This window comes from Populus nigra, chromosome 5 (genome assembly GCF_951802175.1).
Source record: "Populus nigra chromosome 5, ddPopNigr1.1, whole genome shotgun sequence".
Classification (NCBI taxonomy): Eukaryota; Viridiplantae; Streptophyta; class Magnoliopsida; order Malpighiales; family Salicaceae; genus Populus; species Populus nigra.
In genome coordinates this window covers 3537311-3648506 of record NC_084856.1, presented here as the reverse complement: position 1 = coordinate 3648506, position 111196 = coordinate 3537311, and the positions used below count along the sequence as shown (strand labels likewise).

At 33.8% G+C, this 111196-nt stretch overlaps 10 protein-coding genes across 12 annotated transcripts in view; 4 read left to right on the top strand and 6 right to left on the bottom strand.

Annotated features, from left to right (window-relative positions):
• Positions 1–30714: 30714 nt before the first annotated feature.
• On the bottom strand, positions 30715–38092 carry LOC133694484 (probable transmembrane GTPase FZO-like, chloroplastic). The gene is made up of 11 exons (XM_062116011.1): positions 37447–38092; positions 36633–37189; positions 36446–36514; positions 35351–35548; positions 34187–34318; positions 33626–33712; positions 33083–33523; positions 32797–32964; positions 32334–32561; positions 31451–31566; positions 30715–31105 (listed from the first exon to the last, which is right to left on the bottom strand). The coding sequence occupies exons 1-11, from the start codon at positions 37946–37948 to the stop codon at positions 30823–30825; spliced, it is 2781 nt and encodes a 926-aa protein (XP_061971995.1). The 5' UTR covers positions 37949–38092; the 3' UTR covers positions 30715–30822.
• Positions 38093–43421: 5329 nt separating this feature from the next.
• Positions 43422–46793, top strand: LOC133693958 (uncharacterized). Its single transcript, XM_062115345.1, has 5 exons — positions 43422–43548; positions 44480–44893; positions 44992–45075; positions 45181–45252; positions 46451–46793. Exons 1-5 carry the CDS (start codon positions 43498–43500, stop codon positions 46604–46606), a joined length of 777 nt encoding a protein of 258 aa, XP_061971329.1. The 5' UTR covers positions 43422–43497; the 3' UTR covers positions 46607–46793.
• A 31-nt stretch (positions 46794–46824) lies between these two features.
• On the bottom strand, positions 46825–48688 carry LOC133693957 (uncharacterized). The gene is made up of 6 exons (XM_062115343.1): positions 48531–48688; positions 48268–48435; positions 48034–48156; positions 47627–47857; positions 47371–47535; positions 46825–47307 (listed from the first exon to the last, which is right to left on the bottom strand). The coding sequence occupies exons 1-6, from the start codon at positions 48576–48578 to the stop codon at positions 46996–46998; spliced, it is 1047 nt and encodes a 348-aa protein (XP_061971327.1). The 5' UTR covers positions 48579–48688; the 3' UTR covers positions 46825–46995.
• A 2202-nt stretch (positions 48689–50890) lies between these two features.
• Positions 50891–53612, top strand: LOC133693562 (chloroplast stem-loop binding protein of 41 kDa a, chloroplastic-like). The gene is made up of 6 exons (XM_062114795.1): positions 50891–51353; positions 51466–51587; positions 52207–52309; positions 52392–52530; positions 52733–53010; positions 53332–53612. The coding sequence occupies exons 1-6, from the start codon at positions 50973–50975 to the stop codon at positions 53512–53514; spliced, it is 1206 nt and encodes a 401-aa protein (XP_061970779.1). The 5' UTR covers positions 50891–50972; the 3' UTR covers positions 53515–53612.
• A 5094-nt stretch (positions 53613–58706) lies between these two features.
• LOC133694016 (RAN GTPase-activating protein 1-like) lies at positions 58707–61464 on the bottom strand. Its single transcript, XM_062115430.1, has 3 exons — positions 61352–61464; positions 61192–61229; positions 58707–60575 (listed from the first exon to the last, which is right to left on the bottom strand). Exon 3 carries the CDS (start codon positions 60562–60564, stop codon positions 58930–58932), a length of 1635 nt encoding a protein of 544 aa, XP_061971414.1. The 5' UTR covers positions 60565–60575; positions 61192–61229; positions 61352–61464; the 3' UTR covers positions 58707–58929.
• A 6162-nt stretch (positions 61465–67626) lies between these two features.
• Positions 67627–70104, top strand: LOC133694554 (cyclin-P3-1-like). 2 transcript variants are annotated; one of them, XM_062116103.1, is made up of 3 exons: positions 67627–68144; positions 68936–69348; positions 69633–70104. In XM_062116103.1, exons 2-3 carry the CDS (start codon positions 68948–68950, stop codon positions 69889–69891), a joined length of 660 nt encoding a protein of 219 aa, XP_061972087.1. In that variant the 5' UTR covers positions 67627–68144; positions 68936–68947; the 3' UTR covers positions 69892–70104. The 2 variants fall into 2 exon arrangements, with proteins under 2 accessions (XP_061972087.1, XP_061972086.1); XM_062116102.1 differs by having other exon boundaries at positions 67630–68139.
• A 274-nt stretch (positions 70105–70378) lies between these two features.
• LOC133694553 (DAR GTPase 3, chloroplastic) lies at positions 70379–74185 on the bottom strand. Its single transcript, XM_062116101.1, has 9 exons — positions 73981–74185; positions 73758–73892; positions 73537–73653; positions 73031–73174; positions 72861–72947; positions 72187–72302; positions 71501–71682; positions 71332–71389; positions 70379–71024 (listed from the first exon to the last, which is right to left on the bottom strand). The coding sequence occupies exons 1-9, from the start codon at positions 74119–74121 to the stop codon at positions 70901–70903; spliced, it is 1104 nt and encodes a 367-aa protein (XP_061972085.1). The 5' UTR covers positions 74122–74185; the 3' UTR covers positions 70379–70900.
• Positions 74186–75271: 1086 nt separating this feature from the next.
• Positions 75272–81375, bottom strand: LOC133694046 (ARM REPEAT PROTEIN INTERACTING WITH ABF2-like). The gene is made up of 19 exons (XM_062115464.1): positions 81015–81375; positions 80729–80886; positions 80208–80380; positions 79996–80116; positions 79837–79911; positions 79653–79747; positions 79465–79540; positions 79244–79351; positions 78578–78706; positions 78399–78467; positions 78165–78224; positions 77890–78013; positions 77647–77786; positions 77211–77274; positions 77000–77079; positions 76606–76670; positions 76408–76525; positions 76184–76308; positions 75272–75827 (listed from the first exon to the last, which is right to left on the bottom strand). The coding sequence occupies exons 1-19, from the start codon at positions 81244–81246 to the stop codon at positions 75743–75745; spliced, it is 2097 nt and encodes a 698-aa protein (XP_061971448.1). The 5' UTR covers positions 81247–81375; the 3' UTR covers positions 75272–75742.
• Positions 81376–100342: 18967 nt separating this feature from the next.
• LOC133693932 (probable inactive patatin-like protein 9) lies at positions 100343–102064 on the bottom strand. Its single transcript, XM_062115316.1, has 2 exons — positions 100792–102064; positions 100343–100699 (listed from the first exon to the last, which is right to left on the bottom strand). The coding sequence occupies exons 1-2, from the start codon at positions 101719–101721 to the stop codon at positions 100493–100495; spliced, it is 1137 nt and encodes a 378-aa protein (XP_061971300.1). The 5' UTR covers positions 101722–102064; the 3' UTR covers positions 100343–100492.
• Positions 102065–109566: 7502 nt separating this feature from the next.
• LOC133694154 (uncharacterized) overlaps positions 109567–111196 on the top strand; it is a 2265-nt gene continuing 635 nt past the window's right edge. Inside the window, exons 1-2 of one of the 2 annotated variants that reach the window (XM_062115613.1) lie at positions 109567–109752; positions 109828–109894. In XM_062115613.1, coding sequence (XP_061971597.1) covers positions 109709–109752; positions 109828–109894 — 111 coding nt within the window. In that variant the 5' untranslated portion in view covers positions 109567–109708. Of the gene's footprint in view, positions 109753–109824; positions 109895–111196 lie in introns of both variants that reach the window. The other variant, XM_062115612.1, reaches the window with a different exon arrangement.

Sequence of the window (111196 nt, the reverse complement as noted above, 5' to 3'; positions counted from 1 at the left end):
TTTTTTTGTTCATTAAACTTTGTTCAGTTTATTTATTGTTTGGTCCATGAAATTCTAACGTTTTACATTTCGATTCAAAAATTTATTTTTTTATATTTTAATTCTTGAAAATTAAAAAAAAATAAAGAAAATTGTCAAAAACTATTAAAAAGAGAGAAAATTAGCGGTTATTGATATTCTAATCACAAAAAAAAATTATTGTGATATCAATAGATTGAAATTTTAAAAAAAAGTTTGATGGAGATGTTGTTGTAAAGGAGAAGATTTTTATTAAGAGGGCTTGAAAATTCTCTCATCTCATTCATTTTCTTCAAATTCTCTCAAACTGAATATTGAATAAATAAATAAAAAACTAGACCAAGTTCGTAAACCTTACAAGGAGAGAGATTGGGCGTTCAGTTAGTTGTGGCAAGAGGCTTTTTTTTAAATAAATACACTTGTTTTATCGGTTTTGGATGGGGGATGAAAATTCCTAATTTTGAATTGTTAGGGTTTATGTAGATTTTAATGGAAATGTTAAATTGTATAAATTTATAGCAATTATGGTTTGTGAAGACACGAGTATAGATCAAAAGGGAGAGATTGAAAACTAATTTTAGAAAATTAAAACCTAAATGGCCGGCCATGATTTGATATTTTAGGGGAATTTGGGAATTTGAATAAATTGTGTAAGATTGGTGTTCTAGATAATGTATTATGCTTAAATTGAATGGTATAATGATGATAATATGTTCAATTTTGATTGTAATTAATGTGGAATAAATTGGTTAAAATTGATTTTGCTGGTTAAATATAGAAAATGGTGGGATTATGTTAGTTTGGTGTTTTAGATAATGTTATTATGCTTAAAATGATAGTTTGTTGGTTAAACATGGAAAATGAAAATATGAAAAGTTATGGAATTATGTAACTAGATAATGTTATTATGCTTAGATTGATTCGTATGATGATGGTGGTGGTGGTAGTGTGTTTAATTTTAATGATAATCTATATAGAATGAAGTGGTTGGTTAAATATAGAACAATATAAATATGGAAATTTGTAGACTTGTGTAAGTCTTGGATGGTTCCATGATGTTGTATGCCTGATGAGGAGTTTGTAATTTGAATGATTTTGTGTTTGGGTTCTTAATTGACGTATTTGATAGAAAGAATGATGATATATTTAAATAAATATGAACAATGAAATTGATTTGGATATTAATTTGGGATGTTTCCTTGAAAATTAGAAAAGATATGTAAGGTTGAACTAGTGGTTGAGAGAGCATATACTACGAAGTACTAGATAGATATCAATTACATTATATTTTACCACGAGAAATGTTCCTTCGAAAAAATCTCTTTACATATGTGCAACATGTTTTGAAATGAATTACGAAAAAAATATATAAAATGCAGTTGGTTATTTTGATAAAAACTAATTATATTAAAGATAGACGATCAATTGGATAGAAATTAATTGTATAAAATATAATATGTTGTTTAGATGAAGACTAATTGTATAAAATATAGTCTGTCGGGTGGACGAATACTAGTTATAAAAACAGGTATTTGTTATAAAAATGGTCGAAGATTAATTATAAAAAAAATGCCCATCAAAATTTCTTATTTTTTACTTTATATAAACAAATTGTATTTGCATGGTCCAATAAATCAAATGGTTTTAGTTCAAATCAACGATAAATGAGTACTGAGGTTAGCCAACTAGGAACATGTACTGCTTGTTTCCAAAAGCTTTTAACCATCTACCAAAGGCCCCCCTGTGACTAGCTAAGCAGGTGGGAAACATGGACGGCTGGGAATCCCCCACCATAATTGATACTGGGTCCCACTCTACCCGAGTCTTGCTAGTGGCCCACAGCCAATGAAGACATCCCCTTTTCCCTTTTTCTTTTCCCTTTTTTCTTCTTGGAACAGCAGGTGAAGACGACGTCCTCAGATGAAGAAGCATGTCTTTCTGGATTTCTTGAGGCCTCGGTGAACCGAGACTCGGGGGTCATGTATGATTGAGAGATGACCAGTTCCCAAAAAAGAAAAAAGAAAAAAGAAAACGGAAAGGGGAAACGAGAGATGACAAGAAATCTGAAGATACCGAACAGGTAGACTAGATTACAGAATCTCTCAAGGTTTGTGAGTTGTGGGCCCTGATTGGATACTTTCATGGATCCTCTGTGATCTCTAATTTGTCAGCCATCACAGGAAAAAAGCCCAGAATTTGGTCCACCCCTACCTCATAGCATGACTTTTAATTCTCCCTCAATTATTTTCCATGAAATGAAATGTTGCTACACGCGCCTCTAGGAGACTGTATCACACACCCAGGATAAGCCTTGTCCACGTGGATTCCCAGGGTTTCCAGTAATTCCTCGATTTTGATTGAGCTTCTGTTTTTTTTTTTTTTTTTTTTTAATATTTTAAGCAAACTTTATTTCTATGGGAAATTCATGGTGGACGATGAGATAAAGTTAGCCGGGCACGTTGTATATAAGTATATTTTGGTATTGTATTAACTATTGGTTTTTAAAATATTTTTTATTTGAAATTATATTAAAATAATTTATAATTTTTAAAATTTATTTTTAATATCGATATATTAAAATAATTTAAAAACATAAAAAATAAAAAAATTAAATTTTTTTTAAAAATACTTTTAAAACATAAAAACAAACAAATTCTATAATGAGTTAACCAACTTAAAATATTGTATTTTTTTATATAATGTTTATGATTGTGATAACGGTTGTTTTTTAAAGTGTTTTTTGTTTGGAAATGCATAAAAAAATATTTATTTTAAATTTTAAATTTTTTTTTTAACATCAGAACATCAAAAAATCTAAAATCATAAAAAATTAATTTAAAGTAAAAAAATTAAAAATTTTCAAAAATACTTTTTAAATAAAAAAATAAACAAACTATTGAAGATTCAATGGATATTCCACAGTACAATTGTAGAAATAAAAAACTTGAAATTGCGGAATAAAGATTCCAAAACATTTTCTTGGAGACAACTCATAGTTGATAATGATTAGTAATGCATTCATATTAAATAAATTTGTGCGACCCACCAGGCGGGTTAAGTTGAGAAATTTAGAGCTTGTCTAGGCCAAATTCTTAACTAAAGCAGACTAAATATCTAATCTCTCAGATTAATTCAACCCAACTAGATTTTTAATAATTTAATTGATCTAGATGAAATACATTTGGGTCAATATTTTATATAAATATATATATATATATATATATATATTATTTTAATAAAAATAATTGATATTAATTAACTTAGTGATCCGCACGTTTACCCGACAACTCAGCTATTCAAGTTGTTTTTTTTTTTAAATCAATCCTGGATAAGTCTGACAATTATGAACAAATATTGGTGTTCTAAATTTGATATATTTGGGCTTCACCGTGGAAGGTCAACAAGTTAAGATTCGAGGGTCCTGTTTGGCAACGTCTTCAAAACCGCCAACAACAAAACGTGACGTTGAAAAGATAAGCACCAATGAACTCTGCAAAGGTTTTGGTCGAAAACCAACCGTGTCCATGGGCCATGTTAATGTGTTTTGTCTGTTTTATGGTCCCTGTTTTCTTCATTTTTTTCCCCTTCCTTTATTACTTCTTTTTTCTGGAAGATCATCGATTGCAAATATTCCCTTCTTTTTTAAAATATTCCATTTATTTAATTAAAAATTAATTACTATCTAAGATAAAGTTCAAATACATAGTTATAGCAGGGTAATGTTGGTATTGTAGTAATAATTATTTTTTTCTTAAAAATACATTAAAATAATATTTTTTTAATTTTTAAAAATTAATTTTTAACATCAACACATCAAAATAATCTAAAAATATAAAAAAACAAAATTAAAACTAGCTTCTTTCATTGTATATAATTAGAGATTGGATGCATTTTTTCTTTTTCTTTTGGGAATTTGAATAATGTAACCTCATCTTATTTTCACATATTTATTAATTGGTCTCCTTTTTTTAACGAGGAACAGTATTGTATTTCTCATTTTAATTATTTTTGGGCCATACACATCTTAAACATAATCGAACTTGCTTTTCTGATTAGTGATTTAAAAAATATTTGTTATTATGGGTACAAGTTTCATCAAATTGAGCAGGAATTCTTAGACTTTCACCAATGAGAAACTATTCTATGAGTGAGGCAGTCAAGTTCTCAATCGAAATATATCATGATTTGTTAATCCCGTACGTTGCCCTATGAAAATCAAGATTGATAGGGTTAATTATGAAAGATGATCATCAGAGACTGGATAGAGTGATGGCGTGGACGTCCAACAACTATTTATAAAGCATTGCATACTGATAAATAGGATGAAAACGAAAGTTCCAATCAGAATCAGATACATATATGCATGTGTGGAGAACAATCTACTTGAACACGTAGGACTTGTTCGAAATGGGTAGCACGATTTGAATGCCACAAAAAAAAAAAAATACAACCTTCCTGGTTGGCATATGACAAGGTCGTCGACCACCAGCCATGTCTTGTATAAGGTTCAAACAGGTGCGGCCCTCCACAATATTGTTCTTGTGTATATATGATATATTTATGTGGTGCCAATTTCAGGTGTAGCTAATGGCATGCCATGCCCATATATTATATGGACAAGGACAGCCAGACCTTAGCTTCGCAGATTGGATTTAACGAAGAATGAGTCAGCACGTTGAAGAGCGAAGAGCTTGGAGCTTAATTCACAGAAAATGGAGAACATGACGGCAAGCTTTGTATCTTCGCTTGGTAGGGTTTGTGGTGCTTATTGTGTACTCCATGGTTGGGTGGGCAGAGTGGTGGGGTTTGAATTCTATTAAAAAGACTACTGATTTCTTTTGTTTGTTGGTGGATGGCATTAATAGTACTATACACAACAAAAACTAGGTTTCCATTTCATTTTTATGTAAGCTCATCACAAAGCATACGTGCATTCATTAATTCCTCTCCCCAAGCAATGAGCTTCATCTCTTTCAAAAAATTTCACCCTCCCTCCCTGAGTTTGACAGTGAAAAACGAAGCCTACCACTACTGCCATTTCGCTATGAATATATGCCATGGCTAATAATTTAACTATAGAGTATATTATACCGTTGTAATCAATAGAGAAAACAATTATAATTGAGTTTCTCGTATACCTTGTTGCATATCATTGTATATATATGATGTCGACCACGGAAAATAAATTATGGGTGGTGAAGAGGCTAAAATTTACAATCCACACTTCCTTACTGGTACTGTTGGTGAAATCTTGGCATGCAAGGAAGAAAAAAAAGTGCAAACAAGATTACAAAATCGAATAATGAGAACAAAATCGATCGAGGGATTTGCTTATTAGAAGTCTTGCCTGTATATCTGCTGGGAGAATCTAGAATTAATTCGATTGTATAATAATTCCATTGAGGCAGACAAATTTAGGTGATGCATGTTGCTTTTGTTTCTTAGCTCATATTAGTTTTTTTTCCCCGCAATGCCACGTACGAGGCTAGCTATTTCCAGAACTTAATTTTATTTGATTTTGCAACTATTAAATTTAATCATTTAAAATAATTTTAATGACTTAAATTTTGTATAGAGTAAAAAAAAATTATGAACTGTTGAAAAAAATGCATATACATGCTTCTTTTTCTTTGAACAAATTATATGGAAGCTGAGCCTCTTTCAATCTTCCTTGATATGATTGCCCATCTCTCTCTTTCTCGTTTCTGTCACATGGCATGCTGAAGGACTCTCCTGAACCCATCAACGCAACTTGCAATCCACCTCCAAAGTAGATGCATGTCAGGCACCGTGAGTGGTCATTTTACACGCATTCTATATATGTATATGCGTGCTCTATGGAGCTGTAATTAAGAAATGGCAAACTTACTAAATTACCACTACAAATTAAAATACAAAAAAAATAAAATCATTCCATGTCGCTTTGCTTCGCCGTCGATATCGAAAATATCAGCCAAGACGCACCACCACTCGTTTCAGTGCTGTTTTGTTCAAGCTGGATTTTTATTTTACATTTGTTTCTAACACAAACATCATTTTCATACGTACATTGATATTCTTTTCATCTCTTAAAACGAGAATGGTGAAGTTTGGTGTAAGAAAAGAACAATAAAAATGTAGTTTCGTTTGAAATATTTGTTATGTTGTTCTCTAAATATTCAAGATTTTAAAATTAGAAATCTTTTTATACATGTGTTCATAGATTAATTTGGAAACATTCCAATAACTGGAGCCGACAATCTTAAAGCAGAAACCACTCGTAAGAATATAAGATGCAAAGTATAACTACGTGAGGGTAATTTAAACTCTAATTTATCTCATATATATACGCGCGAGCATCTCTTTAGATAAAACATATACTTCATGTGATCATAAAAAAGGGGCGGCATGCTGTTCGAACAAAAGATGCTTGGGATATTTGCTTCTTTTTTTCTGTTTCTATGACATAATATGGTGGGAGAATATGTGCTTAAACACAAAAAATCTATAAGATTCTCAAAGCACATGATGTTTGAGACGCGATGATGCATGTGCTATCCATTCCCCGAACTAACCCCAACACCCCATGAAAGAACCTTAACGTATGGATGCCCAAACTCCACGACTCGACAGTGCTCCTGCCCTCTAGCCCTCCTCCTTTAAGGAATTCTACCCTCTCTCTCTATCGCCTGGCCCATGTAACCATCCATTTGAAACTTCAAAAAGTTTCGGCTCTTGTTAGGTTACCCCCAAACGCTTATGAATTGACCGTTCTAGCCTTATCTGCACGTCTGATTTTGGAGAGGAGTTGCTGTAAATATGGGGAAAGTCATGAAACCAGTGTGTAAATTGATGATACAAACAACAATCCATGCATGTTAGGATCTGAGCAAAGCGAAAAAAGAGCACATGGATGATCATGTCCGTGCTAAGGTGAGGTCCATGTTGCTATCTTCACTGGGACCTAGTCTTGTTGAAAGTTACCAGGCATTCGTACTCTATCCGTACACCCCAACTTGCAATCTGTTTACCGTTGGAGCATCCAAACTACCAGAATGCCACTATCAACATTAAAACATTTCATAAAAGGAAGAGAGAAAAAACTTAATTTGAAAAAACTTAATTTGAAAAAACTAATGATATACGAGTAAAGATTGATTTAAATCATCAAGAAGCCACTCTTAATTCCTCCTCTTCTTTTTTTAACACAACTTTTTATCTTTTGATTCTCCTCCGCGTGTATTGCAAAGTGACCATCATCCCTACGTGCATGACTTGGTAAGTTCATTTAATTTATTGCCTTGATGCTCCAGTCTTTCGAAGCATAAATTTCTCCTTCCCCGCCCAAGATGGTCCAAAAATATTGCTTCCCTGATCAAGATTTATGTTGGAACCAGCTGGTTATGCTTTGGAGTTCCCTGCCATACGTCCTGATCAAGATTTATGTTGGAACCAGCTGGTTATGCTTTGGAGCCATGGAAGGTGATGATTATGCTTTTAATTAAGGTCATGGCAGTTGACAAATCTTAAATGCTGAACTTCTCTTCTTAAGGGTAGTTTTAGACAGAGTGGGCATAAATATATATATGTAAGAAATACAAGAGAATCATCCACTAATTAATTCCAATAACTACCATTAGCATATTTTACAAAATCCAAGGAGTTCCATGACTAACCTTGTAATTAATCACTGATGAAAGTTAATTAAATACGAGGTAGGATATATAGCAAACTTATAATGAAAGAAACCAATAGAGAGACAGGCACAAGGCTTCAAGTAGCCACCCAAAATGGCTCCCAATTCAGCAAGCTTTTGCTGCTGCTCCCACCTTCCTTGCACCTTCCTGGTCTAGCCAATTTCCCCATCCCCATTTCACCCCCAGTATTTACACTACTTCCCTCCAACTCCTCTCCCCAAATACCATCACCACCCGCAGCTTCATTATCTCCACTTTGATCATCATCACCGTCTTCTTCAACTACAATTTCCTCACCAGACTCTGCTTCTGCTTCTTCCTCTTCATTGTCAAAGTTATTAGAAGAGCAGTGATTCATCAAATGTAGCCGGAGCCGGCCATCGGTTCTCTCTGCATGTAAATAAACATGGCAAGAAGAGATGGTCACTGCTTCCAGGACTAGCCTTCCACCTTCTCGGTGAGGCCTCACTCGGACATTGTTGGAGCCACTAATCGAGCTCAAAGGAGGTGGGAAGCTAACACTTCCACTCGTTCTTCTTGCTTCACGCGATTTTGGTGTTTCTCTAGTCTCATAATTCACATTTTCTAATGGAAGGACAGCCATGTCGTCGCTGCTTTCACTCATCTCGCTGCCAGTTTCACTCCCCAAGCTTTCGGTACACATTTCCAGGCTCTTTTCGTTGAGCATAGAAGAAGAGCGCTTAAAATTCGGAGGGACGTAGACTTTGTCGTTCTCTTTGGTGGTCTGAGAGGTGTTGTTAGCAATAGACTGGAGGAAACTCCAGCAGCCCATGTCAGCATTTTTGTCTGAGTCAGTGGCAAAAGGCTTGCCACTTGTTGAGGAGCGAGAATCATTGGATTTGGATGGAGCCAATTTGATCCTCAAAACACGTGGTTCTACGAGGGAGACCGGCTCTAGGCATGATTGGAGGCCTGGACAGGAGCTTGAGGAGGACATTTTTCACAATAGAAATGTGGAAGGTAAAAAACAGAGGAAATGAATGATCTGAAACAGGGGAGGCTTTTGTTTTCTTATTGAAATTGTAGGATTTGGGAGGTTTATGGGATAAAAGGAGTGAATTTGAGATCGAAGAGGTGTTATCAAACAGAACCCGCGTTTCGGTTTTGGTGAGATTGGAGATGATCTATGGGGCTCGTGGAGAGATTGCAAGAGAGAAAGAAATTAGGAGTGAAGATGAAAGGGAGATGAAAGGAGGAGGGCATGGATTTATAGAAGGATAGAAAGCGGCAAAGGGCGGCACCACTAGTTAAAAGTTGTTGGAAAGAATTGAGGTCATGACGATAGTTTAAACTTTTTTTACAATATAAATAATCCTCTCTCCTCCCTTTTTTTTTCTTTTTTTTTATGGACTAGCAATGAGAATTATCATGTGAGTCAGACTTATTATATTATTCATTATAAATTCATTATAATCTATGTGAATAGATCAACGAATAAATTGAGAATCATATTGAGTCAGCTAAGTTGCTATTTTAAGGTTTATCCAACCTATTTTCTAAGGATATGATTTGTAAGAAAAAAAACAAGAAGAATTTATTAGTAAAAAAAATTATCTGCAGTAGTGTGTTTTCATGAATGATCTTTCAAATTCCATCTAGTGACTCTTTACATATAAAAATAATACTGTGGTTGTTTTTTAAAATATTTTTTATTTGTAAAAGTATTAAAATAATATTTTTTTTTATTTTTTAAAAATTATTTTTTATATTATAGCATTAAAATAATATGAAAATACTCAAAAAAATATTAATTTAAAATAAAAAAATTAATTTTTTTAAAAACATCTTTAACACACAAAATCAACTAACTTTCGTAGCATTTAATTATTCAACTTGTCAATCTTATACACGTTGAAAACAAGAAACATAACCTAAAAAATGGTATAGGTAGTTTGGGGATGTTAATGAAAAAAATAAATCTAGGCATTCATGGCTACATAATTCTAGCGGCGTAGGTCTAGCCCAGAGACCCAGAGAAATTCTAGTCATTAATAGCTAGACTTGCCTATCCAGATTCTCCCTCCTCCTTCCATATCTTTTTTCCATTTCTTCTCGCCTCACGGGCTCTGTAAACCATATTTGAACACACAACAATATATTTTAGAGTTTCGAAATGTCAGGATGCAGCGCCGTGCACCGCTTCCATACACAAAGTTTTCTATGCAAACTCTTTGCAGGTCCACACTTTTATACAGGACAGGGTTAGTATCACTCTTGTAACCAGTAGCACAACGTAAATACCATCGTATTTTCAGCACCATATTTCATGGGAAACAGGTGTCTCCTTCCTCGCAAAGGTCATGTCTTGCCAGCATGACACTAATAATCACCAAAATCCTCATCAGTAACAGAGCAGATACCATGATCGCCGGAGTAAACCAAACTTTTCACCGATTAATTATTGTCAAGCTCTTTCATGTTCTGAAATAAATTGACGTCTATGAATATTTTATATGATCAAGTAAACAAGAAAACATCCCCAACTCAATAATTTTCACCGTTATACAATTCATTCTTACATATATTTTCTTACATAAGAAAAAGAAATATTTGAAGTATTCCCTATTTGACTTCAAAAAGAAGAAGGAATCAGTGGGATTCTAAATGCTAACTGCTCAAAGAAATTCCTGGATTAGAGAGGAGACATCAGGCTTTCCTGACAAAAGAAAACCATAGAGCGACCGAAACAAAAATGCAAGATTCTCTTTGATATGGGATTCCTTTCCCCTACCTGTTCTTATTTTATATGGTGAGTTGATATTTTAGGGTCAAAACCTAGTGTGAGTACGTGGGGGTACCCGTAGAATTATTATAATAATTATTATTAAGTAAAATACTGGATCCCATAGGTATTTCACCGTCAACCATAAAATGTATTTAGGGTTACAATAAAATTATTTTTTTACTCTTCGTCCTTTAATTTTTAAAATTTGACTTGAGAGGTAGATAAGATGATCTTTATACACTGCCAATTTATCTTTCTTGATTTGTTTAGGGTATTATTATCTTTTTATGTTTTTAATAACAGTATAATTATTGTATGGCCCTTAAAAAGTATATAATCAGAACTTTTGGTTTAAGGGGCTGTATAGTAATTTTAATTTTGTTACGAACAGTTAAATTTTTATTTTTCAGCTACATTAAAAATTAGCATGAAATCTTGCATATTTTTATTAATGCATATGATCTTTATTATGTTTTATTATATATAAGAGTTGACTTTGTGACTCAAGGTTATATTTTTTACTTGATGTAAAAAAACACATTAATAACACCTATATATTAATTCTTTTGCGTTAGAAAAATACATTATTCGACATGTAGATAGATGAGTTGAATAGACACATTTACACTTTATTTTTTATATTTATTGACATAAATAGTTCTCATAAGCTTTTTGATTTATAATTAGAATTAAAAAAAAGATTTAAATATTTTTTTTTTGTTTTTGTGAAAAAAACCTATCCGAACTATGATGAAGCGCAGGTCACACAAACTAATAAGTAAATCTAAATTGTATGGAAAACCATTGTTCATGTGTAAAATGATGATTTTAACCCTTTCAAAACAAATTAAATAGGTGGTTATTGTAGTGGTTTGGTCTTTTCACATGAGTTTAATGGTCATTACTATATTTATGGGAGTTAGATCAGTTTTTTTTATATTTTTTTATGCAAAGTAAAATGACTTCTTTGCTCTTGGAATTAATTTTTTTAAAAAAACTAAAGCCTAGGGTCTTTCTTATCTTTTAGTTTTTTATGCATATTAGAATAATTAAATTACTTTTAAAAAGTAAAATCTCATTCACTGATGGTCAATGATGTTTTAGTATTTTCACAGTAATTTGTTTTTAATATATAATCAAGTTGATAGAGGGATTTTATGGAAATCTCCATTTTTTATACATGGCAAAAATACTTAAATCTTATCGGGTTGAAAAAAATAAAGCCTTCCTTGTAAGGGTTTTTTTGTATTTTCTCTTGTTTTGTTTTTATTATATCCAAGTAGAAGGCACCTTTTCTTTTAATAAATATAAATATTAAGAAAAAAAAAGTTGTCGTGCCAACAAGTGAATGCCACCCGCGCTGTTTCAAGTGACGCGTGCGGCATATTCAACAACAAAAAATAACCAACTACCATGTCATCAGAAGCATACAGTGGCGACTCAGCTAATTAGGTGATTTTTTTTTCTCTTCCACCTTTTTTCTAACCTTGATATTCATGTCGGACCTTCTAAAATTCAGTTTTGTCCTCCAGATTGTATTTATTTTAATTTTAGTTCTTATTTTTTTATTGCAATTTGTTTTTATTTTAATTATATTTCAAGTTTTTTTTTAATTTCATCCTTGAAAATTTTATTTCATTTGATTTTTGTATCCAATTTGGTTCTCATTTTTTTATCCTTTTCTTGATTTATTTATTTTTTCAATTTTTCCTCAACATTGTATTTCATTTAATATTTGTATATAATTTTGATTCTTATTCTTTGGATTGCTATTTGTTTTATCCTTTTCTTAATTTATTTTGTTTTTTATTTTAATCTCTAATTATTTTCTTTCAATTAGTTTTTTATATCATATTTGGTCTTCATTGTTTTGATTGCTATTTTTTTTAATTTTTATGATTGAGAATCTTGTTTCATTATTTTATTGTCTGCCTTCTACGAGGTAATCCCAATCTTATGACCTTGATCACTAGTTTGGGATATTGGAACAGTTTAAGTTCAATCCTTTTTAAAAAAATTGATTATTTTTTTAATTTTATTATTCTATATTGAGTTATTAGACCTTTAGCTTTGTTATTTGTTTTATTTTTTTATGGGGCTATCATGATCTCATATCCCAAAAAAACAATATAAGTCATGGTAACCCAGGTTGACTTGAATTTTTTTTCTTAATATTTGTTTTTAAATTGATTTTTAAAAAAAATTTATCTTTTTACATTAAATTATCGGCTCTTGAACTTTTTGATTTTTTTAATTTGTTTATGTGATATTATCCCGAAGGGTGTAAGTCAAGTCAACTTGAGTTGACTCGGTTTTTTTAGTGTTCTTTTTATTGATTTAACTTTGGTTTTTTTAAAAAAAAAGTAATTTTTTTGTCCCGATCACATATCTGTAGTGAATTTCGACCGGTGATGTACTGATATTTGCCTATTGGAGGCTAAGCACACTGACACAATATTTAACATAGTTCGGTAAACCGCCTACATTCACGGGAGAAGCCATTACATTATATAAGGAGAGTACAAGATTTACAACAATAGAGGAGCATGAATCATCCCCTCTTTTGCAACTCTCAACCTCACTCTATTTCTCTCTTTTCAGTGCTGCAATGGCAGCTACTGCTGGCTGCTTTGGCAGCCCATTCTTTCCTACATTTCTCACATCTTTGGCTCTATTTTTCTTCTCTTAACTCTCTCATTTTGCTCTCTAATGTATGCATCTATTTATAGGCATCCATGGCAGCTCCTCTTGCTTTTTTGTCAACAATGGTGGCTGCCAAACTTACCAAACTTTGACATTAGACAATAGTTATTGGCTGCCACCAACAACCCACCATTGTAGCCTCCTTCTTCAACAATGGTGGCTGCACTTAGCAGCCCTCTTTGACAATGGCAATGACAGCCATCCTCTTCTAGAAGATAGGCTGCATATGCTCTATGATTGCTGCACATAATGACAACAATCTTAACAATCACCCCCCTTTGCCATTTATGTGGGCAATTGTCCTCTTGCTTCTTCAACACAGGCTTGTATCTTGCAGCTCTTCCAAGCCTACCATTCCTAGAGCGTTTTTGACCAAGTTTCCAGGTACTTGCTAAACCTTTTAATCACCAGAGTCATCCAAGCACCTCTTTGCTCACTTCAAAGGATCACTTCAACCAGATGGTTTGTCATATCTCATCTGAAGAGTGTTTAACGCTTTTCTCTGTAACAACATCCCCCTTCAAGCATATCAACCATGCTTGACCCGGAATGATTTATCAAGCCTTACACCAAGGCTTACAACACCCCCTCAAATGGATATTTCCAAGTGCGATAGTCATTGAGTATTTTAATATGATCATGAGCTCACCACTCTTCCAAGAGTCTACTTATCCCAGAGTTGCGTCTGCCCTTTGTTCCACCATAGGAACCACGTCTTACTTCTCCGTGAGTCTTCCGCTCTTAGTCTCAAGAGTCCAGGTAGCTCTTCACCTTTAACCATGGGGACAACCCATTAAAGGTTGATTCATTTCTATCTTCATACTCTGAGTATAACAATGTCATTACTGAGCTCACCACCTTGACAAGAGTTAACTTGTTCCCGGAACCTGCGCATGCCCTCTGCTCCTGCATAGCAGTCGCGTCTTAATGCTCCACAATTCATCCACTTATTGTCCAAGGCAAATGTCTTCTAACTCATTAATCTTTAGCATGGGGGCAATATCCATGAAAGTCAATCCTGCATTTGTCTCCATACTCATCATAGCCTCTTCATTGGCTATACACTTGTCCACTTATATCCAGCCATCACATTGGCTCCAGGGCGTTCTGAAATTGGGCTCCTATCATGGCCCCCACACCTTCTCCTGAGGTGTCTCTGTCTGTCGTCATGAGACAGTCTGAATTTGGACTCATATCATGGTCCTCACACCTTTTATCTGAGATGTCTCTGCCTGTCATCATGAGACGGTCTGATCTTGGACTCATATCATGGTCCTCACACCTTCTGTCTAAGGTGTCTCTGCCTGTCGTCATGAGACGGTTTGATCTTGGACTCATATCATGGTCTTCACACCTTCTGTCTGAGGTGTCTCCGCCTGTCGTCATGCGGCGATTTCTACTTGGGCTATTTTCATAGCCCACACACCTTCTCTCTGAGGTGTCTCCACTTGTCGTCATGTGACGGTTTGTACTTGGGCTCATTTCATGGCCCACACACCTTCTTGCTTGAGGTGTCTCTGCTCATGGTGAAGCGATCACATCCTCCTTCATCGGGGATGTCTTTAGTGACTCTAAGATTCTCTACCACCATATGGATTTGGGAGAGATCACTGCCACTGATCACATAGAAAAAGAGAGATGCGGTGCACTCTTCGCAATCTTCCATCTTATTTTCTATGTTTGGAGCTTATGTGCCTCTCTGTTTGACAGCTTCACCTACACCAACACTCTTTGGTGTCTTCGCCTTTCATCATAGGCGGTCGCACCCCCTTAATTTGGTGCTTCTGCAACAACGCATCTTTTCATCCTTGCATGCATTGGAAAGGTCCTCGCTTGTTGCCTTTATCAAGAGCATAAGAGACTTCATGTTGTATAACTTTTCACACAATCTCTGCTCTGAGCTTCATTTGGAAACTTTTCTTCTCCTTACATCTGTTGTCTCATTACAGTACCTTGTTGGATCCTTCGGGTACTCCTGCACAATCTCCGTGTGCTCTCGTGCAATTTTGATTCTCCAGATTTCTCCCTATTCTTTGCTTTTATGTTTGACAGCAGCTCATCCTGTCACAACATTTATCCAAGTTAAAATAGGATGCCAATCTTAATCCCCTTGTGTATTTCTCTTCCATTATCAGAGTCTTCATTAATTCTCCCTTCGAGAAATTACAGTCACCGAATCTAACTTCTTTGGAGAAATCACCACTCCATCAGATCCTTGAACATACGGAACCCAACTGTTCATTTATGCCGTCATCTTGCTAGTCTTCAACAGTTTCATTACAAACTGTTACATATACAAAAATAGTACTATGTGGATGATCCTTCAACTAAGCAAGTTCCCAAGAAAGATTTGGAGGGGTCACACTGGTCCCGCTTAAAACCCAATCTCCTAGACAGAACTTCTTAGAACGTATATATCCACTGTACTGCCTTTTTGTATATACAACCATTTGCTAGCTTTGTTGCGGCTTTCCTTTACAAGTGATCTAGGTACCCTGGTTTTATACTTGATTTCTCAACATCTGGCGAGATTACTAGTTCTTAGATTCGTCAAGATTGGTCTTCATCAATTTTCACTCTCCACCTCAAATCGTCCACATGATCGAGTGTCCAGAGTATCCCAATTTTGCTTTCCCTCAAGGCAATTAAAATTCTCCCCACTTAGTAGTTCAGCACATGTAATTGGGCAAACATGTGTGATTTCTTCTTCTTCATCATCTCCACTAACCACTATGATGACCTTCAAATGCCTCCTAATCGGGCAATCTCTCTTAATACTTTACCACCATCATTTTTGGTCTCAATCTCAATGATCGGACTGTACCATTGCATCCGAAATGATCAAATTAGCTGGAAACAAGTCTAAAATCATCCAAATTGCATTTCAGACGGCTAAGATTTGATCAAATCAATTCTGATATGATGAGCGGCCCAGATTCAATCTCAGATCTGGTTGTATGTAAGATCAGCTACACTGGATCCTATCCCTCAGCTCGCGGCTCAGCTCGACTCGCTGCTGATGACGTGGCAGGTGGTCCCACTATGCTGACGTGGCAGCTGACTGGTCACTAGCATGGCATGCTACTTTTCATGCTGAGTTCACAATTACATCAGGCTGATGTCATCCTTGGCTTGCCTAATGTGCATGATGATGTCACAATTATGACATGCTGATGTCATCCTTTGCATGCCTACTGTGCATGCTGACGTCACATTTACGTCATGATGATGCCATTCATATCCGGGTCAGTCACATGGGTCGGGTCAACTGGTATTCGAGTCGGGTCAGCCCATCCGAGCGAAGGAGACGCGTGGCACGTGTGGGGTGCGTCTGCACGCGTGGAAAATGCCACCTCGTCAGCGCGTGAGGGCGCGTGCGGGTATGTCCGACTTCTGATTTTGACGCCGTTTTCACCAGTGGCTTCGTCTCGGCCTTCTCTACACAGTGGTATGGTCAAAATACAATTTTGACAACTTTCATTTTTGAGCAAAAATCAAACACCACTTAAACCATCAGCTCTGATACCAATTGTAGTGAATTCCGACCGGTGATGTACTGATATTTGCCCATTGAAGGCTAAGCACATTGACACAATATTTAACGTGGTTCGGCAAACCGCCTACATCCACGGGAGAAGCCATTACATTATATAAGGAGAGTATAAGATTTACAACAATAGAGGAGCAGGAATCATCCCCTCTTTGGCAACTCTCAACCTCACTCTATTTCTCTCTTTTCAGTGCTGCAATGGCAACTACTGCTGGCTGCTTTGGCAACCCACTCTTTCCTACATTTCTCACATCTTTGGCTCTATTTTTCTTCTCTTAACTCTCTCATTTTGCTCTCTAATGTATGCCTCTATTTATAGGCATCCATGGCAGTTCCTCTTGCTCTTTTGTCAACAATGGTGGCTGCTAAACTTACCAAACTTTGACATTAGACAATAGTTATTGGCTGCCACCAACAACCCACCATTGTAGCCTCCTTCTTCAACAATGGTGGCTGCACTTAGCAGCTCTCTTTGACAATGGGAATGACAGTCATCCTCTTCTAGAAGATAGGCTGCATATGCTCTATGATTGCTGCACATAATGGCAACAATCTTAACAATATCGTGGGTGGTGAGTTGGTCAAGTTAACCCGAGTTGACTCTGATTTTTTATTCAATAGTTCTTCTTTGAACATGTTTCATCATTTGATATTAAATTATTGAATCTTGAATTTTGTGATTTTTTAAATTTTTTTTTGTAAAATTATCTCAATTTACATATTAGTTAAATTAACCCGAATTAAATCGGGTCATAATCCCTTAAATTTTTTTATGTTAAAAAAAATTTAACTTGTCTTGCGCATCGTAGCGGAAGCCATCTCTCTATACAGTCCCCTAACTTTAGGTCTGCTGAAACTCCGGTACTTTAGTTTTTATTTTATTTATGTAGGTCTCTCGAACAATTGTTTGTTCAAAATCATATTTATTTGATTGAGAGTAGCTTAGGCTATTTGAAAACTGAACTTTTAAAAATGATAACATTCCCCAAACCACTATCTGATACAATTGAAATGGTTTAATTTTAAAAAATAAAATCAATTGATTTACAATTAGTTGAGTAAAACAATTTACGTAAAGAAAATCATGAAATCTAAAGTTGAGAAAGTTTTAATAATTTTATTGTTATGGATGCAAGATTCTTAAACTATACACCAAATCGCCAGTCACTTTTTTGACTTTAGTCATTTTGTATCTAAAATTTATCGTATACATTATTATTATTATTATTATTATTATTATTATTATATACTAAAAAGAAACGTTGTTAACAGTAAAAGTAGCATAGTATAAATTTTTGTAATTCTTATATTATAATGGTGATAAATCTGTAATTTTTTAGGTTTTATTTAAAAAAATTGCTTAGAATTTTTTATTTGATATATTTATCATTTTATACTTGTTACCACTAATTTTTTTCCTTTTCTTCTTTTTTCTGTAAATTTTTCTAGTTTATCCTTTTTTTTCTTTACATGTTTTATTAAAAAAATATTATTTTTTTATTCTTTACACTCGAAATACTTATCACTCTGCTCTACACTTGACTTATCTATTCCATTCTTTTTGTTCCTATCTTAATTTTTTTATAATTTGTATTTGTAATTCTTGTTCTTTTTTCTATAATTCGAATGATTTAATTTTCACACTCAATAATATTGAATTATGGATTAGGATTTTATTCAATTATGGATATCAATCTGTCAATCATATATATATAAAATGTGTGTCCTTACAACACATGTTAAACAAAAAAAAACCCTTTAATCAATTAGGTACCCTATTTTTACTTTTTTTCTCAATCAAATCCTTTCATAGCATGATGAAATATCCAATTTTCCCTACAATTGATCAGCTTGAACTTGTATGTCTAATCAGGGTATAAAATCACAAAATTCTATTAAGGATGCAAAGTTTTTAACCGTTGTTTTACAAGAAGATTGTTTAAAAAATTTAAATTTTATTGTAAGTAAAAAATATGATTTTATTAAAAACCCTACCACTTCTCTTTATCTCTCTCTCTCTTTTCTTGGACAAAAACTCTGTTTGTTTTTTTCTCGAGAAATTGCTTGAGAAGTGGGAAAGCAAGACTGTCAAATTAAATACGGGTTTTTCTTCGCTCTTGTCAATTCACTTGTGTAAATGAAAATGAAATTTCAAAACAATCATAAAACATGTTTTTGGAAGAGAGAACCACATGCAGAACACATAGAGAACTCTTGCACAGAGAAAAGATTGGAAACTCAGCATTAAGTCAAGAAGGGTAGGGGCGTCGCTGTCGCTGCGCCTACAATCTCAACGGTTGTGGTTGAAAGGTTTTTCGTTTTTTCCACCCCTCTAAAAGGCAGAATCCACACTAGTATCATTTTGCCCAAGAGGCCAGGTTCTGGTTAAGCACGGGGAGATAAGGATAGACGTGATGAAATTGTTGTAAAGTACTGTTTTACTATGATCCTTCCTTTGCCACCACCTTATCTTGATTTCGGGTAAGTTTTATTAGGTAAGGTTACAGGATGCATCAAAGTAAATTGTTAAATAAGGTTTTAAAATATGATTTATATTATTCTTTACTACACGGGTGGTGAGATTCGAACTCGTAATCGTTTGGTCATCAAGACTCTGATACCATATCAAAAAACCATCTCAACTTAAAAGCTTAAACTGTTAGGTAAGGTCTCAAAATATAATTTATATTATTCTCTAACAGATCCTCTCAAGTGTTCGGCTTTCAACTTGCATAGAAGGAGTGATGAGATTCGAACTCGTGACTGCTTGGTTATCAAAGTTCTGGTACCACGTCAAAAATAGCTTAAGCTATTAGGTGAAGTTTCAATATATGATTTATATTATTCTCTAACACGTTTAGGAGTACGGTAGATATTGTTTTTTACATAAAAATATATCAAAATAATATATTTTTTTAAAATTTATTTTTAACATCAACATATTAAAACTATATAAAAAATGATATAAATTTTTTAAAAAATTAAAAATATTTAGAACCACAATTTAACCAAAACGCAAAGAATAACATTTCAACTTTGCACACTCAACCATAATGTAGGACGGTAAAGGAGAGGATGAGAATGATAAGAGGTGGAGGCTAGGCTGCGGGAGGAAGGTAACAGTTTACTTGCTTCAATTGATGAGCGTACGTGTATGAAATGATTTTGGGAAGTACGGAGGGAATGATATTCTTGGCAACCAAAAACCGAACCACTCACTTCTGGACTGTAATTTTTGAAACTCAAAAGCAAATCAATCATAGCTCTATCTTGCAAGATCGATCCACAGTAATATTTTTACAAAGAAATAAAAAAAACTGAAAGGACAAGGTATCTGGCCAGGATTAGGACCGTGGCCAGGCGGTCATCAAGGAACGAGCCCGGTACAGGGCACATCATCGATAATAAGGGCGGGCGTGGGCTGGCCGAATCAAAAGATTCCCCTTTTCCGGTTAGCTGATGCTACAAGGATTCTATAGGCCCTCGTCGCATGTAACTGGTTTTTACAATATCACGTTACTTGCCATTTTTGTAAAAGACGCCTGTCACTCCAGCGTTATTCACTTCATGTGAAAGCGACGGTGCAAATGACGATTATACCCAATGCGATGTTTATTCCTCACACTGACAAATTTTACAGTGCCCATTGTATGATTATGTATAATTAGTAACATTATATTAGTTATTTACTAGAATTTATTTTATATAAATAGATAGATATAGTTAGAAAAGCTAAATATTAAATAAAGATTTTTTTTTATAGATCATGCATTTTATTCTCTCTTCAACTATATTTGTTGCTTTATTCAAGTAGATCCCATTTAATAACTAATAAAATATCACTAGTTACAATTTGAGCACAATAAAATTTTCTATGACACATATGATGAGCCGTAGATTATTATTAGTCATATGACTCGTATGCAGGTCAAATATTTATTTCAATAAAAAAAATAAGTACATAGGCTTTTTCACTATATTTTTGGAGCATAAAAAAATTCTCAGTTCATGAAATTGGACTTGATTAGCTATTCTTAGAAAAAAAAAAAGGTTGATGATGTCAACAGATTTATTTATATCGGCATGAACATGAAAGAAATAGATAGAATTGGATGTGATTAGTTGTTCTTGGAAAATAAAAAGGTTAATTATATCAATGAGTTCATTAGCATTGACATGAACATAAAAATTGATTAGTTATCCAATCAAATAGAAACTAATGATACTAGGTGGAATGATATCGATATATCTTTGTTTTGTCACTCTCGAGATGATGACTAATGGCATCAATTTAGAATTAATATAACATAGATTAGTTTACCCGGGTTATAAGTGATAAATGATAGCATGATGTTAAATAGTGGAAATTGGAATAAAAGATAAAGAAATGATAAGTAAACAGGATAAAAAGATTTTAGTTATCAACACGGGATAAAAAAAAAAGATCCTAATTATATTTAATCTAACATAATATTATTAGTTAAATTATGTCAATTGTTTATGTTTATATATTGTATTTTTCAGTGTCATCTTATACATACCAAGAGTAAACTTATTTATCACTTTTGTTTACATAGACTAGGTAAAATGAGTTCATTAATTTGGATTGTAATGTATTTTTTTTTAAGCATGTAAACATCAATGTTTAATTTTTTATTGTAGATATATGAATTTATATATCTTTTACCTTTTATTTGCTTTTTATTCATGTATATTGGATTTTATATAAATTCTCATACTTGATAATTAATTAATACATTATATAATTGATTATATGTCTTATTGGAGGAATTGAAATTACTGAAATATGATTGATATGGATCATGACTAGGATGATTGGATTAAAAAATTATATTTATGTGTGGAAATAAAACAAGTTAAGTTGATAACTTGAAATATTTTATTATAGAGAAAACTCTATTGAAGTATTAGTAGAAATTATGGTAGAATACTTAGTAATTTGAAAAGGTTATTCTAGATGTAAAAAAGTAATGCATGTATACATACATACATAAGATTTTCCATTAATTTATAATTAAGTATATATTTTGTCCAATCATCTAGGTGGTGGCCTCATAGTAAGAGCTTGGAATCAAGAGGTTTGCTCCCTCTATGATCTTAGATTCGAGCCATGTGGTTCCTCATATGATAGCCACTGGAGACTTACATGATCGTTAACTTCAGGGCCCGTGGGATTAGTCGAGATGCGTGCAAGTTAGCCCGGACACCCATATTTAACTTAAAAAAAAGTATACATTTTGTCCCGAAAATTAGAGTTGTTACAAGTGTAATCCAATAGCAAATGAAAAAAACTTTGTTGTACAAATAGCAAGAAAGCAACCAGTTAGAATGTAAGGGCCCAAATTCGTATGACGCAAATACGAAAATAAATAAATAAATAAATAAGTAGGGGGGAAAATTGTCAAAGCATAAGAAAACAGAGGTTGAAGTTAAAAAAAATAGAAGAACTAAAACATCTTTAAATAATAAATTGTCTAATGTTAAGCATCCTACTTTCTATGCGCAAAGAAAAGGCAAGACAAAGGCCAGTATAAGGCTATAAAAAGGCAAGCAAGAGAAAGAAAAAAGAACAAATAAAAAGGAAAATGATCAAACCTCAAAAAAGCTTAGGTGGGGTAACCAAGTTGCTGCAAGAAGGCCTGAAAAAAACCTAGAACAAAAAGGAGCAAAGTCCATGGAAGCAAAATAGACAAATGCAAGAGAGTTACATATGAAACATACATATGGGAGCCGCTTTCTCCCCATGGATCTTATTGCTTGGGAAAAAAAAACATAAAATGAAAGAAAAGAGAAATCCAAAGACAACTTGAGCAATAAACCTTTCCTGAAAACAAACCAAATAGTGTAAAAATAAGCAAAGATCCTAGAAAACGTAAACCTGAAAGTCAAATGAAGCGGGAAAAAAAAGTCTTAGTGCATTGACCAAGGCCGATCGAGGTTGTTTTTCGTCGCTGCTCCCCTCCCTTCCCCTCCATCTAACCCTTACTCTCAGGCTTGCAAAAGGGATTGAAAATCATCGTCCCCCCCTCTCTTTTTTCTCTCTCCATCTCTTTTCATGATTTACAAGGCTTCTGACCCCTTCTTCGAGCTTCTTCTTTGGTCCTCTCTGCCCTTCTCTTCAATAAAAGAAGAAAGAAATAAAGTAAATATGGTGGCAGAGCAGCCATGTCCTCCACACCCAAAGCTAGCCTTGTAAGCGCAAAAATGTCAAAATACTATAATAATCCGGTAAAATAAGTTTATGTATACAGTGAAATAATCACCATAATTATTAGTTTATTTTTAATTGTTAATAAATGAAACTACAATCAAAAATAGAGGTACACAATAACTCTTATGTCCTCTGTGATCAGGGCATCAAAAATGCATTCCTTGCATTCACTCTTGAAAACAAAGACTGAAATGTTCTTTTCATGAAAGGTCTTCCCATTAACTTCTTTAAGCTGACTTAAGCATTACAGGGCTCTCTAGATTTAGAGAGAGCTTGTTTTGCAGGTTATGTTTTTGGCTCGACTTGACATTAATTCCAAGTTGGCAGCTAAACATCAAGCCCTTCACATTGTCAGATACAGGAGACCTCAAGAGAAGAGGAAACAAGACTTCATCAGTCATGAACTAACCCTTTAAATGTAAGAAGTGTAGGATTCGCTTTTCCAGTGAGAAGAACTGTTAGACAATTGACATTTTAACTCTAGTGTTTCAGTTTGTCTAAATCAAGTATTGTCTGTTTTCTTTTCTTTTCATTTCTATTTTGATTTGGTCAAAGTAAATCCCTTGTTTTTCTGAAGTTGTTGTTAAGTTAGTGGAAGCACATTGTCCACTACAGAGTTAATGGTAGCACATTGTCCACTACAGAGTTAGTGGCTGTTAACTAGGGAAGTTTGTTAAGTTTTCTCATGTATTTAAAGACATGCAGTTAATGAAATACTTACTGAGACATTTTATCAAACACCTTGTGTGTAGTTTGTGTTCTTCATTACTCAGCATTGTTGTTCTTGATTGTGTATCCCTTCACCTGCACAAAACACAGCAACATAATTCTCAACAGTGGTATCAGAGCTCTCTTAGATCTTACAGGACCAAAACATTTTTTTCAAAATCTCAAAAATGACATCCAACAACCTACTTTTAAACTCCCCCATTATATTCACTGGCGAAAACTACCACATTTGGTCAGTGAAGATGCAAGCTTTTCTTGAAGCTTATGATCTTTGGGAAATTGTTTCCGAAGACAAACCAGCAGCTCCCTTACCAACAAATCCCACTATAGCTCAAATCAAGTTCAGCAGTGAGGAAAAGGCAAAGAAATCCAAGGCAAAATCAATCATCCAGAATTCTGTGGCAGAAAGCATTTTCTACAGAATTATGGCATGCAATTCAGCCAAAGAGGCACGGAACAAACTAAAAGAAGAATACCAAGGTAGTGACAGAACAAGGCAAATGCAAGTGCTGAATTTGAAGAGAGATTTTGAGGCACTTAACATGCAAGAAGATGAAACAATCTCCAAGTATTCTGATCGAATTTCACTAATTATCAACAACATCAGATTACTTGGAGAAGACTTTCCTGACAGCAAGATTGTGGAGAAGGTTCTTGTGACTCTTCCTGAGAGGTTTGAATCCAAAATCTCCTCTCTGGAAAAATCAAAGGACCTCAGTAAAATCTCATTAGGTGAACTAATGAGTGCTCTTCAAGCACAGGAGCAACGAAGAACAATCAGACAAGACAGATTGACAGAAGGAGCCTTTTATGTGCAAAAACAACAAGCTGTAAAAGGAAAGAAGTTGCTTAATCTGAGAAGTAAAGGCAAAAATGAAGGGGGCAGCACCAGTGAAGGTTCAAAACAGAAGAAGTTTCCTCCTTGCACTCACTGCAAAAGAAACACACATTCAGAAAAATATTGCTAGTGGAGGCCAGATGCAATTTGTGGAAATTGCAAGCAATCAGGGCACATCACAAAGGTCTGCAAGTTTAAAAATTCAGACCCAAAACCTCAACAAGCTCACTTTGCGGATGAAGTTGATACACAGGAGGAGCAATTCTTTGCTGTCACTTGTTTCTCAACAAATGATTCAGCTGATACTTGCCTTATCGATAGTGGATGCACACACCATTTGTGCAATGATGCTGGAATGTTCAAAACCCTTGATGAATCTTACAAATCCAGAGTAAAGGTTGGCAATGGAGAATTTCTGGAGGTCAAAGGCAGAGGGTCAGTAAATGTTCAAACAAGTTCAGGTATCAAAATCATTCCTGATGTGTTATTCATACCTGAAATCAGTCAAAATTTGTTGAATGTTGGACAAATGATGGAGAAAAACTATTCTCTTCAGTTTAAGGATCATAAATGCATTATCTTTGATCCTTCTGGAGAACAAGTGTTCTGTGTAAAGATGAAAAACAGAAGCTTTGTTGTTGACTGGGATAAAGTATCCAATCATGCATATGTGAGTGCTACTCAGGATATTTCAAATCTTTGGCATAAAAGATTTGGCCATTTCAATCAAAAGGGCTTGTCAATTCTGAAACAAAAGGAAATGGTTGAAGCATTGCCTACATTGAATGGTGAGCTTCAATTGTGTGAAACATGTCAACTTGGCAAGCAATCCAGACAACCATTTCCTAAAGGGCAAGCAGGGAGAGCCAGCCAAAAGCTTCAGCTCATCCACACTGATGTGTGTGGACCTATGAAGACAGCCTCATTATGTGGTAACAAGTATTTCATTCTCTTTATTGATGATTATACTAGGATGTGTTGGGTGTATTTCATCAAATTTAAGAGTGAAGTATTTACAATCTTTCAAACATTCAAAGCTTTAGTTGAGAATCAAAGTGTCATGCTAATTAAATGCTTAAGATCTGACAATGGTACTGAATATACCTCAAATCAGTTTCTTGAGTTTTGCAACAGCAGAGGCATTGTGCACCAGTACACTACACCATACACATCACAACAAAATGGTGTGTGTGAAAGGAAGAACAGAACAGTAATGGAGATGGCTAGATGTCTCTTACTTGAAAAGAAAATGCCAAACAAATTATGGGCAGAGGCAGTCAATACCTCTGTTTACTTGCTAAACCGACTTCCAACCAAAGCACTGGAGGACAAGACACCATATGAAGGCTGGAATGGTGTCAAACCTGCTGTAGATCATCTTCGAATCTTTGGCAGCATATGCTATTATCATATAGCTGAGCCAAAGAGGAGCAAACTTGACAACAAAGCTCAGAAAGGAGTTCTTATGGGCTATGGAATAACTACCAAAGGATACAGAATCCTTTGCTTACAAACAGAGAAGGTAATTCTCAGCAGAGATGTGAAGGTTGATGAAGCAATCACATGGGATTGGGAACATCAGAAAAATATGATTTCTGATCAACCATTCACCATTCAACCTCAGCTGGTAGCTGATGAATCAGTGGATGACTTTCCAGTTAGAGGCACAAGATCATTGGAAGATATTCACCTAAGATGCAACATGGCAATTCTAGAACCAACCAGCTATACTGAAGCTCAAGAATTTCCAGCATGGAGGAGAGCAATGGAGGCAGAAATGGAAATGATCAACAAAAATGCAACATGGCAGTTGATTGAAAGGCCTAAGCATCGCAAGGTGATAGGTGTAAGATGGGTTTTTAAAACAAAACTCAATCCAGATGGGTCAATATGCAAATACAAGGCTAGATTGGTGGTAAAGGGTTATGCTCAGCAATATGGTGTGGACTACCTAGAGACCTTTGCTCCAGTAGCAAGGTATGATACTATTAGACTTCTCATTACACTTGCAGCACATAACTCTTGGCAGATTCACCAACTTGATGTCAAGTCTACCTTCTTGAATGGATTTCTTGCTGAAGAAATCTTTGTAGAGCAACCCGATGGGTATGTTGTTAAAGATAAAGAAGATTATGTGTATCTACTTAAGAAGGCCTTGTATGGGTTGAAACAAGCTCCCCGAGCTTGGTATGACAGAATGGACACACATCTGTTTCAACTTGGGTTCAGCAGAAGCCAAAATGAAGCAACTTTGTATGTGAAATCCTGTGGTAACCATTTTCTAATTGTATCTATTTACGTAGATGATATGCTCATCACAGGAAGTGAACTTAGAATGATCCAAGAGTTCAAAGACGAAATGAAGAAGATGTTTGAGATGTCTGATCTTGGAATAATGAACTACTTCCTTGGAATGGAAGTGATGCAATCTAGCCATGGCATTTTTACATGCCAAAAGAAGTATGCTTCAGACATCCTAAAAAGATTCAAAATGCAGGATTGTAAACCAGTGGGGACTCCTATGACAACAAGTATCAAGCTTAGCAAGGATGATGAATCTGAAAAAGTGGATGAAAGTTTGTATAGAGGCTTAATTGGCAGCCTTCAATATCTCACAGCAAGCAGACTTGACATATTGTTTGTTGTGAGCATTCTTTCAAGGTTCATGCATTCTCCAAAGGAGACTCATTTTATTGCAGCAAAAAGGATACTTAGATATATTAAAGGTACCATTGATCTTGGTATTTTCTGCCCAAGATCATCAGAAGGAGCTGTGGAACTAAAAGGCTATACTGACAGTGACTGGGGAGGCTGTGTTGATGATTCAAGAAGCACTTCAGGGTATTTATTCTCACTCAATTCAGGTGTCTTCACCTGGAGTTCAAAGAAGCAAGAGACAACAGCTTAGTCCACTACAGAAGCAGAGTACATTGCTGCTGCCGCTGCTGTCAACCAAGCAATTTGGTTGAGGAAAATGTTAAAGGATTTGGGACATGAACAGATTGAAGCTACTAAAATCATGTGTGATAACAGTTCTGCAGTATCAATTTCAAAGAATCCAGTCTTTCATGGACGTACAAAGCATATCAAAATCAAGTTTCATTTTATTAGAGAAGTTCAACAATCTAATGAAGTGATGCTGATTCATTGTTCTTCCGAAGAACAACTTGCAGATATATTTACCAAACCACTACCTAAAGAGAGATTTGAGACATTAAGACAAAAGATTGGAATTTGTCGTCAAAATGTCAAAGAGGAGTGTTAGACAATTGACATTTTAACTCTAGTGTTTCAGTTTGTCTAAATCAAGTATTGTCTGTTTTCTTTTCTTTTCATTTCTGTTTTGATTTGGTCAAAGTAAATCCCTTGTTTTTCTGAAGTTGTTGCTAAGTTAGTAGAAGCAAATTGTCCACTACAGAGTTAGTGGTAGCACATTGTCCACTACAGAGTTAGTGGCTGTTAACTAGGGAAGTTTGTTAAGTTTTCTCATGTATTTAAAAACATGCAGTTAATGAAATACTTACTGAGATATTTTATCAAACACCTTGTGTGTAGTTCGTGTTCTTCATTACTCAGCATTGTTGTTCTTGATTGTGCATCCCTTCACCTGCACAAAACACAGCAACATAATTCTCAACAATAAACAATCGGTAGGAATTAAACACTAAACTAAACCTACCTTCAAATGTCTTGTAAGGCAAGCGGTCTCCCAACTTTTCTTTCAATAATTACAATTAATCATGATGCTTGCTTAAAATGCAAGCCTTGATAATAACAATTCTGTCATGTAGCATTAGACAAATTAAGCTGCAAATGTAGGACTTTTCTATGCGTCGGCCACTTACTTCCCTTTAATTCCCTCTGCCCTTTAGCCTTTATGGTTCATAAATTATTATTGTTTCAGTCTTTAATTATTTCTTACCATAAGCAACAATATCAATGATAAATATCAATTACTCTAGCACCACCTCATGCCCAAGGCATCAAACATCTTAGGAGGTTTCTGTCCTGCCAAATGCGAGGACAGTCAACTACAAGGCATACCATTGTCAAACTAACATAATTTAGCTTTCCTCTGACAGCCTTAATTTCTTAGATTTTCTAGAACACTTTTATTCTTATGGTAGTGTTTGGTTAGAATAAAAAAAGACGGGGATAGTGAAGAAATATCTTGGGACATTAACGAAAGCGGTGTGGAGGCTGGATGGATTATAAAAAACATGAAAACGGTACAATAATGCTAGAATACCCATCACCTGCAGCCATAACTAGAATAGGTGATGAGCAATGATAATGCACCTAGACATTTCAACAACGCTTCAGGATTTAAAACCATAATTAAGACAGTACTAGCCCATTTGCCTGCCACTAAAAGGCGTCTAACATGAAATGCAGCTTAGATAAATCGTAAAGCCTTGTCCAGCATACATTCCTTGTTGCATTAGCAGAAGATAGGCATTGCAGACTGAAGAGATCAGATAGATTGCGTCTAATTTCCCCACTAACAGAAGCACGAGGCAAATGGACATGACAGTCGATGGAGGAATTCAAAACCCGTCGTCAAGCGAGAGACAAAAGCCTAATGCATTAAGGAGTGACTTCTACTTTTTCTAATAAAGGAATTTTTTTGAAGAGCTCCTATCTTTTGTGTTTGGTCTTTGTGTATATTGTTTCCCTTGAAAGCCAAAACCTACAGTTGTTGCAGCATGCACTATGGCTATTCTTTTTCCCTGTTAAGAGAATCGATAATTTAAAGGTGAAAGTGATGGGCTCCATAGATTAGAATTTATGTACTTGTTGCAAAGAGACATGTAATTGACATATAGAAATGATCCCATGCTAGGTCTTGTCACCCTAATCTAGCTAACAAAAGGATCAAATGTCATGCATGACTCATGAATACTTAGTTAATGAAATGCCTTTCAAGGGTTATTATCAAAATTATTATATGATATCATTGTTGCAACCATCGGTACCTTGTTGCGATATTGAACCATGCAAGCATTTTTTTTTTCGAGAAATTAAAAGCAGTTTCCTGTTGAGCAAGGCTAGATACCAAACCCAGCTGCTAGTAGCATGAAGGAGATAAGCTTAGGAGTAGTATTTATTGGCGGTCCTTAACAAAGCCTTTTTCATTCCCAGAAATCCAAGAATGGTGTCCACTGTGCTTTAGGCCTAGCTAGCAGTGAGCTTGACAGAAGAATATGTGCCCTTTACATACTCTCTCCCAGCCATCAAATTTGCTTTCGCGATCATCTTTTTATTTTAGAGGGGGAAAGTAAAGAGTCGACTCTCATAAACGAAAGGCAAAAGAGCCTATCGCCTTGGCCCCAGATGCACGAAGGCCCAGTGTGCCTCTGATTGTTTATTTAACATTTTTAAACACGCATGTCTATTTGTCCATTTCTACTTCAACTATATATTTACAGACAAAAGACGATGAGGAATCAAATTCATGGCTTATTTATAAAACATGCTTGACAACAAAGATGCGCACTCTCATCCCTTTTGACCATTATAGTAGTATTGCCTTTTCTTCCTCCCAGTGATCATGCTAGTGTCCCTTGAAAAATCTCGGAAGAATCACACGCAAAGTCTGCAGAGATGTCATGAAATCAATGGGTGATATATTTGTTAATCACGAAAATCGATATGAGAAACCAACATCAAACTTTATGGATGGTCGGTCGGTAAGTAGATATTGTTGTTGACACGCTATTGTCCTACCTGATTAAACATTTCCATGAACTTACAACTTACCGTTTGTGATGAGAAAATGTCGAGGTTTCTCAACCCAGGCAAGCAGCAACCAGTGCTTTTTGACATTTACCGAAAGGGTCATAATCTGAAGTAAGCCAAGCTCTTGAGGAAAATTATGGTCGACCATAAAAAATAAAGTTAGAACAAACTATTATAAATCCCCGTTGCTATACATCGAAAATATGGTGATTCTTTTCATCCCTGAAAAAATCCCGTTGGGGATGGTTAATGCACCTCGTCTCAAACAATGTGACGAGGAAGGAACAAAAGGATCTGCCAGTTGTTTTCTGTGTTCAATGAATCAGGTAAGAGTAACTAGCTGCTGATCTGAATTCACATGGTAACACCCATTCTCGATGCATTGCATCAGGTAGATGATCAGAACAATTTAGATTCCACTATTTCACAACATTCCACAGCAAGATTAACAATCCATAAACAGAAGTGATTACTAACATGGAATTACCAAACGGTGTTCTTATTCATACATATCAAAACTTCACACTTGTTTCACAAAAAGAATCAGAGGGAAAACTGGTAAATGATGAAACTTAAGATTTTACCATGGTTTCATGGTAAATGAACATTCTGTATTTCAATGCGAAGTGTTCTAAGTTTTTTATCAACATTTGATAGTTCTTCTTGAAGATCTAAAAGTTTGTCCAGTCTTTCTTGTGCTGCATCTTGATAAGGCTTGCCAATAGTTTTTACAAAGTTCTCCAAATTTCCAACAGTTTCCATGAGATCATTCTGCATAGCCTCTTCAACTTCACGTGCAAGGCCATCTGCAATCTTATTTACCTTGTCTACAATCGCTTGCCTACGGACTGGGAAAGTGGAAATTGCTATGAACCTATTATAAAGCAAAGATTCAATCAGATATTGAATACCTTATTGCATGTTTGAAATGTGGAACGATATTCAAAAATATCATTAGAGGAAACAAGAACTTCACGCTGATAACTTGATATGGATCAGAATACAAGGATTCATGCAGACAAGTGCAGAGTGAAAATATGAGCAACTAGCCATTTCAAAATTTAGGGGAATAACCCAGAAAATATGTCATGTTGGAATGATGCCTTCATAGAATTTTAGGATATCAATCATGCAAATACTGCACAAACTGAAAAATATTTGCAAATACACTTCAGCAATAAAACAACAAAACAGAAAGAAATGCAGGCAGAAAAATTACCCTCCAGCAGAACAAAGGCCGAGAGCAAGAAGATCTTCTAAAGTAGTAGGCAGTACTGATGTCAGAAGTGAGGCAGATAAACCAGCAGCTCCTAATCCGCCAAAAGTCCCCAAGAACTATGACCAAAGAGAAAACATTTGACTTCAGGCACAATGACTCACAAATTGACTAAAATGAAAACGGAACTGATTGGACAAAAAGTCTCACTGCACCTAAGACGAAAGTTATGAGGAATCTCGTTGAAATAGCATAAAAGTGCTGATACTTCAGTTTACAAAAGAATTAAAGGCAGAACCACTTTCTATATGCCTTTTTACCTTCTATTTATTTTTTCTTTTTCGATTACATGCCTCAGACTTTTATATTATAACACAATACACATAATGCCACCAGAAATTAACTATGGCTATAAGGTGTCATTCTGAAATTGCTTCCAGATAATTTTGTTATTTTGTCCAAGGTTCCACTGATGCCACCAGAAATTACTCAGGTTACAATGTCTCATTCATAAATTCCTAGCAGACAATTTTGTTATTTTGTGCAATGCTCCACCTTTGTTAAAATCCAAAAATACACCAGTGCACACCAGATTCTGCACTCATGCAAAATAAGTTACAGAGAATGGAAAAAATCAGGTGTCATCAATCTCTCATAACACTATGTTTGTTAGTGGGAAATTTGTTTATGGTTACACAAAATATATATTTAAACCAATATGATCATGAATCTTCATAAGCATTCTACTGTATATATGTCTTGACAAAGACTATATCAGACTGGTTAACTGTTATTGATGCCAGCTTTTGCTCAAACAAGGTTGCAAAATTTTCTGACAGCAATTTTAAGAGAATTTGGCACATGGCCACAGAAAATTAGAACTAACCGCTTCACGTATTTGCTTTTCAAATAGCTTGGAAGTGGCCCCGGCACTGAGGTTCTCTATCACTCTAATGCTGAGGTCAACTTTTTTCACCAAATCCTGGGTCTCTAAATGTATCTGCGAGGTTGGATAGGTAATTGAAGTCCATCGTTTTTCAAATTGTTCTTTGTATAGTTTTCCTCCATTAGCACTATTTGATTGTAACCATTTCAGGTATTCTCCAAGCAATTTCTGTATGCCAAAATAAAAATAACAAGAAACAGCAAAATGAGCGACCAAAGCCAAAGAACTCTACAGATATGCAGTCACCAAGTTACCGAGGAAATATTAGTGGAAAGAAAGGTTTTAGTGGATCTTAAAAAAAAGCACTAAGATGTGCAAATTACACACTTGACAATATACAGCATAGCACAAGTATAAAGCATCATCAACACAGTTCCTAAAAAGGTAAGAACCATTAACTCACTTGTGCATCTGTAAGTGCAGGACCAATTATATCATTTTGAATCTTTAAGGTGGCTGGCATTGTAGCAGACTTTTCCCCTCTGAATATATATGAAGCAACAAGATCAAGATTTGATAATTGTAGGGTCGATTCTATGAGCTCCAAAACACGAGATTTTGTGGCATCAATCTGCAATTTCATCCATCAGCACAGCACATAAACTGACATCATTCGTGAAAAATTACCACTAATTTACATCTAATTCATTCCTGTGAGTGGTTGTACACATCTTCTCTGGAAAACTTACCAGTGACATAGTTTTTCTTCTCCAAGAGATGCTCTCATTTTCCATCTTTAGTGCATACTCTTTCACACTATCAATCAGTTCTGTTGCGGAGGTTAGATCCTGCTTGGCTAATTGGCTATCTTGTTTCACAAGAGTTTCACAGGCAGAAAGTAGACGTTCAGCAATTGCAATTGGGGTTTCAAGTTTAAGCCTTATTCTTTCCATTCCTGTGGTTGTTGAGGCATCTAAAAAACTATACAAGAACTGTTCAAGTTCATAGAATCTAGAGATTTTCAAATGAGATTTTGAAACTGATAATTCTGTGTAATCTTTTCCAAGGTCAGAAGAAGCTGACAGTTTTGCTTCAAGAGCAGACCGAGCAGAGATAGGATATAATATCACATCATTGGTTTTCAGCAATTTCCTTGTATTCTCCTTAATGAACAACATAGCTTCCTCGAGCTACATAAAATCACAGAAACAAAAGTAGACTCTTGTAAGTAGCTTGGATATTGCATACTAGGAGACACCAACAAATAATATGGAAAAAAGTCTGTAACTTACCTCACTGGAATTCCTGTAGAGGTCAGATTTATTTAACACGAAAACAACTTTCTTCTTCCACTGTTGAGTATAACGAAGAAAAGAAACCTGGAAATAATATCAGGAGTGAGACCAAAATTACTTCAGGAAACAGCAAATCACTGGCTGAGATACTTTAACCACTAAGAAAATGAATTTGATATAATGCTGGAATTCTTCTAGTCCAGAGTGAGGGCCTCCCAAAACCATATCTTATAGTCATATCATCATATGCATGTGCCAATGGTGGAGCAATTTCTTTGGATTTATATTGCTCCAGGTCACATCTATGCTAGGAATTTTCTCTGCAAAATTCACTTTCAAAATCAATGGAGGTACCTTCAACTAAACCTCAATCTTATTTGGACGGCATCAAGAAGTCAAAGAAGCTTTAACGCATTTCTTACTTGCATTTCCCTAGACAGTTAAGTATAAAATGTAACAGTCAAGGCTAAAATCCATGGGCCAGGGCATTCAAATCCACTGTGTTTCAGAACTATAAAACATTATAGATTGCCATGTCACATTCACAATCATGCATACCTCACTTTCAGTTAATGGCCTGTCAGCGGAAATAACAAAAAGAAGCAAATCTGCACGAGGAACAAATTCTTCAGTAAGACGCTGTTGCCTTTGGAGAATGACATTAGTCCCTGGTGTGTCAACAATATTCATCTGTTTAAGAAGAAAAGAATAATAAAATGCATTAGTTACAGCATCCAAAGGAGCTATAGGCTATAGCATTAAGTGGATTTTTTATAAAGCAACTCATGAAATGGAATATTATTATGATGTAACAACTCTAGATTGGAATATTATTCTATTTTAAGAAATCACAAACTTTATAAAACAGAGTGAATGAACTAACAAAGATGTAGGATTGAATGCTTTTGACTTCTCTAGGTTCCCTCTTACTGTCCAGTGCATGAACTTTTCCTTCCGCTATCAATGTTAAATGCATCTGGGTTTACTCTTCCATGCAGAATGTGGTTATTTCTTTATGGCACATTCAGCAAATGGACTAGATCATATGACGTTCCCTGTCTCCAAAATTCTCCTGTGACTCTAATACCTACATTTTGAAGATTATTAAGCTTCTTTTTATGGCTTTTAACATTCCAAGAATTTGTAACTTATTCAGTCCCATCTAGGAAAAATACCGTGGTGTGGCATCCTTACCAGGGAAAACTAACCATTAACTTTGACTCACATTTAAGGGGAGGAAATGTGAATTGCATACTAATCAAACCTAAGAGTACGATGAGCCTGAATGGGTTCCCTGAATCACTCCCACTGTTTAATTGGTGCATGGAGCCCACCAATCAATGGTGGGAGTGATTCAGGGAAAACATTTGGGTTCCAACTTTTGGGGCTTTTAGCATTACTCCAAGTCAAATTGTTATGGAAAGTGCAATTAGGCATAAAACAAAATATCAAGTTGTAGAAAGAAACCTACATATGCAAGTGGCAGAAATTGCACTATGTAGACTTCTTATGAGATTAAGCACATCCAAAAAAGTTGCATTAAAAAGTGTATTGCAGCTGAATGTCAGCTAAACTGACTACAAACACAAACATTTCATATGCAGAAAATACCTTGGAACCTTGCAATCTGATATAAACAAGATGATCCAAGTAGACATTTATATAGAACATCTCAGAACTGAATTCAAGAGTACACATGAGACGAGAGATGTAAAGACTTACTTCTTTAAGAATTGGAGCTGGAAGGTAGCATATATATTGACCATCTGGATGCCTTTCACAACGTTGTTGCTCTTCAGAATCACTCTTAGAGTAGCGTAAGAAAGTGATCTCATTTGTTGTAGGAACAACACCCTCATTAAGGTATCTTTTTCCAAGAAGTGCATTAATAACAGTTGATTTCCCAGAGTTAAACTCACCCTGGATGATACCAATAAAGACAAACAGTCAAGGAAGAACAAAAGCCTTTGGCAGCATGTTCATACAGATAATGGCACAAACAACCAACCAATCTCAATATGAGTCTCAGTGTTCTTTTCATGATAACAAACTTATCGTTTGTTGCAGAAAAAGATTTCAAAAAAAAAAAAACACAGAAAAGTCAAGGGAAGCAAAAGTGAAGAATGTCAATACCAATGCCTTTCTCTGGAAGGGTATTAGTGCATCATTTGCACTTACTAATGCTAAGTCCAACCACGATAGGACTTTGAAAATGTGGTTGCGGTTGCTTTTCAAAGTATTTTTTACTTGGAAACGTATCAAAATGATTTTTTTTATTTTTTTAAAATTATTTTTGATATCAGTACATTAAAATAATTTGAAAATACTAAAAAAATATTAATTTAAAGCAAAGAAAAAAAAAATTCAAATTTTTTCAAAAACGCTTTTGAAACACAAAAACAAACAGGGCTCGGATAGATGAGAAATAAGAACAAGAAGTGGATCCTTAGAAAGTATGAAAATCATGATGACACATAATTTTATTGAACAAGGTATGGAAAAATAATGAAGCTAAAACCTAAAGTTCAAAATAAAACTGTTTAGTCAGCTTGTTCGTGAAATTGTTTGAACAAAAATGGAAATCCTGAAACATGAAACCATGTTCTGATCTCATGCAACATAGAAACGAAAGTCATGGCATAGACTTGAAATGATTGTTTTCTTCAATTAGAAGTAAAACAAAAACTACAAAAAATTATTGAAGGCCATTGATTTTAAATCCTTTCAAGTAAAGAGGAGGGATTTATTTGAAATGTAGAGCTAATACCAATGTATATCCCTGGAACCAGAATTTGTTGAAGTTCAGCACACAATTACCACTATAGCCAGTAAAAATGGCTCGTCAATCTGAGAAACCGCATCAATGAAAAGTGAAAGCTCCCCCATCTGTCATGGAAAGCCAATGCCCTTGTTCAGGGTTGAAAAGAAAGAAAGAAAATCAACACGAACGTAGAATTATCACATGAACAAAATCCAAATATCAAATTTTTAAATAAAAGATCACCAGAGGACTAGCTTTCTGGATAACATCAATAACTTCAAGCAATATTGATCTCTCTTTTTCTATGAGCTGTTTTTCTCTATCCTCCAGTTTAACAAAGCCTGCCACCGTTGTTTTTTCATGAATATCATTTTCCATATCCATAGATTTGAGCTTACTGAAGCTTTCAAGGTCATCCTGAAAGTTTTTACCGGTTGCACTCACAGTGTCAAACATCTGACTCAAAGCATCATCGCTAAATAACCTCAAATCTTCCAATGACAGAACTAAACCGCTAGCACCGGTTTTCAGAAATTTTGATGCCCCCACCGACAATGTGGCCTCCCCACGTGAAGCATTGAGGACAAAGATTGGTATCTTCACATTCCCTAATTCAGATCTCATTTCTACATCAAAATCTTCCTCTGGGCCATGAACATATATAAGAAAATCAGCACCTTCAGAATTAGACGCATTTAATGCAGCATTTGGTGTCTGCACAATCCTGGCTACCAAAGGTAGAACAACTGATTCAGTTCGAGAACCCATCATCATATTTCTTGCCACAATGGCAGGAAGCCCTGTAAAATAACAAAGAAACACATTACCTTTCAATGCCTGGATTATTTCAAGTGCTCATACATGTATTAAACCAGAATGAACACCAATTCTCTACAAAATCCATTTCGAAAATTAATTCGATTTTTAATACTACTTAAAACAAATGCAATTAGCGAAATTATGTCTGATAATCACAAAGTTAATTTAGAGAGGCAACGAAAAAGAGAAAAATTATAGAAACTAGACTTAAAAAGTGGATAAATGAAGCAAGACAGACCTTGATCAGACAGCACAACACCACTAGCATTAACAGCAGTGGCTATATCAACACGTTCTCCGATCAACAAATAAGCACGATCTCTGACCACTGAATTCACCAAACAGGCCGCCTCGTAAAGGCTCTTCCCGCTGCCACCACCCCCGATGCTGCCATTGAGAATAACAATCCCAACCGACTTAGACACAGCCTTATCAATCAAATCCAACGCCTCACTTCCGCCACGAATGACATCCTCCGGGTCCAGCTGGAGGACGATGTTGGGGACTTTAATTTCGGGGCGTTTGTAACCGCCAGGGAAAAGGGTTCTTGGTTGTTGATTTGACAGGTTTTGATTGGCGGGCTGCTGTTGTTGTTGGTTGTTCGGGAAGGAGTGGATAGGGAAATGGTGGGTTCGGTGAGGAGGGGGTTTGAAGCGAGGGAGAGGAGTGGAAAGGTGAGGAAGGAAATGGGTGAGGAAAAGGGTAGGCTTTGGGGAGTGGAGGGAGAGGAGAGGTATCATGGAGGTGGAAGAAGAGATGGAGAGAGTGAGATTGTGTGAGACTGGAAGGAGAAAGAGGAAGAGGCTTATCTCTTGCTATGGTTTTCTGTATCTTATCTGCTTGTGTTGTGTGCAAGGAAATGAGCGACTCCGGAAAGTTTGAAGACAAAAGGCTTCAACCACCTCAATCCTCCTGTCCTAACCCCGTTTTTCATGTGGATTCTTTGTAAACTTTTTTATTTCTGTTATCTTTATAAAACATTTTTTAATTGGAAAACAAATTAACTTGGTTTTTAATAAAATATTTTTCATAATATACTTTTTAAAAGTTATAAAAAATTAAAAATATATAGTTATTTGATAATTATATAAAATTTAATCTTTTAATTTTAATTATTATATATTTTGTTTTGAATTTTTTTATCCCTTAAATTTTAATTTGATTTGATTTTTATATTAATTTTGTTTCTTATTATTTTTATTGTTATTTGTTTCTTTTTTATTCTTTTCTTAATTGAATTTTATTTATTTATTTATTAGATTTGGTCACCATCATTTTTCTGATTATTATTTATTTTATTTAAAATAATTTATAAATTTAAATTATTATTTTTAATTTCATCTATTTTTAATGTTTTATTTTTAATTTTTTATTTGTCAGATTTTGTTCATATTCTTTTGATTGTTATTTATTTTATTTGAAATAATTTATAAAATTATTTTTTTTTTAATTTCATCATATGTCAATTTTTTTACCTGTCAAACTTGGTTCTTATTATTTTGATTGTTATTTTTTTTATTTAAAATATTTATAGAATTGGAATTTTTTTAATTTCATCCTTCTTTAATTTTTTTTATCTATCAGATTTGATCCTTAATTTTTTAATAAACTTGAAAAAATAAATTAAAATATTAATAACTTATTTCTCAACTAATTTTTCATGGCATAGTCAAACACAGAAAATATTTTCCAACTTATTTTTCATGGCATTATCAAATATAAAAATATCCACTTTTCAATAATTAATTTCCATGAAAATAACTTTTTAAAATAAAATAAAACTATTTTTCAGCAAACAATCAAGGTCTAGTTTAGATGTTTATTCAGGAAAAATGATACATGGTTCTCTAATTTACACTTTCATTGTTGTAAAAAAAACATTTACTCTTTTATTATGTTCTAACTTCAACAACTTTACCCATGAGCTAATTTTATTTTTTTTTATCATACTCATCAGCTATTTATTGCAATTTCATTTACTATGTGAATTATTTTCTTCTCTCGTATATTTCCACTTCACACCTAATAAAGTCAGAAAACTTCAAATATAAACAGGATTTTCACTGTTGCATTCTAGACTAACTATGGTGAATATAGATTTTTCTTTATGGGTTCAATGTTTTCTTCTATGTTAGAACAGAAGATTTTGATACTTAAGCCAAGGAAATATGAAAGAAATAGGTTGCTCGAGCCATGATTCTAACCATTCAGCCCCAGCCCCAAACAGCCATTTGGACTGAAACGTTTTTTTGAAATTTTTTGTTTTGTTTTGTATGCACCATCAACACCAAAGACAAATCCCAACTCCAAAGACAAATCCTAACTTGTTTATGCATATGCAGGAAATGATATATTGAAAAAATAATTAGACGGGTGATTTGAAAATTATATAATTGTTAATTTTAGAATTTATGTAATTAGTTAAAGTGTATATAAATTAGCACGAATACATATATTAATAAAATAATAGTAATAATAATAATTAGGGCAACTAAAGTAACATTGTTGAAATTAAGAGAGTAAACTGAAACATTGTAATATATATTATAAATTTTTTTTGGAATTAAATCACACATATGAAATTAAATTCAGTTTCACATATGATTTAAATTTAATTAATTAATTTATTACAATTCTTATGTATGAAATAAAATATTAAATCACATAATTGAATTCAATGAAATACATGTAGAAATAAATTAAATACATTTTTTGAGATCATCCTAAGATTATCTAACAGAGAGAGACTAGTTATTGGAAATTTCAAGATCTCTCGCAGTTCTGTGGCCTCTGAGACTCCAGCTCAAGTGGCAAGCCATGCATGCACAAAAGTATTTTACAAGGCATCAACTTTCGAGAGTGAAGGATAAGAGAAGACGACCAACCATCCATGGCATCACAGCTTTCAATATCTCAGATTCTACTACAGCTACTCCATCAGATGCAGGTGGAAAAGCTTCCTCGATCAATTTGATGTGCTATGATCACAGCAAGACCCGACAGGGAGACATAAATTATCGATATCCTGGATCGAGTTTGCTCTTGCATCAGAAGAAAACTAGTCTCAGATAACTTTCTAAACCTAAATCTCTGTTTTCTAGTAATGGAAGCCCTTTTTTTAAGTCTCTCCTTCAGTGCAGACTAAATCCTAAGTCTCTCCTTTTTTTAAGCCCTTTTTTGTTTTTTGGTTGAAGAACAAGAGACTGGAAAAGAGTGGGAAAAGAAGAGATATAAGTTTCGGTTTCTAGAGTGAAATAAAAATAGGGATATTTTTGAAAAATAATTTTAAATGTTAGTTTGAATTGAATTCATTTGGCAAATTAGAGGTCTCCTTTTTTTTATCTGCTTTCAGTTATTGTTTTATAAATTAAATTATATTAGTTGGTCTCGTATGTGATTTGTTGGCAAATTAAAGTTATTAATTACTCTTTAAATATCACAAAATTTTCTTGGCATTGAATGTGGTTGGTGTTTTTTTTTTTTTTTTGAAGACGTGAAAAAGACAAAATAAAAGAAAAGACTCGTAGCTGAATGGGTGATTTTTAACAAATGAGGCACGAATAGAGATTTTAAGGAAGTGGTAAAAAAGTTACATAACATTACAATCGTTGCCATGGTCTCCATTCATCTTTATTTTGCCCATAAATATTCACATCTTTTAGCATTATTGACGAAATCTAACTAGATTTTTTAAGACATTTATCGGGTGGTATATAAATTATGTGTGTTTGATATTGTAGTAGCTATTGTGGTTGTAGTTGTGGTTTGAAAAAAATTATTTTATAAAAAGTACTTTTAGTTGAGGTTAGTTTGAAAAAATATATGTTTGGTTAAAATTATGGTTGAAATCGAGGTTGAATAAAAAATAATTTAATGTATTTGGTTAACAATGTTTTTCAAATTAAAGTTATAAAATAACTGAAAAAGACATATTAATATTGATAGTTTTTAATTGGAATATTATACATTTAACTACTGCTATTACATCATGAAATAAACAATACTTTATATAAAGTATCTTTTATTATTCCATTAAACTATTTGCAATTCCATCACGTACGAAATTCATCCGACAAAAACTACAGTTTTCATGGCTTCCTGAGCATACAACAACATCAGGTAAATATCATCATAAACAAAATTGGGATTCCAATCAAATTCTGCAAATACTACGTCATCATGCGATCTCCTTCTAATATAATTATATAGTGTCATTGAATAATGGTAAACACTAGTTTCTCAAATAAAACACAATATCTGAGAAAAAATTTTGGATTTTTTTATTTTACTAGGTCGGATCCAGACACCGAGCATTTAGGTTTGGGTCGGACCCGGTCTGGCCATGATTAGTGGAGAAGCTCTCCACTGTTCATGTGAATAGTGGAGCGCTTGCAGAAAAAGAAGGAGAAGGGAAAGAGGAAGAGCAATGACCGGCGGTGGAAACAATGGAGGTTGGTGGTGAGCCGATGGTGCTGCAGTGAATTGTGCTTTGTTGCGCTCTGTTTCTGGTCTTCTTCTTTGAACAGTGGTGAATGCAGCATACGAAGCAGAAGGAGAAGAGGAAGAGTAGTGGCTGGTGGTGAGCTGAGGGAGTTGCTCTTCACTATGCTTTGTTTATGTTCCAGCTGCTGCCACCTTCTTCTTCTTCTTTTTCTTTGGCGCCTCTGTAAAATACTGTGTTTATAAATACAATTGCAATAAACAGGAGAAACATAGCATTGCGAAAAACATGCAAAAACTGCTTCAATAAAACTGAGTTCAAAACGCAGAAAATGGTGAGGCCATGCATGAAAATTGTGGCTCATTTTGTAACCAAACGATATATTGCAACTATTAATAAAAAAACAGTGCTGCAAACGCTGAGCCAAACGGGCTCGTAGCATTCATGTTCATATATTTTTAGATTTGAGTTAAAAATTAATAAAAAACACATATTTAAATAAAAAGAAATTTATTTATTTAAAGATACCAAATGATATTTAAATCGTAAAATTTTAAGATTATTCAAAAAGCATGATAATTTAGATGCTTATCATTATCATTATTGATAAGAGACCGTGAGCCTATAAGCTATAATAACAATGAGAGATACATTCCTTCCTTTATCTAAAAGAGTTGGATTATAAATTCACCTCCTCTCCTCTTTGAATGAACAGTGAAAGGTGATTTTTTTTTTTTTTGCGTTTCCTCCACTTTTTTTCCATTTTCTTCTCTCTTTTTTTCATTTCAATTCTTTTTGTTTAAGTTTAAGTTTATCTCCATAAGTTACTTCATCTTGTTACAAAGATATCATATTTTCAAACAAACATCTAGTTATTTAATTTGTACTTGGTTTATGCTCGGTTTTATAAGTGTCTGTTTTTATTATCATATAATTAAGTAAACTTTATTTAAAAAAAATTCTTAAATCTAGTGGAGTTTATAACTCGATTCATAAATATGGTGGATCAAGTCACGAAACTTGAATCGATTCAATATCATCATCTCAATATTAAAAAAAAATCATCTTTAATTTTTCAAGTTAAATTATGTTTTTTAATCAATCATTTGATTTTTCTTAAAACCTGCCAGTCATGCATGAAAAAATTTATAGTGCTTGGAGAATAATTAGTAGTATTATACTAGTTACTCTCTAAACTCATCTTGAAGAAAGAGACAAACACAAAGAATAGATCAAAAATAAAATTCATGACTCATCAAAAATATTTTCACCTAATATTTCTTTTTTTTATTTGTATTTATATTTTTAAGTGAGCTTAAAAAATAAATAATAAGATGTTACTAGTTACTCTTTAAGTACTATAAATTTTTTTAATGATATATAAATAATTTTTATACGTTTTAATTTTAAATTCTTATTAAACAAGGATTCAAGTGGAAATATTTTATGGGTAACCTGGTAAAATAGGTTTAATAATAATATTAAGCGGAGGTTTAATAATAATATTAAGGCTCCGCTGGGCATTATGTTCAAACTATATTTTTTAAAAAATTAATTTTTTTTTGTTTTAAATTTTTTTATATTTTTAAATTATTTTAATGTTATGTTATTAAAAATAAATTTTAAAAAATAAAATAAAAATATTTTGATTTGTTTCCGCATTAACGTTTTCAATTTCAGAATTAAAGAGGAGAAGAACTCGAAATAATAATAATAATAATAATAATAAATAAATAAATAATAAAAGAAGGGAAGTGACAAGAACGCAGGCAGGACCTTATTTTACAGGCATCCAACCCCTGCTCCCCACTCTGCCTCCAAAGCATTTTTGCATGTGAGAGAAACACAATGGGAAGGAAACCTAAATATCTTCTGAAGCTCATAGAAAGGGCTAATGTGGTAAAGTTCAACCACCATCAACAAGAAGCTTGGCTTTTTTCTTTTCTTTCTTTTTGCCCCCTTTAGACCAAGTGATTCTATGTTTTTTCTTTTTATTTATTTATTTATTCAGTTTGTCCGTACTGTTTTCATCTAGTCTCTTTCTTATTTCCAAAGATTGTTCGCTCTCTCTCTCTCTCTCTCTCTCTCTCTCTCTCATCAAGTGATTCTATGTTTTTATTTGCTTGTTTTCAGTTTGTATTGCATATGCTCTGGTTTCCCTTGCATATGCAAAAAGAAAATGATACAAAAAGAAAGGACATTGTTGGGGTTGTCAGGAGAGGAATATTTTTGTTGAAGTCAGTTTTTCTCTGTAGCCTTTGTTTTTGGTTAAAGTGCTCATCTTGTGAATTGGATATTGCGAAATAACAAAATATGTTGATGTGCAATGGCGGCCCTTCGTATTTTTTTATTTTTAGCATTTTGCAATTGCTTGGTAATCATGATTCAGGGTTACAAAGTCACAACTCAAAAGGGTGGTTGTTATGGCTTAGTTTAGCTTATAATGGCTCGTGCTTGTTTATTCTATGATTTTCTTTTATTAATGTTTGTGGTTTTGAATTCCAAGTCCAGCCACGGTGGGATCGGTAGTATTTGACAGCATAGCCACCTGTGTTGGAAATTTCAAAAACACAAATGTGGTATAAAAAAAAGCGTGTGTTATTGAGGAAATTTCAAATTCTAGCTTCATTGTAGATGTGCAAGGCTTTAAATCCCCACCCTTGTAATGATGTTTTTGAAAATATTACCATTTAGCGTTTATAGTAGTACGATTCTTACATAGTAGGAAGATTTAGCATCCATGTTGTGTGTTGTGAAATGTCCCCTGGGTTAAACATTTATAATACTTGCATTCAGTTTTAAACTGATAGCTGTTTGATTTTGATCGAAGGATGAAAGTACAGTTCCTTCTGTTCCGGGCATGCAATTGGAGCCCAATAATAGTAATCCCTCCTTGCAGCCTGAAAGCTCAAACCAGCCTGCAAATGCTACCTTGGAGGGGGTGGAACCAAACCTCCAAATGCAATCACACTTCGCTAAATCATATTCAAGAAAGACAGCGAGGCAAACCTGTGCTAAGGTTAGGAGATCCGAGCGTCTTAAAAATTCAGTTGTGTTCACTCACAACCAAGATCTTGAGCATGTCATTGAAGAGATAACTCTTATTGGAGGCGAGGAAGGGGATGGCCATGCGGACGCAAAAATGTCAGAGCATACTTCAATGGGCAAAAACTTGGAAGAAAAAGTAGACTATATTCTGGAAATGTTAGAGGCACAAGGGAAGACCGCAGATGTGAAATATAAGGTATTAAGTTATCACCTGTGATCTACTTAGCTTTCTCGCTCTATATATCTTTGCCATTTTTTTTACTTCATATGTAACACTTGTTGACTTTGAATCAGGCAACCAAGAACTCCTTTAGTGGGAGCTGTAGTGGTGGGGATGATATTACATATAAAAGTTTGTATATTGACTCCCAAAAGAAGGTTATCTTTCTCCAGTGGCGTGTTGAGAATCCTTTCTTTTGTTATTTTATCTTACTTATTCTTAATTTATTTTGTCGGTCTGTTTTTGGGTTATTTGATTGGTAGGTTGAAGCCTTAATGGAAGAAAATTATCAGCTTAATTTGAAGTTTCAAAATGCTCTTGGCAAAATAGAAGCAGTATGTTTTTTTAGACCACTTTATCTGACTGATATTCTGTCCTTTTTTTGTCTGTGTTTTTCTTGGACTTGCTTTATAAGTAATGAGAGTTATTCTCTAGAAGCATTATAATTTTGTATGCATTTAAGGAATAAATTGAATGTTTTCCATGGCAGTGACAATGTTTCATCATCTATTGATGAGCTCTTGTTGACTTACTGAGTTAGAATGGGTGGTTCTTGTGTGTTGGAATTTTCTATATTTTTGGTAGTAGTTATTTGTGCAAAGGCTTGGGACACATCTTGGGTTCATTTCTTGCCAAATCAAAATCGAGGCAGCAAGGTGTAGGTTTTACAAATTCTTTGGCTATTGTTTTAGAAATAAAGCTTCCATTGCTTCTTCTATTATCTCCTCACCGAGTCTATATCACTGACAACATGCCAATACTATAAAGATTAAAGACTATGGTTCTGTCATTAAAGCTCTTTATGGTTTTCCACTTGAACTCTTTATGGTTTTCCTCGAAAATGAAGTCATGTCTTACACTTTCCGTACTTCTCCTGCCCCATTTTTTTTGTATTCCTAATTCTTTTTAATTAATGTGTTATTAATCTTTTGCTTGAGTTCTTTAATACATTTATACCAGAAGCATGTGAGATCAATTACAAATTTGGGACAAATTCATTGCTGGCATCGTACTTGTCCCTCCATGCTTTCCACACCAACCCTCTGTGCTTTTCCTTGAATCACATTGTGGTGCATTCTGAATTGCTCGCTTTTTTTTTGGTAATTGATTGATGAATGTCGTCTTGCTCTTTGCTTGAGTGTTTTAATACATGCATACCAGATGCATATGAGATCAATACATGGGTTTGGGCCACTTTTGTTTTCTTTAAACATTTTCTCTGTTTTTTTTTCGAGGCAGAAGTGCATTAATGCTGAGGATTGAAATTGTAAAAAATTTACTCAAACAAAACACTTCAAAATCCATCTGGCTTCACAGAAGAAACGAGTTTCTTTTTTCCTGTACAAGTTCTGTATAGGTCATTTTAATTCCTTATCTCCTAATTTTTTCTTGATATGCGATATGCTTGTTTGGGTCATTCTCATAATCAGACGTACATAATGGAGGGAAGGGGGGGTGGGTGGGGTGGGGGGACACAGCTTCTTTCATCATGTTTGGACATTATAAAGTTGATGTGATTTTGGTTTTCTGTAGTATGAGAAGGGGAATCCTATGGCTTGTGATGTGCTGGAGAAGTTCAATGAGATATTGCTCTCAAGCCTTTCGAAAATCTCTGCACGGGAAGCCGGTCTTGAGCATAGGACTCCTGCTAAGAGAAAGACACTTGACAAGCAAACAAGAAAGAACTGATCTTCTGAAAGTCAGTTTTGCTTTGATGGAACTAGTCAGTTTTGTATCTATGCTCACTTTTGACGTGTCTTTTGTATCCCTAAACTTTTGAGCGACACTCTTACTGTGCGCAACTTTAGACCAACATGGTCTTGCTGATGAACTGAATTGATGCCTAAGGAATGGTTAAACCGGGCATTCAAAGAAACTGAACAGTTATGATGGGTGAAGGAAATGGAGAAACAAAATAAATGCAGTATAGTACACTATATATATATATATAGTACATAGGGAACAAAATTACACCAATTTTAACCCGTAGATAAAAACACAAGAAAATTTACAGTTCAAGTGGAACTAAAGTACCCTGATCAAATTACTGACAAAACCGGAGACTGCATTTATCGTCTTTACCTGCTCATCCCTGCTTCTTCGTGACAGGATTCATCAAGAGAAGTGGCGAATCCAAAAATATTCGAGGTTGTTTTTGCAACTTCACTGTCATCTTCATTGTCTGCCGCTTCCATCAAAGAGGATGTTGGAGAAGAAAAGTCCAAGCATGTTCCACGGATAACTCGCTCATAAGATGCAGAGAGATCTTGTGTAGTGATTTGGTGATACTCTACAAGCTGGTGAAGGCATTGGTTTTCCCGCTTAAGATTAGCATTTTCATTTCCTAACCTGGATTTTTCTGCAAGCAGTGCTTCCATCTGAAGCCTCATCTGCAATGAATAGGGCATATCATTCAAGCATCACATGTGAGTAATTGCACATTAAGGACGTACCAGGTCATCTTCTTCTGGTCTAGTCCCCTCGCAGAATCCATCTCGAATTCTCCTGTTTTCCTCCTCAAGCAGAGCGCATCGCTCTTGCATAAAACAGAAATCAGATTTTATAGACTTGAGTTCCCTTGCAAGCGCTGCTGTTTTTTTTGCCATGGAAACTGCCAGCTGCAGAACACCAATGAACAATCAATTGCAAGTAGCAAAAAAACTTGACAGCCTACCACAGATCAAGTATTGCACTAAGGGAGAAACCTACATTTTTGGCTTTCTTCAGCTTTTTATCTTCGAGACATTGTTCATTCTCCTTGTGAAAATCATTTCCTTGATCTTCTGATCCATCATCTGGATCAAACTTCCTCTTCAATCTTGTCTTTTTCCCTTCTTCAATTTTTTCCTTTTCTACAACCTCTTGCCTGAACTCAGAGTTCTCGAGCCTACTGTGGAATATTTCTCTCAATGTGGGTGGTTCAGCTAGATATCTAGCTCCCTGAAAACAGAGAAAACAGGGAATTAAGTTCAATAATGTACAGCTCTGTAGCTAGCCCAGTAAATTTGATTGTAAACTATCCGTAAGCAAACAAAATGTACTTCTTACGGGGATAAAACCCAGTTTGACAAGTGCGGAAAACAAGTTGTAAAAGCTTAAAACGAGTTTCCATTTACCTGAAGAGCGTTGTCCAGATTGCTAGAGAGATGAGAAAGATTTTGAGCAATGGAGTCAAACCCTCTTAACAGAAGTAAGGAATCCTCCTTCATTCTCTTTGCTCGATCCGATTCACCTACTCTCTATATCACCCACCAAAAATAGAAAAAACCCGTATGTGTTAAGGGTACAAATAAATCGAAACATGAATAATCATTGGAAAGAAAAGCTGAAGCTTTAGAGTTAAAACTGACCACATTGGTGCCTAAAGAAGGATCAAGATTGAGCTGATCTTGACCGATCGAGACACTACAGTGCCGATTCTCAAGAAGGGTGTCGATCCGGCCACGGAGAGAGCTCCAAAAACGCTTATCTGATGCCGGACAAAACAGAGGAGAAGAAACTATCAAGCTTGTGGACTCCTGCACAAGCAACCAATTTAAACAAAAATAGAGAATTAAAATCAGCTACAAAGAAAAGAATGAAGGGGAAAAGGACGAAAGAGGAGCTGAGCTACCTTGTTGAGGCTGGCAGCTGGTGACGGGGAACCCACTGAAGCAGCCATGAGAAAGAGAGCTAACGGCTAGTTTTTAAGGAGGAGAGTATCATGATGAGGGGATTTTAAAGGACAGGTCTGAGGCCAACGTTCAAAAATCTCTGAAATCTCTTGTAATTCTTTAATGATCTAGTCTTTGTCTTGTGTTGCGTATCTAAAGAGTGGACCTGGTCCCCTCCTTTGAGATCCTTAAAGTGGTTTTGCTTTTTTAACGCGCCAAGTGGGCTCTCTCTTGCACTCTCTTTTTGATCTAACGGCTGCGATCTGCAATTTAAGAATTTAAGATGGATGAGATGGAGACAAATATTTTTTTTATTTTAATTTTTAATATTGCTGTATTAAAATTATTAAAAAATAAATTTAATATTTTTTTAATTCAAAAATACTTTTAAAATACATGTAAAAATACAAACAAAAGTACCCTCAAACACATACTATCAACTTATCAGATTTATAATTATTTGAATGTATACATTAGTTTTACTATTAAAAAGTAAGCAGCAAAAAATCAAGAAGTGACAGAAACAAAACATAAAGAAAAATCCAAAAATAAAAACATATTTTATGAGCACTTACAGTCAACTTAAAGGGTAATTACTGATATCAGTCAACAAAACAAGATACGAGTAAAAGATGAAAATCAGTGCAATTTGTGGGGATTTTTCAGAGTATTATGGAAATAATTACCAATACTGAAAAAGAAATCACATATAGAATCATAAAAAATGATAAAGAACATTTTCACTTAGACTCATTTATTTATTCTCTATTATTTCTGTATTTTTCTTATGTTTATATCTTTATTTTAGAATAAGTATTGATAATTACTCCTGAATTACTCTAAAATTTATCTAATTTGTGTCGGATTTCTCAATCTAATGGTTACTTATGTTTTGAAATTTTTTATTTTATTTTAAGAGATAGTATTTCCTTACTTTTTTTTTTTTTGCTGATCTATGATTAAATTTATTAATTTTTAAGTAGTTTTTTTAAAATTAAACCTCAATTCAAATTATAGTTATTAAATCTCGACCGGCCTGGTGAATTGATTCAAGATCCAATTAACTTGGTGACTGGACCGTTCTGAATAAGATAAAAAATCGAGATGAGTAAAAACCTGGTTAACTCGGCAAAATTCGGTTGAAATCTATTTTTTTTCAAATGTTTTTTTTTTAAATTGGTATTAATTTTTTCTTGAAATCTCACAATTTCGTGGATACAATTTTTTAGAGTCAACTAACATTATTTTTGATAGAGTAACGGGGGCAAGATTGATGTATGGATTTAATTATAACTCATTGTCCTTATGAACTGCTATCTAGACCTTTATTTGGAGCAATAATACATGCAAATATTCCTTCTCTTTGGCCAAAAACAAGAATAATATGACGAAAAGGCACAAAAGCATTGTTATAGAAAACTTCTATTGATTACTTGCAAATTATCAATTATTATTATTTTCGACTTCAATTAAAAACCCATTTTCTTATAGAATGTTAAATATTATATAATAAAATGAGCATATAATGCAATAAAATAATGCATCATTAAAATCTAAGAAAAACCAATTCAAAAGGCTTTTATGTGTATATATATATATATATTAAAATTTCTGTGAGGATAAAAATAATTTGTATTCAGTTGTATTTCCACCTTGTCCTTCATTAAAAAAAAAATAAGTGGTATATATATAATAAAAATTAATAATTTATAATATATATAATTTATATTCATATAAATTGTTTTTTAATTTTTTCATATAAAATATTAAAATTAAAAATAAATAAATTTTTTTAAATTAATTTAGGTTAATTTGAGTCAATCTATATAATTTAAAACCTGATTTTTTAACCGGATGGATACCAAATTACATATGGAAATAATTCCACCAACGATGTGGGCTAAACCTTCTTTATATATGATTCTTTGAAATCCGCAGTAAATTCCTGTTAAATTTGCCAATATATTTTGAAATAGGACACTTTTAATATGCTGATCGGTTTCGTGTTTTAAAAATGTATTTTAAAAATAATAGATTTTTTTTATATGTTTTATTTCAAATTATTTTTTTATTTTTTTAATATATTAATATTAAAAATAAATTTTAAAAATAAAATAAAAATATTATTTTAATATATTTCTAAAATTAAATATTTTAAAAAACATCATGCTACAATATAGTCCACTGTTACTCAAAGAAAATGTCTAAATTTTCCCGCATGGAATTGATTCTCATCAACCACAACCAATCATCTCAACGGTAATATTCAAATTACCCGGGAAATTAACAGTATTAAATAAATGAAAAGCCCGGCCGTTACCTTTATCTCTAGTTGCCAAAGAAACTGCTGGTTCTCAATTCTCAAACAATCAAAAACACCAGCTCAGAAAAGCCAACAGTCTATGGCTACTCTTGCTCCTTCATCCTCCTCTCCCATATTCTCTGGTCCATCTTCAAAGCTTTCTCAACCTTCCCTCTCATCAGGCCTTTCTCTTTCTTCTTTCTCGCAGCTGTCTCCTCTCTCTTCTTCTCTTTCAATATCTCCTTCCTTTTCTGCTTACCCCACATGTTCAAGACGCCTCTTTGCCTCTTCTTTCCCTGTCAAGGCTAGTGCTGCTGAGAAAAAGAAGATCCTTATAGTTAATACGAACAGTGGTGGTCATGCAGTTATTGGGTTCTATTTTGCAAAAGAACTTCTGGGTTCTGGCCATGAAGTAAGTATCTTGACTGTTGGTGAGGAGAGTTCAGACAAAATGAAGAAGCCTCCATTCAGTAGATTCTCAGTAAGTTTTAAAAATCAATATATAAAGATACTTGTGGATTATGATCTTGGAAATTATCTTCTTAACTTTGGTTTTTGGAATTTTTATGGGGGCTTGGTTTTTGCTTTTGAAGGAAATTGTGGGTGCTGGAGGGAAGACGGTATGGGGGAACCCAGCAGAGGTAGGGAAGGCTGTGGAAGGAGCAACATTTGATGTGGTGCTGGATAACAATGGAAAGGACCTGGATACTGTAAGGTTTGTAACTTTAATTCTTGTTGCTAGATGGTACCTAACATTCAAACATGTAGGCAAGGCATATCTTGTTGTTAATTTGCAATGTGGTCCACTGTAATCAGCTCAATAATTCAGTAAGTTTTAGTAATTTATGATTAGGGACTAAATAAAAGCAATCTGCTAAGGTATGTTGGGATATTTTTGTTTGGGAATGACCAATTTGCACAGTACTCGATGGTTTGTCTTGAAGTTCATTAAAATGAACTAGTTTCTGAGCTGATTACAGAATTTGATACTTGAGGATTTGTGGGAATTAACAAGACCCCCATATACTTCTGTATACTGCGTAGCTATGAGAGATTGGCGAAATTGAAGAGTAAGAAACTGGAGTATGAGATTTTGAAGATGACAAAACAGTTCATAATTCGAATACGCAAAAACTAGAGCACCTAAGGTCTATGGGCTTATAAAGGTTGTTGCATTTTTAAGGATTAGGAATTTTGGATGTTTGCAACCACTGTTTAACAATCATACTACCAGGAACTTATATTCTTACAAGTACTTATAGTTCCAGGCTTCACTGGTTCTGTTTCCCCCAATTGTACCACTCTGTTGATCACATGTCTTTCTCCTTGCATAGGCCTGTAGTAGACTGGGCCAAGAGTGCTGGTGTGAAGCAGTTCCTGTTCATCAGCAGTGCTGGAATCTACAAACCAACCGATGAGCCTCCTCATGTTGAAGGGGTAACGTCGTGCGCTATTGAGCCAACAGAACTGAAATGGATTGGACTTTCTCCACTTAACTGAAAGTTCTTCGTCATTGCAGGATGTTGTTAAAGCTGATGCTGGTCATGTTGGGGTGGAAAAATACATAGCAGAGATTTTCAGTAGTTGGGCTATATTCCGTCCACAATACATGATTGGATCTGGCAACAATAAAGATTGTGAGGAGTGGTTTTTTGATCGTAAGTACAAAGTAGACAGTGTTATACAATGACACGCTGTGGAACCAATACGGGCCTATAATGCTCTTTGTTGATTTATAGTTTCATTTTAATAGCTGCTAAAAACTGTTTTATGTCTATGGTTTCATTTAGTATTGGATTTTCTCCCAACTCTTTACCTTTCTATCCATAAGAAGACCTGATTTTGATCTACTGTGAACAGGAATTGTCCGAAAAAGGCCAGTGCCAATCCCTGGTTCTGGGATGCAACTGACTAATATCGCCCATGTTAGGGACTTATCCTCTATGCTTACTCTAGCTGTGGAGAACCCAGAAGCTGCATCCGGCAACATATTCAACTGTGTAAGCGACCGTGCTGTGACCCTGGATGGAATGGCCAAACTCTGTGCACAAGCTGCAGGTCTGCCAGTAGAAATCATGCATTATGATCCAAAAGCTGTTGGAATTGATGCGAAGAAAGCTTTTCCTTTCCGAAATATGGTAATGGCTTATTTTCCATCTCATCATAAATTAGGTGCTTAATTACTTCTAGCAGATTATTTGTCCACATTGCATCATCACTTTAATTTCTATTAAACAGTTTTATCTTCTCCTGCTCACCCTGCCCCGCCCCTTTACGGACCTCTTCGTGGAACAATAACAGTAATTTAGATTGTAGAAAACAACAAATGATGTGTTTAAGATATAATACACAGGTTGCTGTAGAATGTACAATAGAAGCCGTATACTTTAGGTGTTTTTCCCTAGAACCTTGCTGTTTGAGCAATTTAGATAACCCTAGTTGGTACATGTATTGTGCAGCACTTCTATGCAGAACCACGAGCTGCCAAGGACATCTTGGGATGGCAGGGCACCACAAACCTTCCTGAAGACTTGAAGGAGCGATTTGATGAGTATGTAAAGATTGGCCGAGACAAGAAGCCAATGCAATTCGAGATTGACGATAAAATACTTGAGTCGCTGAAAGTTCCAGTTGCTGCGTGAATATGAATCATGATATTTTATCTACCCGTTGCAGATGGCTGTAGGAGATGCATTTTATCTACCAAGAAATTACTAAATAAATAAACATCTTAATATAATTCTGCATTAGCGAAAGGTCTACTACATCATGGTTCAACCAATGGGTTGCACTGCCAAAAACGAATAAACATTCAATTTATATTTGCAGTATATCTTCATAAAAACCACAGAACTCCATGCCTTAACAGAATCAAATTCACAAGCATTGAAATATGAGGCTTTATCCTACTACAGTTTTGCTTCTAAAGAGATTCTGATATTCTGCCAGTGGCTAGATACATGGGAACCAGGTTATTAATCATCCTCTTAAATCCTCATTAAAGGGTTTGGGGAAGGAAATAACAAGCATTTAGCCAGGATAATTTTCTCTGCACGCTAATACCATGGTTTTAAGCAAAGGTAGTAATGCAAACTTTCAGAGTAAAATCAAGCAAACCCGTACGTGTGATGAAACAAGAAGCAGTGGCTAACAAGTACTGAGGTCATGGATGGAAAGCTTGTCTAGAATACGTGAGGACCACACATTCATTTGGCAGTCAGCAGGTGGATTATCTTGCCTGCACCTAGAATAGAGTAGACCAAGCATGGATAGAAAGCTTGCTAGTACCTGTAACATTCTATGCATATTTTCAAGTTCAGATTGTATTTCAAAATGTTAAGATAGGAAGCATCAACTATTGGTTTCTGACACAGGTATACACAGTAAAAATAATAAATTTAAAATTTTTTTAGATCCTCAATAACCTTGATAGATAGATCTAGAATTTTTAGGGTTTATACTAAGATTACTTGAATATCATATATTCTTTTTGGCTTAGAATATTTAATTTAAAGCCATATTATTGTAAATCACAAGTTGTTTAAATAGCCGACCTTTAACGATAATTTACATAAATCATCACTGAGAAATATCTTAAACCCTTTTAGAAAAGAAGAATTATATAGCTTAGAGTACTAGCTCTTTTCTTTTGTGTTTTAGATGTTTATGTACTGTATTTTTTTTATCATTTTTTTTCTTAGAAAATAAGAGGTATAACATTCTATTTATAGGGAAACCTAAAAAACCATATAAATGAAAAAAAAATTATCAATTTGCACCTTAAATATATCATATATATTATTTTATGATAATTTTTTAGATTTATTCAATCAAGTCCGTACTTGATTTTTTTTATAGGTCTAGAATTATAATACCTTGTATTAATTACATTATAGTCCTCAATTTCTAAAATTTATTTACAATCAAGTTACACTTGATTAATAATCATATTTTAATTTTTGATCAATAATTCTAATGTGTGTGACTCATTAAATACACTAATAAGTTGATCCAAATATAAATCATAATCCTAAATAAAATAAGAATAAATAAATTAAACAATTTAATTTATTATCAATTCAATAATTGATTGATTTATATTTGAAGATCAAGTACAATGTCTAACAACATGTTATTATCTTTCAAATACTAGGAAAGTGATAAATAGTTTAACTTAACCTTTTAGTGACCAGTTTTTTAGTGTAATTATTATCCTTTCATAAAAAATATTTTGATTTAGATATTATAGCATGGAATATGACTGATTTGTCAAGTCATATTAATTCTAAGCATTATAGTCATTGATTCTTTAAATAAGATTTTGAAACTCTTTTCAAAACTCATTCTATATTGGTCAAAGATTGCACAATTAATACTATTTAAAAAACAAATGAGAGATTTTTTATAATTCATTTAGATTGGTGAATCATCTTTTAATTACTTAAATATCTTCATATAATTTATGTTATATCCAATATATGTTTGTTTGGTATCCTTGATTAGAAAAATGTGTAGTATGATCAAAACATAACGCTCTGTATATAAGATAACTTAGTGATCTTAATTCTAAGAATCACTTACACAATCGTCGTGTGAGCCTTTCCATAGACACAGGTGATCTCTCCATATAAAATTCTCTTATGGGTTAGTTTAGTGTATATGTCATCTGACATGTACTTGCATATTAGTTTTAGGTATCATTCATATCTCAATCTATGAAAGCAGCTTCTTCTTTTCATAAGGAAAGAAATATAATGTGCATTGGTCTTAACAACTCTGGTTAATATCCATTTTTAATAGAACATTAATCGGGAACATTTACAAACAATACTTTGATGCAATATCAATCTCATAATTATAACAACTTTATAATTTTTTTCAAAGTATTTTTATTCCGTGAACTTTATCTTTACTCTAAATCCATTAATTAAATATTAGGTTCATTAATATTAAAGATAAAAAAAAAAATATCTTTATTAATGATAAATATGTTTTACATGAATAAAAGCAATACTACATGTAACCAACCCGATTGACTACAAGGCATATTCACTAACCTGAATTGAATCAAAAGAAGAAAAAAAAATGCCTAATGCACAGTAGCAACTAGAAAATGAAAGATAAAATATTGTTGGCATCAATACAACATTGTTTAGCAAATTCTTTAAACTAATCCAAATTCCAAGTATATTAAGTAAAATACAAAACTACGAGGGTTTTTCATCATAGCCTATCCACAGTGAAATGTGTCTAAGGCTACAGTGAAATTACCATTTATCCTTTAATTTTAAAAATTTTTCTTGAGGGGTAGAATGGTGTTTACACACAACCAATTTGTCATTCTTAATTTATTTGGGGCAGCACCTTCTTTTCATTTTTTTTTAATAACAATGTAATTATTGTATTGCCCTTAAAAGGTAAATAATCAAAACTTTTGGTTTAGGGTTTGTATATCAATTTCAATTTTATCATAAATAGTTGAATTATGCAAGTACCCTTACTATTAAAATTTGTTAGCATTGGCTTTAACGGCTTGATTGCCATTTCCTAATGGTTGTTTTTAGTGTTATTTAGTCCTAGGGGTATTTTTGTTTTTTTATAATTTTATAAACAATTAATTATTTCATTACCCTTGCCATTTAATTTTTTTAGTCTTGGCTTCAAAGGCTTAGTTGTGATTTTATTAGGGTTTTTTTGTTATTAATGTTTACTCATAGGGGCATTTTCAGTTTTGTGCACATAAAAAAAAGGTTGTTTGCACGTGTCTGGCACACGTCAATCGCTCATTTGCTTTTAGACAGCGCGTGCGGCTAAAGACGGTAGTTGAAATCAAGTTTCCACCATATTATTTGATATGTCTCGGCATCCTCTTCTTCTCTGGATGATGCACGTATAGTAGTAAGGCCTGATTTGATGTCATTTGGCTTTTATTGTTTTTATTTCTTTTCATTCTCTTTCATCCTCAGATTGCATCCTAGCCATGCAAAAAATTATACCAACCCTTCAATTTCTTTTTTCTTCTAATTCTGTCATTCTTCTCTTAATTGCAATTGTTTTATTTACAATGATTGTTTCTAATTGAATTTTATTTCTGTCATTCTTCTCTTAATTGCAATTGTTTTATTTACAATGATTGTTTCTAATTGAATTTTATTTTTTGATTCAATCTCTAATTGTTTGATTTTGTTAGATTTTTATCAAATTTAGTCCTTATTATTTTAATTGCTATTTTTTTTGTTTTCAATTATTTTCTTGATTTATTTGTTTTTCTTCAATTCCATCCTTGAACATTTCTTTTCATTGAATTTTAATGTCAAGTTTGGTGTCATTTCTTTTAATTCTTATTTTTAAAAAATTATTTTCTTGATTGATATGTTTTTTTTCAATTTCATCCCTAAACATTTAATTTCATTTAAATTTTCCCTTAACATTTAATTTTAGTTGGTTTTTATGTTGAATTTAGTTGTAATTCTTTTAATTGCTATTTGTTTTGTTTTGCGTTGTTTTTTTTATTGACTTTTTTTTTCTCAATTTCATTCTTCAATATTTATTTGGTTAAGAATCTTGCTTCTTTGTTTTTTTCAGGTTTGGCTTTAATAGAGTTACCCTGGTCTCATGACCTGGGTCATGAATCTAAAAGATTAGCCTGAGTTGACTTTGGTCTTTTTTTAAAGCATTTTTTTCAAATATTTTTGCCAGTATTTTTTCGCTTTTATATTTATAGGATCATCTCAATTTCATGTGCTAGGTCATGTATTTGATTTGTTCACCGGAGTTGGCTGTCGGGTTCACTTGAGGTTTTTTTTTTATCTTTTTTTATGTTTATATCATACCGGCAGGTGTCAATTTCTTATATTTTTTTTATGTGTTCGGCCTTTCATAATATTTTTTATGGTGTGAGTTTATTCAATCATTTTCTTTGTATTATCATTTAAGCCATTGATTTTTTATGGTGAATTTATCTTTTATTTATTTAAATAAAAAAGTTTAGTACCATAATTCGATAAATATCTCATCTTTAAAGTTTCTTTCTTGGTTATTACTAATGATTTTTATTTATTTGCATGAATGATTATCGATATATTTAGTTAAATGATTGCATAAACTTTTTAAATGACGCTTTTAATTTTTTTATGTAAAAAACACAATGGAACAACCTACATACCTAATATTTTTTTAAATAAAAATTATAACCTACATGCCAATTTTATGATTTTAATGTTTTTTTAGTTTTTCCTTTTTTTTCTTTATACATTGTTTTTGGGAAAAAAGATATTATTTTTTTATTCTTTACACTTGGCCTACTTATACCATTCTTTTTGTTCATTTTGTTATTCTTTTGTAATTTTTATTTTAATTTTTTTTCTTTACACTTTTTGTTTTTGAAAATTTATTCTACACAAACTAAGAAAATGATGTTTTTCTGTAACAATTGCAATATTGTTTTATTTTTTAGTTACATTAAAAATTAGTTTGAAATTTTATATGTTTTTATTAATATATATAATCTTTATTATGTTTAATTATATATAAGTTTAGACTCTGTAATTCATGGTTATATTTATTACTTGATGTAAAAAAAACATATTAATAACACCTATACATTAATTCTTTGGCATTGAGAAAAAATTATTCAACTTTTATCTAGATAAGTTGAATAAATGCATTAATATTTTATTTTTTACATTTATTAATACGAATAGTTTTTATAGACTTTTGATTTATAATTAGAATTTTTTAAAAAAAATTAAAATTTAAAAAGATTACATATTTATTTTTAACAAAAAAAAATCCAAAACAAAAACACACTGAAAAGCATCGGGGCACGTAACTAGTTAAAACTACAACTAGTAAATTTGCTAGTTTGATATGTTAATGAAAAGAAGCACTTTTCCTGCCCTGGCCTACAAAGGATAAATCTATTACCCTAAGCTAATGCAGCTGGACTGCCTTACGAGTTCCGCAGAAAAGACTGGTAATCTAAAAATATCCAGAGTCCATGGATAAGTTTCAAATCGAAAAACTCTAAGGCAGTAAGCTACCTGCAACGAAAACTCCTACTCTTCATTCTTGATTTCTAGCCCCTTGAGTTTTGATTCTAATTCATCTTCATCTTCAGCATCCTCGTCCTCGTCCTCTTCTCTTGCATCCTCATCAAGATCTTCTCCTTCTGGATCATTCTCGTCCAATTCTCCAAGCACATCAGGCAAACTCTTAAATATATCCTTCACCTCATCAATCCCTTCATCAGATATGTAATTACCATTGATATTTAACGATTTAAATCCAGGCTTATGCACAACAGCCTGTGCCAAGAGCCTTGCCCCAGCACGTCTAATTGCATTAGTGCTCAAATCAACTTCATTTAGCTGGTCATGACCGGCTTCAATTGCCTTGGCAATCAAAATAGCACCTTCATCCTTCAGTTCATTTTCAGCAAGATTTAATTTGGAGAGAAATTGTTTTGCCACAATACAGGCAGCCAAAGAAGAAGCACCCTTGGCTGTAATGTCATTCCCAGCCATATCCAGAACTTCCAGTGAAGGTGCGGATTCTTTTAACGCATTAGCAAGTGCTTCTGCCCCCTCATCCTCCAAATTCAGATAACTGAGGTAAACTTCAGTAAGATCTGCAAATGCAAATAAAGACTTGCTCAGAGCTATACCAGCTTCAACACCAAACATATTATCACGCAGATCAAGCTTCCTCAAATGGCTACATGATCCAAGAGCTTCTGCTAAGACAACACCCCCTTCCAAGCCCACCCTTGTTGAAGAACATCGAAAATCCTCTAACAAATTGGATTGTTTCAGCATCTCAGCAATAGCAGCTGCACCTTCATCTCCAGTCATATTATTGTGAAAATGAAGGACCTTAAGCTTCTCAGTTGAAGGAATTAGCTCACAAACTGCACGTGCAGCTTCTTCTGAAATACCATCATTTATTAAATAAAGCTCCTCCAAAATATTCTGGGTTTTGAGAAGCATCCCAAAGGCCCTGACACCCTTTTCGCCTAATGCATTGTTTGAAAGGTTCAGATACCTCAATTTACAACCTTCTAGGGCTGAAGAAAATATACCCATGACTTCAAGAGCTTCTGATTCCGGTCTTCCAGCAACACAGTCTGACAGGTCCACTTCTGTCAATTGACCCTTTATGGACAACAAGATGGATTCGGCGACATGGGCTGCATCCAAGCCGAAGCTTCTATTACTGAAACATATCCTAGTATACAAGTTTCCTGGCACCTTGAGGGGTTTTAAGAGTTCCTCAGCCTCCTCCCCACTAATAAATTCCCGCCGGCCACCAGATATATCAAACAGATTCGAAACAGCAGCAGAAGCTTCATCAACTGTCTTCACCTCTTCATCCTCCTGTGTTTTGGGCCCCCTTTTAAGAACCTCCAACATAAGCCTACTAGATTCTTTAGCATAGATCTGCACTGCAGAACTTCCATCACCATCCGGCTCTTTCTCATGGTGCTGGTTTGCAGCTGCAAAAGCCATCTCTTCGATTTTCTTGGCACCCTCCTCAGCCTCCTCTTTGTTCAATAACCCATACTTTCTGGAGATAAAGGATGGAGTAATGAAGTTCTTGCTCATCCGCTCTACAAGCATTAGCCTGGTACTCTGACTAGGAGGCCACAATTTGACAGACATGCGATGTTGGAAAGTTTGTGTCACAGAATCCATGTTGAAGTATCCTGGAAATACCCCAGAACTATGATTTATAAATCCATACCACAATACAAAAACAAGCAAAACACATAACATTTCACAGAACAAGCAGAAGAAATTCCAATGCAAATATGCTTTCTGCATCATTTCTCATATTTTTTTTTCCACTATCTCAAAACGCATAACATTTAAAGCATCAAGTGGATAAAATCTTCACATTGTTGGTTACCACTCTAAGGCTAAATTTCAAATTCCAAATTAGTGAGCACCGCAATAATTATTCGAAATACCAACAAATCAAACAAATAAATAAATAAAAACCAGTACACAAATCCCTTTGAGGGGCATTCTTCTCTAGCATTGATTGATGTTCTTCCTCTATGGAGTTAATAAGTATAGTACCAAGAAAAATAATACGGATTAATAAAAGCAATGGCTTTTTAAGACTTAACTAATGAACTCCTAGTTTGTCAACAAATACAGTTCCTAGTCAAAACAATCACATTGAAAATCCACTAAACCTTAATTTAAGACTTAACTGATTAAAAATAGAGATACCACACGGATCTACGAATCCAAAACAAGTAAAGTTTGTTCTCCTTAATTTCTTTCGAGGAAGGAAAAGAAATGTCGAGGGAGTACCTGAGACGAAGCGAGCACAAGTCGAAACCCTAGATTTTCTGGAGAAACAAACAAGAAGTGAGAAACTGAGAATTGAGTAACTGACTTTTTATTTATTTATTGGAAATGAGAAAAATCGGGGGTTAAAAATTTAAAATAAGTGGAGGGAATCGAGGGATACCGGAACTGTAATCATCAAACTGTACCGTATCAGGAGAATAAAATAAATAAATAAATAAATAAAAAAGTGAGCGTGCGGGAGTTGGAGGGAAATCATGCTTCGCTTAAAAATTAATATCGGGAAAGGCAGAGAGCGTGGTAGGTTTTCCGTTCTCTTCCTTGATTGTAAGATGACGATAATATCCTCTGTTTTTTATTTATTGACGGCCTTATCAGTTAAGGTCCAAGGAGCTGTTTGAAATGGATGGGCTTGGGCCTTCGAATTTCATTTCTGCTTCGGCTCTTTTTTATTCACTCGGCCCCTTTTGCATTCTGTAGTTGCTAGGCTTGAGCAGCCGAGCCTGTTTCTTGTACGCGGGCTAAGCCCTGCCACCGTTCCAACCTCAAAGCATTTGGGCTACTATGAAGTAAATGACTCTTTGTTAAATGGGCTCTTATGAAGTGAAAATCTTTATTTTGAAAGGCAAAACGCATTCCTCATGATGAATTCAGGTTGGATTTTGGTTAATCTATCCGCGAAGATTCATCTATTGCCACACATCACACAGAGAAATGCTGGGTAGCATGAGACAAAATAAATTCGAAATTTTAATTCAAATCTGATCATTGGAAGGATGAGAGTGTAGGTTATTGGAAAAATTGCCTTCAATGTGAAGTTGTGGAATCAGCCAAATCTTCTGATAAATGTAGCCTAAATAAGATGCAAGGCAAAGAGCCATGTCTCCTGCGGGTGAAGAGAACCTCGAGTTTTCTAAGCGACTTGAAAGAAATAACGTTGGATCTCGGAAAACAATCGTTCGATGTATGGACATGGGACTGACTGGTACACTGTATTTTTGCCCGAAATCATGTTGGACTGTTGGTTTAGAGGTAGCTGGTGGGTACATTTTCCTGCAGAATTCAATGATTTGTTGAAGTTTAATATTACTGTCGGAACCGACGTCACTTTAGCAACAGTGAACGGTATGGTCTGGTTGCATTATACACACGCCATGCCTAGAGAACTTTGGCTGGTGGGTGACAGGGACATGCCAACAATTCTATTTCTCATTCAGGATGTGCATGGCTAATTCAAGATCAAGAAAGGGCGTTGCAACTTGCAGTGCATGAAGAAGCTGACGCTTGCGATATTCGTCTTGTGGTATCTGGTACGTAAAATGAGAATTTTCGTAGCACGAGGAAATTTCAAAAACACGATGAAGTGTTGCTTTTTTTTTTTTTTTTGATTTACGTGGGGTGTCCGGGCCAGCTTACGCGCACTACGACTATTCCTCACGGCTCGCTGGACATCCTGCAAGCCCAGGAGCATGTAAGGCACCGCAGGGGTGACAGGCGTGCACATAGAAAGTCGAACCCGGGATGGAAACAGAACAAATCACACGAATTGACCACAGCCGCTGAACATAAAATGTTGCTTTGCATCTACGGGGTAGCTGCCTGCAGCCCAAATCACCTTCGTTGTTCCTGTCATGTGAAGGAACATTTTGTCTCTTGTGGATGGAGAAATAAGGAGATCATGAAAGTTGAGAACCATCAAGAGTTTTGGCTCGTGACTCCACTTTTACTGGTGGCATCTGGTCCAATTATACTGCTGTGATGGCCATGTTAGCATGGATATATATTGAACGGTGAGCATGATCCGTTTAGTCGGGAATATATGGATAGATTTTAGGCACGAAAGGACTGTCTGCGTTCGGGAGTTTCAACTTTTTACTACTTTTCACGCCAGATTTATAGAGACCCGCAAAGAAAATGGATTGTGCATTTGGATTTTGAAAGTTTTTGTCCAATCAAGTTGCAGATGTGAAAGCACTCCTCCAGCTGAATTGCAATGGTGGAGTCCAGTCAGGAGGGAAAGCAGCCCCACCTAGTCACCATACCACTAAAATCAGTCTCATCTCTTGTCACACCACACAGTCAAATACTATCGAGGGAAATGGAACTCATTCACTCATGGTGGGATTACAGGTCCCACCTTTGTTAAAACTAAATACTTAAAAGATATATATATTATTATTTTATTAACAAAAACTAAAGGTCCGGGAACTACTGTTCACCCATTGCTTTGCAAGATTTTTTGATGTGATTTATTTTTAAATTTATTTTCGTTGAAATGGGGTTCTCGGTGTAACCCAAGTTATTTTGGTTTGTAGATTTTGTAGAATGTTTAACTTTTTTATGGTTTATTTTTTTTATATGGTTAAGAAAATTAGTTTAAGAGAGAAATCATATTATTAAATTTTATAAAATAATAAAAATTAAAAAATATGAAAAAATCATTGTTAATCCATAAACATTGCAATGTAGATTATAGTGTTTTGCTTCTTCTTTTTTGTTTTTGTTTGTTTTTTTTATTTTTTGTTATGATTCTTTTTTAAAAGTTTGTTATTGTCGATTTTATCTTTTAATATTGAGGTGATTGATGATTTAACTTCATAATCTATTTCTTTTTATTTGTTATTATGTAGATTTAGCATGGTTTGCGGATTTACTAAGATAACCCAAGTTGTCCTGGTTTACAGGTTTGATGGTGTGTTTTTTTTATTGAATTTGAATTTTTTATTGTATATTTTTTTCTCATATAGTTAAAAAAAATAGTTTATGAGAAAAGTCATGTTATTAAACTTTATAGGGTTCATGGACATGTTCATGACTTTGGATGATTGACCTAGTTCACGGCGAATTTAAGTTTTTTATTTATTTTTATTTCATCATTGTATATTGGGTTAATTGAGAATTCAATTTTGTAACTGGTTTTGTTTCACTTTCTCCAAGGTTATCATGGTCTAAAAAAAAAATTGGTATTGTGTTAGTGTTTTATTTTACAATCGTCTATTTTTATTATCACATGGTTAGATAAAAAATAGATTAAAATAACAAATTATAATCTTTGTGGAATCCATAACACAATTCACAAGTTGGACGTGCTAACCTGGATTACCCGATTCACGAGTTTGTCGAGTTTACCCACCAACTGGATATTTTTTTATGTCTTTTAATTATTTTAATTTATTTTTTTATTTTGTCATTTAATATTTGATTGGTTGGGAAATAAATTCTATGATTTATTTTTACTTACTTTCTACAAAATTGTTACTATATTAAATAAATAATTTTTTAGGTCGATGCTTAATTTTATGAGCATCTATCATTATAGTAAAATCAAATAAAACAATTATAATAAAATTATTAAACCCAATAAAATTTATGATCTTATTCGTGTGAGAACCAAGATCGATCCAATTTATCATTGTTTTAATATTTTTTTTAAATAAAATTGTCATTTTAAAGTATTTTTAAAATCAAGTACTATTTTTACCGGTTATTAATATTACATTTAAATTTATAAAATTAATCAATTTAAATTGAGCTGATTTCAATATAATTTAATTAAAAACTTGAATAGGTAAAGAGCTTAGCTATAGATTTTAAAATGTATTTACTTGGCCATATTTAATTATATTATAAGAAGAATCTTTGTCTTTTTAGTATTTTTTTTATACTAAAATAAAATTGGATCTGCGCGAGATAATGACTGCCATGTCATTATAATATTTCGTCGTGATTTAATAAAATAAACAAACAACCTTTCATTTACAAAAGAAAAGAAACCCAAGAGGCAAGAGTATGCACACGTATAAGATACGAGGAGTTGACAAATAAACCCTCATTATCATCTCCCATGCTTGCCTCCTTTAAAAAAACACAAATAAATAAAATTATGGTGCTTGGTGTAGGTTGAAAGGACAAGTTTGTAAAATATAGTTTAATTACAAAAATAGTAGGGATAAAAGAAATAAAATATAAAAATAGAATTGTATTTAATAGTGGTATAAATAATTGTCTCTATATTTTATTTTGTTATAATATATATCATATAAAAAATCAATTTTATCTTTAATATATATTATTGTCAAACTTATTTATCAATTTTATCATATAATAAATAATTTGTTATAATATATATCATATAAAAAATCAATTTTATCTTTAATATATATTATTGTCAAACTTATTTATTTAAAAAATATTATTAATTTTTTACTTTAGTTTGTATTAAATGTTTAAATTAATAATATTATAATAACTCGAATTGGCTTAGTGAGTTGACTCGACACCTCGACTAGTTCGGGTTTAAGGAAAAAAATAAAAAAAAGATTAACCAGACATAACTCGATCAAAAACCTAAATCAACTCGAGATAAAACATTTGTAAAAAATCTATTGATTTGTTTTTTAAAAATAGTAAAAACAAGGTTGCCTTGATTTTTTTTTTAAAAAAAATTAGGTCTTTCAACTCATGACCTGAGACTTGCTTTATGTCGACCCTTGAGTTACGTTTTAAGACAATGACAATAATCTTTTTTATCCTTATGTTAACCGAGTCAATGATCAAACCGACTTGTGACCCGTGTCTTGTCCCAGATCAACCCTCTAATAAGGTTTTTAAAAATTTTGGGTAAGTTCAAATTGACCCTTTCGACTCATAACCCGAGCCTTGTTCCGGATCGATCACCAAGTTGGGTTATTTAAAAAAACTGAGTTAACCCAGGTTCACCTTTTATATCTGTGACCAAAGTCTTGTCCCGAATCGACTCTCAAATCGAGTTTTGAAACTATGATAATAATCATTTTTATCCATGCATTAACTCAAGTCAACTCAAGTTGGTCATCCTCGCCTGTGATCATGGCCTTGCCTTTGGTCGACCTCTAAATCTGAATTTAAAACCATTATAATAACTATTTTGATCATTGTGTTAATCATGATCAATTATCAAATAAGCATGTGACCCGTATCTTATCCCGAATAGATCCCTTAATTAAGTTTTAAAAATACGTTAATGATCACTTTATTTTTTACGTTGACCTGGATTAATCCAAATTGACCTTCTTGACTTATGATACGAGTTTTATTCCAAATCGATCTTTGAGTTAAATTTTTAAACTATGATAATAATTTTTTATCATTATATGTTTTAATTGGATGATTTTGAAATATAAAGTTTTATACAATGATGTTTTTGGAATAATAAATTTATCTCTTATCTTGTTTTGAAAATATATAAATTCACTTAAAAGATTTTTCATAATAAATTTACTTTTATATCTTTATTTATATTTTTTTGATCAAATATATTTTATTATTTTTATTTTGTTAATAACGGGACAACAATAAAATATTATCTAAATACAAAATTAACTTAGTTAATTACTGTGGTATGACATAATATTAAAAAAAAAACTATTTGAATTTCAAATCATTTTTTTACTAAAGATTTGAACCTTCAACATGACCTATTTAAGAGCTTGTTTAGCAGTGTGGTTGCAGGTGCTTTTCAAATAACTTTTCGTGCCAAAATACATGTCAATGATTTTTTTTATTTTTTAAAAATTATTTTTGACATCAGCACATCAAAACGATTCAAAACGTACAAATCATATTAAATTTTAACCAAAAAAAATTAAATTTTTTTAGGAACACGGGTTGAACCGCGTTCTCAAACATGCTTTAAGTAGATCACTTTATAATATACATTAATTGAATGCTATAAAAATTTAAATTTAAGCGTCCATCTTCTCTCAATTGTTCATTCTTTTTAATTCCACTCCTATCAATGGTATTATTTTTCGAGCCTCGGGAGGCTTTTGCACCTATGAAAAGCTTTCATGATTTGTTTTCTTATATTCCAATAAAATTGAAAGCAAACCCATTTATCACATAACATAAAAAACAAAAAAAAATAATATTATTTTAAAAACAATCACCATTTACCGGTATATATAAGCCCTATTTAATTTTATATTTTAAAAGTATTTTTAAAAAATTAAATTTTATTTTATTTTTTCGCTTCACTTTAATATTTTTTTGGTGTTTTTAAATCATTTTAATGTGTTGATATAAAAAATAATTAAAAAATATTATTTTAATATATTTCTGAGTGAAAAACACTTTGAAAAATAAACGTAACTATACTTTCAAAACACACACATATATATATATATATATATATATATATATATATATATATATATATATTCTCAAAATAAGTGGAAAGTGAACTGTATTCCACAAAATTTAGAATGTAAATTCTCAATGGATAGCCTTCCACATTTAAATCTTTTTGTCTCCGCAAACAGCAATCCCTATCCACTAACTTCTTAGATTGATAATCAATATTTTTTTAACAGCATAAAATAATTAGCTAATAAAAGATAATCAATCTTGATAAGCACTAATCTTTCAAGAAAATACCAAGTACCTTTTTTAACACAGACAAAAAAAAAAGGCAAAGAGAGGGATGTCTGATTTCTATACTTGTAAAAGAAATCTAAGTGAAAAACGGCTGGTCCCCCCTGCCTTAAACCAGAGTAGAAGGGCAGAGAATCCAAGAAGGGCTTTTCTTTCCCCTGGCAAACCTTTACCCACCTGCCACCTTAACAATGGCGACTCACTTCCATTCAATATTATAGCATAGCATAGCATATATAGTTTTTACCCAGAGAAAGAGAGGGAAAGAGCTTCTTGTCTCCTTTCCATGTGAAGAGAGAGAAAAGAGCGAGCCTCACTTACTTGTAAAGAATACTCTAAATATATTAAACAAATACAATAAAAAAGCTATCTTTTTCCCTGGTTAAGGCGAGGGAGAGATGGCGGAGAGAAAGGGAGAGGATGGCCAAACTTGATGAAACAAGATTCACAGTAATCTCTTTCTCTCTTCTGTGTTCAGCGTATCTGCTTCGTCCTCCAGGCTTTTGAAGTTCTGCAGAGAAACATCTCCTCAAGAATTCTGTAAGGTTTCTATTTGATTTCTTTCTCTTCTCTTTCTGCTTTGATTTTATTTCTTGTTTTCTGATTTGGGCATTTGATGAATATGTGTATTTTTTTCTTCTCTGTTGCTTTATTTGGCTACACACACAGTGCTTAACTTTATCTGTTAATTAATTGTGACGGTTCTTTCTGATTAAGTACTTAAATCAAGGCATCAAGCATAAAGTTTTTTCCTTTACCGCCAAAAACAGTGTTCATATTACATATCCTGGGAAAAAGGTGTACTGGGTGGCCCTGAGATCTGGACTTGGTTCATAAAGTATTGATCTGGCTTGCACCCAACCATTAATTATGGTCTCAAATTGTGTAAAAATTATGATTTTCTAAATGTTAGAAAATCATTTTGCTATGTTTTATACTTGCAATTCCAAAATATTTTAGTATCGTAGTATGTAGATTTCTGGACTGAGTATAGGTTGCTTGCCTATGATTGAGAGGAGTACAAAGGAGAGATGGTAATGAACTATAATTATCTAATCCTGTTTGGTCGCCAGGAGAAGAATTGAGGGGAAATGCACACATGGGATGCAAGGGATTAATTGGTTTCTCTACTAGAAATCCTGAAAGCTCAAGAGCTGTTGTCTTTACTTTACATGACAATCAAAAGATTATGAATTCCTTGACTTATCTTATTTTCCTTCCCTTTCCTTTTGTTCTTCTGTACCTGCTTCTTCAAAAAGTAAATTGAAAGACTTTCAAGTTTGATGCATCTGGTAATTTCAATGATAATGAACTTATGGGTCTTAATTCAATGCAGTTCATTTCAGACATGGAAACTCTTTCACCTGATAGTGGAGGCATGGACTCGGATATCTATCGAACCTTGGGACTTGAGGAATTAAGAAAAGGAGCTTTCAGGTCTCCTAGGGTTTTAATGCTTCTTTCTTCTCTTCTTGATAGATCTGTTCAAAAAAATGAAATGCTACTGGAGACAACGCAGATCAAAGATGTTGTTACCATATTTCATGGCTTAAGACCACCTACTGTAAGTATCCGGAACTATGTTGATCGAATCTTCAAGTACTCTGCCTGCAGCCCGTCTTGCTTTGTTGTTGCACACATTTATATGGATAGATTTCTCCAGCAAACAGATATTCATTTAACTGCCCTTAATGTTCACCGTCTCCTGATTACAAGTGTAATGATAGCAGCAAAGTTTGTAGATGATGCGTAAGTTCCAATTCCCTAATTTATTTTTGTTAGATTAGATTCCAACAGGCTATGTACATCCTGCCAGGTTATAATAAGTACACATGACTTTCGAGTCGGGTACTGTATATAGGAAATTTCTGTGGTGTTTAGAATGATGTCGATTATCTGCTAACATTTGTAAGGTAGTCTGATAGCAAACCTGTTAGTCAACAAGGAAAATATTCGTTACATGGGAATGGGGCTCGATTTGCATCTTTTGTTGCTTTGGGTTCTTAAACCTAATGTTCCCTTTGCTTTTGCAGATTCTTTAACAATGCCTACTATGCCAAAGTTGGAGGAGTAAGCACAGAAGAATTGAACAGGTTGGAGATGAAGTTTTTGTTTAGTATAGATTTCAGACTTCAAGTAAATGTCAATACATTTGGAAAACACTGTTATCAGCTGGAAAAAGAATCTGCCGGTGGGCTTCAGATTGAACGCCCAATCCAAGCATGTAGAATTAAAGAAAGTTGGTCAAGCAAAGATGATTCAACTGCTTGTTCTTCCACGATTGCAAGATGAAGATGCCAAATCATCTCGATGTATCATTGTAATCTCACTCTTGTCTGAATACAGTCAAGTCAGAAATTCTGGATATTGAATTTCGGTGTAGGTACTTTAATTGATTATTAGAGAGACAGCATTCTTGCTTGCTCGTTTTCAGATTGCCATTACCTCGTGAAAGTTGTCCCATATTCTCAATATTGGGGTTTATGATATCTTTTTGTTTCCATAGTTTTTGTTCCTCAACAGTTTGTAGGCATTTGCCTGCAAAAGTTCCCCTGTACATATTAAACAACTTTTTTTTTCCAGTAATAAGGAGTTTTGTCCACAAAGCTCGCACAGGAGCTTCGAGGCTGCTGTGCACCCTCAAGCAGCAACCCAGAGCTAGAAATACAACAAACAGAAAATTTCGAGCACTGTGTCATCACATCATTCAAAGTTCACGCTGCAGTCCCTCGACTTCTGAACCAGATAGGGCAAATAAGCAACGAAGAACAGCTAGAAATACAACAAACAGAAAGATGCGTTTGTATTAACTGCCATGTGTCATGTACAATAAAATGGCTCTTTTAGATTGAAATCCCAAAAACTAGAAATTACTACTACATGCTATTGCCAAGTTTAGCTGCTTGGCAAGCCTTTTAATCAGGGTGCAATTTACAAGCACTTGCTATATTTTAATTTTGATTCATAACCTAATGCTGCAAAAGGTTTAAATAGTACGTTGTCTGCAGACAACAATTGTCAAGAATTAGATATAACCAAGTAGATTACACAACACAAGGCTGGAGATTTTCCTTTTCTATACAACTCCAGTTATTATTTTTATCTCTGCCAAATATTCTGAGTTGTGCTATTTGATTTCCGCAGAAGAGATTTACAGTAAATCTTTAGTTATCCCTTCACTCAAAGTCAAGATCAATTTCCACAATATCCGAGTGCTGCTCAAGCTACCTTTTGGCACTCTCGAGGCATTAGCCACAGACTGAAGTATTACCCGACATTCAAAACAAAGCTACCATCATCATCACCTGGGAGGCCTCTCCAGAGCCGCCCAACCAAACTTCCCTTTTCGAAAATCAGACAAGATGCGAAAAGCTGCTTGATGGGTGTCCCCATTGAACAAGTGAACTGAAAGCTTCTGGACAAATCTGCGTTCAAAAATTTACAGCAACAAAACCGATCAGGAATATTTATGCAATGGAATGTCCGGCTACTTGCCTTGGCAACCAGCATACAAAAAACTGCACTGTTTATGGGATATGAGTAGAGTTTCATCTGACCAAATTGCAATTGGTTTGTGGGGTTACGGGTTATTTGCTTTTTTCAGTAAGTACGCAATAAAAAGGTCTGGTAATTTAAGTTTCCTAACTGAGCTTTCTAGGCCCTTCGAGTCTCTTAGCTGCGCACTTAGGTCATATCGCAAATATAGAAAAGGATGGGCTGTGGAAGACATACATTTTACCACAGAAGTCATCAGCATCCATCTTGTAGCGGTTATTAAGAGCTTTTGCACCTGACAGGCAACAAAAGATGGTATTAGAAGCCATCGTTTCTTTTCTTTACTTTCTTTTTGTAGGCGTTTATAGCAAGCAGGAAGTTGGAACTGTGAACAATGCAATCATACCCACTGTTGGGAGCTTTGTCAGAATTTGGACAAGAATTGCAGCAACATCAGTGACATCATAGGATCTCTCTCCAATATCATCACAAATAGCAAGCTTAATAGCAGCTGATTGATCACTGATCCGCATTGGGATTATTCCAGGAGAGTCTAGCAGCTCAAGGTCATTCCCGAATCGAACCCATCTTCCAAGGAGCAAGGAAGAAACACAAAGAGAGCATAACATGTCAAGCACATAACTATAGCCATTATTTCCTTTTCATATCACACCCAAAAGAGCAGGTAAATTATAAGCTTGAAGGTCTCTTTTCTGTTAGATTTATAAAATCTTCAAACCTTGCAATGCTAAATCTGTTGTCATTAAGGATGCTGAGGTTCTAATTTTCCAAACACTAATATGTCTACAAGATTCTCAGTACATTAGAGATCTGTAAATTCCTCAAGGACTGCATCTGACTCAGGACTTATAAGTTTAGACTTTCCCTTGAGTCTGCCGTTTTAGTTTATGTTTGCTTCTATTTCACATTTTCCACAATACTGATGCAAATTAAATGAATATGTAGTCACATACTTAAACTTGTTTATAACTCCAGGTTAAAACTTATGCTTTTGATGGTTCCATTTTAAATACCTTTTATTTATAATTTAACATCCTTCACGATATTTAAGCAAAATAAATAAATGCATACCTTAACTCTCTTGTAACTCCAGGTCTGGGAGCTGCTGGACACATTCGACGCTTCAGTAAACGGTTGATCAAGGATGACTTCCCAACATTTGGGTACCCGACTATTCCAGCTCGAACCTGTACAATGGTGAAATAAATTTCATCAAAGTTAATGATATTCTTTTGCCAGGCTTCAGAAAATTAGGTTTCATGGATACTAAGAAGATAGCTATGACTGACAATAATGGTAATAAAAGATCAATGTCTCCCAAAAAATATTGTTTTTTACACTGACTATGATCTATTCCTCTAGAGAGCATCCACAAATACAAAGTTTACCTCTATAATACAACCCTGGGATGAAAACAAATCCTTACTATGACATTTCAACTATATTTGTCAAGATTTGCTTTGGAAATCAAAGAATCAAAAAGAAGGTGGTCGAATGGCATGTTCCTTTTCGGATAGTAGTTTTAATGATATAGTTAAAATGATTTCATGACATCTATAATGGTCATACATTATATGACATGGGCCTAAAAGCATTTTTCTAATTCAAGTGAAAAGAACAGCAATGAGACTGAAATTTCAAACTAAAGCTGGCAAGGGGCCCAATTCATGTAACAAGCACGTGAACTTAGCAGCAAATTTAAGAACAAAAGATTGGTACTGGCTTGACTGAGATAGGAAACCCACGGGACGAGGAAGCAGTCCTTTTTCTCTGCGTTTGACATTTACACTTGCTGCTAATGACTTTGCAAACCTGCTCAGCTTCATAGTACCCTGTATTTCCCACATAAAAAATTACTCTATGACAAAATGTTAAGACTAAAGAAGCTGAACGAGAATTTCTAGCTTATACATACCATTCCAAGTTGGCCATTGGAAAAGACTACTTTTATTCCCTGTCTTGCAAAATAAGTAGCCCAGGCATTCCGGTCTGCCTTAGATATCATATCTTCTCTATTCAAGACCAAAATCCTTTTCCTATTTCCAAGCCACACGTCCATCTACCCACACACACAAATGAAAATAAGGAAAGGAAAAGGGAAGAAAGAAGATTCAGAGCCAAGAACTACACAGTCCTAAAGCATCAGCGTACTTGATCGTTGAGAAACATCAAAAGCAAGGAAAGGAATTGAATAAAACTATCTTCAGTGATGATATATATACATGTATAAAAATATTACTTCATGTATCACAAGGACCAAAATCTCATAAACCATCTAGCACAATTACTTTCAATTAGACCAAACAAAACAAAAACATGATACTTAAAGAAAAACACGATAAACCCAACAAACAAATGACAAAAGCAGACTTAAAACTTGGTGTTGTATTACAGCAATGGCTTGTAAGTGGTTAGCCTAACCTGTGGATGGGTAGTAGACAAGGGAATTCTGGCATCTCGAACTTCAATGACAACATCCATCAACTTGAGTTGCTCTTTAAGTTCTTTTTCCGTTTTCGCAATATGACCTGGATACCACTGCCCCCATTTCCAGCATTCATTTTTCTTTTCTCTTAAAAAATCTAAGCACTTAATTAACACAATACTCTATGGCTAAAATTGAAAAAAAAAATACCCTGTACCTGAACAGGACGCAGTGGTTTGGTCCAATGATAAAGATCAGTTTCAAAATCGTACCAGTCGGTCTCTTCTCCTCCTCCTCCATAAACATCATTTCCACTTCCTTGCCAACTTGGAGTACTTTTTCCACCAACAATCTGCTCCAAGTCTTTTAATTAATAAAAAGAAAGGAAAAACTTTAAATAGAAAAGAAAAGGACAGGAAGGTGAATTAAGAGATTGTTGCCTGGATGGTGGGGGGTGGAGAAGAGAGAGAAGCTGGTGTAACAAGTGATGCTCTGGTTGGAGGTGATAAGTGAAGAAATGGCGGCCTGTTGAACCGGACTGCTGGATTAGGTAACCATAGTCCCAGGACCTCTACACCCATGCCTGCCTCCCTTGTCTTCTGCTACTAATAAAATGAACCTCTGTGTTTGTTTCTTATCTTGTCCTTTCTTTTTTAGTTATCCTCCTCTGCTTTCTTTCCTGGAGACGAGTTATTGTGGATTGGACTGGGCTTTCTTTTTTAACTTGACTGGTCCATAATTTTAATTCCAACAGATAATGGGCCGCGTTAACGAGCAGAGTACAATCTTAAGCAGAGCAGTGGTGTGTTAGGTTTTGTTTATTAAAGTTTTATTTATTTAAAATTTTAATTTAAAATAAAGAAAAAATACTTCGGCATCACCAAACACACTTGTAAGCTTTGATTGATTGAGTAACAATCCAAAACCTTTTTGATTTCCATTACGGTTGAAAACTAATGTCCATTATGGTTGTCGTAGGGACCAAATTAACCGAAAGGTCCAAGTGTAACAGACGCGCTCGAAGGTCAGGGGCCAAGGACTTGTCGGAAGACCGAAGCGGCACGAAACTGGAGATTCAAAAGAAAGAAGGTAGAAGTTACATAAATTGAGAGAAAATATTAAAACTAGAAACCATGAACTACAAGGTTTTTTTATCAGTATAATCATTTTTTTCCAATGCTTTCTAAACCATTCACGTTAATATTACATGTGATAACCGCATGATTTATTATAAAATAATTTATTTTCACATTAATAAAAAAAATTATAACAAAAAAAATTATTAATTAAAAGTAAAGTAGCAAAGATTGTTAATTTAATTCTATAAGTATTCCAAATAATACAATTAAATTCAATTATATAATTTAATTATTTATTTTAAGCATAAAATTGTAATTAAATTATTAATTTAATTTTATATATAATTTGGTTTCAAACAAAATCTTTTGATATTGTAGTAGCTTTAGTTTTTATTAAACCATAGCAAAAAAACCTATTTATTTAGTAAAATAGTTTCTATTTTTTACACTAGATTCTATATCTAATTGCATTTTAAACCTTAATTTTATAAAAACTAGAATAATTTATTTTTTACATATAGAAATCTATCTCATAAAAGTTTATAACAAACATGTATTTTTTAAAATCATTTCTTAAAACTACAACATTTTTTAAAATCATAATTAAATCTATTTCTTAAAACTACCTCTTTTTTTGTTTGTTTTAAAACAATTCTACACACAAATTTCTTGGTCATTTATTGTTCAGTGATAGAAAATCCACACGAATAAGTTGCCATTCAAAATGTAAACAGTAAGGAGTGAAAACTGAAAAAAAGACCTTTCAAGGCAAATAAATGCTACCGATAAAGGAGACATTACTACGCCTACAGATACAATTGCTATGTGTGGGCACATCATAGACGCCTGCTTTACTACCAAATTAGGCTGACAGAAGATCTACGTGTGACCCAAACCACCGATTATTTCATAATGAATGAATGATCGAAGGAAACGTAATAGAACGAAAAGGAGGGATTTGCAAGAACATGGGACTTCACTGACTGCGTATGCAAAGAAGACAATAGCCAACTTTCCCACATTAGCTCGACAATTTGAAGATTTATGTACACTCGTTGCCTTCCATCTTAATGGTTAGTTGAGATATCAAAACCCAAGCTGAATCAATCTACAGTTGGTCCCCTCAAGATAGATTGGTAGGCTTGCTTAGTGCTTTCTCAAAGTAATTGCGTATCTCAGGCATAATGCGTTGGATCAAACTAGATGACCTGCATGTTTCACAATCGAACCTGCCCATTAACCTTTTGAAAAAGATGGCCTTATTTGTACGGAAAAGAAGATACTTAGAAACTCATTTATAACTTAACCGGGATATGTTTCAAATATATGTTGAAAAGATGCAAGACACCACTTCAGATGTCAAAATACGCATTTTAAAGAGGTGAATTCCCAATCAGAGCCTTTTTGTTCTTAAGAATGCTTTTCACAATTGCTCTCCATTTGCTTGCCCGATCCAATTAAAACAAACCCAAGACCTCAGTCTGCTTAACACAATGCAAATTCCCAAATACTAGAAACTCATAACAAATCTTGGGGAAGGATGTGCATTGAGAAGATAACATACCATGGCTTGGTACATAACTTGTCGAATTGTTCCAGTATGAACAGAATGCATGCTTCCCTTAATGACATAGCATTGAAGCCCTCGGACAACTCGTACATGAGAGAAACGTTTTCCACAGAAATATCCTATTGTGAGACAATAAGAATTCGTCAGACAACCTCTCAAGCCATCATGTGCTAATAGTGTTTACTCATAGCAACCATTGACATAGTAAATCAGTTAACCTGTGCAATGGTACATTCACAGAGACGCTTGAGGCCATCCAAAAGATATTGGTCAGCAGCTCTAAGCAGATCCTGAGCAATATTTACATTGACTTCCACTGATCCTGTATATATGAACCTAGAAGTGCACAAGGAAGCTATCAGAATTCTAAAGCACATTTGCTTTAATATCTAAGAAAGAAAGCTTAGAATTCACACCTCATCATCAATTCAAAAACATCCCATCTAATATTTGGGATCTCCACATCTTTAGCATTCCTTTCCTGTGATTAAATCAAACATCCGTTTACCATCTTCTACTACAAAATTCTTTTCAACTGGAGTATATTAACTGAATGCAAAAGTGCAAAATATTGCACAGATCAGTTTAATCAGTCTAACGATAGTCCTTAACAACCTGAGCAGCTCATCAATAACGAAGAAACACTTATGTGAAGAAATCTGATGAATTAAGAACTCTCAGAGATAATACATGACAGTTGGGTAAAGGTGAATAGTGCATGCATCAGTGGAGAAGGCAAAATGACAGAGGGGAGCAAAGCTATTTGTAACTAAAAGCCAAAAGAAAGTTCTTAAATAAGTCCATTCTCACTCTATAACCCCCGTCAAACATCGCACGGAAAGCATCCGAAGAAGCAAGCAGACAAATTCGGTGAGCATAGAACCGTTTGCCTGATAACAGCAAAATTACACTCAATATTAATGTTAGCAAAAATCCATAAACATACAAACCATAATTTATCATGACATAAAAAGACATTTTATCAAACATAAACTTGCTGCACAAGAGAAAATTTTGGTACCTTCAACTAAGAATGTAACATCAGACAATGTAGGATTGTTAACGTATTGCTCACCCAAATAAACCTAAGGAAAAATAATAAGTAAGAACATTATTTTGCTGCTGTTGTTTATAACCTCAAAACATGGGCTTAACAATGTACTCAAAGAACAGGCTAATAACTGTCAAACTGAATTATAAAAATTTAACAATTGCTCACGAAGAGATTAAAAATGTTTTTGAAATAATGGGATTAAAATAAAAACAGTAAGTGGCATGGACCAAAGCTCAGTGAAATGGAATTCCAAGTCAGAACCAACAATCTATAAAATGATGAATAATTAGAGGTCGACCACACAATCTGTTGCTGGAGATGTACATCCTGCTGGTCAAACCTTACAAACATGGTAGAAGAGTCTATACATGTGGAAAGAAATCAACATGAAAAGGAGTTTCACCAGTGGGGTAGGAGATAGAGGAGCTGAATCCACAGGAGAGACTGATGTGGCTTTGGTAGCCAGCTTGTACAAGGCCACTGAGCCCTCACGTTGCTGCTTCAAGCTTCCAGACTCGAGAAGCCCCAACAGCAAATCTAACCCTGTAGGACGCATTTAGAAACAAACCATGAGAAACTTGTCCCGTATAAATATAACCATTACATATAGAAAGACCATACAATTTGGCAGATCGAAAAGTTGTACCATTTTTATGAAGAAAAATTACTTTTCGGTCATTAGGAGTACAAAGATGAGCAAGAGCCAAAGCAATTCGTCTCTGAACATTCCTTTCTGAAACCCGCATCAAATATAAGAGATGGTTCAATACCTGTTCATAAAAGCACAATCAGTGCACTGCTGATAACAAATTGTACTCGGAACTTCTTTCTAAGTTAACATATCGGGCAAGAAAGACAATTTTAAGAACTAACATAGGAAAACAGTGATGAAAAATATCATTTACATAAATGAGAACTTACTCGTCCATGAATCTTCTCCTCTAGCCTTTTCATTGTTTTCGCAACACAGTCCTTCGTTTGCTGCAAAGTATCAGATTATAACAATAAGAGCTGGAAAAGAGTACTGCAATAAACTGAATAAGATTGGGAAGAAAGTAATAATCTACCAGCTCCATCAGTGTGAGAGGTTATTCAAATTTTTAGCACAAAAAAAAAGTAGCCAAGGAAGATCAGATATAACACTATGAAACATACTTGTACAATGAATTCTCCATCTTGGAGTTTCTGGAAACCCCCGACCTTGATAAGATCTGCAACGTTATCCTACGGAGGAATCCAAATAAGTTTCAGTAGATTCCAGTGTTGGATAAGGACGTAGGGACTAGCAGTACCAGACTATTCTTTAAGCAATGAAGAGACAAACTTAATCATACCTCATTATCAACAAGACCATATAGGGTAAATGCAGCATTATGTTGGAGTGGTCCACTTTTCAAATCAAGGAGCCTAAGTAATGGGACGATACCACCATTATGGGCAATGCCTGCTTGGTTGTGCGTTTCCTGATATTAAGAGGAAATAAGGTAACTGAGAAGATGTTTTTAGAAAGCCCAGAAAGTAAATAACCCTTGCAAATCATACTGCATTGTTTATAATATTTAATCATACACAAGCAGTTACCATTCCATGGAGACAAAAGTTTGTCTTACAGTTGATTAGGGTGTCATTATTTTTACTTCTAGACTTCCTTTTCTTTACCTAGGGACTACAGAGATGCATTGAGGATCAAATTCTAAACCAAAATTTCCTGTTTGTGTAGAGTATGGTTTGCACAAAGCCTGTTTCAGGATAGAAGCAAGCAGTCAAAAACAGGAAGAGCATGTGTCAAAAAGAGTGAAGAAGTTCATTTCTTGATAAAATAAAACAGAAATGTCGGCCAAAATAATGAGTCCCTTCGCTGATTTGATGCTTAGAGCTGCTTTTTGTGCAGTCTATACTACAAGCACACATGCACACGCAGCATGCTCAACAGACAACTAGAGGTATATGTATGCATGTTTTAAATAAAGCATGACTCCATGATAGGATCAAACAATAACCTGTGCCAACCTCCCAAGTGCAAAGGCTGACATTTCTTTGAGCTGCACATCTGAGGACTCAAGCATATCAATCAATGGCTTCACAGCTCCTCTCTGAACAATGTGCACCTGCATGAACCTTGTTCTAGTTAACTTTTAAAAAGAAATGAGTATCAAACACATAGATGCACACGTAAGGTCAAATCCTTTAGGCCTTGAAACAGGAATGGTATTCAGTCTACCTTGCAATCTGAATCAGCAGCTGCAAATTGACCCAATAACAAAGCTGCTTCTCTTTGGCTTTCTGAACAGGAAGAACTGCACAATATATAAATTAAGAGGGATATCCGTGAAGACCTTCCAGCAGACAATTATATTATGAAAAGAGTGACTGAGAAAGAACAGGCAACAATGTCCAGGTCAGCAATACCTTAGCAATCCAATTACAGGTTGTAAAGCACCAGCAAGAAGAACTGCTTTCTTTATGTGTGGGGAAGAGTGAACTAGGTTTCCGATCACACCAACCTGACAACGAGCCCTTGCACGGTCAGTTAGTACATAAAACTATACAATCAGAATGCAAATCCAGCTAAAAAGTTGAGTTGAGAATTAACCGCTTCATAATGTATAGCAGTATCCTCTGATCGAAGCATTATTACAAGAGTGGGTAAGGCATTACATTCTACAATCTGCAAATTTGCTCTTCAAGTCAACAATAGAACCCATACCACGAAATAATACTAGTGGATGAAGAAAAAAAGAATCCCCTCTACCAGATTTTTGTTCTCGTCATTTTTAAACGCAAGGGTCCGCAAGGCACCTGCAGCTGCTCTCTGTACCTTATTATCAGCATGCTCAAGCAATTCAACAAGAAAGGGAATGGCACCTTCAATCCTGAATACATAACCAAAGATGCCATAAAATATGTATAATAACAATTGAAACCATACCCAGGAAAAAAAGAGAGCTATCCATATAAGCAAACCTGACACGTGTTTTAATGCCACTATTCTCATGGGCAAGGTTAGTGATTGCATCAGCTGCTCTCTTAACAACACCATTGACTGCTCGAGAGTTATCAGCACTCTTATGTCTCTTCAACAATTCCACGAGGTGGGTCAGAGCTCCAGCATCTACTATTAGTTGTTGATGCTCCGGCTGATGAACGGCAGATAAAGGAATCATAAAATCAGGAACAAATTAAGGAAAGGGTAACATTTTCATGTAGTAATCAGAAAGTCTGTATCTGTAATCATGTTCAAGCAGAATAAAGTTAATGATATACATTGTAAAAGAAAATATGATTTGCTAATTACAATCAATTTTATTATTATATTCTATTCATTGCAAATTTAATTGTTTTATTCACCATTGTGCTCCGCTAGCTGATTGCCTGATTAATGCGTAAAAAATAAACAGCAAGCTCAAGAAACCTTTGAAATCATGCGGCACTAAACAATGAGAATAAGAAAACATCTAGCGGTAAAACAATCAAATTAACTTTACTTTTACTGCAAGAAGTCCAAGAGCGTAAGCGCTTCCTTTCTCCACTTCATGTTCATACAGTTTTGGGCCATTTTCTCCTCTCAAAGGCGGTGGTGTTTGAAGGTGCACCACCAACGCAGGTACCGCACCACAATCCACTATCGTATCCACTACTTCCTCTACGAAAAAAGCACCCAGTAGTTTCATATTAATTATGGAAAAAGAAAATGATAATGATAATAATAAGAATAATTCACTATATTGAACAATTATTTTATAAAAAAATCCAAAAAAATAAACAAGGTACCGTTCTTGGCAATTTGAGAGAGGGCGCTAGTGGCGCGCTTGGCGGCGGCGCGATCGGCTTCAAGAGAAGAGAAGGTGGAATTGAGGATATCAACTAGCGATTGAATACTGGACGTAAGTTTTTGGTGAGTCTCAAAGCCGTCGGTGGAGGGAATCTTGTGGCGGCTTTGATTTTCGTGTTCGAAATCCTGCTCTAATTTTCGCTTCAAGCTTTTCCTTGTCGGGCGATCCATGGAGAGAAATGGATGGTGGTTTGGGGATGAAAAGAAAGACGTGTTTGCTAGGGTTCTATGATTCTTTGTTGAGACGAAGAAAGGAATGGGGAAATGGGGATGAATTAAATAAAATAAATATAATTCTGTTTATTTATTCGGTGAGGTGTAATGAAGACAGGACCCGCGAAATCTTTCCGTTTTCCTTTGTAAATCGACAAGTGTAAAATTGCTGTTCCCGCCTTTTAGTTCTAAACATTTGAAATTTTGGTTTTGCCGCGGGAGTTGTATTCTTTTACTGGAAAGAGCAAAAGGAAACGATGCCTGCCTGGACTGCTAGGCTGGTTAGTGGTGGCTAGGACTAGGATGCCTTGGGCTAGGCTGGTTACTGGTAGCTACTGTGGGATCCTTGGGCTCTGCATTGATGGACCTCGCTTCTATTTGAAGCATGAACTTTCACTCTTACATTTCGTTCGCCCCTCACCGACCAAAAACAATTGCGATGCAGAGGGAAAAAAAATATTGCTTACAGTAATTGTTGTACTGCCTTTTTTTTTTTAAGTTTAACGTGGGTGTCCGGACCAGCTTGCGCGCACCTCGATTAATCCCACGGGCCCTGAAGTTGACAACCATGTAAGCCTCTAATGGCCATCATATGAGCAACCACAGAGCTCGAACCTGAGACCACAGAGAGAGCAAACCTCTTGGTCCCAAGCTCTTACCACTGGGCCACCACCTAGATGGTTTGTACTACCTTTTATTAGTTGGACAGGATTGTGCATGTTCGGGAGTGTGGTTGTGGTTGTTTTTTAAAGTATTTTTCATGCTGAAATACATCAAAATGATATTTTTTTCATTTTAAAAAAATTATTTTTGAGATCAGCGCATCAAAACAATCTAAAACTTATATAAAAAATTAATTTTTAGCAAAAAAAAATTAAATTTTTAGAAATCACGGATTAGCCTGCGTTTCCAAACACGCTCACAAACTGCCAAACTGGGTAGAGTTAAGGGCACCAATTAGGAAGCATTAAATGGGGGTATTGATTGAGTCGATGTCTATGAATTTTTTATAAAAAAGATATAGATTGGTAAAAGTTTTGGAATAATGATATCAGTTGTTAAAGTATTTAGAAAATAGTATAATTTAAATATAATTATATTTTTAAATATTAATTTTGTAAACAACCGTTATTTTTAATAGCATCTGTTTAGTTATAACCAATATGCATATTTTATGCAAATTAAATAACCTTAATAAAAGTCAACTCTTAATCTGATAAAGATTTAATTGTCAATAGATAATATTCAAGATTTAATGGATAAGGAAAAGAGATGAGACAAGTTGATGTGGTATAAGAGATAAGCAGAGGAAGGGAAAAAAAAGAGAATGAGTCACCTGGGATATATTGGGACTCCGTTTTCGACACGCTTGATGCTGTTCAAAATATCTAAATGGGACAATTCTAACCACACCTTGGATTATCACAAAATAAGGTCTTAATTAATTCTTAATTAACCTCGAACAAAACCCCTTATTAATTATGACCTCATTTAGTGGTCTTTCAAGATGTGGTTATAATCGTTCTCTCGAGGTCTTTCTCACAGCACCGCGTGTGTTGAAGATGAAGTTTGGTGTCCTCGGTGACTTGTTTTTTTTTTCCTTCCCTCGTTCTCTCTCCTGTCACATAATCTTATCTATATTTCTTCCATGGTTATTGGATCTTAAATCTCGTCTATTGGTCATTAGATCTTCAAGAAATTTTAGGTTGGCTTTTGTACATGTTAATTATTTTGAATGAAACATGAATTTTAAAATAACCGTTGTTCTCAATAACGGTTGTGTTCAAACTACAAATTATGTTATTTTTCTAATACGTGCCGTCTTCCCAACATTTGGAATGGCAAAAGACCCATTGTCCTGGGAGAGCAAAAGTTTTAATCGATTGGGAAAAAATAACCTTGCTTGGTGTTTTATTGTTCCAATTTATGAACTCATTACTTGGCCTCTTCCCAATCTTGTTTGTTTGTTGAAAAATATTTTCAACCAGTGAAGTTTCATATAATATTTTACAAATGATAACTCATTTGCAATATTATCCAATTATTTCAACAACCACCTTTATTTTACCGCCATCACTTTCTCCTTCACCACCATCATTTTTTTTTTCATCACCACCACCTTCTTCATTGTTGAAAAGTCTTTCACATGTAAAATATTATATCAGAAGATATTTCTCAAGCGGGGTATTGAAAAATACTTTACATATAAAACATTTCATAAGAAAACAAAACGAAACCTTCTTTTTCACCCATGTTTTCTTTTCTTTCAGTCACATGAATGTTTTTATTGTTTTGATTGGATCCTTTAGCATTTACTTATTTTGAGTTATGGCTTGAAGTTCGGTTCAATTAGGTTGGTATAGAGTCCTCGTGGTATCGTTAAAATATTTCAACACTAGGTCGATGTATGATTTTGCCAAAGAAAAATACAATATATTGTTTGTTTGAAATAAAATTCAAAGGACTTGAATTGAAACATGGGAAAACAATCCAGCCTCTTTTCCCTAAAAAGAAATCCCTTTTAGTGTCTTTTTTTTTTGCCTTTGGATTTTGGCCACCTTTCTCTCTGGTCCATGTAGTTTTTCAATCACGTGCTTTAATCCAGTAGTTCATTTTTCTTCACGTTGATGTCTCCTGGTGTCACACAGGAGAGAGAAAGTCTCATAAAAACACTAAAGGTAAGAGAGTCGTTGGTTGTTCAATTTTCAGCAACCTAAATACTTGTTCTTGGTCTTAATGGGCTGTATTCAATGAGAGGAGTTTCATTGTAGTGTTTTTGTGCCTTTAATCTTATCGGAAAAAATGGATCGGAGTTGATAAATATTTTTTTTCAATTAGGTTTTGGTTTTTGGGGATAATTTTAGGGTTTTTTAGGTTTATAAAATGACTCACTAACATTCCACAAGTGGTTAAAATAGTTTGAAATGGGTTCAAAATGTGTTGCTCGATTTTTCGACCACTTTGCCAGTGGTCCAAATTTGAAGACTCGGACAACGCATCGTCTGCTTTAGTTTTATTTGAAAAAAATTAAGAGTAGATAACATGTCATCCACCTATTAACCCCATCTTAAATAAAAGGGTCTAATCAAGCTAACCTGACTTGGTAGCCTTACGGGTTTACCTCTATTATCTTGCTAGCCAAGCTAGCCTAAAAGTCTAGCATTTTAAACCCATTTCTTATATATATATATATATATATATATAATAAATCCTTGAATTAAATATATTAAATTGCATAAAAATATGTTTGAGATGCCCTGCCCATCAAGTATTCGTTAAATTAATTAAATTATCATTTATATTATTATTTAATAAAATATGCTTTCAAGTTTCACATGTTCCGAGTAAAATTATAGTTTTTTTTCTACTGTTCAACACTTTTTTGTTTACAGATCACAACGCTTTCTAATAATTCATTACTTTTTTTTTCCTATACTTAATCCAATTAGTTTTTCGTTTTTGTCTATTATTAACATCATATGATAAAAAAAAACGTCATTTAATCCATTTGGATTCATGGGCCGTTTAATAGGTTTGGAGAATCGTCTCATGACTTTAAACATTGTTGCCTTGTAAATAAAATTTTTTTTGAGTATTTTAGAAAAAAAACATGTAATTAATGTCGTGTTTGGAACCATAATAAATAGATGTTGTAATTGAGAAACACGACATCAATTAAATATTATTTTCTAGTTGGGACACAATTAAATATCGCGTTTCACAACCATAATATCAATTAAACTCTAGTTGCCATCTCCTGAAAATCCAACAACAAAATTCCCCAACATATAATAAAAAAAGGTTCTTACAAGATTTATCACTAAATTGCATAGCAACTCTAATTTCAAATGGTTATTTTTTGGGTAGCAAAGCTAGCATAATCATATGTAAGAATGGCTAGTTTGGTGTCTGAAATGATGGTGAAAGTTTAAGCCTGTTAAGATGTTAAACTTGTGAAATAAATAGTTGATTCTGAAAAGAAAATCTTAATTCTAACTGGCTATAAAAAACAACTCGTTCGGCTAACTGTGTTGTTGTCCAATAAAAGAGGGGTAACGTGAGAATATTTGTATTGGAACTTGTATGCGTGCTATTATTATTTTTAATATAAATTATTAAAGTGCGTGGAAAAATAAAGGAGAGAGAAGAAGAAAAAAATTAGAGAGATGTTCGGTTAAAAGGCCCAATCCTCTATTTTATTTCACTCCTATTTCCCCCTCTCTTTCTATCTCTCTCCTTTTTTTATTGGGCTAGCTACCAACCTAGGCTTAATTGGATTTGGCTGGTAAACCAAACACGCTGCAGACTTGGCCTGGTTGGGCCTGCTGATTGGTCTAGTTGGGTATGCTACCATTAATTTTATTTTTTAAAGATGTACTATCAACTTGTTAGTGATTGATGACGACGTGAAGAACAAACATTTAGTCAGGGAAAGTAAATAAAAGGTAATTTGTCCCTGACATGGATTTTTTTCCCCTAGCTTGTCGAAGGTGATCTGGTCTATTAATTGCTACATGGAAAACAAGAGCAAAACGCACAAAAAAAAAACATGAATAAGTGTTTTGATTCGACATTGCCTAATTTTACTTTACATGCTCAGAATTTAAATACGTGAGAACTGACATCTGAGAGTGCAAGTAGTGTGGTGGTTGGGTAAAGTAAAGTAAAGTAAAGTCAATGGAATTAAAAGCACACAAATTTAAAAGCAAAAATATTAAAATGTAAAACATAAAAAAATATCTCTAATATCATATTTTGTTTATTTTGATCTAATAATTTATTTTATTTATTTTAAGTACTTTGTTTTGCGAGATTCACCTGAAAATAACAAGGAGAAAATAATAGTATATCAAGTTACTTTTCAACGAAGAAACTTATTATTTTTTATGTCAGCGGTCTCATTCGATAAGAAGAGTTTGATGATGATTTTTTTCTTTTAAAAATCTCTAAAAATAAAGATCAAGCTCTGTTGATATACCTTTCATTCTATTGATTTTTTTTTTTTTGTGATATTAGAGTGTTATGATGTTATTAGGTTATAAATCCATCTTTCTATTTTTTTTGACACCATAATGGTTGTTAGAATTCGGGTATGCAACTCAGTATGCGACAACTTGTCTATTTTTTTTTTTTTAACAAAGGGGCGTCCGCCCTTAAAAAGGAAAAAAAATGGCTTATAGGCCAGCCTCATGCCCAAGCACTTGTGATTTTCTTACGGGCCTCGATGCATTAGGCTACCCAGATCTACAAATACATTTTTTTTCTTTTTCAAAAAAATAGAAAATTCATCACTTGAATTGTTTTCCTCCCCAACTTTATCATTAATGTTTTGGTTGATTCTGATATGGTCTTTATATTTTGTTATCTTATAATTAAAAAATATTATTAAACCCAGTGAAGTCCATATCCTGGGTCACGAGTTTTACAAGTTATTTCAAGTTGACCTGGATCCATATAATATATCATAATCTCGATATTAATATCACATTTCAAGCTAAACCACAATTTTATTGATTGTCTAAATGGCATTTGGACCTTCGTGCCTATAATATTTTTATTTTCTAGTCATTTGTTTTTTTATTTTTGTTTTTAAACTCATAAAATCCACTTGGTTATATCAAATGAACTTACACATAATTAATTTTAGTTTGACCACTAAACTAAATTTAATCACAAAACCAAAACAAAAAATCCCCCGCCACTTATAAATTATTTTTACATTCAATTTTTTTAATCAAGCCTGCAAGCCAAGACTAGTCAATGCTAAAATTTCAATCTGACGTGTCTGATCCCAATCGAGGCACCATCCTCGGCGTGCTAATGAGAAGGGCCAAGCAGTTGGGCCGTGAAGATATAAGTGGACCACAAAACAAAAAACAACCCATAATCTTAACAAAAGTCCTAAGAAAAGGTAGTACTCAACACAACCAACCCAAGCCCATAACTCCAATAAATTGGCAATGCCCCACATCGAAATGGCCCAAAACTAAGCCCAAATCATAATAATCTGGAAATGCTAAACAGATCGTGATATGGTACAAGAGGGATCAGGCAATGCTGTGCCTGTGCTTCCAAGTTGTAACTGTGCTGTGTCGGCTGTGAATCGTGATGATATACAAGTAAAGCTTAAAGGACACAAAATAAAAAAAAGAAGGGCCAAAGAAGGTTCCCTTGGTGTTGACTGCAGACATGACCTCAGATTCCTCTACCGGCGCATTTGCAGCCATTTTTAAGTGCTTTAAGTCTTGTCATCTTCACTCTCTCTCATACAATTAAATGACAAAAAAGTCAATCAAATCTCATAATGGCCAGGTTTTTGTCTCTGAATAATAAAAAGGGAATATCTGATCTTGCCACACACAGCTCTACCAAAACTTCACGGGCTCCTACGCCTCTATTAATTTCCCTTACTTAATTTACATCCATGGATGCAGAGCTAGTACACCTCTCACCTGGCTGTAGAAGTAGCCACGTGAAATTGTACTGTTGCCCTACGTGTTGCTGGTATCCCAAGTGCCATCAGGAAAGACTCCAGTATGTTTCCTGCAGGTAGCCAAAAATTAAATATCCATGTCCTGACTCAACCCATATCGAGAGTGTAGAAACACAAATTTAGCATAATCAAAATCAAACAAAATCTACCCTACTTGAACTGCCAAACTGTTTTCATCGTGTGTACTTGAAAAATTAATAATCAATCAGATCCTATGTGCGAGGTAGATTAGTGGTAGTAAACGTGTGGTGGCGGGAATAGCTCAGTGAAAAGAGCAGGTGGTTTTTGTGGTGCCTGGTAGTGTTTATCATCTAATTAACATGCTTAATCAATTCATTAATACCCTGTAAAAATGGCAAGAATCTAATGGTTTTACACAAATTTAACTGAGATCAATATCTATCTATCTACAAATAGAAAGACTTGGCCTGCACTATGCCGCATGTTTGTATTTCCACCCTGTACGTAAAAAAACAATGTCTAGATGCTGCAATTACGTTTCAAAAAAATAAGAAAAACTATCTACTATCCCCATCAACCAAGCTAAATTTTTATGTCATGAGATACAAAATTATTACGATCCACGATGCACGTGAATGTATAGCGACGTGACTGTGGACATTCCCTTTTCCTTTTAGTTAATTTTGTTATGCCTGTGTATATGGATATGAACTTGCACACAACAGAGAGTTTGCACGCTTTTTTGAAATACGGTTGGCCAGCCGCATGTATGCCAAATGTCTAACATGCAATTAGCTTTGGAAAGCATAGTTAACGAATGATTCAGGCATGGTATTCAGCACCAAACCTTATTCTTCCGGAAAAGCTTCGACCTTCCCTGCCCGTCATCAGTATCAATATCCGATGGGCAGAATAACATGTTTAGTACTGTATCTCCTAGACCACTGGGCTTCTTGCTGTGTTAATGGTAGTAACTAATTGTAACCCTAACAAAGGACAGACAAATATGAATCCACATTCTTTAGATAAATGATTCCCAGTTAATTTGTTTTGCTAGCAATTCCATGTGAACATGTTCTTAATGTTGTACGCTCGTGATTTCTTTATGTGAAAGAAACTTGACAGTGTTCATGATATATAGAAAGCTAAGATTTTTGGACGCCGGAGGAAGTAGTACTGGTCGGGGGGCTTATAGAGACAATATGGGGAAATCGTAAAATTGAGAACTGGAGTTTTTTCAGTACGGTTTCTTATTCTGCTCTTGTTTTTACTCTAGATGTTATTCGTTATGGATTCTCGTGACACTGCCGTTTGATATTGCAAATCTTTCTCTGGCTTTATATATTAAAAATTTAAAATGCACCATTGCACTTCGAATCAATTAATATACAAACTTGTTCACAAAAATTAATATACAAACTATATAATATTGATCTTGGAACATTTTAAGGATTTTTAGGTAGTCCTAACGCAAGAGATTAAAAACTCCCAAAAAAAAGAAAATTTGTCCTCCATGTCACTTTCTGCACAGGGCAGCAGGGCATTTCTCCTGATCTCAACGATTTTGCCCGAAAGTTTTCTAATTAATTATACTGTTCATGGATCATCTTAGAAACACAGGGACTAAAGGACAACTGGGTTAAAATTATAGAGATTTGAAAATAAATTTCTCATAATTACCTAGACTGTTAATTTCAACCCAGCTGGTCAAAATAAGTCGAAAGGAAAGTAAACTGTGCTGTTGGGTTTTTGATATATTTTTTTCACGTGTTACCCATACATGCTGATCTATCACGCACGCTATTTTCTTCAATGTGAAGTCATGAACTTGTTGTTTGCAGGAAGAAGACGACAAGGGAAATGAAAATAATGAAATAATCAAGAAAATATGAAAGGGAGACAAGATCTTATCACACTCTATATAATACAACATACATGTTGTAGACATAAATCACAGTCGTAAGGGAGAGAACCACACGAGTGTATGAGATCTGGGGACATGGCGAAATGGGTGGTGTGGGTTGCTGCTGATTTGTAGTTGTAAGCTGGGATCTAGTCAAGATCGAGCTCCACACTTTTTTTGCGAATTTTTTTTGTTTTGTTTGCTTATAGTGGAAAAATACAGTAAAAGTGTTGACCATAAAGAGTCACCAGTCGTCAAGCATCTAAATCATGTGCAGAGCTTGGCAATCTCTGTTAAAGAAAAGTTCAGTGGAAAAAACTCAGTTCAGAATTTCCTTATACTTTAGGGACTCGATTGGGATAAAATATCCTTTAAGGACCTCTATTCAAACTTGGATTATACTTTCGGATCAAATTTGAGATTTCCAAAAAATTATATATATACATAAAATCACATTAGAATTACTGGAATTTAAATCTATAATTAATGACTGTGACTTTCTCATTGTTATCCAATTTTTGGTTGCCAAGTCTATCAAATTATAATGTATTTATTTGTATTTTGTGCTGTTCAATTTATCTCTTAATTAATTTCCAAAAGAATGGAATACAACTCTAGTAATTTTTACCAACTTAGCGTTACATTGAATACGTATGTTCCTGGAGCCCTTTTACCTTATAAATGAAAACATGAGAGGGAGGACAATATTCGTACACTAGGCTAATTTATAAGAACAGCAATGGCTACGTGAAGCTACTTACTTGTACCTAACATCAATAATTTCACGTACTACCACGTCGTGCACAAATGAGTACAAAAATGAATTTTTGTTTTTTAATACACCTAACTAATTAATTGCTGCATTTATGTGATAATTAATTGGTATGTACTGAGTTTATGATTTAGTTAGGGCAGTTAGATTTAGTTAGGTCAGATTTTAAGGCTGTATATTCTTGTCTAAATTCGAATAATACCGCAGGTTGCAGCGCATTGAAACTTTTTGTTTGAAAGAAAAATGTTTTTTAATCTCCCTTCTAGCAAGTGATGCTGTAAATCTATTTATTTTGGGTTTATCATAAAGATTTTTTAACAATATTTTTTTTATTTAAAAATATATTAAAATAATATATATATATATATTAATATATTTTAATATTATCCAGAAATATATAAAAAAAATAATTTTAAACAATTTGTTTTTGAATTTTAGCCAACCACCGTTTGGGTCAAAATCCCAAACAGGGGTGAAATTCACCTTTCCTGGCAATGTTAGTTGTGAACATAGTTATTTGGTATTGTAGTTCAATCATATTTTTTAAAATTTTTAAATTTTTTTAGTTTAAAATTAATATTTTTTTTGTTTTTTGAAAGTTTTGATATCTTAATATAAAAAAAATTAAAAAAATTATTTTGATTCATTTTCAAATATTGAAAAACGCTTTGAAAAGAAATTTATGTCATATTCTCAAATATATCTTAAATCTAATTAGAGAGTTGACTGATCAGTAATATATTGAGCCGCCGAGTTGATACTGGTTAGTCCAACTTTTTTTAACAAATAAAAATAAAAATGGGATTATTTTAAATTTCTTTTTAAAAATCAATGGGTTTAATGGAGCTAAAACAGGCCACTCGAAGTAAAAATTTTTTTAAAAAAAATAGCTTAAACTAGGAGATTAATGAACCTGTGGCCTGGATTTAACAACTTATAAACACGTCTTCCCGGCAACACCACTTCGGATGGACTGAAATTTATCTAACAAATGTAATACCTAAGATATATTATTTATTATTATTATTTTCATCGTCTCTTTGCGGATTGATAAAGACAAAAGACATGTCGTTGGACATGAACTTATTTCACTCCCGGCCATTTATTAAATTAATCGAAGAACAAGCGACAACATCCACCCATGCATCCAATACTGTAACATGCAGTTGCCAAGTCATGTCAGCTAGTTTATAATTTATATTCAAGGAGTAAATTTGTTAAACAGGACAAGAACACACGTCCCTCGACACATATAATGCACAGCTCAATCGTCCAAATCGGTCAAATGGTTTTTGTTTTTTTGTCATTTTAATTGCAGTAATAATATAAGTATCTTGGTGACGTCAGTCTGGAAAATAAATGGAAAGTGGCAATTACGAAAATAACGAAACTACCACCTAGCAGAAAGACAAGCATGTCAGCCGAAGCGGTTCATATACAGAGATCACATGGTCTCACCCTGCAAGCATCTCTATATTCGTTATAGTTTTATCGCAATTAGGAGGTGATTTTCATTGTTTAAATATACTTCCACTGATGCTCGTAATCGTGATCATCATGTCCAGTAATCGTGATTATCAGTGTTAACAATGTTTGTTGAACTTCTATTATAAAAAAAGAAAAAAAAATCCCCAGAACAAACAATCATTGGACGCATACTTTCAAATGTAGAAATCCTATTTTATAAGGTACAATAGGAATCTTTTGCTTGCCAATGACAATCTCTTTCAAATGTGAAGCGAGAATCGTAGAAAAATAGTTACTATATCTTTATTTTTATATGTTTGTAAAGTGCATTATGGTGGTCCATTATATTACCCTTGTTGACGTTTCTTGTAAATTTGATAGTTCTTTTTATATCACAAGAATTCAAAGAATAAAATATAATAAAAATGAACTCCTATACTAAACTTAAATTGTAATAATATGGAGGGACCGAATATGTATAATTCTTAAAGTATAAGGACTGAATTAAATTTTATGTGTGAACTTTGAAACCATCGCCCAGTTATGGTGTCTTTTCTATTTTGATCCCGTGTCTTTTGATTTTGTTCTTAATTAGTTAATAAATTTGATTTAATTTCCCTTGAATTTATCTAAAAAAGGATGCAATTGCTCCAAAAAATTTTGAGTACCACATTTAAGAAAAAAACAAAATCTTGAATAATAGATCCACAACAAAATGTAAGAGAATAGATAATGGTGTATGCCAGTAAAAAAAACCCACATCTTTTAGGTTTTATATAATTAAGTATAGATCTAAAAGGTGTAGGTTTTTATTTGTGTAAGTGTGCATTGTTCATCATCTCACACGTTACTGTTGATGAATTGTGCATAGTTTTCTATTTTTTTAATTTGGTCCTCAAATTTTTGTTTTTGGCAATGTAATTCTAATTAAAGACCAGTTGATTTTGATTTTTTATGAAATAGTGGGATTGAAAAAAGAGGGATCGAAATGAAAAGGGCGACAAACAGGGGTAGCGTGCCATGAGTTTTAGAAAAAAATATATTCTGGTCCTCAAACTTAAAAAATAATATAAGTTATATAATTTTAGTACCTCAATATTTTTCAAATTTAATTTTGGTATAAATTTTTTTTGTTATTTTTTATTCCCTGGTTGAGAGAAAATGGAGAGAGAGGTCACTGGATTTCAGTTGCAGAGAGAGAAACATGTCAATGATATCGATTTAAGCTATTAAAATAGACGATATTTGTGTCAAGTAGTTTTATTTAACGAGGAGAGTTCATATAAGATGTTTTTTACTTTAATTTTTGTGAAAAAACAAATTTAAGCCTAGATTGATTTTTGGTTTTGAGTTGATTTTGGTTTTTTAGGTCATATATAGATTTCTCATGATTTCAAAGGTATTTTAGGTCAAAAATTGATTGAAAGCTGGTTTTTAAGTCAAAAAAGCTAAAGCCCTGATTTTATGGCCACCAGAGGTCAAAACAATTTGGGATGAAATCTGCCCCAATTGCAATAATAAAAAATAGGGGCTAGTCATGCGAGCCTTGATAAAATAGGCTAGGTGGGTTGGCCTTTGCTTCTTTTTTTTTCTTAATTGTTTTAAAATTAATGTGTTTTATGGTTTGTTCTTTAATTTTTTAATTTATATTTAGATTAGTACCAATTATCTTTTTTATTTTGTCTAAAGAGCTTTTTTTTAATAACAATTATTTTTTTTGTTATGTTTTTAAATTTAAAGTGTTTTCCTGATTCATCTATAATTTTTTTTATCTTTTGTATGAATAAACTTTATTCTTGAAAATAAAAATATATATTTTTAGATAACATTTTTAATATGCGCAACTTTGCATGATGTTTTTTTTTCCCTTTTATTTTATTCAATCAATTTAATTTGTGTTTCTATTTCTATTATTGCTCATTGGAATAAAAAATTATTTTGATAAATAAATTTAGCAAACATAATTGGGTAAAAATCCCGTCTTTTAAGATTAAATATCTTGATCTACATCTATCTCTTAATTTTTCAAGTTTTATTTTTAGATATTGTTAATGACCTTTTATTTATTAATTAGCACACATGATTCTCGATTTTTTTGATTACATGTATTTATAATTTTTTTTATTTGAACATAAAATTTTTAAATTATAGAAAGACATTGAAAAAACTTACATGTATATTTTTTTATATAAAATAAAAATATCTAAGCCGTGACTGAATCACGGATCACATAATAATAACCATTATATAATAATGGAGGTTACTTTACATGATTTACAAGAACCACCCATCCTGCTCGAACTCCAGAGAAGTTTCTTTCCTAAAAGAAGGATTCTCAAGCTTCATCTTGGAATCAAATTCGATTTATTAAGGCCACAAAATTTGCTTTAATAAAGAACGAAACGACTCCCCTCCTAAAAACAGGTGTTGATAAGAAACCAACACGTGAGGGAAAGCCTACTAAGATAAAAGCAATCCTACATCCCTACAGCTAAAATAAGCTTTAAAGGTTATAAACGTTAATAAATGTGTACAAAACGGTAAAATAATAAGCAAGTGAAAGCTTTGTAGCTTCTCTAGGCTATAGCATAGCTTTAATTGACTGTTTTGGTGCCCTATTCTTTTTTATTCTTTATTATAGTTGCTTGGTAGTTGGTAAGGCTTCTTGTACGCAGTCGTTTCTACCTTGTCTTGGAATCGTTCTGGCTCGAATACACTACTCTATGCCTTGAACGAGGAGCAGTCGTGGTTAAAGCCAAGCAGATGAACAGACCTTGACCGATCAAAGCAGTTGGTGTGTATTCTTCTAGGTTTTCGATGAAGTGGTTTCTGAAAAAAAGAAATGTGTTTTTTAAAATAATTTTGTAATTTTATTTTAGTTTTAATAATAATATTTTCAGATCGGCTTTGTAACAAAAATAGATTTCCAATAAATCGAGTAATGGTTAAAAGAAATTTATAAGGTAAGGTGTTTTTTAAAATAATATTTTGTTTGAAAATGTATTAAAATAATTTTTTAATTTTTTTTTAAATTTTAATATGTAGACATCAAAACTATTACAAAATATTATAAAACCATTAATTTAAAATTTTTTGAAGTTAAAAACATTTAAAAACATAGACAGAAATTGAAAAAACTGTGACAAACACCTCATGTAGCTAGGACGAAATGCTTTCGAGGATACTAGCCGAATTTGGAGCCACGCATTAAAGGACAACTAGATCGTTCGCTTGCATGAAAGATTATTATTATCAAAGGGTCTCTTGAAAGACTAGAAATTCCGGGCAAAGGTATTTTACACCGAAAAAAATTTATTATTCATTTTTTAATTATTATTTTTATTTAAAAACACCTTAATAATACCATAAAATTTTAGATACTTATTTATGCATTCAAATAGCCTAAAAATTAGTTCAAAAATAAAAAATAAATTCATAGCCCCAAAGTTCTAGAGGTTAGATATACTCTTCAAGACAATTTAAAGATATAAAAACATCCTATTAAGAACTCCTCATCAAATATAACTTGTTTTGATGGTAAGAATCAATATAAACTAATATTTTCTCTTTCTTCCATAAAAATCTAGAGTCTTTCTCATTTATATTTTAAACTAGAAATTGAAAAATAAAAATAAAAAATTTTTGAATAAAAAATAAGTTTTAAAAGGTTAAAAATGAGAAGACGAGAGTAAGAAGATCAAAATTAATTTTATAAATCATTTTTTACACAACTATTTATTTTCTTTATGTTTTCTAATTTGATTCCATATCTTTATAAATTTTACCCTGACTTAACAAATTAAAAATAAGTGTTTTTTAATTTGGCTATAAAAAGATCAAATAAAAAAAATAAGGAAAAAAAATACTTAAATCTACAGTAACAACTTGGTTTTTTGTAAGTCGCCGGGGGCCACATTGATTTTTTAATTAATTTCTAATTCCAACATTAAATTATACAAGAAGGGTCATCCAATATCATGACAAAATTAACCGCTTCTGTGAGTTCAACAATTAACTAATGAGTATCGAGCCACGTAATCACGTGTCATATACCTGAACCAATTTTATTAGTTATTTGCCTCCACTTGAAACAAAATCAGATCTCTAGAACCGCAAATCTTTCAGATTTTTTTATGTTCCGGATAAGATATTTTTTTAAAATAATGAATTTGCAATCTTAATTGATTTTTTTCACATAAAAAACCCTAAGTACAAGTAGAAAAACATATATGTGTATCTAATTAAATAAATTAATAATTATTTATGTTAATAAGATAAAAAAGTCACTAGTAATAACTAAAAACAAAACTGAAAAAAAAAACAAGAGACGAATATAGATTAAAATATTTGACATGGCAACACGGATCATTTACATGGTTATGTTTATATTTTTATTTATTAAAATAATTTTTTTATTTAATCAAATAATAATAGAAATAAACACACTTATGAAATTGATTGAATAAAATCAAAGAAAAAAAATATTATGCAAGATTACACGTATTAAAAATATTATCCAATAATAAATATTTTTATTTTAAAAATAAATTTTATTTACATAAAACATAAAAAAATATAAATAAATTAGAATAACATTCTCTTCTAAAATAAAATACATACAAAATGATTAAAAAAAACAATTGCAATTTAAAAAAATAAATAAACAAAATAAAAAAATAGAGAAAAGATGTATTAGTTTAAATATAAATTAAAAAATTATTTTAAAAAATACACATTTAAAAACGTGTCGACTAAAAAATAAAAAAATAACATATTAAAAAAATTTCAATTAAAAAAAAGAGTCAAGTATTGCCAGGTCTAACAAACACCAAGCATGCTTGACTCATTTGGAAAGGGCTCGTGCACAAGCACTAAAATTCTCTAATTGCTAATGGCATCTCCCCTGTTTTAAAAAAATTATATAAATTAAAGAGATGCATTATCTGTTTTTTCCTAGATTAAGGCCACTGTTGTCATTAAAAATCAAGGTTGATGATTTTTTGACCTATAAATCTATTTTTCAATTTAATTTTGACTCGAAATACCTAAAACAACACCCAAATACCTTGATAAACTCATCAATAGTCTTAAAAAATCTAGAAACAATCACAAAAACCTAAAACTAAAAATCTACCAAAGCTCAGATTTGGTTTTTTATTCAATTTGATGGTAAAAAAACATTTAAATGGAACTTTTCTCACCAAATGAAACTTAATAACGCGAAGATCGATCATTTTGATAGCTAGAATCGGTGTTAACATCAATTTTCTTTTTCTACCACGGAATCTAGCGACTCTCTTTCCTCTCTCAAACCAAAGACTTAAAATTAAGGAAAATAAAGTTTCAAATTAAAATTGACTTTGTATTGAAATTTTAAAAATTGAAGGAACGTAATATTTATAATTTGAAGAATATAAGGACTACAATGAACATTGCTCCCAGAGATTAAAAAAAAAGCCACTTAATTTCTCTGTTTTTTCCACATTAGTCCTCTTTCTTTTAATCTTATTATTTCCTTGCAAATTAACCTAAATTGGCCTATAATTTGGTATTCGTTCTTTTTGTCGGTATTTGTTTTATTTTGAATCATTTTTTTAATTATTTTTTTTAATCTCATTCCTCAGCATTTGGTTTCATTTTATTTTTATGTCAATTTTTTTCCTCATTTTTTTCATTGTTATTTATTTTGTTTTTTGTTCTTTTTTAAAATGATTTTTTTTAATTTTATCCCTTGATATTTGGTTGATCGAGAATTTAGCTTTGTGATTTTTTTGGATTTGCCTTTTGTAGAGTAATCTTGAACTTATGACCCGGATCACGGGTTTGAAAGATTAACCTGAGTTAACTTCACTATTTTTTAAGACTTTTTTTTAAATTGATTTTTTTTCTCATTTCATTTTTCTATATTATATTTGTTGGAGATTGAACTTCATGATTTATTTTTATTTTTCTCTCTGTGAGGTTATCTTAATCTTATATTTTGGATCTCAGGCTTAGTGGATTAACCCGAGTTGACTCGAGTTTTTTTAAAAAAAACTAAGTTCTTTTATTCAATTTTATCTTTTAACATTATGGTTATTTGAGAATTGAGTTTCATTATTTTTTTTTATTTTTTTTATGAGATTATCACGATCTTACAACTAAATCATGATTGACTTGAATTTATTAAATATATGATTGTGAAGCCTCTCCCCTTATAACTAATCTCTTGAATCAAAGAATCTCTGTATTTATTTCATTTACTTGCTCAACTTCACATGTTCATTGATGTGGATTCCCCTGTTAATTAAATGAATTTGTCAAACAAAAACTGTGGTTTAAAATACTATAATAAACTCTTTAATGTTTCTGAAAAGTGGCGCAATTTATCATCCCTATAACTTTTGTGGTGTAGGTGTAGCTCAAGGAGAGGCTTAATTATGACACTCCATTATTTTCTGAAGATATTTTTTTAAGAAATGACCAGAAATCCAAATATACATAGATATATACTGAGTGTTAAATTAAATGAACATTTTTCTTTATCGGGGGTCTGTACCCTTTCAACTGTTTAGGCACATCCTGCGCCCCTTCTACACATTAAAAGAGTGGATGAAAGGGAGTTATCATTTTTCAGTCAATACGAAATCCTCAGCATTAGAAGGCAACTGCATCAAATCAGAAAAGCCATGTCTGTAGTGAAGAGCTTATTACTAGCACTGTTAAATTGTTCTTTATACCCTATGAATTACTCCTACGCGTACCAAAAAGAGTAAGAAAGCTGTTTAAAATGGTTGAGGTCCCCCTCCCCCTCTATCCCTATCACTCCCTTTCCATGAAAGTAATCTGGGCAGCAAAAACCATAGGATGCTAGCTAGCTATTTTGCTTAAACTCATGCCAGGATCGAATCCACATCAACCAGGTTGGCTAATTCTTGGACCCTCTTTCAGCAACTGAAAATAACACTTTATAATCTAGGTCCTAAATGTTGTCCTGTGTATTGTCATTTTCGAACCACAAGTACATGATGTGCTGGAGACAGTATTATTCTAATTTCTACCTAGCTACCATCCTATATAATATCACCATGAAAATATCATCTACAAGGCTACGAAGAAGAAATATTGTATTTACACTTTCACCCACCAACTTACCTCCACGAAATTGGATGGACGGGGGAAGTAAAAGAAAATGGAGCAGCGGCGTATATACTCCAGAAAAAAACTGAAGAGCGACGAATAAACTAGAGAAATCCTGTCCTTTACTAAAAAAAATAACTGGGAAAGTTACTCCTGCAATGACAAGATACGGTCTCTTTCTAACACGTAATAATGGAACTGGATTCCCTTTCCCTGTGTTACAGTGTATGCCATGCTGTGCTCACTGCTCACAGCTTGGAAATTTACGACAGAGATATTGAGGCGGGTTGCCCTGGTCAACTCTTTTCCTTACAGTGGATATTCAATGCGATAGGGCGTACATGTAATATGCCCACGCATCCACGCTAACATGGATGGACCCCTCAATCACTGAAGCGGGATTTTACTGTGAGCTTTGAACACGCGAATTTATGGTGGGATACTTCACAAGTCATTCCTGTGAACAAGTGAAGAAACAGTGTTCTGAAGATATCACTAGAGTGATTAGCTTTCATTTGAATGTTCTCTATGATTTTCCTGGCAGATAGCTAGTTTTGTTGCTTTTATTCTCCAACAAAACTTGGAATAATCAAGGACAAGCATTCGTGTGAGAAATTGTCATTTCGGTTAATTATCCGACATTTTTACTTGGATTTGTGTTGACCGGTCAAGTCATCTGAGTAACTTGAATTTTACTTTTACCCATCACCTTTTTTTACCTAACATCCAAAAGAAAATTACAATTAATTAACCAAAATTAGATTTAAGGAGATATTTGGGATGAACCAATTTCTTTTAGCATTACTTGAATTCCCAGAAAAAAAAAACTCAAATAATAATCCAAATTAATTCTAAGCCAAAACTGGTTTTTTTTTTTTGTTAGTAATATTGTTCACCCCTGACTTAAATATATTGAACCCGTCCCCTTGAATCGTTAAGGCTGGCTGCTTGGAGACTGCATAAAATACAATGGCATATACTTGAAGAGGAGAACAAAAACCTCTACCGACAATTTCTAATTTGTTTTAAAGACTCTAAATTCGAATCATCTTGTTTTGCCTCACTACACATGACATTCCATAGTTCTGGCCTCTTTTCCTGAGAAGTTCCATCTATAGCTAAGAGTCACAAGCACGAACATTTGGACCACAAATATTTACGAACATTAATTATGAAGCTTCAACACAAAACTTTTCGCTGGCAATAGAAACACACAAGGCCATCGTCAATTATAAATTTATTCCATGTGTTTAATGACGGTGATATTTATCTTATGTGATAAATTAATTTGCTTCAGTCAAAGGAGCTCCCATTTGATGCGTTCCAAGAGGAGGAGACAGAAATATAAGATGGTCTTAAATTATTCAAGGGTCATAATTACCCGCTGCTATTTTACTTCAACAAGAGACGGTTAACTAACTAGTTAAGTAAACCAAGATTGGTTAACATGGTTAAAAAAGACTAAAACACAAGGACTTCACGGAACTAGTTAGCGACTGTTGGCGAGAGGACTGACGGCGGAGTTCTTGCAAGGACTAGGAGGCAAACTACTCTTCCCTGAAGCAACAAGTCGTTGCACAAAGCTCTCTATTCTTCCGGCGTTGGTCTCCGTCAATAACCGCTTCCCACCAAACGGTAACGTTTCCACTCCTCTCTCCTTTAGCACCTCCTCCTCCACGCTCGCTAATCCGTTTGCCTACCCACAGTTAACTCCGTCAACAAAGATCACGCATAGAAAATGGAAATCACTAAAACTTGATTTTTTTTCTTCAAAAAAACAGTAAATACCTGAATTCTGACGTAATCATTACGGTTCCAACAGAATGCGTTACCCAGCATTTGGTCAACAGTCTCTGAGACTCCGTCGAGCACAATGTCAACAACAGACGACGTCGAGCACTCGCCGTTATGACGGAGCTTCCTTCCAGTCAGCGATCCACTTCCATTTCCTAATGACAGAACCAACAGATCCTCTACGCCATTAACGGTGGGGAAATCACGCTTGTTGTGGAGCACGTGTGTAACTGCCGCTGCTGTTGGATTGTTCATCACGAGACCTCCGTCAATTGCGGAGCACGAGGTTTTGCCATCAACTGACGTTAAGTTAAACGGCTTGAAGAGGCTTGGAGTCGCTGACGTGGCACGGCAGACTTTCCAGAGCTCGAAGTTAAAACTTGGTGATTCGGTCGCGTCTGCTCGGGAGAAAACAAAAGGAGCAGAGCTCTTTAGGTCAAAGCAAGGAACAAGGAGAGGCTTACACGTGTCCTTCAAGGTCAAACTAGCTCCATCATCCCTCTTCAACGCTTCTTTCAATACTTTGTCCATGCTCTTACCAGAGAACCTCCTGCGGCGGAGGAGGAAGCCACCGTGCTTCGCTTTGAAGAGGTCGGAGTTTTTGTCGGCAACAAATGCAACGGCGTCTCTGGCAGTGAAGAGCGGACGGCCAGAACCATCGTCGGCGGCGAGCATGGCGGCGAGGAGAGCTCCGATTCCAGTGCCAGCAATGATATCAAAGAAATCGGCGATCCGAGCTTGAGGATCGCCAGTTTTGAAGCGGATCTGGTCCTCAAGGTGGATGAGAGCAGCAGCGGCCACAATGCCAGTTGTGCCTCCACCATCAATGCTTAGCACTCGCGTTTTCTTGGTGGTTTCACAGTGCGAGAGCCATTTCTGCTCCAGTTTGGAGAAGATCTCTAGCGTTGCCTTACTAAGGTCCATTTCAAGAGCACTCTCTCAATACTTGGGAATGCAGCTGCTCTTGCGTTTGTGTGTGTAAATGAAAGTGAGAAAGAAATTGTGTTCCTGAAGTTTGCTAAAGGGGCGTGTAGTGAAAAACGGAGTCACGTTTAGTAGATAAAAGGCATTAATGGCTGCACAATGCACGCTCTTTCTATATCAAAACCTCTGGCTTTTCAAGTGGACGAGATGGATAGTTAGTGAGTGAGTGAGTGAGTGAGTGGGAAGAGTGTCCCATTTCTCTCTTGTTACTCTCTGTGGGCTCTGTGAGTTGTGGAGAGTTGAAACAGGGACTGAATAGGAGGCGTGCCAGTGAAGGTGGTTATATACGCGCCACTTCTTGTTTTATTTTCTTTTTCTTTTATTTTTGCTTACTAGGGCTAGGGGTTTACTTTTGTGTTGTGAAAGACTTGCTTACGCGGATGGACTGTCCTTGCACGTGCAATCAAGGGTGTTCCTATCGGGTTATGGGAAGGAAGCGCCAATCTCGGCTTTTAACTCGGCTCGGCTCTCGCTTTAACTGCTATTATTTGTTCATCACAGTGACTGACAGGGCACCACTACAAGACTGTCTTTTGACTCTCTTGGCCAGTTAATTTATTGTATTACTTAAGAGTTAAATTTCTATTATGGAGTTATTTATGGTTTATGTTTAGGTTGGACTAGACGTGCATCCGCACCATGAGAGGGGTTATATTATTATTTTTTTAAAATGATGTTTAAGTGCACAATGGGTGTTTTAAGGGAAAAAAAATATTTAACAAATAAACAAAACAATCTATTACTTTAGCTCAAATTTTTTTTTTTTGGTTTTTAGCATATTTCTTCTCATATTAAAAATGTTTTTATTCTTTCTCATTATTTTGTTATGGTAAGCTGGGTACTATTAAGAATTTTTTTATACTATGATGTACACAAAACTAATTAAATTTATTAAAATAAAATTCACCCCTTATCTGTCCTAGATAATTTTATAAAATAATTATTTTTTTAACTAATGCTTTAAACTTCTAAAAATAAGAAAATACATTAAACTTTTCTTTTAAAAAGTATACTCATGTTCTTCTACTATAATCATCGATCAAAAATAAAAAATATAGATTTTTATTAAATGAGCATGGTTTGTATATGACCACACACGTTTGTATGTATCTTTTGTAGAGGTTGACTTGCTCTGGATGTGGACTTCTTTAGAAAGCTCTTAGGAAATTGCTTGCCCACCAGACATCCTTCACGCAGTTGATTTAGATATATAATGGATGATAGACCCCTCGATATCTTTTTTGTGTCATCATCTTCAAGCTATCAAAGTTTACATGATCAGGTCTCATATGTTAAAGCCAAGTCCTATCTTTCACATATGTTTTTAATTATTTAGGCACATATATCTATATGTTTAGCAAAAACATTTTGTTTTTGTTTTTTATCATGGTTACCTTTGCAATCATAGCTTAATGAGTATCAAGCAATGTTAAGGTACAATTTAATTTTGATCTCATAACCCTTCTCCCATAATTATCCCAAACTCAATATATTATTTTTTACAATAGACATCACCATTAAATTGATGACTTCTATTTTTTAATTGTACAAGAATCATACATTTTATTTTAATGGAAACCTTTAAATGATTTATGAATATAACATTACCTTTAATTGATTCATCAAGCTCCATATGCTTGTTTATATCTTCACACATGTGATTGCTGACACCATTGTCTAGATACAACATGTTCTCTTTGGCTTACTTTTTTAATCATGGACTATTAATAGGGTGACTTCTTTCTTATTTTCTAAAAAAAGATTGGCATTCTCCTCGACCTTTTGGCTGGATTCTAACAATCCCCCGCATAATGACTCATCTTCTTACAATTGTAACATATAACTTTTGTTTTGTCAAACTTGGATCTTGGATTACCATTGTCATATGAACTGATCGAGTAGTTTGTTTCATTCGGTCGACCAATTAACCAATTAAGGTTGCCCCGACCTCCTCTTTTAAATCTGTCTCTTCCTCCTCTTCCTCCTCTTTCTCTTCCTCTACCAAGTCATTTACCTTCCTGGCTATATCCAGAACCATCTTACTTCTCTTTTGAATAGTGTTTTGAAAAGAATATTTATGCTCTCACGTCTTCTTAAATGTCATTAACCATTTCTTAAAAGGCTTTTAGTTTTCTTATAAGTCCTTAAATAGTCAAAAATTTATATTTTATGATTTTTCTATCACGACCACCACATTATATGACTTCTTTTATAATGAGTGTAAAATCTTTTTTACCACAAGTGTTTCCTTCATCTTCCCATCATATATCTTTATTTGATTATAGATGGCCAATAGTCTATTAAAGTAATCTGAAATACTCTCTGATTAAATCATATGTAGCTTTTTAAAGTCATATCGTAACTTTTATAAGTGTACCTTTCTGACATTGTTAACTTCTTGATTTGATTGTTGCAAAAATTTAATGCTTATCTGGTGGTGGTTGCATTAGTCACTATCTTAAAAGTGACATCATACATATATTGGTGGATGATTATAAGTGCTTGTTGATCATTCCTTCACGTCTTTTGCACGACTTCTTTTTGGGGTGAAGTCAATGTTGCTTTTTTTATAGGTTCCTCAAAGCCTTTTTCAATCATTTCTCACACATCTTGGGAACCTAACCAAGTTTTCACACGAGTACACCATATGTGGATATTAAATTGGAAAGTTTGTATCGGTCATGTCAAACAATAAAAAACAAGTTCTGATACCACTTGTTGGAAGAAAAAATAGGTGTGATGGGTGTTTATGGATAGCAAAGCAATAAGCAAAACAAAAGAATAAGAAAAAAGATTTGAGAGGAAGAGAATCTTATTAAATGTTCTCTCTTGTGTATTTCTCTCTACATATACTAATCAAGCTTCTAATTAAAGTCATTTATAAGCCTTGAGTCATAAACAAGTAAGAAATTAAACTACTCAAAGAAAATCATAATCTGAACAATAAATATATTATGCCAACTTAACCAGTTGATTCTTACTAAATTAACCAACCGATTTATTTAATTCAACTGGTCGACAATTCCTCTATTTTTCAGAAAAAACTAAAATCTAGTTTACTTTCAACATGTGAGTCCAACTTGGATCATATGGCTCGAAGGGTCTTGATATAACAGAGGTAATGACAAAAAAAATGTTGGGTCCAACCAACGCTTAAGCAAACTAGCTTGTGAGCTTAGTGCCATCATTAAAGAAACTAATGATGAGTCCCTCAAAAAGGACTCGACATCCTAATTGTTGTTATGTGAAGCTTTTATCTAGCTTGATAATGACAATAAAAACTTCAAATAAAAATAAAATTGTTTGACCTTTTAAGGCTGACTATGTTGCTGCAAATTGTATAAGCTGAAATAGGATATGTTGCATTACATAACCTGAATTACAGCTGCTTCACTTATAATACAATTTGGTTTTGATTGTTATGCTACCAACTACAATTAGATCCAGATAAGATTACAAAGTATGGAACACGACTAACATTCTTTTATTTTAATAACATACAATACCAAAATAATATTTCATCAAATTGCAGAGATCTACAACATTAACAAATCCTAGAATGTAGAAACCACATACACACGCACTGTTTGTTTAATAACGAGAAATAAAATCAATTAATAATGGACCTTGAAAAATTAATTATTTAAAAGATGGGGGGAAATAAAGTTAAACAGTTGCAGTAGCTCATTTAGTTAGTCACCAATATGAAAAGTTCTTATGACCAATCCACTCATTGGAGTCGAACATGTTCAACATTTTGTTTTTGGAGTAGAGAGAAGCTCGTTGGATTCTGGTATAGAAAAAATGTTATTGATAACATTTTCAACCATAAAAATAATTAATTTTAATGTTAATGAACTACATTTAACCAAAAAAAAATTGAACTAATGTTTTCTTTTTTAAGGATCAAGCATCAGTCTCACCAACCATGTAGAAAGTTACCTTAAAGATTGCAGAAAAAACCATAATTATCCTAAAGAAAATCACCATTGCACGTGATCTGCACCCTTTTGCAAAATTACGACCATAATATAATATGTTAAGATTTACCAAGAAAGAAAACAAGGCATAAAAGGAATTACGACCATAATATAATATGTTAAGATTTACCAAGAAAGAAAACAAGGCATAAAAGGATAGAGAATGAAGAGGGTATATATATACTTTTATTTTATTTATTTAATACACAATATTGTGTTTTGGTTAGTGTCTTATGAAAAAAATATATATAAAAGAGATAAAATTATTTGGTTGGAGGGATGGAAACATTAATATGAAATAAATTTATCTATAAGATAATTTTAAAATGAATTAATCTCATTTTAAAACAATATATACAGAGAAAAATATTATTTATTCTATCTCAAGAAAATAATCAAATACCAAAACTCAATAAAAAAATCATTCAAATTACATTTCTCATAATACTAATAATAATAATAATAATTCGCATTTCCCAGGAAGCACAAGAAAATCCACTTATATTAAGCAAATGTTAAGGCCCAGATCACAAGCCCACCAAAGAATGTTGTGGCTACTTGCTAAAACTTAATCTAGAAGTTTATCTGGGACAGCTGTAGAGACTGATAAATGGATTTGCCCAATAGGAAAACGTATTTATTCTGTAGCCCGCGTCTAGAATATAGAATTTTCTAGCCTTAGCAACAGTTTAGAATTATAGCAGGCGTTACTTTTTAAATTATTTTTTATTTAAAAATTAAATCTCAACGTTAACATACCAAACAATCTAAAAATATAAAAAACAATACACAATATATATATATATATATATAATTTAAAATAAAATAAAAATATTTAAAAAAAAAAACACACTTTCCTGCCATGAAAATAAACGTGGCATTACTTCTCCTGGAACTTTCTTATCCACAATCCATTCCTTTTCCCCCTCCTGTTGACAAGCCAAGACCAAGCAACCCCATTCTCTTCAACAGCAGCACCACCGACACCGTGGTCCATTCCAATCCAAACCAAAGCCCTCCTCTCCCTCTCAGGTTCTCCTAATCCCCACCATCTTCTATATATATAATATATGTATGTATTGTTTTGCACATTTCAAGCAATGAAGTGAAGTAAAGTTATTTTTTAATTTTACAGGTTGAGTCCAATACAACTGATCTACTGCGCTGCTACTAGAGTGTCTTTGTGGAGCTCTTCTGCTTAACTACTTCAGTCTCCGGAATGGCAATGAAGTGAAGTAAAGTTATTTTTTAATTTTACAGGTTGAGTCCAATACAACTGATCTACTGCGCTGCTACTAGAGTGTCTTTGTGGAGCTCTTCTGCTTAACTACTTCAGTCTCCAATCCAAACCAAAGCCCTCCTCTCCCTCTCAGGTTCTCCTAATCCCCACCATCTTCTATATATATAATATATGTATGTATTGTTTTGCACATTTCAAGCAATGAAGTGAAGTAAAGTTATTTTTTAATTTTACAGGTTGAGTCCAATACAACTGATCTACTGCGCTGCTACTAGAGTGTCTTTGTGGAGCTCTTCTGCTTAACTACTTCAGTCTCCGGAATGGCAATGAAGTGAAGTAAAGTTATTTTTTAATTTTACAGGTTGAGTCCAATACAACTGATCTACTGCGCTGCTACTAGAGTGTCTTTGTGGAGCTCTTCTGCTTAACTACTTCAGTCTCCAATCCAAACCAAAGCCCTCCTCTCCCTCTCAGGTTCTCCTAATCCCCACCATCTTCTATATATATAATATATGTATGTATTGTTTTGCACATTTCAAGCAATGAAGTGAAGTAAAGTTATTTTTTAATTTTACAGGTTGAGTCCAATACAACTGATCTACTGCGCTGCTACTAGAGTGTCTTTGTGGAGCTCTTCTGCTTAACTACTTCAGTCTCCGGAATGGCAATGAAGTGAAGTAAAGTTATTTTTTAATTTTACAGGTTGAGTCCAATACAACTGATCTACTGCGCTGCTACTAGAGTGTCTTTGTGGAGCTCTTCTGCTTAACTACTTCAGTCTCCAATCCAAACCAAAGCCCTCCTCTCCCTCTCAGGTTCTCCTAATCCCCACCATCTTCTATATATATAATATATGTATGTATTGTTTTGCACATTTCAAGCAATGAAGTGAAGTAAAGTTATTTTTTAATTTTACAGGTTGAGTCCAATACAACTGATCTACTGCGCTGCTACTAGAGTGTCTTTGTGGAGCTCTTCTGCTTAACTACTTCAGTCTCCGGAATGGCAATGAAGTGAAGTAAAGTTATTTTTTAATTTTACAGGTTGAGTCCAATACAACTGATCTACTGCGCTGCTACTAGAGTGTCTTTGTGGAGCTCTTCTGCTTAACTACTTCAGTCTCCAATCCAAACCAAAGCCCTCCTCTCCCTCTCAGGTTCTCCTAATCCCCACCATCTTCTATATATATAATATATGTATGTATTGTTTTGCACATTTCAAGCAATGAAGTGAAGTAAAGTTATTTTTTAATTTTACAGGTTGAGTCCAATACAACTGATCTACTGCGCTGCTACTAGAGTGTCTTTGTGGAGCTCTTCTGCTTAACTACTTCAGTCTCCGGAATGGCAATGAAGTGAAGTAAAGTTATTTTTTAATTTTACAGGTTGAGTCCAATACAACTGATCTACTGCGCTGCTACTAGAGTGTCTTTGTGGAGCTCTTCTGCTTAACTACTTCAGTCTCCAATCCAAACCAAAGCCCTCCTCTCCCTCTCAGGTTCTCCTAATCCCCACCATCTTCTATATATATAATATATGTATGTATTGTTTTGCACATTTCAAGCAATGAAGTGAAGTAAAGTTATTTTTTAATTTTACAGGTTGAGTCCAATACAACTGATCTACTGCGCTGCTACTAGAGTGTCTTTGTGGAGCTCTTCTGCTTAACTACTTCAGTCTCCGGAATGGCAATGAAGTGAAGTAAAGTTATTTTTTAATTTTACAGGTTGAGTCCAATACAACTGATCTACTGCGCTGCTACTAGAGTGTCTTTGTGGAGCTCTTCTGCTTAACTACTTCAGTCTCCAATCCAAACCAAAGCCCTCCTCTCCCTCTCAGGTTCTCCTAATCCCCACCATCTTCTATATATATAATATATGTATGTATTGTTTTGCACATTTCAAGCAATGAAGTGAAGTAAAGTTATTTTTTAATTTTACAGGTTGAGTCCAATACAACTGATCTACTGCGCTGCTACTAGAGTGTCTTTGTGGAGCTCTTCTGCTTAACTACTTCAGTCTCCGGAATGGCAATGAAGTGAAGTAAAGTTATTTTTTAATTTTACAGGTTGAGTCCAATACAACTGATCTACTGCGCTGCTACTAGAGTGTCTTTGTGGAGCTCTTCTGCTTAACTACTTCAGTCTCCAATCCAAACCAAAGCCCTCCTCTCCCTCTCAGGTTCTCCTAATCCCCACCATCTTCTATATATATAATATATGTATGTATTGTTTTGCACATTTCAAGCAATGAAGTGAAGTAAAGTTATTTTTTAATTTTACAGGTTGAGTCCAATACAACTGATCTACTGCGCTGCTACTAGAGTGTCTTTGTGGAGCTCTTCTGCTTAACTACTTCAGTCTCCGGAATGGCAATGAAGTGAAGTAAAGTTATTTTTTAATTTTACAGGTTGAGTCCAATACAACTGATCTACTGCGCTGCTACTAGAGTGTCTTTGTGGAGCTCTTCTGCTTAACTACTTCAGTCTCCAATCCAAACCAAAGCCCTCCTCTCCCTCTCAGGTTCTCCTAATCCCCACCATCTTCTATATATATAATATATGTATGTATTGTTTTGCACATTTCAAGCAATGAAGTGAAGTAAAGTTATTTTTTAATTTTACAGGTTGAGTCCAATACAACTGATCTACTGCGCTGCTACTAGAGTGTCTTTGTGGAGCTCTTCTGCTTAACTACTTCAGTCTCCGGAATGGCTCCTCCAAACTCCCTGTCAAAACCGTTGTTGCAAAACAGGCAAGCATTTTTAGTAGATGTGGTGTTGTTATTGTGGTTATATATATATTGAAATTTTTATGTTATATTCAGAAGAGGAGTGATTAGGAATGCTACTATTGAAGAGATCGAAGCGGGGAAATCTTTGATTGAGGAAGATGCTGTAAGTGTGTTTGATGCTCAAATTTACTTTTAGAGAAGACTAGCATAGTTGCGTGCCCGTGGAGTACTTTTTGAATATTTTTGTATTTAATTATACAATAATAAAAATAGGCATTCGCATGAAATATAAGGAATAAAATTATGGTGGAAAAATGTCTTTTTAGTTTTAGAGAAGTTTTTTTTTTCCAGCCAAATATCATAAGGTTATGGATTTTGTAAATCCAGTGCTACTCATAATTTTAATTCCGAGCAAATCCATCCATGCTGGATAAGATTGAGGAATGGGTGCGTGTTTAGGTTAACTTGACTTTGTTTATGATTCTTCCATGTAAATGATGTGCTTGGTGTGTGTAAACATGCCATAATTTGCTTTTGTCAAGTTTTTGCTGAATCTTTATTGAGATTAAAGAGACCATGCTGTGATAGACATTGAGTAATTAAGTATTTCTACAAGAATTTTGACTGTACAATCTATGTGATGCATAATCTATTGTCAATCTCCTTCTGCTTACCCTATGCCAGTCTCAGGATGCCTTATCCAATCCTTGATCGCTTTGCTGTCGGCCAGTTAGTAAGGGAAACTTCCTTCAGCTAAGAACCTAGCTTATAAAGTATTATCATGAAAGATGCTCGATGCGATGAAAAGACAACCTTAATTTATTATTTATTCCTCTGTCGCTGGGCAAGTATTGCATATTTATAGGTTTAGTTGATTGCTTTTGATACTTTGATATGAAGAGAACCATGCCATACTTTGATACTTGACTCCACTTGGATGTAAGTGGGTCTATTTTAGTAAGGTTAAGTCTGATTGTAGTTTGGACAGGTATAAAGCTTGCGTAGTAGCGCTTGGAAATAATCAAGAATATAGAGTAAATTATGAGAAAACTTATGCTCCGATGGCCAAAATGACCACCATCTGCACAATTTTGGCTATTGTTGCTTTTTAAAATTGAGGTTTGCACCAAATGGATGTGAAGAATGCTCTTCTTCACAGGGATCTCAAGGAAGATGTTTATTCGTATTCATCCTTTACTTTCCACTCCTACTTTGACAGTGTGCAAGTTGCGTCATATGATCTCAAACAAGTTTCTCGTGCATAGTATGAGAAATTTACTTCTACCCCACTCAAAGTTTGCTTTTCTCAAAAGAAAATATAATGCGTCTTTGTTTCTTCACAAAACTTAAGTTGTGGTTGTCATTCTCTTGGTGCATGTTGATGACTTAATTATCATGGGTACTGATTCAACTCTGATCTCCCAATTAAAGCAGTATTTACATGACTCTTTTCACATGAAGGATC

Coding starts and splice junctions, on each gene's coding strand:
- LOC133693932 (XM_062115316.1), bottom strand. CDS start 101,721: ATGGACCTTAGTAAGGCAACGCTAGAGATCTTCTCCAAACTGGAGCAG. Junction 100,700..100,791: donor ATGATTACGTCAGAATTCAG/GTATTTACTGTT, acceptor AACTGTGGGTAG/GCAAACGGATTAGCGAGCGT.
- LOC133693957 (XM_062115343.1), bottom strand. CDS start 48,578: ATGGCTGCTTCAGTGGGTTCCCCGTCACCAGCTGCCAGCCTCAACAAG. Junction 47,858..48,033: donor ATCTGGACAACGCTCTTCAG/GTAAATGGAAAC, acceptor CTCTGTTTTCAG/GGAGCTAGATATCTAGCTGA. Junction 47,536..47,626: donor AGCTGAAGAAAGCCAAAAAT/GTAGGTTTCTCC, acceptor GGTGTTCTGCAG/CTGGCAGTTTCCATGGCAAA.
- LOC133694554 (XM_062116103.1), top strand. CDS start 68,948: ATGGAAACTCTTTCACCTGATAGTGGAGGCATGGACTCGGATATCTAT. Junction 69,349..69,632: donor GCAAAGTTTGTAGATGATGC/GTAAGTTCCAAT, acceptor TTGCTTTTGCAG/ATTCTTTAACAATGCCTACT.
- LOC133694484 (XM_062116011.1), bottom strand. CDS start 37,948: ATGATACCTCTCCTCTCCCTCCACTCCCCAAAGCCTACCCTTTTCCTC. Junction 37,190..37,446: donor TGTTGTGCTGTCTGATCAAG/GTCTGTCTTGCT, acceptor GTTATTTTACAG/GGCTTCCTGCCATTGTGGCA. Junction 33,713..34,186: donor GGCCATTAACTGAAAGTGAG/GTATGCATGATT, acceptor TATTATTTCCAG/GTTTCTTTTCTTCGTTATAC.
- LOC133693958 (XM_062115345.1), top strand. CDS start 43,498: ATGGGAAGGAAACCTAAATATCTTCTGAAGCTCATAGAAAGGGCTAAT. Junction 43,549..44,479: donor TCATAGAAAGGGCTAATGTG/GTAAAGTTCAAC, acceptor TTTTGATCGAAG/GATGAAAGTACAGTTCCTTC. Junction 45,076..45,180: donor ATATTGACTCCCAAAAGAAG/GTTATCTTTCTC, acceptor TTTGATTGGTAG/GTTGAAGCCTTAATGGAAGA.
- LOC133694016 (XM_062115430.1), bottom strand. CDS start 60,564: ATGGATTCTGTGACACAAACTTTCCAACATCGCATGTCTGTCAAATTG.
- LOC133693562 (XM_062114795.1), top strand. CDS start 50,973: ATGGCTACTCTTGCTCCTTCATCCTCCTCTCCCATATTCTCTGGTCCA. Junction 52,310..52,391: donor AGCCTCCTCATGTTGAAGGG/GTAACGTCGTGC, acceptor TCGTCATTGCAG/GATGTTGTTAAAGCTGATGC. Junction 53,011..53,331: donor CTTTTCCTTTCCGAAATATG/GTAATGGCTTAT, acceptor TGTATTGTGCAG/CACTTCTATGCAGAACCACG.
- LOC133694553 (XM_062116101.1), bottom strand. CDS start 74,121: ATGGGTGTAGAGGTCCTGGGACTATGGTTACCTAATCCAGCAGTCCGG. Junction 73,654..73,757: donor AACCACTGCGTCCTGTTCAG/GTACAGGGTATT, acceptor AAATGGGGGCAG/TGGTATCCAGGTCATATTGC. Junction 73,175..73,536: donor TGTCTACTACCCATCCACAG/GTTAGGCTAACC, acceptor GTGTGTGGGTAG/ATGGACGTGTGGCTTGGAAA.
- LOC133694046 (XM_062115464.1), bottom strand. CDS start 81,246: ATGGATCGCCCGACAAGGAAAAGCTTGAAGCGAAAATTAGAGCAGGAT. Junction 80,117..80,207: donor GGCATTAAAACACGTGTCAG/GTTTGCTTATAT, acceptor TTATGTATTCAG/GATTGAAGGTGCCATTCCCT. Junction 78,468..78,577: donor ATGGTCTTGTTGATAATGAG/GTATGATTAAGT, acceptor ATTCCTCCGTAG/GATAACGTTGCAGATCTTAT.